Here is a 129,847-nt window from a genome sequence, read left to right on the forward strand (position 1 = left end):
TTTGGGAAAGGAAAGATTTTAAGACCAAGCAAGAGTTAGAAAAAATACAAAATGTAAAATAAATAATTTTTATTACATTAAATTAAAAAGTTTTTTGTACAAGCAAAACCAATGCAACTAAAATTAGAAGGGAAGCAACAAATTGGGGGAAAATCTTCATAACAAAAAACTCTGACAAAGGTCTAATTACTCTAATTTATAAAGAGCTAAATCAATTGTACAAAAAATCAAGCCATTCCCCAATTGATAAATGGTCAAGGGACATGAATGGGCAATTTTCAGATAAAGAAATCAAAACTATCAATAAACACATGAAAAAAAATGTTCTAAATCTCTTATAATCAGAAAAATGCAAATCCAAACAACTCGGAGGTACCACCTCACCCCTAGTAGGTTGGCTAACATGAGAGCAAAGTAATGTAATAAATGTTGGAGGAGATATGGCAAAATTGGGACATGAATGCATTGCTGGTGGAGTTGTACTATGCCCCCAAATGGCATTAAAAGTCTGTCTGCCCTTTGATCCAGCCATAGCACTGCTGGGTTTGTACTCCAAAGAGATAATAAGGAAAAAAGACTTGTACAGAAATATTTGTAGCCACACTCTTTGTGGTGGCAAAGAAATGGAAAATGAGGGGACACCCTCTGATTGGGGGGACGGATGAACAAATTGTGGTATATTGTTGGTGATGGAATACTATTTTTGCTCAAAGAAACAATGAACTGGAGGAATTCCATGGGAACTGGAACAACCTCCAGAAAGTGATGCAGAGAGAAAGGAGCAGAACCAGGAGAACATTGTACACAGAGACTGAAATACTGTAGCACAATCAACCATAATGGACTTTTCTACTAGCAGCAATGCAATGATCTAGGACAATTCTGAGGGACTTAAGAGAAAGAATGCCATCCACATCCAGAGAAAGAACCGTGGGAGTAGAAACACAGAAGAAAAACAACTGCTTGATCACATGGGTCAATGGGGATGTGATTGGGGATGTAGACTCTAAACGAACACCCTAGTGCAAACATCAATAATAGGGAAATAAGTTTTAATTAATGACACATGTAAAACCCAGTGGAATTGCATGTAGGCTATGGTGAGAGGGTTGGGGGGAAGGGAGGAAAAGAACATATTTTTGTAATCCTGGAAAAATATTCTAAATTAATCAATTAAATAAAATTAAAAAAAAAGAAAATAATTAGGACTGTCCAATATCATCACTACTTTGGAAGGAATAAATTTGTCTTTTAGCAGATATCTTCAAGGAAAGGCTAGATGATCATTTGTCTAGGATGAAAGAGCAGGCTTTTCTTGTCAGAGAGGCTGGATTACACAGCCTCCGAGACCCCTTTCAGAGTGGGCTTTATTATGGCAAGAATCTGTAACTGTGATTTTCTTGAAAGAAAGAGTCTCTTGTCCCCTCAAATGTCAACTTCTGCCATTTTTCCCTTTCAGTCTTACATAAATAAGATTCCTTCTGCTCCTGGACCATACTTCCCAGAGCCTGAAAGTGAGAATTCTCCTGTGAGAAGACATGATAGGTTGGAGGCTCAGCAGGAGTGGGAATCCAGGCTTTCTCATGAGAAATGAGGCAGACTGCAAATGGAACCCTGACATGGAATTATTCACTGCCAGAAGTCAGAGAAAGCAGGTCTGTTCTTGGACCCAAAGCCAAGGAGGCTTGGTTTCTAAACTCCCCAAAGATCTTTTTTACAAGGCTATTGTCTCCCCCATAAGGATAGATAGCTCTGGAAAAAACCTCTTTGCTGGTTTTTCCAGGATTGACTCAATTCCAAGAAAAGAAAATGGATTTTTGATGGAAGCTAAAGATGGCGTGTTGAATTTTTTATTTTTTTATTTTTAGTCACTAAAAAAAGATGAATAAAAATCACTGGCATATAATAGGATTTAGGGTCAAAAAGACTTGAGTTCCAGTGCCTCTTTTCTCTGTAACCAGGTCCTGTAGCCTAAGGACCTTCTTACCCTCAGGAGTCAATTTGTGGTTGTTGATTGAGTCTGTAGTTTCAAAGGACTTGCAGGATGGGGTGGGGTGGAGACAGTTCTTCATCTTTAATTCTTAGAGAATCCACCCAGGCCTGGAGAGGACTTTAAAGGCTATCCAATCCATTCCTATCACTAGGGAGATGAGGGAAATCAACACCTGGAGGGGGGTCAGTGATTTTACCCAGGATCACAATTGTCGGACAAAGGATTTGAACCCAGGTCTGTTGGGGGAAAATGATGCCTGCTCTACTTAGATCACTAAGCTATGAATTTCAAATGAGATGACTGTAAGAAAGTGTTTTGCAAACCTTAAATTCTTAGAGAAGTTAGCTACCAGTGTTCTAAAAAACTGTTACTGTTTTATACTGAGGCCCCATCATGTTTGGTTCCAGGCCTTCAGAAGTCCCTTCTTTCCCCCAGCCCCAGTCCCCCCCTTTTCTTATAAAATTGCATTGCTTTTTCCCTCTGTGATAATATCTTTCCCCAGCTTGCTTTCTGCTACCAAATTTCTGAACCAAACCAGCCATTCAACAGCTTCGACTCCCTGAGGCATCCATCATCAGGTTGTACAGGGGGAGGGTCTCTCTAGGCTGGTAGAAGCCACTCAGTCATCCTGGCCCCCCTGCAAGTAGCTCTCAGGCCATAGAAGGAACATTTAGAGAAGATAAACATCTCCTTAGTTTGACTCAAGCCAGTCTGGATTGTTCTGGCTGTAGCCATCCTGTCTCAGTGGGAGTCAATCCCTGAGGCCACCCTGTTTATGCTGCCCATCATCCTGGCACCTGGAGCATAAGGCAAGAAGGAGTAGGGTTCTGGGCAGGCAGGTCTGGCACCAGAGTCAGGGTTTTCAGGGTGGGCTGAGGAGGAGAAAATTCTTCATCTTTAATTCTTAGAAAGCCTACTCAGGACTAGAAGGCCATCTGATATCCCTGGCATAGCAAAGAGTCTCGAGCCTGAACTACTGTGGGCCCAACACTCAATGGACACCACTTCTGAAGACAAAAGGCTTTGGGTTTGATGTTCTTTCTTGCCATGTAGCCAGATGCTTACCTCTTTAATGAGAAGCAGGAGGTTGGACATATTGGTCAATAATGCCCTAACTAGAAGTTCTTATACCAAGGAGAAGTGGTTAAGGGTTAGGAGTAGAGATTCCTAGAGATGAGACCTCAGAATGCTGCCCTATTCACCCACATAGAAGAGTCCCTGGAATACCAGGGGTTCTTTATCACTGACAGAGATCAGCTATAAAATCTTCTGTTTGGCATTCAAGGCCTTTCAACACCTGCCCTCTCTTCCAAACTTTCCAGTCTATTAACAATTACAACACCACCATCCCCAATACCATCACCATTCACCATCATCAACACCACCGTCCCATCCCCCAGTACCAGCATCAACACCATCACTACCCACCACCATCACTATCCCAGACCCATCAACAACACCATCACCAATACCATCACCACCACCCTCCCCATTTCCATCCCCAACACCATCACCATCACCAGAACCATCAACAACACCATCACCAATACCATCACCACCTCACTCCCCATTTCCATCCCCAACACCATCACCATCACCATCATCAACAACACCATCACCAATACCATCACCACCACCCACCCCCATTTCCATCCCCCAACACCATCACCATCACCAGAACCATCAACCAACACCATCACCAATACCATCACCACCTCCCTCCCCATTTCCATTCCCCAACACCATCACCATCACCAGAACCATCACACACCAACACCATCACCAATACCATCACCACCACTCTCCCCATTTCCATCCCCAACACCAACACAACATCAACACCATCACCATCTCCCATCACCATCACCACTTCCTCCACTACTATAATTTGCCATTCAGAAGCATCTGATGACACAGTGAATATTGGAAAGGGAGTCAGGAGATTTAAATTGAATGTCAGCCTCACACACTTACTAGGTGACCCTAGGCAAGTCACTTAATCTCTGTTTACCTTAATTTCCTCAACTATAAAATAGGGTTGATAAAAATAACACCTTCCTCAAAAGGTTATCATGAGAACAAATGGGATATTTGTAAAAAGTGCCTAACTCAGTCCTTGGAACATAGTAGGAGTTATATACATGATTATTTCTCCCCCATTTCCTTCCCCCAGTGACAGAGCAAGCCTCCTTGTTGTTCCTTAAACAAATGGCTCCCCTTCCTGATTTCCTCCCAGCATTTTCACTGCCTGTCTTCCCATGCCTGAAATGTTCTCTTGCCTCAGTTCCATCTCCTGGTTTCTTTGTCTTTCTTCAAGTCCCAGCTAAAGTCTCACCCTCCATAGGAGGTCTTTCCCTTATCCTCCCCCCCCTTACTGCTAGCACTTTCCCTCTGAGATTATGTCCTCTTTCTCCTTTTATATCTTGTCTGTACATAGATATAGTTGTGTGTCTCCCTCATTAGACTCTGAGCACTTGGAGAGCAGGGGCTGCCTTTTGCCCAGGGCTTATCATAGTGCCTGACACATAGTAGGGACTTAATACGTGTTGACTGACATGACTGGCTGATACTGCCGAGAAAGGCTACTTCAGGGCAGATGGCCAGGGACCAACTCGACTCACCCCCGGAACGTGGGCACAGTGGAGGGCAGTGAGGAGGGGAAGGAATTCCTTTCCAAGAATTTATTGGGTGACTACTCTATGCCAAACACTGTAAAACTGAGGATGCAAGAATAATGCCAACACTTGTCCTTGAGGGCTTATGTTCAGTTGTGGGGAAAACCATGTATGTAGATGGGAGAGGGATGATCAAGTGAATACATCAATCAAATCAGCCCACCACGTCCAAAGTGAGTAGTCTTGGGTCCAGATACATTTGTCAAGTGTCAACGCATCTCTGTTGTTCACTAGGTAAGAACCAGAGTTAGGTGCCTCCCTAGGTGCACCCGGAAGTCCTTGTTGAGGGACTTGAACACACCCTCATGGGTGGGACCAAGTTGGAGATTCCAGTGAGAGGTGAGCTAGGAGAGAGTGTTCCAGGAGGAGGAGCTCCTTGGGGAGAGGTTAAATAGGAGCTTGCCTCACTCTCCTCCCCACCTTCCTTCCCTGGGGGAGGACCTTGGGAACTTCAAAGGGTCCAAAGCATTTTGGACTTTCTCCCTTCCCTTCAGCAGCACCCTCAGAAGAGCTGGCTGTGGATATGCATCTGGAGCCAAGGATAAACTGGATGAGAGTCAAGGCTCTACAAAGAGCAGGGGAAGGGGTGGGGAACTACACTCGATCTTGCAAATTCTAGCAAAAGGACTTCCAGGTGCTGTGGATGAATCCTTTGGCACCTATGCCTGCTCAGCTTGCGTTTGCTTTTCCCCTCAACTCTTCCTCCTTGGCTAACTTTATGGAGTTTGAGTACCTAGAGGGCAAATTTAAACTGTCTGTGAGCCCCCCTGGATTACTGGAGAGAGTTGAAGGAGAAAGTGCTTGCTTTGGGTGGCTGGAAAAAGGGGTGGAGCATGCAAAACATGTCCTTGGGTGCTGGGAAGAGGGGGAACAGAGCAGCTCCCCCAGTGCTGGCTTTGCACATGTGCCACACCTTCACCAATGCTGCAATGTGGACTTTTGGGAAAGTGTGTCACAAAATGTTGAAGTGAATATTTCATGCCAACTCTATTTACTTCACCATCTTATTAAATCCTTTTTTAAAAAAGAAGAAATTTGTCTAATTGTTATCAGCTGCTAATCAGAGGGGGGAATCCCCCAAGGGGGGTGTCTAAGCTCCAGAAATCCACCAACCACCATTTGTTAAGCACCTACTATGTACCAGGCACTAGGCTAAAAAAAGGCTGTCCTTGAGTTCACAGTCAACATGCAAATAACCAAGTACAAACAAGACAGGATAAATGAGAAAATCAAAAGAAGGAAGAAAGACATTACCCATAAAGTGGATTGGGAAAGATTCTTGTGGAAGATGGGATTGAAGGAAGCCATTAAACATGCCTTGGATAACCTCCTAGAACACCAAGGGGCCTGGTCTCTGTAGCCACCCTCTGAGAACTGAACTCATTCAATACTGGGAGTTGGGAAAGTAGTTCCGATCTACTCCTACCACAATTACAAAGTCGTTTCAGAGGAAGGATGATGGGGAGCATTAACAGCTAGTGAAATCAGAAATGATCTCCCTTCTAGCTTTGAAGGAAGCTCTAAGCTGGAGGTGAGAAGCATCCCAGTCATGACCAACAGAATCAGAAGATGAAAGAAATTGCCACCCATTAACTCCAATCTAGAAGCATAGGGAGGCGTTGCTTCTCAGACATAGGGAATATTCCTGATGCCTATTTTAATTAATTATTCATGCAAACTAGATGTTGGCCTAAAGAGGTGTGTGATGTGTCGTTGGGCCCTCCAAATTTCAGTGCCCTCACACAGTCCCTAGTGCCCCAAAGGAGTTATGGGTCTTTTGGTCAAGGAGGTTTCAAAGCTGCTTCCCAATATTATATCATCGGAGCAGAGTCGTTGGGATAACTGTTACCCCAGCGGTGCCCAGAGGCTTGGAATGGCACAGAAGGATAGCAAAGGGACCCTTCCTCACATGGGAAATCTTCCTGCGGATGGTGGTCTGGACTGGCTGGGCAGAATGGATCAGGAATGTTTGGGGGAGAGGTTGTCGCTGCTGCGGAAATTTCAGCTGTGCCTGTGACTGCCCCTTCACTTCTCCAGTGATTCAGGCACGTTGGGCGCCAACACTGTGAATGGACACACTCCCAGTCCTCGTTGGACCCTAGAATCTAGGAGGGACCTTAAAGATCGTCAGGTCCAAGACCTTCATTTTGCAGCTGAGGAAACCCTTCTTGAGAAAGGAGATCTGCAAAATGTCTTGTTTTCTCTGCCAACCTGGCTAAGATATCCCATCTGCCCAGCCTTCCTTAGCGGTGCTTCCTATCCTGGCTCTGCCTCACTCAACCAGAGAGGGTTGAAACACAGTGTACAGAGCCAGATGTACTGCCCCAGGGATCCCAGAGATAAGATCTCCTTAGCACAAAGGGAAAATCTTATTGAAAACAGGAGGACATAAATCCAGAGGTCTTGGCCCAGAATCTCCCCTGGATTGAGTGCAGAGGTAAGAGGACATTTAAAGAAAAATATGTTATAGAGACCTAAATATGGGGTAAGAGAGCCAGCCTACCAGATACCCCAGAGGATAAACATTTATTAAGGACTAAGAGCTGGGGCAGAAACAAGAAATTAAGAGAGCCCCTGCCCTTGAGGATTTACAGTCTACTGGGGGAAGACAATACTCAGAAAGGAAGCTGAAAAGAGAGGGAGAGCCAGAGGGTACTAGCCTGGGGACATTCTCTAGCAGAGCAGCTGGTGGCAAATGAAGAGACAACAGGGATTTTGAGCCCTATATGGGAAGAGGTTTTTACTCCAACTCTTCATGAGTTTGGGGGGATTGAAGGGGGCCAAAGATATTGGAGAGGTTTGCCATTTCCTTCTCCAGCTCATTTTACAGATGAGGAAACTGAGGAAAATAGGGTTAAGTGACTTTCCCAGGATTACACATGAGTAAGTATCTGAGGTCAGATTTGAACTCAGATCTTCCTGACTCCAGGCGCTGTGTTCTATCTACTGCACCAATTAGTTGTTCCTCAGCCATCCAGTAACCTAGAGGTGTGCCCTTTGATTAAGTGCTTCTCTTCAGTTTCCCCATCTTTCCATTGGAGATCATGTTATAAGAATTCAACACAATAGCATATGTGTAATGGGGGTTTGGTTTATGCTTGGGCCACCTAAGATGACTCATCGACATGGAAGATCCCAGACAGCTGTTGCTGCCTTTGGGAGAAAGGACAGGAACACCTGTGGGTACTCTGTGTCGTGTGGGCGCACCAACCACAGCCTTTTCCCATTGACTTTGTAGCCATTTAAAGTGGTCTGACTCAACAAGACTTGAATTTGTCCCTTTGGTATCTCAGAGTGAAAGTGGCTCCTTCTCTCGAAGCTCACAGCATATGGTAAGGGGGAAGGACCCGAGAGTCCCCTTCTGCCTCCCCTAAAGCCACTGGGCTCTCAGAAACAAGCCTGGGTCCTTGGTCCTTTTTTTAAATCATTCTTTTCTGTTTTAGGAGCAAGGAGTGAGGTCTCTAATGTAGCCTGGGAATTCAAGACACAGAGATCCAGGATCCAGGGTGAATCTAGATCAGGCATCTCAGCAGAAAGCCCTAATGGGTCTTTCACTAATTCTGTATGAATTGCCTGCTCTGTGCCAAGTACTGTGTTAAGGAAAGAGATTTTTAAAAGGTGAAAAACAGTCCCTGTCCTCAAGGAGCTCATAGTCTAATGAGGCAAAACAACGATCAACAAATCTGTAGCCTATAGACTAAAGAAACTGGCCATAATTATCAGAGGGAAGGCATGGGAATTAAGAGGGAGTAAGGTAGGTGAGATTTCAGGTGGGACTTAAAGGAAGTTGGGGAATACAGTCATCAGAGCAGAAGAGGGGAAGCATTCTAGGTTTGGGGGACAGTCAAGGAGAATGCCTAAAGCTTTGTTCATAGAGGCCAGTGCCAGTGGACTGAAAAGTATATGTAGGGAGCATCTAGGTGATTAGGTGGACTGAGAGCCAGACCTAGAAATGGAAGGTCCTGGATTCAAAGTTAGCCTCAGATATTTCCTAGCTGTGTGATCTTAGACAAGTCACTTAATCCTCATTACCTTAACCTTACTGCTCTTCTGCCTTGGAACAAATAATACAATAATAATAATGAGAGAGAGAGAGAGAGAGAGAGAGAGAGAGAGAGAGAGAGAGAGAGAGAGAGAGAGAGAGAGAGAGAGAGAGAGAGAGAGAGAGAGAGAGAGAGAGAGAATGAAAAGAAGGTTGGGAAGAAGAAGAAGAAGAAAGAAGGAGAAAGAAGGAACTAGGCTGTGAAGGACTTTGAATGCCAAACAGTATTTTGTTTTTTTATCCTGGCAGTGATAGGGAACCATTGGAATTTATTGAGTAGGGGAAGGGGGATGATACAATCAGACCTGCATTTTAGCATTTTAGCAGCTATTGCAAGAATCAAGGTATGAGGTGGTGAGGGGCTGGCACTAAAATGGTGGCAGTGTCAGACAGAGGAGGGAAGGGGATGAATTCAAAGAAATCTTGCAAAATGGAACCAGCAGGCTTTGGCAACGGGATGAGAGATAGTAGAGAGTCCAGTTGCCCTCTGCAGTAATTGGGAAGGTCGGAGGATTGGGAGGGTTTAGGGAGAAAAATTAATGCGTTCTGCATTGGACATAGTTTAAGATGTTGGAAAGGTAGCTGGAGATGCAAGACTGGAAGTGAGAAGAGGAAGTGGGGCAGGATAGGTAGATTTGAGAATCAGCAGCAGAAAGAAGCAATTAAAACCCAAATTAAGGTCCCAGAGACCAGCGGAAGTCCCTGTAGAATGGAGGAACCAATGCTTTGTAGAAATGGAGTTAAACTAGAAGCCCAATTCCCACCTGCTTGAGGCTGAAGTCTCAGGGTGCTGTAAAGAGATTAGACTCCCTGAGGACAAGGGGGATTTGTTTGTATGTTTTCTCTTGCTATAGCTCTGAAGCAAATATTTCTTTGCAAAAGCTAATCCTATGTTGTGATTAATGGAAGAAGAGTGTTAATCACTAGACCTCTGAGAATAGGGAAATATAGTCAGTGAGGGACTTCAGCCTATAACAGAGAAAAGAGATTCCTCAAGGGAGAGAAACACATTATATTTGTAAAATATAGCAAGGCTGGAGATGAGAGAGTACGACAACCACATGCAAAAAGTATTTTGAAATATTCAAAACTTTACATACCTAGGAGAGCTCCATTTTTTAAAAACTGTTACCTTCTGTCTTAGAATCAATACTGTGTGTTGGTTCTAAGGCAGAAAAAGCAGTAAGGTCTAGGCAATGGGGGTTAAGTGACTTACCCAGGTCACACAGCTGGGAAGTGTCTGAGGTCAAATTTGAACCCAGGACCTCCCATCTCTCTAGGCCTGGCACTCAATCCACTGAGCCACTTAGCCAACTCCAAGAGTTTAATTCTGAAGTCACCCAACAAATACTCTGGGTACTCTGAGCACACTGACAAGCTAGAATGATGGGTTGTATCCTGTGGTGTGCTTATAAAGGTTTAACTAGCTCTCACCTCTAAAAAAAAAATTATATACTTTTAAACTTAATCTGTATCATAAATATCTTCTCCATAACTACTTAAATTGAGACAATTAACAAAAAAAAAAAAGAATTAAGCCCTGATTTCATAGTAGCTGACAATTTCTGAGGTATAAAATGCTCACACTAAAAATTTAACAACCAGCTCTTATGAGATGGTAATAGCTAGTGCCAGCACAACCTTGGTTGAATCTAACAAACTGAAATGAATAGAAATAAATGTAAAATCTTGCACTTGGGTCCAAGAAACCCAGCTTCACTAATAGCAAATGTATGAGCATGACGAGCCAACAGTTCACCTGAGAAAGATTGAGGACAACAAAAAGTGGGAATGAGTAAATCATCAGAGTGATGTGGCAGCCAAAGAAAGCCAAGTAATCCCAGGCTGCTGGCATGCCTGGAACAAGTTGTTTTTAGTCCCAGGGCACTCTACCCTGAGCAGACCACAGCTGGAGAATTCTCTTCATTTTTGGGTGCCATCTTTTTTTATACTTACCTGCCAGTAAGAGGCTATTTCAAATTCTCCTCCCTCTACTCCCTCCATGCTCCCCCTCCCCCAAGCAGCCTCTATCTATTTGTTTAAATTGAGTGGAAAAAAAAGAAGATCCACTTGCACAGGATCTCTCCTGGGACCCTGTAAGAACAGCTTTGGAGAGGCAGGGGCAGAGGGATATTGTTATTTCCCAAGATCTCACCCATTGGGCTTAGGGGCTTAGGAGAGCATCAATGGTACCACATAGACTGTGTGGCCCCAGAAGTGGATGAAGCCTAATGTTCCTCAGATTGGAATAAACTGGATAGGGCTGGAATAATCCCTTGAATGGAGGAGAAAGACATTCTGGAACCAGCTTTGTAGATATGGAAGGGGGAATCCTTAGACAGTGTCACCCTCTTCAAGAGGAGTGTATGAGGGGCAGTTAAATGGCTTAGTGGATTGAGAGCCAGATCTGGGAGTCTTGGGTTCAAGTCTAATCTCATTCATTTCCTAGCTGTTCCCTGGGCAAGTCACTTCACCCCTAATGCCTAACCCTTATTACTCTTCTGCCTTGGAACCAATACACAGTATTAATTCTAAGACGGAAGGTAAGTGTTTTAGAAAACCAAAGAAGAAGCTAGTAGTAGAGGAGGAAGAAGGCATGTGGATGGGGAAGGGAAAAAAGGGGGAGGGAGAGAGGTGGAAAGAGGAGAGAGAGAGAGAGAGAGAGAGAGAGAGAGAGAGAGAGAGAGAGAGAGAGAGAGAGAGAGAGAGAGAGAGAGAGAGAGAGAGAGAGAGAGAGAGAGATGGAAAGAGGAGAGAGAGAGAGAGAGAGAGAGAGAGAGAGAGAAGAGAGAGAGAGAGAGAGAGAGAGAGAGAGATGGAAAGAGGAGAGAGAGAGAGAAAGAGAGAGAGAGATGGAAAGAGGAGAGAGAGAGAGAAGAGGAGAGAGAGAGAGAGAGAGAGAGAGAGAGAGAGAGAGAGAGAGAGAGAGAGAGAGAGAGAGAGAGAGAGAGAGAGAGAGAGAGAGAGAGAGAGAAGAGGAGAGTGTGAGGCTTTAGAAATTAAGCAAGAGACAGAACCACCATTCAATGAAGCATAAATCTGAACTGAGGCTCTGGAATGACTGTGCTGATCCAATGCCTCTCTAGCAGCTTCACAGACCCTGTCTAGGTCCCTGGGATGAAGTCCCCAGACTGTCAGGCATTTCATCTCTGGCAATCCCAAATTCATTGTCCTTCTGGATTCAAGGAGTTCTTCCTGGATCGTTGTCAAGACAGAGGCTTCTGTGGTCCCTGGAGTGAACGTGAGACTCATTGGAAACAGGATGAGAGTTCTACCAGCTAGGAGTATTTTCTGCTGTTTCATATTTTCAATGTGGCTCAGGGGGGTAACATAAAAGCTGTCAGTAGCTGTTTCCTGGATGCTTCCCTTCCTCACCTGATTTCTCTGGCTTCCTCCAAGATACACCTGAAAACCCAAACTGGTCTTCAGAAGAGCTTCCCAGCCCCCACCCCCACCCCCCAATAGTAGTACCCTCCCTCTTCCATCTACCTATCTCACACAGACCGGGTTGCTTTCCTGTTGTCTCCCCAATTAGAAGTGAGTTCCTTAAAGGCAGAGACTGTGTCTTTGGCTTCCTTTGGAACCTCAGCCCTTAGCACAGTGCTTGGTCCTAATAAGTGCTTGACAAGGATAATAAAGATGATGGTGATGTTCCCTTGGACACTTTCATGGCAGCTGGGGCCCTTTTACCCACATCTTTGGAGACCTAGTCAGGAACTTGAATCTGAGGTTCCCAAAGGAATCTCCAGGAAAGGGGAGAAAATCAATCAAGCAGACATCATTTTGGAGACTCCCCCAAGCTTACCCTACTGTGGGTAAATTCTAAGCTTTAGGGTAGTGGGCTATACATAAATATAGCCCTCATTAAAACTGAAAGGAGGATTTTTTTTATTTTAACCTTTTTTCCTAGTATCAATTCTGATAGTAGAAAAGCAATAAAGTCTAGGCAATCATGGTTAAATGACTTGCCCAGGGTCACATAGCTAAGGATGTGTCTGAGAACACATTTGAACTCAAGTCCTCCCATCTCCCTAGCCCCTGATCCACCTAGCAGCCCCCACTTTTTTTTTAAACCTGGAAAAACCCGAGTCTGTTTGTGACCAACTTTCTCAGAAAAGTAACCCTTTCTCCTTTGGGCCCAAGTCTTGGACCAAGTCCATGCAGTGCAATCCAGTTTGTAGGTAAGTGCTGAGAAGAAGAGCTGCCCCATGCTCTGCCTCCTCTGCTCCCAAAGCTGCCTCTTTCAGCACCGAGCCCAGAAGGCCCAGGAACCAAGCTAGTCAAAGACCCAGGCAAGAGGAGAGGCTTTAGGAAGGCTGACCCCCCTCTCCCTGGGCAGCTCTGCTCGGACTCTTCATCCCAGCCTCAGAGCTGCAGGCCAGCATCTTGAATAGAGGCTGGTCCTCCAGGGAGAAATTCAAGGATGTGAAACCCTCCATCTGAATCAGAGGAGCTGGACCAGAGGGCAGGAGTGGCAGCAGGAAGCCTCTCCCCAGCTGGGAGAGCCTGAGGATGCACACTCACTGGAGAAGCAAAGAAAGAGCTCTCAGCTCAAAGACCAGCAGGAGCACATGCTCAGCTTTGGGTTTGGGTTTTAGCCTTTTTTTTTTTTTTTAAGAGATTGATGCTTATGTGAAAGACCCAAGAAGTCTAGGGACAAGTCCCACATTCCTGCTCATGTGTGACAACACTGGATTAAAAGGAAAGAGCCCTGGATTTAGAGTTAGACCTCTGTCCAAATCCTGTCACTTACCACCCTCCTGATACTGGGGGAGTCTCTTAACTTATTTTGGCCTCAGTTTCCCAATCTGTAAAATGAAGAAGTTAGGCCAGATGACCTTTAAGATTTCTTCCAACTACAAATCTCTAATCTAATGATAATTCAACATGTCACATATATATGTATATATGCAGATGTATACACACAGATATTTAACACATTTATTATACACACTTATAAGAGTGGCCTTCTGGAGACGATATCCAGTCCTCTTCTTTATCCCCAAAGAAACAGACACATTTCAAACTAAAGAGAAGGCAGACCTTTTTTGGCAGCTCTAATATATCACCTATACTTGGTCTATCAGAATATTCTACCAGATTCATGATAAATCTTTTGCACAATCTCTCTCTTTAGCTAGACAGCTATCTACATCTTGTCCTTGAACTATTAAAAGCCATTTATATGGGGCAGTTAGGTAGTTTAGTGGATTAGAGGGTCAGGCCTGGAGCTGGGTTCAAATGGGACCTCAGACACTTCCTTAGCTGAGTGACCCTGGACAAGTCACTTAACTCTAATTGATTACACATTATTCCTCTTCTGCCTTGGAACTAATACTTAGAGTTCATTCTAAGACCAAAGGTAAGAGTTGTTTTGTTTTGTTTTTAAATGCCATTCATTGGGTCTCAGACATTTATTTTCTAGCTGTATGACCCTGGGCAAGTCACTTAAATCCAATCACCTAGCCCTTAGAGCTCTTCTGTCTTGGAATTGATATCTATTTTAAGATAGAAGGTAAAGATTTATTTTAAGTCACCCAAACACCCCTACTTATCCCTTAACCCCAACACACACCCAACCCTTCACACACATTGGCATGTTCCATCATAGAGCATGGATTTAGTATTGGAAGGGATCTTAGGAGCCACTGAGTCAAAGTCCATCTTTCAGAAAGAACCAGTCTTTAATCAGAACAAGGAAGACAATGCTCTAATTGGCACTACACATCATCATGCACAAGATACCACACAGAGACAAGCTCTGGGACTCTGAGAACAAAGTCTGCAGGAAAAAGCACCTCAAAGGGGGATTTTTCCAAGGAGCTGAATAACTTGAGGATCATTTTTCAGATGAGGAAACTGAGGTCCAAGAAGGCCACCTATCTTGAACCCTGGGGCTCTGACAATCCTGCCTCTGGAGCTTCCCATTGGTGTGTCCTTAGAATGTCATTTAAACTCCATCAGCTTAGTTTCTTCCTCAGTAAAATGAGGAGATTGACCAGGTGTACCCTTCACTCCTCCTTTCTAGAACTCTGATTCTCTGAGGCTGTGGTTCTCAGAGTTGTGATGTGGGTGAAAGAAGGTGGGAGCTGAGAAAAGCTTCCAAATGGCCAACTTTTTCCTTTGTTAGAACCCAGTGGCGTTTGATGGAGGGGCATCAACCAATGAGATTAGTGTTTGCCTGAGTGGAGCTCCTGGAAGCATCCTTTTAACTGACAGTTGCCTTGTAGACCTAGACAGTCTGATCTTAATCTGATCAAGGTAAATCCCCCCTCCCCCCAGGGCAGGGGCTGTCTTTGCTTTTTCTCCATTTCCCCAAAATAAGCACTGTTAGCCCTGATCCCGACCGAGTAATCAACAAGGATTTCAATCAATCAAGTTCACTAAATGCTTGTTGGGTTGGCTGACCGGAGAAGCACGATGGTGGAAGACCCTGAGCATTAAAGACTGGGGGACACCAGGTCAGGGGGAGAGAAAGGGCTCCCAGCACCGAGGACAAAGGAAGAAGAATGAAAATTAAGTGTGCCCGCTTCCCCATGTGCCAGGAATTGGTTTTATTTACTCTTGTTCCAGGTACTTCTTTGTTAGGGAGGCTGAACACCAACTAATCCTTTTGGCACAGGTCATGCATTGCCTTCATGTGTATTTAAAAAAAAAAGGTGACTTGCCACAAACAAAAGTGTGGAATTAAATATGCCCACAGAGTATGTGCCATTCAGACAAGAAAAACCTTTGTTGAGGGGTGCTATAACACAGGAATCCTCCAGGGAATAGAGGCAGAAAAGGCAGAATCATAATCTGGAGAGTTAGAAAGGCTCTTAGAAGTCACCTCATCAAACCCTCTGATTTTATATATGGGGAAACTGAGACCCAGGGAGGTTAAAAAAAAAAAAAAACTTGTCAAATGGATGAGATTCAAATTCAGGTCCTTTGATTTCAGAGCCAGGATTCTTTCCTGGATGACAGATTTCATTATAAAGTTTGCAAAATGTTTTCCTCACAAGCCCTCCAGGTGGAAAAAAAAAAGTACGATTATAACTCCCATTTTATCAATGGGAACATTGAGGATAATGGTCAGTGGTTCAGTGACTTGCCTGTGGCTCTACAGCTAGTAAGTGCCAGAGCCAGGTCAACTATTCCCACTGCAAATGTGGAAACTGCTAAGAACTTATCTGTGTGTGGACATGCTAGATCAGAATCCAGATCTTTTCTGAGTCCCAGGACCCGAATTTTCTTCCATTTACTTTTCAGCCCAGTATCCTGCCTCCCAAGCTTTTCCCGGGCTATCTTCCAAGCCAGGGATACTATTTCCTCCTGCTTTCTACCTCTCAGCTAAAGTCCCACTTTTTGCGAGACTTTTCCGGATCCCCCTTAATGTATTTCCCACTTGGCCTTACTGTATCCGGCTAGTACTACCGGTTTGCTTGTTAGCCTTCCCACCCCCGTTCTGAATGGGGCTTCCTCGAAGGCAGAGCCCATGGTTTTGGCTTTCTTTGGGGCCCTGGCATTCAGCACCCAAAAAGCACTTAACGCATGACCGTCGGACTTCCCTCTTTGGCCAGGAAGGTCGCCCAAGTGAACGTTAAGGAAGGGGTTAACCTGTCCAGGATCCCCCTCCCTCTCATCCCAGCCAGGAGTCCCGAGGGCTGCCGGTGTAATTGTCCAGGCGAGCGGGTCTCAGCTCAGCCCAGTTCACCAATGCTCATCCCATCCCGGCGGATCTTCAGGAGAGCCGATCCCGGGTCGGGTCACTGGCTCTCCTGGTGCCCCAGGCGGGCCAGCGGGCAGCGCAGATGAAAGCAGTGGGAGGGCCAGGGAACAATGGCCCCTTCTCCAGCCCAGCAGGGGTGGGGGTGGGGGTGGGGGTGGAGGCGGGCGGAGTCCAGCCAGGGACTCGGACTCCGGCTCTGGTTCCAGCTCCAGCTCCGGGCTTTTCCGAAGCTCCGCAGAGAACCCGAGCTTAGCAACTTCCGAAAAGTGATCCCGGGGCTTGGGGGAGGTGAGGAGGAGCTGTAGACCCTCCCCCACACCCCGTGACCCCCTCTATGCTAGTTACCGGGGATCCGAAGGAACCGAGCGCGCGGGAGCCGGAGAAAGGGGGGAGGAGAGTTAGCTATTGCTGGCAGCCCACAGGCTGGTGGTGGTGGAGAAAGGGCCAGGCTGGGAAGGGAAGGACCCCCCTTCCCCCCCCGCCCCCCGCACCAGCCTGGGACCCTGCAGACCTGCAAGCGCCCGTGCCCTCTCTGCCTTTTGGAGCCAAAGTGTGTGGGGAGAGAAGGGCCCGCTAAATCCTGGCTTGAGACCTTCTGCCCGGATTACTTGACTGCCGGAGGTCGCTCTTGGCTCTCTCCGAGCCTTTAGTATTCCTCTCCCCCCCGCCCCCCACCCCGAGTCTAACCTCCAGACCGTGCTCCTTGAGCAGACATTCTCCCCGCTCTCGCTGAGCCTCAAGTTCCTCATTCTATGACAAGCATTTATTAAGCCCCTGCAATGTGGCCGGAGAGACAAGGCAATACGCCATAAACGTTGATTAAGCTCCTACTGTGTGCCAGGCAATGTGTGGGGGATACAAAGGCAGAAGAACAGCCCTCTGCTCCCAAGGAATCCATACCCAACTACCAAACCACCACGTACAGACAAAATCTTCTTACTTGTGGGATGGGGACTCGGTCCGGTTCGGTTCTAAATCTATGACGAGCTGCCCGGGTCTCCATTCTTCATCTACAAAATGAGCAAGTTGGCCTAGAAAGTAGTTCCTAATCTTTTGGGACGTCCAAGATCCCCTGGGCAGTTGGTGAAGCCTGTGGACCCTTCCGGAGATGGACTGTTATTTTTACCTTCTAGGTTAGAATGGAAAGTGACTGACTTCTAAGAAAGAAGAGCCGTTAGGGCTTGGCAATTGGGGCTAAGTGACCCAGCTGAGAGGAGTCAGAGATCAAATTTGAACCCGGGATTTTCGGTCTCCACACCTCACAGCCACCCGCCCCGCCCTCCGTCCCCCTCCCCCCCCACACACAAAAGGTTTTAAATCATTGAAATAAGCTCTAATTTTCAATTCGAGGTTAGTGAAGATTTTTCCCCGATTAAGTTCAAGGACTTCTTGGATAACCAGTACTAAATAACAATAGCTAACATTTCTATTGCGCTTTAAGATTTGCCTACGGCTTCCAGTGGATTATCTCATTGATTTTCTCAACTGTTGAAGAAATGGAAGCAGTGGTTAAGTGACTTGTCCAGGGTCATTCACCTGAGGAAGGCTTCAAACTTGGGGCTTCCTGACTTTAACTATTAGGCTACCTAGAGGGTTGCTATGATCCCTTCTGGATCCTCTAAACTGGCTAGAGCACCACTCTTCCTGAGGAAGCCCCCAGACTCGGAAACTTTCTCCCTCCTCCTCCATCAGACATAGCAGTCTCATTGTATCATTCCCGCAGGGCTGGGTGTCTGCAGATTTACTGTCTCCAGAGGGATTCATAGGTTAATGTGTTACCCCTCTGGGGAGAGATATTTGCATTTTTATTGGGGCCTCCTGGGGAAACAAACCCTTTGCTAAAGCTGGAAATTTCAGGCTCTGGTGCCTGGCTGGTTGGGGAGACACTTAGGGGACTGGGGGAACCAATTCTCTTATGACATCCGGAAGCAACAAAAGGGCACATTTAGGAAGCCATTATTTTCTATAAGAATAATTCCTCCTTGTCTTCCTCTTCCCTCTCCATTTCTTCCCCCACCCCCACCCCCCAGCATCCTTTCTGGGCTAGCCGATGGCTCCGATCATAGTCTGCCTGGTTTCTCAGATAGAATTTAATGCCCCACTGAGTCACTGAAAAGTTAAACCCCAGCTAGAGTCAGGAAAAAGTCTTTCAGGTCAGCAGGGTACCATCTGCTACCTAAGTTCCTTGGCACGGGGCCAAATGAGATTAAAATAAGGATGTCAGAATCTGTCATCTCATCTCGCCTGGCGTATTATCCAGACTTTTATTCTACCCTCTTCTGTTGCCATCTCTCCCTCCCAAGAACCAACCAAGCACAAGGCTTTATTTTCCTCTGCAAAATTTTCCTCCTGGCAGAGGGCCAGCAAGAGCAGTCCTGAAACCTCTGAAGGCCAATAAAGTCATCCAAGTGGTGTAAACCAGGTTTAATTAAAACCCAATGGCCGCCTCGAGGTACGGGGGAGCTACAGAAATTATGATCCTGGCTGCCACAACTGCCTGGAGTCTGCCTTGCCCCACCTCTGCTCTGGTACAACCCAAGAAGGAATTTGCTAAACAAATTCATGGTGTGGCCAAGATTGCAAAAGGAATGTCCAGCGTCTAGAAAAAGCCTTTTCCCCTCTCCTTGTAGCTGAATTTGTTTGCAAACATTCATTCTTCAATTCCCTCAACAAGGATTTAGTAAATGCCTACTGTGTGCTGGGCACCTTTTTGGGCACTGGGGAGACAAGGACCAAAAAGGGAGACATCAACTATTCATTAAGGGGAGTTTTGTTAGTGCTTTTGCTTGGCAACACTGTAAGCATTAGAATGAATGTAACACATTTATTGGTAAAATAAAATACCTATTAAACAAAAAAAATAAAAATAAAAGTAAGGGAGAACGTCAACCTTTTATACCTCATGGGAATAAATGCAAAGAAAATATTCTCCCATCCCAACCCCCCCCCAAAAAAAGGATTAGTTAAATACTTTCCTTGTAAACATTGAATTTCTGAATTCTGTAGTCTCTCTGACTCCACCACTGAGGAGTGGCACAACCCAAGTGCCACCTCTTTCTACATTCTAACAGGGAGACAACATGCAAACCATTTGCAAAGCAAGCTATGTACAGGATGAATAGGAAATAATTAAGGAAGAGAAAGACCAGGAATTAAGAGGGGGATGGGAAAGGCTTCTGGTAGAAGGCAAGATTTAAGTTGGGACTTAAAAGAAGTCAGTGGAGGTGGGAGAGGAGATCAAGCTTGAGGGAAAGAGCCAGAGAAAATGCTTGGAGTCAAGAGATGGAATGTCTTATTTATGGAGCAGGAACCACTGTCACTGGATGGAAGAGTGAGTGTCTGGGAGTAAGGTGAGAGAAAATGGGAAAGGTAGGAGGGGGGCTAGGTTATGAAGGGCTCTGAAGACCTAACAGAATTTTTTGTTTGATCCTGGGGGTGAAAGGGAGCCATTTAGTGGATGATTAAAGGGTAGATCATGGGGGGAAACCTGAGATAGGAAGATCCACCCCAGCTATTGCAATAGTAGAGGTATGAGGTGATAAGACCCTGCACTAGAGGGATGGCAGTGTTGGAGAAGAGAAGGGGGTGTATTCAACAGATGTTGCAGAGGGAATATGGAAATACATATTGTATGAAAGCACTGGTATAACCTATATTGAACTACTTGCTGCCTCAGGGACAGGGAGGTAGGGAGAGAGAATCTAAATCAAAAAATGTCAGAAAATAATTGTCAGGGTAGCTAGGTAGCTCAGGAGACTGAGAGCCAGGCCTAGAGATGAGAAGTCCTGGGTTCAAATTTAGCCTCAGACCCATCCTATCTGTGTGATCCTGGGTAAATTACTTAATCCCCTTTGCCTAGCCCTTACCACTTTTCTACCTTAGAACCAATACATGGTATTGATTCTAAGATAGAAGAAACAGGTTTACAATATTTATTTTTTTTAAACATTTTTAAATATTTTTTTATTTTTATTTTTAAATATTTTTAATTTATATTTTTAAAACATTTATTTTTTTTTATTTTTTTAAAAAACATTAAATATTTTTAAAACACACTAAAGAGAACAGAAAGAAGTTAATTTGAATGTACTTTTTAAAAAAACTAATCTGTCATAGAATCAGTACTAAGTGCACGTATCCTTGTGTTTCTTTAAATGTGTTTCATGTAGACAGCATATTGTGGGATTCTGGTTTTTAATCTACTCTGCTCTCCTTTTCCTTTTCATGGGTAAGTTCATCCCATTCACATTCACAGTTATAATTACTAATTATGTTTCCCTCCATATTCTCCCCTCCCCTGTTTACTCTTCTCTCTCCTTTCAGCCTTTCCCTGTTTATGGATGTTTTGTTTCCAATGACTATTTTCCCCAGTTCACCCTCCTTTTTTTGTCTACCAACCCCCTTCCCTTATTTATCCTTTCCTCCTACTTATCTATAGAGTAAGGTAGCTTTCTATATCTGGCTGAGTGTGGGTATTATTCCCACTTTGAACTAGTTCTGATGAGAGTAAGGTTCAACCATCTTTTCCTCCATTGTATTTACTTCTTCTGTACCTCTTAATGAGAAGTTGTTGTTTTTCCATCCTTTTTGGGAGGGTGGAGTGGGAAGAGATATCAGTCCATTCTTCCTTCTCTCTATGCATACTCCTTTAATTGCTCTGATAGTGGGATCTTTCTTAAGTATCTTATGTACCTTAGATATCTCTCTCTTTTTTTTTTAGGTATCTTGCATACTTTAAGTACTTTACCTTTCTCAAGTGTCATAGATATCTAATTATTTCAATTATCACCTTCCCGTGTATGAATGTACACAATTCAACCTTATCAAAATGCTCAAGTTTTGACTTGGTCTTTTTATGCTTCTCTTAAGTATTGAATTTGCTCATCAAATTTTCTTTTCAGCTCTGGCTTATTAGAGGAAAATTTAAAATTATTCTATTCCATTGAACATCAATTTCTCCCCCTTCATCCCCCCAATATTATGCTCAGTTTTGCTAGGTATATAAATCTAGGTTGTAGTCCTAGATCCTTTGCCTTTCAGAATATCATATTCCATGCCTTCTGGTCCTCTACTACAGAAACTGCTAGGTCTTGTGTAATCCTGACTGTGGCTCCACAATATTTGAATTGTTTCCTCTTGGTTACTGGTAGTACTTTTTCATTTATCCTGGACATTCTGGAATTTGGCTGTAATAGTCCTGGGATGTTTTATTTTGGGGTCTCTTTCAAGAGGTGGTCAGTGGATTTTCTCCATTTCTATTTTCCCCTCTTGCTTGAGTTTCCCCTAATGATTTCTTATATTAGGGTGTCCAGGCTCTTTTTATGACCATGGATTTCAGGTATTCCAATGATTCTTAGATTATCTCTCATGGATCTGCTTTCCAGGTTGATCAATTACCAGTGAGGTATTTTGGATTTTCTCCTATTTTTTCACTTTTTGGATTATGTCTTATTGTTTTCCTGATGGCTTATGGTTTCATTAGTTTCTATTTGTCCAATTCTGATTTTTAGAAAGTTGTTTTCTTCCTTGAGTTTTTGTGTTTCCTTTTTCATTTGGATAATCCCATTCTTTAAAAGATTACTTGTTTGCTTTTTAATTAACTAATTAAATTTTTATAATTTTTTCCCATGGTTACATGATTCATGTTCTTTCCCCACTCTTTTTTTTCCCCTCCTCCCAGAGCTGACAAGTAATTCCACTGAGTTATACATGTATCATTGTTCAAAATCTATTTCTGCATAATTAATATTTGCAATAGAGTGATCATTTAAACCCAAAAGCCCCAATCATGTACCCATGTGATCAATCATGTTTTTCTTCTGCATTTCTGCTCCCACAGTTCTTTCTCTGGATGTGGATAGCATTCTTTCTCCTAAGTTCTTCTGGATTGTTGTGTGTCGTTGCATTGCTGCTAGTAGAGAAGTAAAAGGTTGTTTTCTTCAAAAAAATGTTTGCCTCCATTTCCATTTGGTCCATTCTATTCCTTAGAAAGTCATTTTCTTCAGTGTATTTTTGTGCCTTCCTTTCCTTTTGGCCTATTTTAATTTTTAGGAAATTGATTTCTTCAGTGAATTTTTTTTCCCCAGCTGTTGAGTTTTTCTGTCAAATCTCTTATTTGGTATTTGTTTTTTTTAACTTCTTTTTAAGTTTTTCAAAGGGACATCCTTCTATATTTTGATTTGAGACTGCACATTTTTCCTTTTTGTCATTGCTGTCTTCTTCTAAGTTTGCATTTTTCTTCCTTGTCACTAAAGTAACTTTCTAGAGTCAGGGTTTTGTTTTTGTACTTTTGCTCATTTTTTCTAGTTGTTTTCCCCCGTTATCTTATCTATCTATTAAGGTACATCTCTGTACCTGGTGTAGAGGTGCATTGCTCCAAGCTTGCAGAATATTCTTCTCTGTTACTTGGAGTAGACCCAGCTGCCTTTGTTTCTCACAGTTATGTCTGGCAAGGAGGTGGCCCTGCTGGCTTGCTCTGGGAAGGTTTGCAACTGTTTTTTTTAGCTAGTTTCAGCACCCCATGTTAGCCATTCCCTGTTGTCTTATGGGCTAGACTGGTCTATGCTCTGCTGCTTCCTTGCTCTTGCCAAATGGCTTGCACTGGGCAGGTCCCCTGCACTGGGCTCTGCTGCCTTAGGCTGGACCACTCCACATGGAAGTGTGGGGTTTCCTGTGATTCAGCTGGTCCCCTTCTGTGCTCCCTCATGGACTTGGCACTCTGCTGCTATATGGAAGTAAGGAGTTTCCTGCCTTCTATACTGGACTCGTACCTGTTCTGCAGCTTCATTGCCTCTGCTGGAATCACAATATGTTGGGCTGCTTCTCAAGACAAAGAAAACAGAAGGAACATGTCTCATTGGGGTAAGAAGTAAGGGTTTTCCTTTATTTTGAGGCAATTTACTGTACTTTTGGGGGGGGGTATGGAGGGATCAGGAGAGTAGAGCATCCTTTACTGCATCATCTTAGTTTCCAACATACAACTGCTATAGATACTTTTTTAAAAAACCTTCCCTTCCATCTTAGAATCAATACTGTGTGTAGACTCCAAGGCAGAAGAGAGGTAGGGGCTAGGCAATGGGGGTCAAGTGACTTGCCCAAGGTCACACAGCTGGGAAGAGGCTCAGGCCAAATTCAGACCCAGGACCTCCTGTCTCTAGTCCTGGCTCTCAATCCACTGAGCCACCTCACTGACCCTGTAACTATTTTTTATAAAGAAAAAACCTATTTATAATGAGAGTCACAGTTTCACATACCATCTTAATTTTCTGGGGAAAGCCACCAAGGGTGGAAAAAATTGTTGTTGATGTTTTTCAAGTTTATAATTCTTTAAAAAGAAAGTTTTTGGTGTGTGTGTGGCGGGGGGGGGGGGGGGGTGGATATTAATGGTAGAAGAAAAGAAAATGAAACTCCAAAAAATCCAGTTTCGGATCCTAGAGGATACAGAGGCAAGAGAGGAGAAGATAAAAGAGAGAAATGGATGCTAAGAAAGAAAACTGAGAGATGGTGTCAATAGCAGAAGAGATAGGATGGGTAACAATGAATTAAGATGTGGGTCATCAGAATCCTGAACCAGGTCAGGGTCCCAAGTTAGGAGTATTGGTTCCTGGAATTCAGATAACCAGGAAGTGTAAAACAATTTGATGTAGGAGGAAGAGGCTTTGCTAGGTCTGGAGTCAGAAGATATCGGTTCAGGTCCTAGTAGTGTGGCCTTGGGTAAGTTATTTCCCTTTTCTTGGTCTCAGTTTCCCCATTTGTAAAATGAAAGGCTTGGGTTTGGTGCCCTCCAAAGTCCCTTCTGGACTGAAATTTATGATCCTATCTATGATCATCTGAATGTTCCTTAAGATATACATAATGAAAGTCCCTAGGACTGGGGGTGAAGGCCATTCTCTTGGGCAGACTTCTCAAGAGACTGGGGAGATCTCTAAAGGAAAATTTGGTATTCTGGGGAGTGTCTTTGGTGCAGTGAGATTGAGGATTGGGGCTGGGGTCTAGCATTTTTGTACACTCTTCCCTTAAGATGCACCCAAACCCTAGAAAGCCTCCTAAGTATTCAGGATGAGATGGAGAGACATTTCCCAGCAATAGTGCTCCTCTTCCTTGAACATAATTTCCACCAAGAGAAGAAAAGGAGACAGGAAATGAGGACTAGCATGCAGTCCAAAAGAAATGACCTTCGAAAGAGGAAACGGCAAGGGCAGCCAGGTGCCTCAGTGGATAGGATCCAGACCTAGAAATGGAAGGTCCTGGGTTCAAATGTGACCTCAGACACTTTCTAGCTGTGTGACCCTGGGCAAGTCATTTAACCCCATTGCTTAGCCCTTACTGCTCTTCTGCCCCTGGAACCAATACTTAGCATTTATTTTAAGACAAAAGGTGAGGGTTTAAAAAAACAAAACAAAACAGGAAGAGTCTGTTTCTGGCGGTTGGAAGACAGTGATAAAACACAGTTGAGCTCCAGTGAGTGAGAGTACTCAGCGTTGAGGGTGACAGTTCAACATTTTTGGTTTCAGTTTCTTTTTTTTTTTTACTGATTGTTTTACTGATGTGTGTGTTGTGCTTCCCTTGTGATCATTTCCCACCCACCACCAGAATGAGCCACTGAGTCAAATGCAAAGATAATTGCATAAAAACTTTCAATACCGAAGCACTATCTGATGAAGTTTGCAATAGTTTCAGTTGTCTTTGCTGGCTTTTCTATTGAAGATCAACTTCCTTTGACTTGTCTTTTCACTTCTATTTTGGTCTCTATTTTGTTATTGGGTTATAGAGCTCTTTTAATAAGCATTTCTTCAATCCTGCTTTGGGTCCGGCACCCTTTTAGCCATGCGGGAAGAAAAGGCAAACATCTTTTTCTTAATCTTTGCCCTCAAAGGGTTTACATTCTTCTGGGAAGAAAGCACAAATAGAAATGGACAAATAAATAAGCTCTAGACCCATTCTTATCTTTCCTTGATATCAAATAACCAATTAATATTGATTAGCTTTTATTGGGAAGAAAAAAAAAGAAGATAATGTTTTTACTGGGCTGTTTGGTGTTGCAGTGGCCAAAGCTCATCTGGGCTTTTAATACTTAGCTGTGTCATCCTGGGCAAGTCAGTTAACCTCTGTCTACCTTGGTTCAATCATCTGTAAAATGGGGATAATAACAGCACCTGCCTCAACAGGTTGTTGAAAATTTTTTTAATGAGATAATATTTTTATGGTGCTTTGCAAATCTCAAGCACTATATAAATGAGGGTCATTTTTTATATGATAAAGAACCAAAGAGCCATCACCTCTGGAACCAGGATCCTATATTCCTCTAGCACCTTAGCCCCTGGGGAGAATGAGCTCATACTTAAAGGGATGACTCCCACTTTTCCCCACAGCAAATTCACTGCTGGGTGCGGCTTGGCCATTAGACAAGTTGCTTCCTTATTTATAGCCTAACATATGGCTATGAGCACATCTCTGTTGGATCAGCTCTTTCTAGCTCTTGGGTACCAGAACACTGGAGTAGGCTAATGGACTAGGCTAGGACTCTGGGAATTTCCAAGGTCAGAAGGGCCACCAGCAATGATGCTGTTCCCATCAGTGTTTGCTAGTGGCAGAATCCAGTTCATGGATGTAGCCCTAAGTAGCAATCTGCTCGGTCTAGCAGGGGCATTAGGGTGATGGAGAAGAGGGGAAGAATCTTATTTTCTATTTCTATTCTCAATAGATCTTCTCAGGAAATAACCCTTTGTAAGAGCTAATTGATGTTAACTAGCTAAATGATATTGGAGGGTTAGTTAGGTGGCTCAGTGGATAAAATGCCAGATTTGGAGTCAGAAGAATTTGGGCTCAAATCTGGCCTCAGACACTTCCAAGCAGTGTGATCCTGGTCGAGTCACTTAACCCCAACTGGATAGCCCTTACTGCTCTTCGGCCTTGGGACTGATATTCAATATCAATTCAAAGATAGAAGGTAAAAGTTGTGGTTTTTTAAATTATATTAGAATGCTAATCTAGGGCAGACAGAAGACACTCACTATAAATGAGGCTCAAGCAGAGAGCATTAGAAATCATCCCTGTTCCCTCAGGGTGACTTCTAGAACCTTAAGGGAAAGATGCAGCCACTTACTAGAGACTCAACTTGCCAGGCTGAGAGGGAGTTGGGATAATGGGTGGCAGCAGAGTTTAAAGGGGCTACATTAAGTATAGGAAGTACAACTTATTTCTCTGCTTTTCTTAGGTGTTGTCCAGAACCCCCAGGAATTCAGAAATCTTCACTCCTGAGTCTTGTAAGGACAAACAACAATATGGATTATGAATGTGTTTTTAAATAACCCCTGCTTGAAAAGTTCATGGTAGAGTCAACCAAGTAAGCTTCAGCTTTGTCGCCATCTTTTACCACCCATTGATGGTCCTGATCCCCCTGAGGATCAGTATTTTTTCTTTCCTGAATCCAGTTTTCTCATCTGTAAAATAATGAGGTTGAATTTTCTCTCTTCCAGCTCTCAGAGATCCTTTGAGCCTCTTGTCTTAAGATCCAATCAGGAGAGACTTTAAAATGGGGGAAGGAATCCTATAAGGTGTGTATGCCAAGGATTTGGCATTAATTGCCAAGTTCTAAGAAGAGATGAAGGGGGGACACACAGCTAGGAGATACCTCAGATGCCATCAGTCAGGGAACCAAGCCAACCAACACCCAGGCTCCAGGGGCAGGCAGAGGGGTAATTACCAAGGTACCTCAGTGAATCAGCCAATTAGGGTTTGCATGTGGGAAGAAGGAACTCACCCACACAGCCCTCCGGCCATTTGCTGATTTGGTGGTTTGCCACTCTGGAAACAAATAGAAAGGGGAAAAAAATACCCTGAAACAAATAGGACAAAAAATGCAATTCATAGACAAAATGGTGGGCAGTACCCAGGGTCTGTCACCAATTCAATTCAGTTTTGTTTTTTGTTTTTTTTTTTATCAGGCATCTTGTGTCATTGTACTAGACTGAGGATGATCCCCATTCTTACAACTTAAGAATTCTTTTCTGTTTTTTAAACTCTTACCTTCTGTCTTGGAATTGATACTAAGTATTGGTGAAGGGAAGAGCAGTAAGGGCTAGGCAATGGGCATTAAGTCACTTTTCCAGGGTCACACAGCTAGGAAGTGTCTGAGGTTAGATTTGAATCCAGGACCTCCCATTTCAGAGCCTGACTCTATCCACTGGGCCATCTAACTGCCCCACTACTCTTAAACAATTCTACTGGAGGAATATGAGTTCTTCCCAGATGAGTAAATTTAAAAAGGTCCTTCAAACATGCCTTGCAATAGCTCCCAAAAGAACTACCCACCATTTCCCCAGTGCTCTTTAGGATGCTTCCTCCATAGGTAACAAACTGGATTTCACCCTAAGCTTTTTCCTTTCAACCCATCCTTTTTCTTCTGGCACTCACTAAGACCTGGCTCCCTCCACATGACCTAGCTTCCCTTGGCTAATCTTTCCAGCACTGGTCACACTTGCTCTCACATTCTAGGACCTGTTAGTCATGGCGGAGGATTTGGAATTGTCCCTCATCCCTATTGTTGCTTCCACCTCCTCACCTTCTTTGGAGTTCATTCAAGCTGTGTTTGTCATCCAGTCAAGGTTCCGTAGATGTTATCTATTGAACTCCAGGACACTCTTCTTCCTTTCTCAATGAATTCAGTCTCAACTCATAGCCTTTCTCTCTTACCTAATTCCTGCCCTCATACTAAGAGATTTCAACATACATATTGATGTATCCTCAAACACCAACTTCAAGCCTAACTTCCCAGTTTCTTAATTTCCTCACCTCCCATCATCTAATCCTCCACCCCACCTTGGCTACACTGAAAGATGGTCCTACCCTGGACTGCCCATCACATTACTTCCATATTCAGGAATTGCCTTTATCTGATCATAATCTCTTGTTATTCTGCCTCTCCCTGGGTTTATGGCCTTAATCTTGTTCTTCATCCTAATCCTCACATCCAATCTCCATCATCCTTGCACATCTTGACTCCCCTCCCTTCCATATCTTGACTAACAGGACATCATCCTCTTCTCTCAAGTCCTTTGCTCCCTTATCGTATCACTCATCTTGTCCTGCCAAACTCCAAGCCTCTAAAATTTCCAACCAACCTTTCCCTCCTATTCACAAACTCTTGAAGCAGGGGAAATTACAAAATCATGATTGGTGGGTCCACTATGAATTTATTACATAATCTCACTGCAGCAAGGCAATTGTTTTACATCTCCATAAGTGATTTGCTATCCCACCCACCCAGTGGCTTTTCCAAACATTTTCATCCCTTTTGAGACATTCCATGTCTCCTTTTTCCTTTACTTTTCCCTGAATTTAGTGAGTCAGCTAAGAATTGTACTTCATATTTAATTGCTAAAATTATGGCGAAGGCAGCAGCTGGGTGACTCAGTGCTTGAGAGCCAGACCTGGAGATATGGGTGGGTGGGGAGTCTTGGGTTCAAATCTGACCTCAGATAACTTCCTTGCTGTGTGACTCTAGACAAGTACTCCACCACCCCATTGTTTAGCTTTTACTGCTCTTCTGCCTTGGAACTAATATACAGTTTTGATTCTAAAATGAAAGTAAGGTTTTAAAAAAATTTTGAGGCCATTCAATGAGAGTTCTCTCTTTCCTGATCCTCCTCATCTTATGTCAATGAGATGCCGTCTGCCACTTTTTTCCTCTCCATTTCATAAGAAAAGATGGTCTTCCTTGCCAAGGTAAAGTCCTCTACTTGACTAAGTGATCCCATTTCATCCTATCTGCTCTGGCAGATTGCCCCCTCTACTCTCTTATGAATCTTCCATCACTCTCTGTCTACTGACTACTTCCCTGCTGTCTATAAACAGCTCCATATTTTCCTCATCTCCAAAAAACCCTCACTTGATCCATGTTAGCTAATTATGTCTCCTTCCTTTTGTCTGTAAAATTCTTGAGTTCATAAAAAATTGATGCGTCCATTTTCCTCTCAATCTCTTGACTGCAGTCTAGCTTCCAACCTCACCATTCAACTACTCCCTCCAAAATTACTAATGATGTCTCATTTGCTTAATCTCATGGTTCTTTTCTCAGTCTTCATCCTTCTTGACCTCTATACAGCCAGCCCTTCACATTGTCAGTTACTCTCTTCTTTACTCCCTATTTAGTTTTCCATGACCTTGCTTTCTTCTGGTTCTCCTCAAGTCTTTCTGGTAGGATCTTCATTGTGACTGCTAACTGCCGATGTCTCCCAAGGCTCTGGCCTAGATCTTCTCTTCTCCCTCTGGACTAGTTCAACTTGGTGATCTCATTAGCTCTGAAGGATTCAGTTATCCTCTCCAGAAGGTCTATGTATAGACCTTCAATCTCTCTCTTGACTTCCAGTCTTGAATGTCCAATTGCCCATCGGACATTTGGACTGGATTTCCCATAGATGTCTTAAACTCAACCCAAAACTTTCCCCCCAAACTCTCATCACCAAACTCTCAAGGGCCTCGTTAGCCTCCTAGTCCTTCAGGTTCTCGACCTTCCTGGCATCTTCTACTCCTCACTCTCTCACATACTCCAGATCGAATCTTTTGCCAAGTCCTGTCCATTCTACCTTGGAACATCTCTCTTATATGCCCCCTTCTCTCCTTTAATAACTGTCTCCTGGTGTAGACTCTTATCACCTCAAACTTGGACCAAACACTCAGCATAGTGCCTGGTACATTATATATCTATGCCTATATGTTTTAAGTGAAGAACATCTTAATACATGTATGAAAATATAAATACAAGTTGACTAAGTAAGAGCATGGGAGAGGAAGGGAAGGCAGCAGCATCTGGGAATCAGGTGGAGTTAATTATGAAATAGGTGCTAGATGATGAGTTGATCGTCAGCAAAATGCCAGCAAGCATAGAGCAACAGAAGGAGCAAAGAGATAGGCACAGGAGACACAGCATAGGATTTGTCTTTGTTGAGCCAAATATCAGCCTGTGGGACTTCCTTCAAGCCCTGTTGTGTCCTTCCTGTCCAGATCCTCTGGCTGCCCATCCATCAGGGGTGGAGGGGGCTCTGGGATGGTAAGGGGATTTCCTGATTTTTTTCGTAGTGCTTCTTTGGAATCTAGTGATTCAGTTCTGACTCTGGGGGAGGGGGAGTAGCCAAGAAGCAGGAAACTGAGGACCACAAAGGGCATCTCCTCTTTTGAGCAGAACCACCATGAAGGGAAGGTGCTGGCTTGGGACCCTTTATGCTGAGTTGTGGCATGCCCCCCCCCCCACCCGGAATGAAGGGTTTATGCATCTTGTTGAAGGCAGTAGGGGCATTCTCCCAGCTAAGGAATTCAGTGACAGCATGCTTCGACAGGGACAATCAGTCAGGCCAAAGATGGCATTGAGATCTCAGGTGGGTAGGCTGAGAGGGGAAGAGCAATTCGATTATCCAAACTCTGGTATCAGGAAGTTGGTCTCTCTGAGAAGAGTATTGCCACTGGTCCAAGTGCAGCACCACTAGGGATAGCAACTTGGTGGTGTCTCTGTCCATCTCTGGTAATATGCAAACCTAACCTGAGCTCTAAGCCAGGATAAGGGGTTGTAGAGTCTCTTTTATGGCACTTTCATCCCTTTCCTTCATTGGTTTCTGGGCTTGAGAACTGAAAAAGGACTTTATCCTTTTTATCCTCCACTTTGGACTCTATATTTTCCTCTTGGGGAGTTCCAGACTTGAGTAGAGCTCTGGAGAGCAGGACTGGCTAGGATGATGGGACAGTGAGGGTGAGCCAGGAAGCCTGGAACAAGTTTCCTAAATGCCCGTTGACTGACTGTACTACTGCAATAACTTTCTTGTTGTTCTCTCTGCCTCCAGGCTCTCCCCACTCTAATCTGTCTTCCAATTCGGCTGTCAAACTGATCTTGCTAAAACCCAGATCTGACTAAGTCACCTCCCTATTGAATAAATCCCAGTGGCTCCCCATGATCTCCAAGATGAAATATAAAATCCTGTTTGACGCTGAAAGTCCTTCATAACCAAGCCCCTTCCTGCCTTCCAGTTTCCTTATATCTTACTCATTCCCATGTTGCTGTCCAGTGACACTCCGCTGTTCTTTCTTCAATCCTATATGATCCTCTATTTCCTGATTCTGGGCATTTTTTACAAGCCATTCCCCGTGCCTGAACTTGATCTCCCCTTATTTCTACCGCCTCCTCACTTCTTTGGTTCCTTCAAATGATGAAATCATCTGTCATTCTCCCTTCCACCCCATGAGGACCATAGTTGTTGATGGATTTGTTTCTTCTAATAATCCTTACTTTCTCTCTTAGTAACAAGTCTTCTGATACAAGGTCAAAGGCTAGGTAAATGGGGTTAAGTCCTTGTCCAAGAAGGGCAAGGAAATGTCTTAGACTAGATTCGAACCCAGGTTCTCCCACTGAGCCATCTAGCTACTCCTAGGACCACAGAATCTGAGTTTTTGACAGAGAAGCTGTTTCTAAATGACTTCAAATGTGATTTTTTACCTGCTACCATTCTCAAGTTTTGTTGACTAAGACAAACTGTGATGTTAACTGACCCAGTTGGCCACCTTTCCCAATTTTCCCATGATTAAAGCTACCTTCCAATACAAATGACTTTGTTTTTATTTAACAAATCAACAAGCATTTATTAGTTACCTACTAAGTACCAGCCACTGTCCTAGGTACTGAAAATACAAAAAACTTTCAAACTGTCCCTCCTCTCAGAGTATCTGTAAACAAACAAAAATTGTAAACAAATATATACAAGCAACATAATCTGAGTGGGAAGGCAATAACATTAAGGAAACAAAGAAGGTGGGATTTTAGCTGGGACTTGAAGGAAGCCAGGAGATGGAGATGAGGAGGGAGAGAATTCTAGGCATGGAAGACAGCTGGTGAAAATGCATGAAAGTGGGAAATGGAATTCCTGGGCAAGGAACAGCTAGGAGGTTGGAGTCACTGGATCACCCAGTATGTGGCGGGGAGTAAGGTGTAATATTTAAAGGAAGGGGCCAGGTTATAAGAGGCTTCAAGAACCAAAAAGGATTTATGATTTGGTCCTAGAGATGATAGACTGCAACTGAAGTTTATTGATCAGACCTGAGCTGAATGAAGGGTGGACTGGAATGCAGAGATGTTTAAGAAAAAAGAGACCAATTATAGTCATAAAGGGTATTGCTAATACAGGCATGAGATGAGGAGAGCCTGCACTAGAATGGTGGCAGTATCAGAGGAGAGGAGAGGGCATATAGGAGACATACTGCAAAGGGAGAATGGACAAGACTTAGCAATAGATTCGATCTGGGGGCTAGGAAAGAGTGAAGAGTTGAGGATGGCATCTAGGTTGGGAGTCCAAGTGATGGAGATGATGGTGATGCTCTCTGAAGAACGAGGCTTCAGTTCACAGTCAGTATATGCCAAAGGCGGGACATGACCCACCCAGGTCTTGGGCTTCCAAGGCCAGTGTTCTATCCATTAAACCACACTCCTCCTACTCTTCAGTAGTTACCAATAACAATGTCAACGTTTTATTTTCTTCTTACATGAGAGTTTTTGAGTTGGTTTAAATTTGCCTCCATCAGACAAACAAGCCACTGACCAGGAAATAGAGTGATGCCTAAAGGTATGGGGGCTTCTTATGTGTGTGAGGGAATTATAAAAAAAATTTCTCTTGGGAGTGAACTAAAGCTGCAAGAACTCTCTGAGAGCAATAGACATTCCATCCTGTATAGCTTGGAAACCTGAAAACACACTAGTTCCATTTTTCAGCAAAGCCCAGTGAGACTTGTTATAAAGGAATTCTCCACAGCTGCCACTGGGGGATTAGGTGGCAGAGTCTTTTTTTTTTCTTTTTTGCATAGCTATTGGCTGGTGGCTCCTGTCTGATCACTTAAAGTGCCAAGAGAGATGCCACTCCAGGGAGAGGAGAATCACCTTCTCCATCTATGCTCTAGGTCCTTCCTCCCCCTATTCCTTCACCTTCCTCATGCCCATCAACACTAGAAGTGGATTGGAACTTGGCTCTAGCAGCAATGAACAATTTCAGTTTTCCTTAAGGAGTGGGTTCATTTTGTTCAACTTTAAGACAGGCTTTTTCTTTTATTTATTTTTTTTTTTAATGTGCGCCAAGCAATCTGTTCTGAATCTTGGGGTGGAAGAATTGGTGCCAGATGGAGTATTTCAAGACCTGTTAAAATTTGTTACACGAAACTGCTGACTCGGATTGCAGAGGGCTTAAGGGACCAGTGCTGGTTCTTTCTAGCTCTCCCCCAAGCAACCCAGACTCTGGGGTAACTCATTCTGGAAGCATCAATTCTGAGGCTTACTCTGGTGATTATAAAGATGATAGACAGAAGGACAGAAAGACAGATGAACAGACAGATAGATAGATAGATAGATAGATAGATAGATAGATGGAGTGAGGGAGAGAGATAGACGGACAGATAGATAGATAGACAGACAGGCAGACAGACAGACAGACAGACAGATAGATAGATAGATAGATAGATAGATGGAGTGAGGGAGAGAGATAGACGGACAGATAGATAGATAGACAGACAGGCAGACAGACAGACAGATAGATAGATAGATAGATAGATAGATAGATAGATAGATAGATAGATAGATAGATGGATCAATAGATGGATGGATGGAGTGAGGGAGAAAGATAGATAGATAGATAGATAGATAGATAGATAGATAGATAGATAGACAGACAGACAGACAGACAGACAGACAGACAGATAGATAGATAGATAGATAGATAGATAGATAGATAGATAGATAGATGGATGGATCGATAGATGGATGGATGGAGTGAGGGAGAAAGATAGATAGATAGATAGATAGATAGATAGATAGATAGATAGATAGATAGAGTGAGGGAGAGAGATAGACAGATAGACAGACAGACAGACAGACAGATAGATAGATAGATAGATAGATGGATGGATGGAGTGAGGGAGAAAGATAGATAGATAGATAGATAGATAGATAGATAGATAGATAGATAGAGTGAGGGAGAGAGATAGACAGACAGATGGATAGACAGACAGGCAGACAGGCAGACAGATAGATAGATAGATAGATAGATAGATAGATAGATAGATAGATAGATAGATGGATGGATGGATGGAGTGAGGGAGAAAGATAGACAGACAGATAGATAGACAGACAGGCAGACAAACAGACAGACAGACAGATAGATAGATAGATAGATAGATAGATAGATAGATAGATAGAGTGAGGGAGAAAGATAGATAGATAGATAGATAGATAGATAGATAGATAGATAGATAGAGTGAGGGAGAGAGATAGACAGACAGATAGATAGATAGACAGACAGGCAGACAGACAGACAGACAGACAGATAGATAGATAGATAGATAGATAGATAGATAGATAGATAGATAGATAGATAGATAAAGGGACATTTCTGTACCACTTGGATGTTTCCAAAGCCTTTTCAAATGTAATTAACTCTTTTAAACTTCATGACAATCCAAGGGATATGGGCACCCAAATAGATCTGTTTTTTTTCCCCTCAGTTTTCTATAATGATACAAACCTCACCACTTCCATTCCTGCTCATTCAGTGTGACTATAGTTGGATATGCTGGAGGTCCTTTTCTTCTCCTTCCATCGGGAGGGATCCCATGAAGCACTCTGGCTGCACCCGTGTCACCCCCTCACTCTTGCCACATGGTTAGCCCATCTTCTCTTCCCATCATACAATCCATTCACAATGACCTTTACTCCAGTTCGTTGAAGTTTCTTCTTCTCTGTTACGGGATGCAGCCTGCTTGGCTCAAACACACTATGAACTTCTCCATTATTCTGCGTGATAAGTCATTTTTAGTGTTCTATGTCTCACTGCAGTACAGCAACAGTGTTAGGCTGGAAAAGACTGGTCTGTGCTTTTGTGGGAAGCTTGTGGTCACTAAAAGAGCTTTGTCATTTTTCTGGGAGAGATCCAATGAGTTCTCCTTCTCTTGTTCAACTGAGTCCTTCTTGTCTCTCCTTATCATCTGCCTCATGTATATATGTAAGTAGGTGTGTGTGGGGGTGTGAATATATAGAGTTATCCCTTCCACACCACAGGGGCTAGGAATATGGCTCTCTGGAAGATCCATATAATATTTGGGGGCCCTCCCTTCACACCAGAGAAGTCTGATTTTTTTCTTTTATGGGGTTTTTACAATACCTTATTGTAAATTCTGCATTAAGTATGCATTTCTGAGTCCCTAAGGTTTTTCTGGATCATCTGATGGCCATTGCATTCTGTCTACAGCTTCCACAAACTACCCCAAAATTCTCATTTAATTTCTTATGTCAGTCAATGATATATCAAAACTATGATGGGGAAAATTGTGATGTGGAAGGGATAACTATAAGTATGTATTTTTAATACATGTATTTTTTTTAAACCCTTACCTTCCGTCTTGGAGTCAATACTGTGTATTGGTTCCAAGGCAGAAGAATGGTAAGGGCTAGGCAATGGGGGTCAAGTGACTTGCCCAGGGTCACACAACTGGGAAGTGTCTGAAGTCAAATTTGAACCCAGGACTTCTAGTCTCAAGGCCTGACTCTATTCACTAAGTCACCCAGTTACCCCATTTTTGAACAAATTCTAGAGGTATGAAATCTCAGCAGCAGACATCGTCCATCCACTTGGGTCTTTTCTGCCTAGATGGACAGGCTGAACATATACATCTCTTCCATGAGGCTCTACAGTATTCTGGTACTTGATAAAATAAGCACAAGGTCCTTAAGAAACAGGAACATTTGGAGATTTTGATATTCTCGCCTTCCTCAGAGAAGTCCTCCTCCTCCTGGATTCTACACTAGATCTCCTCCCTCCTGGTGGTAAATAACGCTAAGGTGTATACTTCTCCTGCTCTTTGTCTCACCTAGGGTCTATTAACAGAGTCAACGTTGTTATTATCTATTAAGGTTCTAATGAACCTTAAATGATCTGGACATATTGATGAAAGACTCTTCATTAAAAAAGCCTTGAAGACCCCATTTCATGCAGTATTGAATGCTTTTTCATAATCAATGTATAAGTGTGATGAAATCTTATATTCCCTATTTCTGTTCGTTTTGATGTGATTGCTAAATGTTACTTTTGAAAGTTTATGTCCTACTAAACATGAGTACAGATAATGCTCATAAAGATTTTTCATATAAAGATAGGAGGTCCTGGGTTCAAATCTAACCTCAGACACTTCCTAGCTATGGCACCCTGGGCAAGTCACTTAACCCCTATTTGTCTCACTCACTTATCTGTAAAAACGTAGGCACACTGGAAAAGGAAATTGTAAAGCACTTCAGTATCTTTGCCAAGAAAACCCCATGGACTTGGCCATGGACTCACATAGAGTTGAATGAATGAATAGAGTGCATGCTGTGTGTTGGGCACTGACTGTGCTAAACCCTGTGTATTAAAAGCACTAAATGTATTGAAAAAAAGTGCTGGCTCTACAATCAATGGACCTGGGTTCAATAGATAGTTTTCCATTTCCATTCTCTTAGTCCTATATGAGCCACATCCCTGATATAAATGTATGAGGCCAAATTTATCTCCTTGCATTAAAATCTTTTTATCCATAAGAATCCATAAGACAGAAAGGTAAGAGTTTGGTAAATGGGGCTTACATTAAAATCTCAGTTTCATCCTGTTTATGATGTATTTTACAGATTTCTAAATAGACATGGGTAGTCTTAATGCCTCTTTTCAGGGATGTGATGGTTAATATTTAACAACTGGATCTGGAGTTGAGGGAATAAAATATTCACATAACACACTTTGAAGTTTAATTTGCATCAATAACATTTTCTCTATCACATTCTTAAAGTTAGAAAACAAACAGAATAATAAATCAATTTATTATATTTGTACATTTGTAGCATTTGCCAATTTCTGAAAATTTAACAATTGGCTCAAGGGTCAGGCTGGTTCCAACATTGCCCATACCCCTCTTCCACAATATTTTTGTCTGGTGAATTAATCAGTGAACCTTTTCACTGTTTGTTTTTTGTTCTTTTTTTATTTTTTTTCAGTTTTCCCACCACTCTGTTTCATTTGGCTTAGTGGATGTATGTGGACAGTTTTCTCCCTCCTCACAACTCCCTCAGTTCATTAACTCCCACGTAGGTTTCTGAATGTAAGGAATAGACTCACCTTTGAATGCTAAAGGTCTCAGGAAGTCATAACAATGCAACAGGTATACCTTTCCAAGGCATTTTAAGGTGAGTGCTCTCACATCTGAAATAATAGTCTTTTGGATGCCAAGATATGAGTTAATGTCATCATCATCACCATCACCATTACCCTCATCATCATCATCATCACCCTCATCATCATCGTCACAATTACCACCACCACCACCACCATCATCATCATCACCATAATCACCATCACCCTCATCATCACCCTCATCACCATCACCATCATCATCATCATCACCATCACCACCACCATCATCATCATCATCACCATAATCACCATCACCAACACCCTCATCACCGTCATCAACATCATCATCATCATCACCATCACCATCATCATCACCCTCATCACCATCATCATTATCATCACCCTCACCACCATCACCATCATCATCATCATCATCACCATAATCACCATCACCTTCATCATCATCATCACTCTCATCACCATCATCAACATCATCATCACCCTCATCACCATCACCATCACCATCATCATCATCATCACCACCACCACCACTACCATCATCATCATCACCATAATCATCACTATCATCATCATCATCATTTTGTATCCACTACAACAATAAGCAGAGTGTTGAGCATATAAAAGACGAAAGGATCACATAGAGTTTAAAGAAGGAAAGAAACTTGGCTCTGACTGAGTCCAACATCCTCATTTTGTAAATAAGAATACTATGGCTCACACACATTCAGAGACTTACCTTATATCATGGAGTTATTTAGTGGCAAAGCAGAGACTAGTACCCAGGTCTCATAGACTGCCAAACCATGGTTCTTGACATTTCTCCATACTGTCCCTCCATAATCAATGGATTGATTAGGCGGCTATTATCCTGAGAGGGCAAGACATGGGAATCTTGGACAATTCAGTGAACCTCATCCCATTATGTGAGCATCATGAATGCTTTCTATATGTAATAAGAGGGCTAGGAGAAGGGAATTTGTACCCTCTATCCTCAATTAACATAAGTACAAGACAAAAAAGTAGATAACAGATATAATGAAATATTAAGAACTAACAAAATATGAAGAATTAATATTAAGAAATAACACCTATGGTCTCATTATTAGTGGGAATATCTAATCTGATTGGCTGTGGGGAGAAGGGGCTATGCTCACACTGGAGAAGGTATGAGAGTTCAAGAATTTAAGGAATTTAGACCAGGGGCTAGAATTGGAAGAGGAACACAGGCTCTGAAAGGGAATCAATTTGGAAGGAGAAGTGAGGATTTCTCTTTCTTCCTTCCCCTTCCTACAAGCTATATCACTCTAAAACAAAGCCAGTTGAGAGGAGAGACCCATTAGCGGAGATCCCTCTAGGAAGTGTGACATCTGATCACAGAGAAAGAAGAGAGATGATTATATATTTAAGATTTCTTGCAATCAGAGGTTGAGCTGCAAAAGGTAGACCCAAAAAGTCCTGCCAGGTCACCTACCTAAGAGAAACACTGACTCCCAGGAGACTCTAGGAGAAGAGGAGCCATCCAGAAGTGCTGGATGAAGTTACCTTGAACACGTGTTTTCTCTATGTCATGACTTCCCTATTTGTGTACTCTAGATATATATATATATAACCACTCTTTCTACTGATGCCCTGTGTATTTGTGGGAGAATGTGCCCCAGGTTTGGGGGGGATGTTTTATAGCCACTTCTGAGTAAATGCCTTAGTAATTATGTCTACTGGCTGCCCATTTTTAAAAATTGACATGGTATCCCCTGAATCCTCCTCTATCCAGTGAGTCAACTCATATGATAAATAGTATTTTTTTAGAAAGGAAAAAAATGCATTGTTGGATTATTAAAGGCAGGTACATTGGTGGGAACCTGTAAAATATAGTTTTAGGAGTTTAGAACCTCAACATTCCTTGGAATCTGGAGTAAACTATAGCTGCCAGCTGAGGACTTAACCTGTAATTTATGAGTACCAAATTGGGGAAGTAACCCCAATGAAGTCGCTACACATACAATGCTGCTATGAAAATCTTTGCTCAGAGAGCATTTTGGGAGCTTTTTGGTATCAATTTTTTTTATCAAAGACACTCTTTAGGAGTGTCTTTTTGATAACCCTTTTAGGGAACATTCCCAATAATGAAATGATTGGACCCAAATAATTTTTTTCATTGCTTTTACAATAGACGACCGGTTTCTCATCCAAAAATTTCCACCCTTTTTCAGTTTCACCAGCAATCGATGAGTGTACTTCACAAGATCAGTTCCAATCTAATCCAATCCAATCTGTCTTTCCAATCAATCCATTCATATTTGAGGAGTGGAGCAGAAAGCAGGGTTGTTGTGATCTCTGTTCAGCAGCAGCAGATCAAACCATAAAATGTAGGAAGTTCTGAGTTAGTTGAAATCATTTGAGCTGAGAAAGACAAGAACCAATCTACTCAGAGGAATGAATAACATTTGGAGGTTTTATACCTATCTAGAGGTGGAAACTTCACTAAAATCCTCTAACACAGGATAATTCCTGTTTCTTGTTGCCTGGTTCCCTATAGATTCTCCATCATTCCTCTCCAGGTTGTACTCCTGAACCTCTTGGATTTTCTTTACAATGACATTTAAGAGTACTTTAATTTCTTCCTTCTCTTTCTCTCTTCTCCCAATTTCTCACCTCCCCCCCACTTTTCAACTTCCTGTGATATAAGTAAATAGGTGGTAAAGTGGATCTGGGAATTTGACCCAGAATCAGGAAGATGAGTTCAAATCCAGCTTCAGATACTATCTATTGCGACCCTAGGCAAATCATTGAACCTCTTTTTGTCTCAGTATTCTCAAAAACAGAGTTTTTAAAAACCTCTAAAATGGTGATAATATTCCCTGCCTCACAGGATTGAATAACAGTTTATTTGTAAAGAATTTAACATAGTCCTTGGTATATAATAGGATCTATAGTAAAGCTTATTCTCTTCCTCTTCCCTTTCACCACTAGAATGTAAGCTGTTCCTCGAAAACAAGGATTCTTTCTGCTCCTGTTTGTATCCTCAGCCTTAGCCCAGGTCCTGATACACAGGAAGTGCTTAATGTTTGTTGACTTGGAGATTTTCAAAAGCTTGTTTCCTTCCCTTTTCAAAAGATACCACCAAATTTTTGCCTCGATTCTTCACATCTTTGAGGAATCTCATGTGATAATTCAGGTTCCTTATAAACTCACCTTCTTTACTTGTGCATTTCTAGCTCTAAGTTTTTTTTACCTGAATTATTTTTTTTTAAGTCCATGATCTGGAAATCCAGCACGAAAATGGCTTGTCAATGCTGCCTAGTCTCATCCCTGTAGCCCCCAGGGTGAAGAAGTCTGCTGAGACGGCCCCATTGGACTTGTATGAAACAAAGATTACTTCTAATGTTTCAAAGACTGTCCTTTGTCAAGTTGAATTTTAGAACAAGGACAGGTCTCTTTTTTCATCATGTAGTGCCCGTTTCAAAAGATGGGTGTTTCAAAGTCCTGGAGATCCAAGGGAAAATATAAAAGATTCCAAGGGTCTGTCAATTATGTCTATGTGCTCTTTGCGTTTTGAAAATCAAATCATACAAGTAGGTTAAAACATGCCACATGTCAGAACTCTTCATTCTTTCGACCATCTGAAGTAAGCAATCCTCCTCCAATTTCTGCCTCAACCATCCTGAATTCTGGTCAAATACCATTATGTATTTCTTACTTAAGGATTTTCCTGACACCTCCCCAACCAGTTGCCAATAATAATAATAACAAAAATTATTATTGTTATTGCTAACATTTATATAATACTTAGTATACATCAGGCACCGTGCTATGTGCTTTACAAATACAATCTCATTTAATCATCACAACAGCCATGGGAAATAGGTGCTGTTATTACCCGCCATTTTGCAGATGAGGGAACCAAGACATAGTCGTGACTTGTCCATGGCCACACAGCTATTAATGCCCTCCTTGTGTTAATTTTGTATTCATTTGTGTTGTTCTCCACCCTCCATCATCTTCTCCACTGTCCTCAATGTGTTCTTAAAGACAGGGATCATTTCCTTTCAACGTTTTGATCCTTGGAGCTTACTTAGCAGTCACCTCAATATAGCAGATGATTAAATGATTGTTGAACAAATGAATGAATTAATCCATCAATAACGTTTTACTGGTTAAGCGATGGGTGATAAAGGCTCCAACCAAAGCTTGGCACTCCTTTGGCAGGTTATAACACCTGGTAGAAAGCTTGACCCCTCCTGAACCCCTTCTGAAAGGACTTATTAGATTCAGTTCCATTGGGTTGAGCCATGGCAGCCTTGCTTCTTAATACATAGAAAGACACCAACTCTATGAACTTTCCTTCCCAACGCTAGGCAGACAGATCACCTATTTGGACATTATCTTTCCCAACAGAGAAATTCTATCCCATTATAACAGGTCATCTCTTCTCATGCCACTATAGATTAAAAGTTTCAAATGTGTCAAAGATGGGGACAAAACAGGGAATTTCACAGGCACAAAAGTGGAGTCACCATTAATTGCTGCAAATTTCTCACCAGCTGGAGGAAAAACTTATATGATCCAAGAGCCCAGGGGGAAAGTCATTTTTAAATAAGAGTTTGAATAGAGGAGAGCAGTCAGGATAACAACTAAAAGTCAGATGTCTGATTTTAAGTCCCTTTCAAAAATGATAGATTAGCAGCCCAAGAGACAGAGATTATGCCTCTCTCTTCCAGACCAGTCCTCAAACAGTAGCAAAGGGTCTCAATGATTGTAATGGATATACCAGGACCTTTCTTCTTATTCAGATGTTGCATTTTATTACTCTTGCTTTTCCTGTTTGAACCATACATCAATATCCCATTGTGAAGGTGGAGCAACACTATTGTCATGTCTTACTTAGGTGGAAAATTGGAGGGGAGCCATTCCCAGTACCCAACTGCTTTGGTTCTTTAAAATAGCTACACCACTAGCTGCTAATGGCTCTGTTATGTATGGACTGAAAGGAAGAAAAAAAGATAAAGCATTTCATCAGACAGGTAATCAAAATGTGATCTCAATGAACTTGATGTCAGGAACTGTGTGACTGTGGTCTTTGAATCTCCAGGACTTAGCACAGACACTGGGAGGCAATAAGTGATTAATAAATGCTTGTTTGTTGGTTTGATTGATTTTCATTGCCCTCTACATTTGCATTTTCTATTTCTGTTCTATTTGTTTCTAATCCAATCCAGATATTAGAGGCATTTCGATATCTGTTTCTGGTGGTTATTTTTTTCTTAGAAGAACAAATATTTGTCTAATGGTCAGCTATTTGTAGAGTCAATTCTGTTTTTACTAGACCACAAGAAATATTTCTGTCTCTCATAGGCACACACACGAAGATTGGATCTGTCCATCCAGAGCAAAATGATTAACAGCAAATATAGCACTTACTGTTTCAAGAAGAATGGAAGACTCCCGATTCTTGCCTTTATTAGCCTATTTGTTTGCTCACTTAGTTTGCATTGTCAAGATTATCTCTACTAGCAAGAGAGGCAGGAACTTTATAGTATAATTTATAAGGAGGTCTCAGCATGTGAGAATTCCTCAAATTCACTTATTTTCCACCCCAGTAAATTTTTGAAATCTGAGCCAATGATCTATGTCCACTGTTGACTTCTGAATAACTCCACAAATTCCTTTTAAAAGAAAGATGCAATGAAGACAATTTCTATTTCTCCATCCCATAGTGGCTGTAACATATCATTCTCCTGACTTGGCATGTTGTTATTGAGAAAGTGAGGCTGAAAAGATATCTATTATTTGAGATTTTTTCTCCCTAAGCATTTCGATCATTGATCTGGGAGTTGAGAGCAGTATCTGCTGGTTGCAAAGCCTAGGATAACACAGATGGTGCTTCCCTTGGCCCTTTGGGACCCGTGGAAATGTTTGCTTTAACTATCACACTCAATTCGATCTCCACTTTAGTTTTGCTTTCTGCTTTGTCTTTCTGAGAATCAACATCTTTTAGATGGTTCATATATCATTTGATATACTCTCTGGCTAACGGAACTGGTTGGTCCTCTGAATGAGCCCCAATGGAATGTGTTTGTCATGGGAGGACACTGGATATATAATCCAAGAAACTCTGGAGTTTGAATCCTAGATCTGTTCTTGACTGGGCAACCTTGGGCAAGTCAGTCCATTTTTCTGGAGAGACTTGACAGAGACGTGCTTTGAGGTCCCTCCCATCCCTACAATTATGATTAGGAGGACAGTACCACTGCTTCAGAGGCTTAATTTAGTGTTAAACCTGGCAAGGGATCAAGCCCTGTAGATTTCAGGGCCAGTGTTTAATTGTGACCTCATATTACAAATTCCTATTGACAAACTTGATTATTTGGATGATGGTTCTGTTTAGTTTCTTATTTCTTGGACTGCACCAGAAATCAAGTCCTTTCTAGCTCTACAAACTCATCCTCTACCACAACTTGGGAGGGAAGAAACAAATATTTATTAAGCACCTACTACTATGTGGAAAGTACTGTGCTAATAGCTTTACAAATATTCTCATTTAATTCTAATTTGGCCCTTAAAACATATCCTACTTGAGACTCTGGATGTCTTCATTTTGAAGAGCCAATCAACATGTATAAGTGATACTTTGGGATGTTGGGCTGGTAATAATATTCCTCTGCTCAACCTACAGGTAAAGCTGCAGTCCTGCCACTGTGGCTTTGATGCTTCAGATTCTAAGATCATTGGATGCAGGGAAGATCTAGTTCACATCCCTCAGTTACACAGGTACGGTAGTGATGGAACCTTTCTCCCATTGTTCATCTGTTTTGAAGAGGAGTGATGATACCCAGAGGCTGATGCCTTGACTTGTGCATAAATTAGATTGCGGGAAGGCACAGCTGCAGTCATCAGCCTTACTTTCTCTTCCACAGATATCCACATCCAAGGGCAACAAGACAGGACGCCTGGTGATGGTGGAGGATACAGGGGATGACCGTAGCATCTTGGATGTCCAACCAAGCTCTTAAGCACTCCAGAGGCTTCTTGCTTCCTCCCCATGAGGAGTAAGAAAGATGGGATGGGAGTCCTTTGAGCATTGTCAGAGTACTAATACTAAATAGAACACACAGGCACACGCCAGCACTTTTTTACTGGCTTTTTTGGAGTGAAGGCTAAGGGCAACATTGATTTTTCCATTAGACCCGGGGCCTCTGAGTCTTTCCACATAGCTAGCTTCAAGGTCATCCTCAAAAAACCAAGAGGGGAAGAGGAATCTTTGGTGCTTCATCACCTTCTATGTTCCAACATTGTTCCCAATGAACTTAGAAGGATAAACAGAAGGAACCTATATAATGGAAGACCCAGGAAGGGCCCGACCTATTGATACTTTGATCTCACCCCTCTTCCAGGTTCCTTCACAACACTACTGTTGTTCTTCAAAAGCCCTCCTTAGAATTCCATTTGGACCTGCATACACTTGCTAAGACTAAATCACACCTAATTTCCTCTTCAAGTAACAAGAAATGTTTCCAAATAGTAACTTGAAGGGTAGAACTAGCCTTTTGGCATATGGAACAAAAGGCTAAGCTTTAGGAAATGTTCAGGAACAATTTCATGAGGACAGAGAAAAAGGGCTGAAAATGGACTTTCTCTGATATAGCAATTTTTTGGGGTTATCTGATGATATGGTTTGGCAAGATACCGAACTACACCTCTTAGAAATTGCTAATGCTTTATAGGAAATTCTTCTGAAAATGTGGAGTTCAACTATGCATTTTTACTTATTTACATGTCTAATAAATGTGAAAATTCTAGTCAATTACTTTTTTGGTGACTTACTTAATGGAAGATCTACCAACCTTTATGGGTGGAGGGAAAATTCTTAAAATAACTACTCCTTGCCCTTCCTCTGAAAACTTTATAAGGCTTCCTCTTTAACTAATGATATTCTTCCAGTATGACTGCCCCGATAACATTGATATCCCCTAATGACAGAACTCATATCTATCCATTGATAGATATTTGCCCTCTGGTGCTAAGATGTCTTTTTCACTGAGATACTTGATCACTTGGATGCTTTAGAAATACATGAATTGATTCTTTCATTATTAATTTTTCAAGTAAATAACTGCCTGATTAGGGGGAAATAATGTGGTCATCTTTGAACCCAGGTCCTGCCTCTCAATCCACTGAGGTCTTTCTTATGTACTGAACCCTGCTTAGTTTAGTGAAGTGAGGAAAGGTGGAATGATACACATTTTTAGAAGTGAAATCTGATGCTGGGAGAGAATTATTAATATATCTCAAAGATATGAAAAAAAAACCCATGCTTAATATAGGCAGATAAAAACTACAACAAAGTTAGGGAGTCACCTTTTTCTAAAGGTTAAAATCTACAAAAAAGGAAAGCCTCCAGATTTAAATTTTACTATTTTATTTGTGAAAAAACTACAAGCAGAATTCATAAATAGACATTTCTATTTAAAGCAGGAAAATGATAAAGTGGCTTCTAATAACATAGTCGTGCACATGCCAGTAACAGGAATATATTAACATCTTTTATTTGCTAGACAAAGAGCAGTGTCCGATATAAATTTTCCCAAAACATTTAAGACCTGTGAATTTCTGACCAGTTCACAAAACCACCAATTGACACTTTAGCATGAAGATAAAAACAAACCTAACAGACTGTCAGCTCTAAAGACTTTACAGAGCAGAAACTTCCAAAAGCGTTATACAAGCTGTCTTTCTGGGCAAATGAAAAATATAGCTCGTATAATACATTAACAAAAATTCACAAGATAAGATTATGTTTTGACATACTTAACAAGCATTCTCTATTTGTCTCCAACAAACAAAGCTAAGGAAATAATGTAACCATCTTTACACAGTAAATTAAGGTTACAAGTCATACACAAGAACAGAACTGCTTGCGCATTAAAAACTGTTCAGCTCCATTGTCATACATTTCTAAATGTTGGCTCTTAAACCATTTTCGGTTACATACAAGCAAAGGTTATTATATATTCAGCAATTAATAAATTTTCAATAATTTAAGATATGGTAGCTTAAAAAAGTAGACTGAGAATGGTCTTGATAAGGCAGGTGAAACATCTTAGTGGAACTAAACTCACAGAAGCGTCTGCCAATTTTTTTTTATAGTTAGCCAAATTTAAACTGAAAGTTATTGATTAAAATAAATATTTTTGTCTGTGTTAAATGTTTACTCTTTTCATTGCCTGACTCAAGTAAAGTCAGGCAAGCTCTGTGTGTCTGTGTGCATATGCACACGTGAGAGACTGTGTAGCATAAAAAAAATGGAAACTTGCAAGCATAACACTGTGCTTTTTAAAAAACCTGCGTTCTGTGCCACTGAATACCAAGTATTTCTGGTCCTTTATATTTATTTATATGTGTATGTATAGACACCCACACATATATACACACGTGTATATCTGTATAATATATATGTACACACACATATAATCTACACTAGTGTTTTTATGTGCTGCAAAAGCAGGAAATTATGGGAATTCCATTTCCAGAATACATGCCTGAGGGGTGTAATCAATTTCAGAAATTAAAAGTCTAAAAGTACCTACACTACCTTAACAGAATACCTAACAGCAGCTAAAGGCCTGGCCCAACAATGACATTTGACTGCTTAGCTAGCAACTTCCACTTTTAGCTGCAATTTCTAATCAATGCAGAGTTTTATTCCATTTGTTCCAAAGCACTCTCCACCCTTCCTTCTCCCCTCCCTAAAATAAGTTAATTTATCAAGGAGGCAAAACTGAAAAACCAAGACATTAGCAATGAATGAATTAGCAGCCTATGAGTAGCTGGTTAATCAGCTTTTCCACTAAACTAGGGGTCCATTCACTTTACATGAAACTAATTTTGAAAAAATACACACAGTGTTTCTGAACAAAGTGCAAACTAACACTTACTGATTCATAAAAGCAGTGCAACATACACATTAGTTTGGTGGTATTTTAAGATTTTTTTTTCTTGTAAAATAAAAACCTTAGCATTTCCATACACTTCTGGAAAATAAATATGGCTGACCAGTTTACCCTCCCTGAGACCCTTAATAAAAGGAATATTAAAACTTTAGAAGGAATGTCTTTGCAATATCCCACTAACATTAAAATGTGGATTTAAAATTCATAGTCAAACCACTATGTATTATATATTCTGATGCTATGGAAAGCATCGGATTTCCTTTGGTTCATTAATAAATACTTTAAAAACGTATTTAAAAAAGGTAATTACAACTTGCATCTTTGATACAAGCATAATTTAAAAAGAGGGGAACATTGTCCATGCATTTTAGACTAGGACCATAGCAACAAATGGCACTGCTTTGTAATCTATACTTTTGAGAATATAATTTAAATTATGATGCATTAGTGACGACAGAATAGTTTTAATGTAAATGTGAAAGGAACCTTGCCTGTTGGCTACTCAAAAATCAAGCTGATAATTTTATTTTACTCAGTTGCCTCCATATACATAAGTTATTTTTTTCCCAAACCAAGTTATCATAACATAATCTGGTGCGTCATTACAAATTGGCTGCTCTCTCATGTGAGTACCTAAAGCATGACTATATATATATATATATATATATATATATATATATATATATATATATATATATATATATTTGTATATTGAACTGGCTCTGTGCCTGAAATGATTCAGAAGCACTCTGGGCCACATGAGTTATGTGTATAAAAAGCGACAGATAAAAAGCTAAAAGAAAAAAAAATTAGGAAAAAGGTTACACTAGTGTTTTCAAGGGATGATAAATGGGAACCAAACTGTAAAGCAATTCTAAAAGGCTAGGAAGAATTTACATAAGTCAGATCATTTTTGAATCTAGGGGGGGAAAGATCACACCAGCCCCATCAGCATGAGCTGCACTTGTGTTTCAGATGCTAGCATGAACACCATTCACAACTGAAGCTTCCCACAACAGAATAGCAATGAATCTCTACAAACATTGAAAATCACCATGGTGGTATTAAACAGAGTTCATAATCCCCTTTCAGAAAACAAGCAGATCTAGAATTTGGTGGGGGAGGGGGGTGTTATAATAGAATGGAGGAAGGAAGAAGGAAAAGAAAGACAAATTTTAATTACAAAAATCACTATGCAATGTTACATGGAAACAAGTAACTGCTTAATGTATTGACTGAAAAATACTCCAGCCCTACAATTACAGTGTTGATTTTAATGTCTTAAATCCTAAAACTAACAGACACTTTATAGATTTTTAATAATTACCTCAGTCATGAACACAGGTCTGGAAAATGGATGGAATTCAGTTACAGAATACCATATTTTTATGTTATGCAAGAATTAGCCATGTTAACATGTAACCATAATTTACTTGGCATTCTGAAGCCAGTTTAATTACTTTTGAATGATCAAGCACTTCCAACTGGACAAGAAAACTTGTGACTTGTTATTGTATTGCAAATGCAGGATGGATATCTGGAGCAGTCTTGTAAATTTGAGATCACATTGTTTAAAAATATATATTTATAGCATCCAGTACTCTTTAGACAGATGAGAGACTTAAGTTCCCACATAGGTTGGAACATACTTCGTATAAGCCTGGTTTCAATTTAGTTTCAGTACTTTCATAGACGGGACTGTCCCAGATCTGTAACTGTTCAATGTTATTTTCACTTCACAGTGTATCAAAGCACCAGCGTTGCCATGTATTGGTTTCAAATAACCCTTTATATATATATTTTTATATTTATATATATAGTTATATCAAAACTGATAGTACATAGTATAACTGGAAGAAAGAACTAAACTTAAAGGATATGCTGAAAAGGATGGAGTCTGTGAATGCAATAAATAAAGCCCCCCCTCCCTGCTTTGCCCACCCCACCTCCCCCCCCCAAAAAAACTCCCAACAGTTGTAATGTACATGGAAAATTGTGCACAGCAGATTTTTATAAAAAGTAGATTCAGGAGCACATCCAATTATAAATGATTGTTAGGAAAATCATATAAAACAATGGAATACATAAAAGTGTCAAGAGTAATCATCAGGGTGCGAAATTCCTTGCTGGCCAGATGCCCATGGCAAGCAGAAAACGATCCTGGTAGCATCACTAGGTTGATGTCCACAGAAGAATCTCCAGGGATGCACGCAGCATGGGCAGGTGGGAGATTTTGAATTTCAGACCCTGATTCATAGTTCTCACAATTCCATGTGCAATTTCAGAAAGATTCATCATTCACTGCGGACATGTCGCCCTTGGGCGTCGAGGAGCGGGACGAGCCCTTGTCTGTGCTCTCCGATCCGGAGCTGCTCTGGTTCTGCTGTTCTGATCCTGCACTGGAGGTCACTGTCGATGATGATGTCGAAGAAGAGCGAGTCTTTTCTTTAAAGTCTGTGATAATAACTGTGACATTCCCCACCGTCACTGCCAATTGCTGTGCAGTACTTCTGTCCACGTTTTTCAGCCTGGGCCTAAAAGAATGATCACAAAAATAGATAATATCTGATATCTATCCCACACAGTTTCTGGATTAGGCTGAGAATTTACATAAATATATTCAAGCTTTCCCCTCATATTTCCATTGAATTCAGGGGGCTCTGGGGAAATTAAAATTCTTTACCATTAGCCAGGATATCTAAAAGTTTAATATTTTTACTTCTGGACTAATAATGTTTTTTTAACCCCCTGTGAAAACACCAACTTAGTTCAAGAAAGGAGTTAACAGTATATAGAGACCAAAGAAAATAGAAAATAAAATCTATTCTAGTCACAAGACTAGAAGAAATTGAAGGGATCTATAACTTTTCTGCCCTCGAGCAACTGGTTTGGGGTGAAATTTTTTTGGATGGGCCCAGGGGTGGGGTTGTTGCTGCCTTTCCTCCTTGAAATAAACATTTATATGTTAAGGGTCAGGCACTATATTAAGGGCATTACATTCATTATCATCTCATTTGATCCTGAAAACAACCCTGGGAGGTAGGTGTTATGATCTCCATTTTATAAGCTGAGGAAAGAAAGTGAAGCAAACATGGGTCACACAGCTTTTAAAAAACTTTTATCTAAATGCCATCGCTTGTGAAGACAGTTATACCTACTAATATTCATAAAAACATTTCAACAGGGTGCTTTTATTTCTCATTAAGGTACACTATTCTGTAATGAAAGAGAATTTATACAAGCAGTTTTTAGCATACTTTCATGGAGTTCAATTTTAACTAGATGGTAGGTAAAAAATTTTTCTATATTTGCAGAAAATACTAATGCTAATTTTTAGTAATTTAAGATGTGAAAAGATAACATAAACTATAGTTTACAACTTTTAAGGGCCACTAAAAAATTCTATTAATAATGTTCTCCTAGCTCTTTTTTCTAGTTTGGCCTATAATTCAAATGCTAATTCTAAGATCCTTAACTGTATCTCTTCAACCTACATACAATTTTTTGATGGCAAAATCACAGAATCTGTTAATTTGGTGCCAATTTCTTACCTTGAAGTGTGATTTGAGTCACTGGTCTTTGTTGTTGCATTTCCAGACTGTATACTGTTAGCTTCACTGGGAGGATCTTTCAGAATATCTGACTTTGGTCTAAAAGGAGGGGGAAAAAAGGGGGGGAGGCATTAATAGAATTTATGGCTTCACTTTACAATAAGCTCAATTATAAAGGACAAATTTCTGGATTTCTTTGAGTCCTTACTTTGTCTTCTTGTTAGTGTTTTTCTTTGTAACACTGGGGCTAATTTCTTTCTCTTTATCAGGTTTCTCTTTTTCTTGCTTTTCAACTTTTTCCTTTTTCTCCTTTTTAGGTGGCGGAGGAGTGGCGTACTGCTGTGCCACTTGTTGTGCAACCAGCTGAGAGTTTATTCTAGGCTTTCTATAAAAGAAAGAAAAAGCAATTGTCATATACTTCACACCAGGTTAATTTAAATAAATGCAAATTTAAAAAACTAATTTGCCAAACTGCAACACACTAAAAAACCCTAGAACTTCTCCTCTTGCACATTAGTTTTAATAGTAATGTATGCTCTCCTGCAGATTTCTAAAGCACTAGAAAGTACCTTTTTAGAACAAGATTATATTGATTGGTGGCTTTAAAATAAGCTTTAATAGCTTTCAATCTTCTTTTATCATACTGATCTCTTTTTTGTCTTATCTCTCAAAAAGAGAATGAAGTTGTTTATCCCCCAAACTAATTTATTTAGCTCAAATCTGCTCCTCTCTACTTTCCTGCAAAAGTAGCACATCTGACTAAGAAAACTGAGACTTATACTCATTCTCAGTAAGGAGTAAAGGCTGAAAATCATTTTAACAAATCTAAGACAAATGGTATATTCAGAAAGCCATCGACAGTCATGTCTGTGCCAATCTCCAACTGACACTCTCTTAGAACTATTGTCTACATATTCCAAATAGTGTCAACCAAGTTTCTCAATGCATGTTCCTTCAAACCCAAATGGAAAGGATTACATACCCACCCTACAGTCTATGTAAAATGTATTATCCAGATAGTCTTACATGAACAACATAACAAAAATAGATCAAGATGAGAGCTACGAATTAATTATTGGTGTGAAGCAATATATTTCTTCCATAATGCAAAAATCTCTACATTAATCCAACTAAGAAAACTGTAAAGGTACAACCAGAATACACAAAAATTCTAAGGAAGCTTAATAACCAACACCTTATTTTACATGAAAAAAACTGAGATCGAGGTGTTCTGGCTTGTCTAAGGCTAGTAGGTCTTCACAATTAAAAGCTATCTAAAGGCAAAAGCACCGATGAAAAGTTATTTCTTTCATCCATTTCCCACATCTAAGCTCATCAGAAATTTGAGTCCTTGCTCAAAGGGTAAGATCTACAGCCTCCTCCTAACCTCCTTAAAAAGGACACATCCAAGTAAATTCTTTATATTGGACTTGGAATTAACCACCTTTGGATAACATAGTGGCTCATGGTCTCTTTGCCTTTAGATTTCCTTATCTCTTTACCCAAGGGCCAAAAGTTTTACCACAACACTGACAAAGAATACAAGAGTGAAAGATATATATATATATATATATATATATATATATATATATATATATATAACCTAACTCTGGTTTCATAGTTTTCAACACTGGAAGTAAATAAGATATGATTTTTAAAAAACAGTTATATATATAACCTAACTCTGGTTTCATAGTTTTCAACACTGGAAGTAAATAAGATATGATTTTTAAAAAACAGTATAAAAGTTGCAGAGTAGTTCCAACATGATAATTAATAAGAATCTGCCTACCAAAGGAAAACATGGCACTAATACAATAGAGTAACCAAGACTAGGTAATTTACTGGGGTTACAAAGACAATAGTGAAACACCCTGCCCTCGAGGATGTAGATATGTAGAAAAAATTAGAGCATTCAGAGGACCATAGATTATGGCCAGGGTTGTGACGGATTTTAAAACCCAAACTGGAGTTTATACCTTTACTCTTAAAACAACAGAGAAGCACTGGAGTTTGAATGACATGGTCAAGACTTGTGAATTTAGTAAAATCATCACCTGTATAGAGAATTCATTCAACAAAGGTTTTAGGCATGCCTATTGGCATCAGTATTAAACAAGACAAGACAAATCTTCAAAGAGCTACAATTCAGGTAGGGTTTTTAAAGGACTAGCAGATTTTCATCCAGTACTTATTAAACAAATGGCCTACAAAGGAAATTTTGGGAAATAAATAGCATGTCAGGGATATGACATTCTGTACATGAAGTGTCCGTGTAAAATTTATAGTTGTCAATAAAGGTTACACAATGATAACTTCCAACTTTACATTAAACATATACAGAGAATTACTTACAATGAACAAATTGTCATGTGGTAAAATTTAAACACGGCTACAAAGATGATATCAACCTTCCCAGCATGTTCAAACATGTGTTTTGGTGGTTAATTTAATTCAACACTATATAAATTGGGTGCTAGGAATGCAAAGACAAAAAGAAACTACACTCTAGGGTCTCTTCCTTGGACAAACTGGTGCAGAGGTTTGTTTTTAGCCAGTTTATCTAGAATCATTTGGTAATCCCTGACAATAAAACAAACTAGCATTTTATTACAGTGATTAACACAAATGTTCCTATTGGTCTAGTCAGCAAAACCAAAGTACAAAATTGAAATCTCTATTGGGTTAACGAGACAAGATTTGGAAATCTCATCTGCTGACATGCCAATTTCACCAGTACCACTTACAACTAGCTTTTTGTTTTGGTCTGTAAAAAAAACAAAACAGGATAATGACAGCCACCCCAAGCAATTTCTTAAGCCATAACATGGATACTGAAGGAACTATGAAATTCTTGGATTCTAAAACTCAAAATTTTGCAAGAGAAAAATTTTAATGCTCCGGAAGAATTTAGTAATCTTGATGAGAAATTTGGACTAATTAAAAATGCTTACTACAAAGACCTTAAAAGCAAATGAATATCCAAAGTTATAATTTTAAAACACCACTTCATATTATTAGGCTTCTCAGGTTCATTTTTTTTTTTGAGGATGAGAATGAGGAGACCTAGGTATCAAAACTTCAGAAATTTCTCCTTTAGAGTTAAAAATAAAACATCTAAGTTGCATTTTATATTTTAATTCTGAAACATAAGTGATATTTAGTCCCGAATTCAATACAACAAATATGCACCTAACCAACTATCAGGCACTCTCTCAGGGAAGGGTTACTGAAGTAACAATGTTTACCATTTCTGTGTGGTCATTTTTGTTCTCCAGGTAACAAAACAAATGCAGGACAAACTGTTACTGATTTTTTTTTATACTGGGGAAATGTTAACGTTTCATAGGAATCACTGATTTTGCAGAAACTAGTCAAAGAATTAAGTTTCATAACTCTTCTAATGTCCTTTTCTAATCTCCTCTACCAGTTTTAGTTCCTCTAGTATCATTCTCCTTGCTTACTGGTTTATATTTCTTCTGTTAACTTTCCAATTTTTCACCTACTCACCCATCAGCCCCTACTCTACATATATATAAATAAAAATTTGGCAGTTTCAACACTTTGCCTTGCCACAACTTTTATGTGTGGACCCAACTATCCTCTGAGTCCCATGGTTTTGCTATCTTTTCTATTTGCCATAACATGTCTCTCTCCACTTTTCATTCCAATTCTTCACACTGAAATAAAACTATACCAATAAAGGAATGTAACAGAAAAACCTAAATACCACTTCTTCCAAGAGGCTCCCATTAGCCTCAACAAGAGAATGTAAACTTCTCCTGGGACATTGGAATCACAGGACCTGGTTCAAATCACAGCTCTATCTCTGTGACCTTTTGGGCAAGTCACTCTGGGCTTCACTTTCCATATCTATAAAGTTAGAGTAGATGAGCTCCACTGTTCCATCTCCCCTTAAAATCTACCTTATGATTTCTGAAAAAATTAAGTACAGTTGTCATTTAGTTTAATTGAAATGACATATAGTTTACCAGGAATAAAAACCACTAACACAACTAACACTAACACTAACCACACCCTGCAAGAAAACAGTTCTGAAAAGTTTACCCCTTTATTCTCCTTTGGTCAAAAAAAAAAAGGAAAAAAACACCTCTAAACACCCTGGCAGCTAGCCAGGGACTTAAATCTTTCTTATTCTTTATACAAGCACTTTTTATACAAGTCCAGAAACATTCCAAAATTAGTCTCTTAAAACAAACTGAAAATTACAAAGTACTTATTTTCCAGAAAATGAGAATTTTAAACTATAATATGCAAGATTCTTTGCTGAATGAGAATTTTTAGTATCAATTCCACAACTGATACATTGGTTTCTGAGTCCTTGTAAATTGACTAAAAGTCATAATCAGAGAATTATAGATTTTGAAATTATAAAGTAATTCAATCTCTAAAGTTATCAACTTTTTGGCAATCCTTAATCTTCTATTTTAGCTTTTCGGAAAGTATTTTTAAAAAGTACAGTAAGAACAGTTGGTACAAAACATTATCCCAAAAGTCTAGAGCACACTTCTGCAAATGCACAGGTCCACAAAAGAGTGGGCTCAACTTAAATGTAACTCACAACTCTTGTTGCTTTATGGCCTGGAAATCCATTCCAGTCTATAACAATCAGCTTTCTTCTCTGTTGGTCAATCTCTTTGCTGCCTCTTTCTCCAGGTATCTTATCTACCTTTCTATATCTGTTCTTCACTCTCTGTGCCACTCTGCTCCTAGTTGTATAGTGTAGTTTACCAGTCCCAGTTTCTCCAAAGATGGGTGGAAGAAAAACTCTCTCCTCCTCAAAACTATTCTTAGGGACCAGGCTGGCTCTAACTCTAGCTGCAATTCTTAGTATCTCAACTCCACCACTAGAATGGCTTTACCAATGGATTATTTTAAAATATTGTTCCAGAGGGATGTCTACTATTTCAGGTAGTCATGGCATGGTTTCATGTCACATTGTCTGCCTTCATCAAAGATATCTTCCACTCACATAGCAAACACGTAACAGTTCAGGCCTGAAATATAATAGCAATCATCTCCTAAACTGATGCCAGTTTCCACTCTGCAATCAATAAGCTGCCAAATATTCTTTTTTTTTAAACAATATTTTATTTGATCATTTCCAAACATTATTCATTGGAGACAGAGATAATTTTCTCTCCCCCCCCCACCTCTCTTTCTAGCTGACGCGCAATTCCACTGGGTATCACATGTGTTCTTGATTCGAACCCATTTCCATGTTGTTGGTATTTGCATTAGAGTGTTCATTTAGAGTCTCTCCTCAATCATATCCCCTCAATCCCTGTAGTCATGCAATTGATTTTCCTCAGTGTTTTTACTCCCACAGTTTGTCCTCTGCTTGTGGATAGTGTTTTTTAGATCCCTGCAGATTATTCAGGGACATTGCAATGACACCAATGGAGAAGTCCATCACCTTTGATTGTACCACAGTGTGTCAGTCTCTGTGTACAATGTTTTCCTGGTTCTGCTCCTTTCGCTCTGCATCACTTCCTGGAGGTTGTTCCAGTCTCCAAGGTATTCCTCCACTTTGTTATTCCTTTTAGCACAATAGTATTCCATCACCAACATATACAACAATTTGTTCAGCCATTCCCCAATTGAAGGGCATCCCCTCATTTTCCATTTTTTGGCCAGCACAAAGAGCGCAGCTATGAATATTCTTGTACAACAAGTCTTTTTCCTTATTATCTCTTTGGGGTACAAACCCAGCAGTGCTATGGCTGGATCAAAGGCTGCCAAATATTCTTGAAGCACAATCATAAGAAAGTCATTCCCCAATGCCTCTGAGATGAAATACAAACTCTGGATTGGGCACATGAAGCCCTTTTATGAGCCTGTTCTATTTTATTCTTTCAGATTTATTGTCTATTCCTTTGGTCATATCAAACTAACCTAAATCACTTTCTGACCCTCACACATGACAGACATTTCACTTACCTTAACCACCACCTTCATACAAGTTGTCACAATGCCTCCTCATTATAGGCTCCCTAGCCTTATTTCCAGGTTCAATGCAAGTAACACCTCCTATATGAGTCCTTTTCTGACCTGGCAACTCTAAATTCTTACGCTCCCACGCCAGTCTCAAGATATCTTATAAAAGAACATGTATGTTCAATTTCCTTTGAAATAATAATATAAAAGGTGGCCAGGTAGCTCAGTGGATAGAAAGAGACTGGAGGCAGAAGAGCTGGATTCAAATCTAGTCCCAGACATTTCCTAGCAATGTTACCCCGGTCAAGTCACTTAATCCCCACTGCCTACTCCTTACTGCTCTTTTTGCACTGGAAAAGATACTAAGAATTGATTCTAAAAAAATAAAATATAAGCTTCAAAGAAAGATTTTTTTGTATCCTTAGTACCTAGCACTTAATAAATGCTTGCTAGTTGAATTCAACCCAAGAGCAAAGAATTAGTTGCATATAATACATTTGAACTATTTAATAGTATAATTCAAGATATACGGTACTGTCCTTTTGAATATTATGATTCTGTCACAATTTTTTTGAATTAAAGCACATTTTTAATTGTCCAGAAGGAAAAAAAATCTGTGAAATGTTTTAATGTTTATGATAGACAGTAACAGAAAACCAGAATGATTCATTTGCGATACTATGAATTAGTCTATCTAAAGTAGAGAACATTTATACTTGGCTGCTGGCATTTTGGAGCTATAGCAGTTCTCTTTGAGGTAGCAAAGAATTAGAAATTGAGGAGATGTTAATCAATTGGGGAATGAACAAGTTGTAATACATGATTGTAATGGAATACTATCATGCCATAAGAAATAACTTAAGAAATGACATAAGAGAGGGCCTGGCCTGTACAATGTAGACAGTGAGGGAAACCATATTTCTGGAGTCACCTTTTCTGTGGGTTCTGGTTCTGTCTACGCTTATTGGGTTATGTATCGGGGCTACTCATTTGATCTAAGCATGGAAGATGCCTATGACCTGGCATGGAGAGCTACCTATCAGGATGCCTACTCAGGAGATGTGGTCAACCTTTACCACATCCCAGAAGATGGTTGACCGTGTCTCCAGTGACAATGTAGCTGATCTGAATGACAAGTATCAGGGAACCAGCCTCTGAAAGAGGTCAAGGAGTGGCTTTCTTGGTTTCTTGGGGTGACTAATATTTGATGCCAGGGATGCAGAGTTTACCATCCAGAACTGGTAAGTGGCCTGGATGTTTTTCCTGCCTAGGACTTTTTTTTTCTTTTTTTTTTTACTGATCACTGATTGACTGATTGCTGTATGTTACCAATTTGTTAATAAGCTGAACAAATGTTCATTTTAGTTTGTTGTTAACATTATACAACTCAACCCCCCCCCATTTTTTTTCCCAGAAAAATCTATAAAGATGTAAGGAACTGATGTAGAACCAGAACACTGTACACAATCAAAGCAATATTGCAAGGACAAACAACTTGACTTGACTATTATCAACAATGCAAGGATCCAAGCCAGCCAAGAGATTCATGACAAAAATGACGAGCTAAGGATAGAATGTGAATACAGATCAAGGGATACCATTTTTCACTTTATTTCCTTCCTAAGTTTTTCCTTGAATGTGTGATGTATCTTCTTTCACAACATGAGGGATATGGAAATATATATTATATGAATAGTACATGTGTAACAAATCATATAAACTTGCCAGCTTGAGGACAGGGGAGGGACAAAAAATCTGGATCATAGTATCAAAAAAGAAATTTGAAATCTTGCAGAAGACATCTTTAGCAGTGGTCTTCAGGAGGTGATTTAGGACTTGGACTCTGGCTTTAACTTGGATCTTGGCTCTTGGGCTGTTTCTTGAGTATCTGGCTTTCCTTTCCTAGCTTCTGGAGAGAAATTAGCTCTTTCCCCTCTTGGAGGAGGAGGAGGCCACGTGGGTGGTACACCAGGAGGCAATATTTACTGTGATAGGCAAGATATCTTCCCTACTCTCTTTTTCTATTTCTCTACTTTCATTCTTTCCACCTCTTTGAAAATAAAAACTATTAAAAGACATTTTGACATGAACTATAATACTTTAAATCAGCGACCACCATATTAGAATTCTCACACATTTAGTCAAACCCTTAATTTTAATTACTTACACTATTTACTCTTATAATTTGTGCCCCCCACCCTAATATTTTGTTACAAGTACTGATGCAATTCCATTTGTTATGTCACCTTCAGTCAAGAATTCTAAATGCTTCTAAAAACTCAGATTTGTCCAGTTATTCATAATTCATCTTCATGGAGTTCAGAAAGAGAAGGAATAACTCACAAATTAAGATAATAAAAACCTAATTGGTTACCAAAACTTATTTTCCTGAGATTGTTTTCTTAATTATTTTTATTTTTGCTAATAATATAACCAACTTATTATTCCCTCACATTATTCAACACTGTAAGAAAGCCTGGAAACATAGTAGGCAGTGTAAGATTCAAACTGATATTCAATAACTTATATAAGATCTAGTAATAATCACTTGAAGTAGAAGAAATAAAAAGGACAAAAGTAAAACTCACTTCCCCAGCCAAGATCGGGGAAAGAAGAGAGACGGGTTCACACAAAAATACATCCTCCCTATGATAGCACATAACATGAGAATGAACATGGAATGCTAGAATTTCTGAGGAGCAAATTCTAATTATACAGTAGCAGAGTAAGGACTGTATGATATTAACATCTCACTGTCAATAATATATATATATACACACATATATAATTAATGCAATAGTTGCTAAAAACAGATTCTTTAAAAAAATAATCAAAAAAGATTTCCTATTATTATACACTACTAATCTATCCATTCCTCTCAAAATGGTGAGTATGCCATCCAGGAAGGGGCAGTCAGTAGAGAACCTAGGTTTGAATTCTGACTCTCCAGTTAATTTAATTACCTTAAACAAGTCAATTTAGGGGTATTAGCTTACTTAGTTATAAGACGAGAAGGTTATAAAAAGTCTTTTTGGTCTGTTCTTGGAAAATTCTATTATGTGAGGAACAGAGGCATTCTAAATGTCATCTAACTCATGAAGGTGAAATGTCTTTTTATTTCCTATAGTAACAATGCTGCCATAGACCAATGATAACTAACCCCTGTAAAACTGTCTTTACTCCTCCACATGCCCCCAACAACAGTCCCGTTTTTTCTCTATTTTCAACCATTTACTACACTGGCAGTTTGTTTCAGATATCCTCTGAATTTTCCCATTGTCTTCCAAATCTCATCCCTCAGGGAGAAAAAATCTCTTCCCTTTTGGTTCCATGTGAGCACTCCAAGAGTTACTAATTATGCCTAAGAAGCAAAAGAATAGTAATGATATGTTTATGGAAAGAGAAATGTAATATAAGTCTTAAAATGAAATTGACTTTAATAATAAAATACAAGTTGAAAATTGTGGAGAAATGACATTATTATTTATTAGGAGCCCAGATCCCTTTTAAATACTCTAAAACCATACTAAAGACAAGTCAGGACAGTAGGAAAACAAAGTAGATAGGAACTAGACCTACAAGACAGAGTCAAACTAGCACTCTGATCATCACAATATAATAATCAGTGCCTTCTATGTGCTAAGAACTATACAAGTACCTGAAAGAAATGAAACAAGATTTAAGGTCTGGATGCCACCTATTTAATGAATTATAAGGGAAAATCACCCACATCTACTAGAATTAGAGAGCAATTAGAAAATAAGGATTATCAGTAGTCATTTCCTGAACTCCCGGGGGGGGGGGGGGGGGGGGTGTCACATCAAAAACATAAACATCATAGCCAAAATCCAAATTGTCTAAAAAAATCATCACCATCACCACAAGGGGAGTTCAAGTATCAGAGACAAGTCCTATCACCCAAGATTTCTCAGCTAAAAAGTAGATAGTAATGATAAAGTAGAAGAAAGTTTGGGCTATCCCAAGAAGCAAAAGGAAAGAAAGAATGGGGTATCTAACAAAACAGTCTAATAAGGGTGGAAAACGGACTTCTTCCAATAATCCTATTAAAGGGCCAGGTTTGAACAGAAAAAAAAAATTATATATATATATATATATATATATATATATATATATATATATATATATATATATATATATGTTAGGTCCGGTCCATCCACCCCCCCCATGGTTACATGATGCTTTATTGTCTCCCTCTCCTCTTCCCTAGCCCCTCCTGGAGTTGACAAGAAATTTCCCCCTTGCCCCCCCTTTTTTATTTAGAATATTCTTCCATGGTTACATGATTCATGATCCTTCCCCTTTCTCCCCACTACCGAATCTGGCATGCAGTTACACTGGGTTATACATGTATCATTGTTTGAAACCTATTGAAAAGCAATTCCACTGGGTTATACATATTATCGCTCAATGCCTATTTCCATGTTATTTTTCTAATAATCTTTTAAAACCAGATACCTCAAATCATATAACGATATAAACAAGTGATAAAATGTTTTCTTTTGTATTTCTACCCCCATATTTCATTTTCTAGGTGTGGATAGCTTTCTTTCTTCATTAAGTCCCTCTGAATAGACCTGGATCGTTACATTTCTTTTAGTAGCAAAGCCACATTTGACTGTCCCACAATCATAGTCACTATGTATAATGTTCTCCTGGTTCTACTTATTTCACTGCGGCATTAGTTCATACAAGTTGTTCCAGTTCTTGTAGAAATCCACCAGTTCATCATTCCTTATCACCAGCAGAAAATTTGAAAAGCAAATCCAAGTCAAGATAAATACATTTATGATCTAGGATGAACTGCTATGCTTTATTAAGAGAGAAAAGAAAAAGTATTCAGTCAGAACCCCTTCCTAGAGAAAGTTAATTATGTTAACTTTTTTAAAACTTAAAATCTTCCCTATTATATTATCAACTCATTTCTATTAAGCTTTTTTGGGCTTATACATAATGTTTATCACCCCCTCACATTAGAATATATACTCCTGAGGTCAGGGAGACCCAAAATAAGCGTCATCTCTCACCTAGGTTGTGTACCCATCTACATCTTGTTCAATGATTTAAGAGTTAACATTCTTAGCTCTCTAATTACCAGAGAACACTGATCAATCTAGCTGCATTAGGCAGATAACCATGATTTCCCCCTATTGTATTCTCTATGGTTTGTTTGTCCTGCTACCTGACCAAATATTGCCAGGTTATATGGACATTTAAGTAGTCAAGTTAATGAAAGCATAATATGGTACAGTAAGGATTTTATATGGGTAGGCAATTTAAAAATATGGATTAAGTGCCCTTTTGAGTCAATACTCAACAAATTATAGGTAGAAAAATACAAAATGGAAAGGTCTATCTCTGTATGTCTCTCTCCCTCAGAATGCCAGATATAGTTTATATATAGTGGAAGGAGTGGCAAAACATTAGAAAGGGTCTTTTTTTCTATTCTTGTGGGAAAAGGAAAACAAGTTAATACTAGAACAATTCGATGGATTTGGGATTAGAACTGATTGACTGGCTAGACTTGAAGAGTATTCAATTAATGATCTTATTTCAACTTTGAAGTTCTGTAGTGGAGAACCCCTGGTGATGTGCTTGCCCCTGTGTATTTAAGATGTTTAAGTATTTCTTGGTCAAAGGCTATAGATAGTATGCTTATAAATTATGCAGAAGACATGGAAGGATTTAAAAAGAACTTGATAGGCTAGAATAGTGAGGCAAATTTAATAAGATAGAATTTAACAGGTCAACTTTACAAGTAAAATATGAGGCATGGCTAGATAGTAGTTATTTTAAGAGGGGGAAATTCTAGGGATATTCTATTAGTAGACTCAAAGCTCAATGAGTAATACAAAGCACCGCCCACAATAAGAAGGGAAGAGAGGAAGGGTTCCCTTGAACAGTTTTGAATCTTGAAAAAAACTGAATACTTATATATGCTGATCTCAAAGCATGGTGACTAACCAAGTGAAGAAAATCTTAAAAAGATGGTTACTTCCTAACTGCAGAACTCTAATAAAGACATAACATCTTCATAAGAAAGTCTTTGTTAATGGCCATATTCTTTAAACATTCCCAGACTAGCAGGCTGTTAAACTACAAGGATACTATAAAATATAATACAATTTCTCCAGACAACAGAAGCTTAAATAATGTTCACCACAACAAAGAAAAACATGAGAACCAGCATCAGAAGTACCACCTTCCAGCTTTTGGAGTATCATTATTGTTTACTCATGTCTTATTCTTTGTGTCTGTATGGACCATAGCATGTCAAAACTGACCATGGAGTTTTCTTGGCAAAGATTCGAGTAGTTTGCCATAAGTGACTTACTATCAGGGTCACTATACGAGTATAGTAGTATGGATCTGAGACCAGATATAAACTCTGAGTCACCAACCTCCCTTTTTTTTTTTTTAAAGAAATTTTTAAAACTCTGAATGAGGGGGCAGCTGGGTAGCTCAGTGGATTGAAAGCCAGGCCTAGAGATGGGAGGTCCTAGGTTCAAATGTGGCCTCAGCTACTTCCTAGCTGTGTGACCCTGGGGCAAGTCACTTGACCCCCATTGCCTAGCTCTAACCACTCTTCTGCCTTGGAGTCAATACTGTGTATTGGCAAGATGGAAGGTAAGGAAGGTAAAAAAAAAACTCTGAATGACAAGAAAAACTGTGAAAAACCTATCCCAAAGAATACAAAATATTATTTCTTCCTACTTTGCATATATAATGAGGGCACACTTACTAAACTAGGTTTGGTTTCAGTCAGATGGCTTCTTAATATTTTCTTTAATATTTCGTGTTTTAAAAGATAATTGAGGGGGCAGTCGATTGAGAGCCAGGCCTAGAGATGGGAGGTCCTAGGTTCAAATCTGACCTTGGATACTTCCTAGCTGTATGACCATTGGAAAGTCACTTAACCCCCCATTCTTCTGCCTTAGAACCAATACATAGTATTGAAAGGTTTTTTTTTTTAAAGATAGATAGTTAAGGTTATAATAAGGTAAACATTTAATAGTATACTATCTTCTAAATTCATTAAAAAAATTTAAGATTTTTATTTGAAAAATGGCAACCTTTATAATTGCTTACTATTTTAATTTTGTTATTATGTAAGCCACATAGAGAATAAACATTAAGATAAATCGAGTTTGTCTCTAAGAACATACCAAAACAATCTAATCTGCCCCTGAGTTATTTTATAGCTGTCAAAAATACCAATTAAAATTTATTGAGCAGGCTCTAAATGGTAATTGTAGTTCATATGACAAAAGCATACATTTGCAAAAAGGAGAAAACAGAGGTAGATGATTAAATAGGTATGGGGGGGGGGGGGAAAGAAGACTAATCTATAGCAGAAGTGTCAAACTTAGTCCCTCAAATCTATAACATTAAAATGTAATTGAAAATGTGTAGCTCCATAAATTTTAGAGAAATATTTGATAAAAACCTCCCATTGTTCTTGTGAAAAGATGCTACATGAGAGCTAGATGATAGTACAATTAGGTGGATTTGAAACTATTTTGCTGGCAAGACTTGACATTTCCAAGGAGACAGTGGAAGACAGAAAGCCAACGGGGTCAGAATAGGAAGTAGAGCCATAGTGAGGATTAAATCCTAAGAGGGAAGGATAAGGTAAGTAGTATGTTATGGAAAAGAGTGTTTGAATTTGGAATCAGAGGACTAAATGAGACTTTGGAAAAATCATCATCTCACTCTTGATGGCTTAATTAATCATCACAAATGATTTAGGATCAATGAAGACCATTATAAATAGTTTTCAGATGAAATCAAACCTATCAATAATCATATGAAAAAATGTTCTAAATCCCTCTTGATTAGAGAAATGCAAATTAGAACACCTGAGGTACCACTTCACCCCAATTAGGTTGGCAAGGACACTAATGCATTCCTAGTGGAGTTGTCTAGAGGACTGTATTCTGTATTAACAAGTAGGTTCTCAATAGAATAAACTAGGAAACAGGAAGTATTTTTAAATTTTGTCTTTTTATCCTCAGGGCTCACCCTAATTATTTGCACAGAGTAGGTACACCTAGTCCATGCTTACTAAATTACCTAATAGATGAGGAATGAGAAACTGGCCTCATTAACATAAATTAGTTGTGGCCAAATTGAGTTTAAGTAAGGAAGTGAGGGTAAAGACAATAAGAGTCGAAAAACAAAGTTCTGTATTGGGAGCTCTTGAAAAGTTTTAATATCAAAAATGACTTCTCCTTAAAAGGCTGACACCTGACTTAGAAAAAGAACAGATTCATTCTTTCCCCCATAAAAAAATTTAGAGCATTAGTTTTTCTATTTGTTAATTCACCAGAGAGGTTAGTTAGGTTTCCTATTTTGCCAAGTGTAGGAACATGATTTTTAACCATCTGTTCCAAATTTCTCTCCCGCTAAACCATTAACTATACAGTTTTAAGTGGGTATCTATCTAAACCAGAAGATGTTGGAAGCTTATTAAATATTTTCATAAAAAAGATTCCAAAAAGAAAAAACCTATTTCAACAATTACATACAATAGGGAAATGAGGAACTTGATCATTATTACTAAACTGAGATACTTATATTCTTCAGAAAAATATTATTGACCTGCTTAATGTGTCAAAGGGTTCAAAGGAGAATAAAAAGGAGTTCAAGAAGTGTGGTAAGAAAGCTTAAACTTAGCAAAAACATGACAAAAGTATCATGGGAGTTCTAATTCTCCATAAAATCTTAACACAGATGTTAGTTTATAGCTTATAACAATGGACTTATAACTGGATCAAAAGGGATGATATATGCAGGTGTCTACATAAATTTTATCATTCTGGCAATATGATACATCAAATTGATAAGAACAGTGACTATACAACCCTTACTATATCCAAGGTCTTTCGGTTCCTTTTCTGATTCTGTATCACCCTGAAGCAGTCATTCCTTTCCTTTCCAAGACTTCAGTTACCTCATGTGTAAAATAACTAAAAAGGACACAACAACTAGGTGGCTGAGTGGATTGAGTCTGGCCTAGAGACAGGAGATCTTTGGTTCAAATGTGACCAGACACTACCCAGCTGTGTGATCCTGGGCAAGTCACTAAACCCCCATTGCCTAGTCCACGAAGCTCTCTGCCTTGGAAACAATACACAACATCGATAAAAATTAAACAACACAATAAAAACACTGAACTTTTTAGATGAAATAATGTAATTGTCCACAATAATAACTACCCTATGAAGTCCTAACCCAAGAGAAGTTGGATAAGCTATTTTTCTGGACCAATTTTTACTATATAAACACAGGTGAAATCAAGAACTAAGAATCTATCTTTTTCTCGTATATATGAAATCTTTTATTAGGATAAAATAAAAAAGTGTGAAGTTTTTTCATGGTAGGATTCTCAAAAGCATCATTATTATCTTCAGTCATACAACTGGATAAACCTAGAAGAGCTCAATTTTTGTTTACTTGCTCAATTACCATTTGAATCTGTTAAAGCATAATTATAGCCGTAAAGGCTCTCCAACAAACTATTTCCCTTGTATGCTAAAAATCATAAGTTTCCAGGACAGATGTTCCCAGAGACCCAATTCAAGCAAAAATGACTGTTTATTCTAACATAAGGTAAAATCTAAGAAGCTCACAGCTACTGTATGGAGATAATACTGGTAACTTCATCTATACGCCACATTAAGGCAGTGATGGTGAACTTTTTAGAGACTGTGCCACTACCCCCAAAGACCCAGTGCAATGTCACTCCACCCTCCCACACAGGGGAAGAAGAAAGTACTCCTATTGGGCTACTGGGCAGAGAAGCAGGAGATGTGAAAAAAATGTCATCTGGCCATGGAGAGGAGGGAAGCAGCTCCACCTGAGTCCCTCTGCCTTTCTAGCAACAAGCAGGTGGGTGGGTGGGATGCCTACAGAGAACGCTCTGTGTGCCACCTTTGGCATATGTGCCATAGGTTCACCACCACTATTCTACAATTACTTATATTATTTCATGTAATAATTCCCACAATCATCCTGTGATTTTATTTATTTTTATTTATTATCCACACTTTGTAGATGAGGAAACTGAGTCTCTGTGTTTTCCACGGTCACACAGCTAGTACTTTTCAAATGACAGATCCTGAACTTCCTGATTTCCAGACCATCCACTAAGTCAGGTTAATTTAAGTTGACTGTATCAAACTACCACAACAAAGGTGAAAAGATCCACAAAGAAAAACCAAGTGAATGTGCATGTATGTATATATATATATATATATATATATATATATATATATATATATATATATATATATGACCTACATTGTGGCATGCAAATAGATGCATTAGCTTATAGCAGGCACTGTAATGGACAAGAAGCTGTGTCTAGAAATCAATAAAGTATTAAGTGAATATCATGTGCTAGGAACTACACTAAGATCTTGGGACATTAAGTTCAAAGAATAAAAATGCTATTGAGCTTATAATCTAATGAGAAAGACCAAGTACATGAAAAAATTATTATAATTATAATAATAATATAATAATTATAATTTCTCATTAGATTATATATAGCAATGAGATGGTTAAATATAAAAGTAATCTGTGAGCCTGGGTGCTAGAAGTTTTGGGGAGGGGAGACTGGAAGAGGTAACTAACTACATGAGGTGAAAAGGAGGCATTATACAGTTAATCTAAAGGCACAGAGTCAAAGGCCCTGAGAGAGTAGGATTAACATCCAATGAGGCTGGAAAAATATATTATGTGAGACTTTAAAAGCTAAAAGAGTTTATAATTAATCTTTGAGGCAATTGGAAGTCACTGGAAATGACTAAGAGAAATCATCTCATCTGACCTGGGAAAATGTGCGGCATATATATTACCTAATCTGACTTGATTCTCACATCAACTGTGAAGTGTGCCAGTTTGCAGATTAGGAAATTGAGGCTGGGAGAGGTTAGGTGACTTGCCCAAGGTCACAATGCTGATAAATAGTGAGACAAGATTCAAACCTAAGTCTTCCTGACTTCAGTCAAGTTTTCTATCCCGACCTAAACACATATTGTAGCCATCTAGGTGGAGGAGTCTAAAATGAGATGTTATGAAGGTAAATTCGGAATGACTGGATACATGGGGTAAGCCTGGAAGAATGGTGCTAACCTTAACAGAAGTATGGAAGTTTCAAGAGGACTTTTTAGGAAAAGACAAAAGTTCTGTTTTGGATATGCTGAATTTGAAATGTCTCTGGGACATCCAGTTTGAAATGTCCAAAAGGCAACTAAGTGGTGAAACAGAGCTGAAGTCTAAGGGGTCATCCTCAGAACTAGATGATATTAAACTCACTGATGAGGCTGCTGCAAAAGCATAGAGGCAGGGAAAAAAACCACCTAATTTAACATAATCTAATCTTTATAGTGTTTTTAATTCATAGGTTCATGGCCTCTGTTACTCATCAAAATGCTACATCTGTCAATTAACACCTGTGTGATTCTGGGTTTTATTTGCTTCTTCTGTAAAATGTAAAGGTTGGCCTAACCTAGAATGCAGGAATAGGGGGTGGGGGTGGGGGAGAGCCCAATTCCAACAACTTTTCAATATAATTGCCTTTCTTTGTAGTCCTATGTATTTTAAAAAATGGTTCTCAGGGGTCTACTGGTTCTACCAGATTGTCAAAGGGATACTAGAAAAAGGTTTAAGAAACTCTGGATTTGAATTCCATAAAGCACCTTTTGCTTCTGAACACTATCATCTATACTTGTCTAGTTATAGTGGTCTATAAAATAAAGGGGTCAGCAGATTAGATGTTATGACTTAAATAAAAATAACTAAATAAACATGGGGGGGGGGGGGGAGAGGAGAGAAGACTTCTTAGATGTACTTTAAAGAAAATCACGTAGTTTATAAAAGCCATGGTAATGTAAGGACCTGCGCTCTTTTATACTAACATGTCACACAATCTCTCTAGTAGTTGGGTCTCAATTTCCTTATTTGTAAATTAAGGAAGTTGAACTAAATGATGTTCTGGGTTCTTAATCCTATTAAACCATATAGAGCAGATGGATTTTTTTTAAACTAAAAAGATTGGGAGGGAGGGGGGTTTGCACAAAAAAATTAAAGCCCCAAACTCCACAAAGGGAGGGTTGATTCCCTGGTCAACTTTTTTTTCCTTTAAAGCAGTCTTCACTAAGGCAACTTCACTAGGAAATCCAGTCATCTTTTCAATGAAATCTCTTTCCTTCCCCAAATATTTTTTGTTACTTTTTTTATGCTCTCCTAGCAAATCAGAGAAAATAATTCATAATCCCAAAACATTAAGAGACAACTGAAAAAAAATAAACCTACCTGCAAAAGGCCCATTAAAAATTCTTACTGCATAAAATATACTCCATATTCAAGAGGACAGAATTAAGGTTCATGAAACTACTGAATAAAGTGAGAACAATTTTTATAACTTTACTCAAAATGATATTATATGTGTAATGAGTCTCCCAATAACATTTAAGATAATTATACATATCACTCCCATTTTACAGATGGATATATTAGAGCTAAAGTAAAAGACATGGGTAAATGGAATAGAAGCAGCACAGGTATCTCAACTCACAAGCTAGCACTCTTTACTAAAGTTCTAAGTCTCATGGCATAAGGGACTAACTATAAAATGTAAACAAACATGGGAATATTAAAATACTCATCAAAACCACCTCATACCCATTACATTGGCAAATGAAGCTCAATACAATCAGGATTGTCAAAAACAGGCGTACTTATACAATGCTGATGACAAATGTAAATAGGTTCTTTCACAATGGACAGTGTGTGGAAGTATGATTTTTATTCAAATCCTGCCTCAGAAATTTACTAACTATATGACCAAAAGGAAAAAAGCAATCTCTGGGAGACTGACAGGATATTTGTTAAGAAAATGTTTTGCAAATCTTATGTTAAAAAAGTGCCATATAAATTTGAAACTACTATTATTCTGGAAAGCCACTACCAATGAGTCTCAAAAATGTTAATACTCTCTAGCCTAGTAATCTTGCTAAATAAAAATATATTCTAATTAAATAATTAAAAAAAACATGAAAATTTATATGAATGAACTAAAAGCAATCAGAATAGCAACAACTCAAATGCCCAATGGCTAAAACAGGCATCACTAGCATGGAGCTATAAAATATAACAAAAATTAAAGACATCTAGGAAAGTATGCACAAAAACAGGAAAAGAAAAAAACCCGAAGTAATACCAATAGATCATATACTGAAAAATAAGACCAGAAAGGGTGACACAGTACCTGTTGATAAACTGGACAATGATGTTTGCCTGTGAAATTTAATTTCTTTGATTTCAAGTTTAAAATACTACATATATATTTAAGCTGACAATCAAGTTTCATCATTCAATTGTTTTCAGTTGTGTCCAACACTTCATAGCCATGTTTAGGGTTTTCTTAGCAAAGATTCTGTTTGCCATTTCTATCACCTGCTAATTTTACCAATGAGGAAATGTAGATAAAGTCAAGTGACTTGCCCAGGGCCACACAGCTATTAGGTGACTGAGGCCAGTCTTCCTGACTCCAGGCCTGGCAATCCTAGTCTACCATCACATAGCTTCCCCTATCAAGTCTTATTCAATACTGAAGGAATGATGGTTGTCTTGTCAATCTGAAAATGCATCAAGTACAGGCCTATTCTTTGACTATTCTTTATAATCACTCCAAGAACCAAGCATATTCCCAGTTAATACAGATGGTAGGTATAAAATGTTGAGAAGTGGTATGAGTTCTCAAAGAGAGGAAATCATGAATTGTTTTAATTACAAAAATGTGATAGATTGTCCAAGAAAGTTTGAATCGATGCTTGATTCTCTTCAGAATATTTTCTGGTAGCAAGAAAAGGCATTTAGAACAATTCCTATGACTATTCACAAGCCAACAACCACTGCCCCCATCACATGAATGACTCCTACCTCTCAGAAGAGACAGTGAACTATAGTTTTGTTAGATGGTGTGCTATGATACCTTAAGTTAATCAAGATCTGAAGAATTTGAATTAATAATTACTCACAAAGTGACAGGTACAAGTGAGGGGAGGGGTGGTAAAGAGACCCAAATAATGTCATAGCTCAGTAGAAAACTGAGTTAAGAGTGCAGAGAATCCAAATTTAAGAAATGAGACTCAGAAGTAAAGGAGCACAATCATTTCAGAGGTATGGCAGTAGCAGTCATTTAATCAATCAATACTTATTTAATGCCTACTGTGTTAAACACTAGTGATACAAAAAGAAGGGGAAAAAAGCAACCTAATGAAGGAGACAAGATGCAAACAAGGAAAGAGAAGGCTAGGTTATGAAACCAAACAGCCATCTGAAAGCCAAACAAGAGTATTTTGTATTTAATTCTAGAGGCAATAGGAATTACACAGCTTGGGAGTAACAAGACATTAGGTCTTTTCTGTAACCATCACAATGGCATTGATTTGAAGGATTGGTAATCATAACTGTACGTGTTTTTTAAAAAGGACCAGAAAGCTGCAAACTTACTATGTTTGCAAGATTCATTAAAACATCACTAAAGGATTCTGGATTACTTATACCTTTCTGTTCACCTCTCCTATTTGATCTCCACTACAACTTGTGATAAACATTGGAAAAACATACCTACCCTGATATTTTCTAGAGTCAGGCTCAAGCCATCTCCTGATTCTCCCAAAAAGACATATTCGTTGAGCACAAGCTAAAGAAATCTGTGGCTAAAAATTTAGCCAGCAGGTTCTAGAAAACCCAGATCTAGAGTCTATGTCTCAGCTAATTATTATATTAGACTAAGGTTTTCACTTTTCAGCATACTTTAGTTTCTCTAAAGATCCTACAAACTTAGTAAGAGCCCCCCTACTCACTAATCTTGTACATGTCTTTTTCAATATAAATGAATCAAAATGCATTAGCATTTGATATACAAACATTTGCATTTCTATCTCCCAGGAGAATGGGAGCTCCTTCCCAAGCACTAACTAGCTACCATCCCCCACTTCTTTCCCACTTCTTAAATTTAGATTTGCTGCACTCTAACCACAATGATTTTTCCTCCTTTCACGGAGTTCCCCTGGCACTTCTGTATCAATAAAGCATATTCTGCCTGACTTTTTTTTTTGCTCTAGTTTTCTGTCACTTGGCTTTTCATTTATTTAGCTTGCTACATCCTTAATGTGTTGTCTCCCCAAATAGATTATAAACTTCTTGAAAGCAAAGGCCAAGTGGTTTTTCTTCTTTGTGCCCCCATACACCTACCTTAGAATACAATGGATAGTGGGCTGAAAGAATTTGAACAGCAGTGCATAATATACCCATTTCATGCAGTTCATTTTCTCACAGTTGGGGGGTTTCACTCAGAAGCATTCTGATAGGAAAGCATCATTTTGACCCTTCACACTCCCTAATTTTCTGCTTCCTACCTTTTATTAGGGGGCTGTGATCACTGGATCTTAGAGGTAAACTCAGAAAACATCTAGTCCACTTACAGAATTTTACATAAAAACAGTAACAAATTTCAAGAATACAAAGGAGAAACTTTCAACATTACAATTGTGTGTGCACTTTTGAAATGATCAAATTCATCAGAACTTAGATGCCAAACTGTTATTTAATAATTCTCCTTTTAAATTTAAATAGTTTGAAATAAGCATACTGGATGGGTCTTTGGGTTTTCTTTTTGATTTTACATATATAAATTAATCAGGCTAATTGACCCTCAAAATTCCAATGGCTTGAAGGAAAGGTAAAAGTAATGGTAATGTGAATTAAAAAATTTTTTTTGAGGTCCAGCTATGAAAAGTGTGTTGTTTTGGGCATTAATTAAAAACACCTGTATAAAAGATGCTGGATTATCTATATTTCGGTTTGCCTTTTACTAGTAAGAACAACTTTATATAAGCTTTACTAATTACAATTGATCTTAATTACCACCATGTGAGATAGAAAATATTATCCCTATTTTACACAGGAAGACAAACAGCTACAAACACTAAAAGGGGATTGAAATCCTGACTTCTAGACTCCGGGGCACCATATTCACTAGGCTGCTTGCTTCTCAGGATAGTTGCTACCTAATGATATTACATCTGAGTTTGTGATTCTATGTTTTTAAAAATCAGTTTTATTAATAATTCACAGGGAATAAGATTAATTCTATCATTTTTCCTAAGCTGAGATAGTTTCCAGCCTAACAATTACAATGTCAAAATGAGGAAAATTAGTTCTAAGAACTTTCAACTCCTATGTTAAACCTGTGCCAACTGGAAAACTCTCCAACCATCCTGGCACCATTATTTAAATAATTTTCCATTTAGAGAGTCTGACATCAATGCCAAACGAGTCTTTCATTACCCAGCCCACTTAATACCCACAATCTCTTCCACAGCTCACTTCTTCAGTCTTCACTGACCAGAATATACAGAGATTGATGTGTGGATTATTGAGATTCCTAATGCTTTTTCCCTGCTGGCTAAATGTTGAGCACTTGGCAGTATGCCCGATTTACAACACATGTGGAATTGTCAGCCTAACACAATGCGTCATCTGAAGTTTCAGATATAAGTTAAAGGAAGCTATTTAGCACCAGCCTTATGCTTCTAAAACTTTAGCTAATAAAGTTTTTAACATCAATATTATACCTGAATTTTTCTCCTTTTTATGTGTTCCATGAAAATATTGATAAGAATTTTTTGGAGGATGTCATTTATAACAAATTCTATTTGTTTTTTATTTTTTCCCAACACTAAAATTCAAATAAGTATATCACTTAAAAGATTTCTTTGCATAGCCATAATTCCCATTGGCCATGAAAACATTCATTAGAGGGAAAGTAAAAAATTTTGTCTTTAGTAGACTGCACTAAAAATATTCTAACATTCCTAGTAAAAAGGGTTTATAGCAACTAAAGTACAATTGTTAGGGTGGGAAATAGACAAAATTGTTTTAGTTACATAAATCTATGTTATCTCTTTAACCACACTATTCAGGGCACTTGAATTGCTACACCATTTCTTCTAGTTTTGATAGTCCAAATAATTTGGCAGCTTTCAGCTTTTTTTCCCTATTGTCTCAACTATTCAGCCTATTTTTACACCATGTTTATTTATCAAACAGATCAAGTTAAAAAAAAAAAACAGTCCCCATTCTCTAGCAGTTTGCCATCTAAGAAACATATAGCAGAAACACTTAGGCTCTGAGAAAGGGGAGTGGGGTTGTAATCTGTTCCCCTAAGACTGAGGAAACCACTTATTCCTCCCCAGTCACTGAATAAAATGAATTTTAAGGGATTTCAATGATTATAGGAGAAAGTATTGTCAAGCAGAAGCAATGCCATATCCCAATGTGAGGAAGAATTTACAGAAGAGAAAACCATTTCCCAACTTGGAAAAAGAACAGATGAAAACTGGCAGAAAAGGAAGGCAAAATAGAAAAAAAAAAGAGTCAAATATAAAGAAAAGGAGGCAAGAACAAAGGCCTTACTCATGTATATGTAAAATATGAAGATACATTACACCATAAAAGAATGAGTTTAAATGAATGGTCAGTAACAAACTAAAAATCGCCTACTATTCAATAATGGAAAGAATTCAAACCCCAAATAAGCATTTATTTCTTTTCTAAAAGATAAGAGTGACATTCCCTCTGAGAACACACAAAATCCTATATCATAAACTTCCAAGCATCTTCTAGATAACACTTAACCAAGCTACATGGAACAAAACAAAAAAAAACTAATACTTGCCTTGAAGAAACTTAAGGAAGGATGGGAGGAGAGGCCCAGGTCTTCAACTATTAGCTTTAAGCAAAGAGACTCCTAAATATACATTTCCAGCACCTCTTTCTCTCCTGGGCCCAATCTCCATGTTTCAATGTTCCACAAACTTCTCAAACTGTTGCTCCTCACTAAACCGGGAGCTCCCAACTTCTCCAATTCCATCTGGAGTCCCACCATCACCAAGTTCTCTATATAGAAGCCTCATCAAATAAATTCTAGTCACTTATTTCCGGAATCAAATACAAAATACTGGCATTTAAGGCTTTAAGGTGAGGTGAACCTCACCCCTGACCCTACGTTCCTTTCCAGACTTCTTTACTATCCCCTCAAACACTTTTAAAAACCAGCACCACTGGCCTACTTACAGTTCTGTTAGCATCAAATCTCAACCTACTGGCCGCTGCATTGGTTATCCCTCATATATGAAATGTTCCACCCTCTATCCTCATGGTTTCCCTGGCTCCATTCAAGACTCAGTTCAAATTTTTCCTTCTATAAAGAGTTATTTTCTAATCCCTCCAGCTGCTTCCTCTAGGAGATTACCTTCCACCTACACCATATATCTTGCATAGCATATTCTAGTTATCCAAATGCTGGCTTCTTGATCAGAATATAAAGTCTTTATGAGAAAGATCTGTTTCTTGCCTATCTTTGAATTGCAAACACTTAAGCACTGTAGCCTTGCACATAGTAATCAAATAAGCTTCTTCAATGAGTGGTTGGGTTTTGGCCCTGAAAGGTTCTGGGGAGCCAAGGACACCATCCTGAATGAAAAAGGCTGTTTCATCATGAGCAAAAATTACATTTTCCCAATCTTCAGTATTCTAGTCTTTGTCTTAATGACTTTGTTAATATTTCCACCTATCAAGATGTCTCTGAATTCCTTTGCTTACTTTGAGGATTAAGGTATTTCCAAGCATAAATTTATGATCCTTGGTAATATTTTTCATTTTTAAGCATGCTTTTCTTTATATTTCCCTGTTCCTGCACCTAACCTGGGCATTAGAATTGAGCTAAGTATTGATTCCAAGGCAGAAGAGCAATAATGATTACACATGGTGGTTAAGTGTCCTGGTTATGTCCAGGGACATACAACATAGCTAGGAAGTGTCAGATTGGAACCCAGGACCAACCATCATGAGGTCTGGCTCTCTGTCCAGTGAACTAATTATCCCTGGCTTCTTGTGTTCTTGAATGATTCCTAAAAATGTTTTTACGTGATTAAACACATTGAATCCATATCATATTCCTTGTCCAGGAAGGAAGCAGGGAAGGAGAGTCAGAAGAAGGTCCTTGTCCAGGAAGGAAGCAGGGAAGGAGAGTCAGAAGAAGGAAGCAATTTTTTAAACTGAATGTCTAAAAGAATTGTTTTAACATGTACTTACAGGAATGTGGGGGAGAATATATTTTTAAAAAAGATCATTGTACAATGCCTAAGAGCTTGTTAAAATGACATGGGAATGAAGGGTGGGAAATCAGTAATCTTCTAGAGTATCAGAAGGAAGACAGCAGTAATAATGAGACTAGAATAGGTAGCCCCTGAAAAGGATCTTGAAGATAAAGATCTAAAAAATGCTTTAAATGTGTCTTTGAATGCAGAAGCATATAAGATGTAAGAGCAAACTGGCTGCAATGAAAAATGCATTAATAGGAAGTAGTGAAAGAAAGCGTAGTTTGAAGCAAATGGTCAAATGCTAAATTTCTAAATATCTATTTAGAAATTAGAAATTATCCCTGACACTGGTTTTGAAAGGTTAATTCAAAAAATAAGAGTCCATTCATTTCCGAAGGAATCACTTAGAGCTCTACCACTAGAGCTGAGCAGATTTATATATACCAATTCACTACATCATACCCTAAATGCAAAAAATCTATGGCTATACCCCTCAACTCAATGAACTTCTCTAGTCTACCATATACCTTCCTAATAATCAATGCTATTTTTTATAATTTGCCTGAAAGAGCACTGTTGAGAAATCATAAGGAAATGTACAAGGTGTGTATTCTTTATAGGGGACTATCCCTCACCCTTAAAATTCGATGACTATCCAAATAAAGATGACACTAAAACCTACTAGTCTACCCTCAAGCTTACTTTTCAGTTTATTCCCATCTAATGTGTTATAAATTATAACATAGTTTGAACAGAATTACCCATTCATTCCTTTCAAGTTCCTTTACAAGCATGTTTTTTTTTTTTAAATATTTCAGTAGTTACAAATCAAGTATTTATCAAGCACCCACTGTGTGTTAGGTGCTGAAGCTATAATAGCACCTACAGCTCAGGCTTGTTGTGAAAATGAGGTAGTATTTGTAAAATACTTAGCAAAGCTTAACGTGCTTGTTATTAGTCTCATTTTTCATCTGTAAAATATGAGGGGTAAAGAAAGGTAACAAAGTTGGATCAACTAAATCCTAGGTTGCCTTCACCTTATGGTTAACTGTAATCAGAAGTTACTAAACTTGCCCAGTGAATATACTTTTTTTAATGTTAAAGTGAAATCAGACTATAACTTTCCTTACTACAGAGTATTCATTTCTGTTTTGATACTATATTTTTTTCTTTAATTCTCCATACAATGTATATGTCTTGATGTTTGCACAGACTTTCTCCTATCTACTTTTTCCAGCCCTAAAATCTCCAGTTTATCTAGTGCTTATCTTATCCTTCCTCTAAAATCCTGCTTTCCCCCTCTTCCTAACTTTCCTAAACCACAATAGCTTGTTAGTTGGTTTCTCTGTCCTAAGTCTCTCCCTAACTCAGTAGCCAAAGTGATCAATAGGTTCTGATCATGGTGTCTCTGTCAATCTAATATATACACACATACAAGGCCATTTATTAATCTCCAGTGGCATCCTGTCCCTCACATTCAACCTCATTCCCACCCTGTGCTTTTCCATTCTCCCATACCTTAAACCCTTCCATAGTGTGACAGAGGCTGGCACACAAGAAAAGTGCCAGGCTGAAGAATGTATGAATCTGATCGCTTCAATAGGTCTTGGGAGATCTGGAATGTTGAGGGAAACCAGAAGATTATGGCTGGAAACTCAGTTGCTCTCTCAGTTTGGAGAAGCTGAAGAGGTTTCCACTAGGTTATAGCCTAGAAATTTTGACTCATCTATTTCTGCCTCCAGGCTTCTTTGAAGTCCCACCTTCTGACACCTTTACTGTGTAAAGATTAAAATTTAGGGAACACGGGGAGACTGAGGTAGGTAGAAATTAGTTTCTCTCTGCAAGGAGTATTATTTTTTAGAGGTTTATTAAAGGTTAAAAATTAAAGAAGTAAAAGTAAGTAAAGTAAGTAAAGTAAGAAACATGTGCCTAGGCCAGAGGCCTAGACAAAATAACCTCACATCACGCAAGAGACCACCTGCTCCAAAATGGAAGTCCAAATAGAGCCAAGAGCGCCCTCAAAAGCCTTTGAATCAGCTTAAACACCTTCTCGATCTCGGCCCAGGTGAGATTACAAGGCATTCTGGGGAAGTGGAGCAAAGGCTCATGGGGATTGTAGTCCTGTATTCGAGTCTATTTTTTACAACTGATTCCCTTTGTGCTAATCCCTTTCCTTTGTTGATTATCTCAAATTTATCCTGTATCTGTCTGGTTTGTGCATAGTTTTTCATATTGTCTCCCACATTAAATCATGACCTTGAAAGCAGAAACTGTCTTTTTGTCATTTTTTGAGTCCAATGCTTAGCATAGAAACTGTCACATAGCACACATTTAATAAATGTCCATCTGAAATGTTACATCATAAAAAAACCTAAGATGTAATAGTTCCCATAGTAGAGAATCCCTAGTAATTACTAATGGCCAGGAATTTCTATTTTTATTGTTTTAATTGTTGCAAAAAGAGATGACATTTTGAGATTAGTTTAAGAAAGGGTTTTTTAATGTCTTACAAATAATGTAAAAAAATTTTCTTAAATGAAGTCAGCAAAATTTATAAAATGATTTCCTAGAAACAGTTCCCAAAATCTTATTTTCTTATTTCATTAAGAGTAGAGGGTAACAGTGGAATCATGCATTGTCTATGGGAGAGGTGGGGGGAGGGAGGGGGGAGGGAGGAAAAGAAAATGATCTGTTTCCAATGAATAATGTTTGGAAATGACCAAATAAAATAATGTTTTAAAAAAAAAGAGTAGAGGATAAAATAAGAGTACAGGCTAAAACCCTTCCACATTGTGACTTTCCGCAATGCAGTTTTGCTATATCCCAGGTTAGCATAAAAAATTAATTTTTGGTGAGTTATGAAGAATCCACAGATGACACATAAAAGCCAAATGATTCACAAACCTATATTATTTATGAACAAATATTTAAGCCAAATTTTATAAGGTACTATAAATACCTCATAAAGTTAAAAGAAAAAAATTACATATTTTTCCAGATCAGGTGTCATACCCCTAACCTCTACAAAGTAGAAGGAATCTGTATTTTTATATAAAAAGAAAATTATCCCAAATAAAACTACCAATTATCACAATAAAGGCTTTATTCAATAGACCGTTCTTCCTGAACCTGACTGAATTCAGCATATGACCAAATAATATTGTCTACAGGTATCTGTAATAGCAACTCCAAAAAATTTGGAATCCTTTTCCTTTAAAAATTTCCAACTGTTGTGCTATTGGCCATATATAACATCTATTTGATGCAAGAGCCTATTGTTATTATATACACCTAGCCAAGAAGTTATTTGTCATAATACCCTTTACAAGTGGAAATGCTTAATACTAATAATCAGAACCCAAATGGGCATATATTGGGACATAAAAAGAAGTGATGTGAATTGGAGTAGCTAGGTAGCACAGCAGATAGAGCTCCAGCCTGAAGCCAGGAAGACTCATCCTCCTGAATTCATATCTGGTTTCAGACACTAATTAGCAGTGTGACCCTGGACAAATCATTAAAGGAGTTGGAGGTGGCAAACTACTCTTTGTCAAGAAAACTCCAAATGGAGGTCACAAAGACACAAGCCAATATATTGAAAATCAACTAAGATCCCATATACATCAAAATATTTATTCACAGAAGCACTTCCTATAATTATAAAGAATTGAAAACAAAAGTAGCTGCCTAAACGATGGGGAAGGCTAATAAATTATAGTATTCAAGAATACTATTTATGTTACCTTAAAGAAGAATATAAAGAACTCAGAAAAGCATAAGACTTACATAAAATTGATCCAAGGCAAAGCCAGGAAAATAAGAGCTGAATTGTAACAATTTTAAACAATGTAAAGTGGAAAAACGGAAAAACCTTGATAATTATGACTTATCTTGGAGTTGAGAAAATTAATATCCCTCCCCCTTTACTAATAATAGCAGACTATGTGTCTAAAATATACTTATTACCGGGGACAGCTGGGTAGCTCAGTGGATTGAGAGCCAGGCCTAGAGATGGGAGGTCCTAGGTTCAAATCTGGCCTCAGACACTTCCCAGCTGTGTGACCCTGGGCAAGTCACTTAACCCCCATTAGTCTAGCCCTTACTACTCTTCTGCCTTGGAACCAATCCACAGTATTGATTCAAAGATGGAAGGTAAAGGTTTTAAAAAATAAAATAAAATAAAATAAAATAAAATAAAATAAAATAAAATATACTTATTACCAGATCACAGAAATCTTGCTTAGCTTTGAAGAACTTATTTTCCCTCCCTCCTTTCTTTTTAATAGCTCAGATAATATAAATTGCACATTTCTTTGTAAATAAATGTGCCAAATAAGTATCAGTCTCATTTTAACTAAACTGATTTGCAATTGAAGATTAGTCTAATCCTGCTATTGGTTCATTCAGTTGATTAAAATGTGATCATAAACTCTATTCTAAACCACACAGCACTTGGGGGGGGGGGGGGTTCATATGCTGCCTGGAGAACTATAAAAGTATATCAGATTGACAAGTCTTTTCATGGTTGTTTTTTTGTTATGTATGTCTGTTGCTTCTTCAATGAAGTAATATTCTATTATTCAAGTGCCATATAAAAGGAGTTTTAGTAGTTGAAAAGTACTCCGTGAGTGGTTACAGGTACTTTTCCATATTCTTATGATGCCTAATGCACCAATTTACAAAATGATGTAAAATTTTACAAAATGATATAGGAACAGCTTGGTGGCTTAACGGATAGACTTCCAGGCCTAGAGACAAGAAGTCCTAGGTTCAAATCTAGCCACAGACACTCTGAACCTGTGCAAGTCACAACTATGACTCTTCTGCCTTGGAACGGTTAGATTTAAATTTAGTTTTTGTTTGTTTTTTTTTTTAAACCCTTACCTTCAGTCTTGGAGTCAATACTGTGTATTGGCTCCAAGACAGAAGAGTGGTAAGGGCTAGGCAATGGGGGTCAAGTGACTTGCCCAGGGTCACACAGCTGGGAAGTGTCTGAGGCCAGATTTGAACCTAGGACCTCCAGTCTCTAGGCCTGGCTCTCAATCCACTGTGCCACCCAACTGCCCCCTAAATTTAGGTTTTTAAGACTAAATAAGAGTTATAAATACTGTGGTCATTGATTTTAAAATATTACAGCTTAAGTCAACATGACTTTTAAAAGCTTTTATTTACAAAGAGGTAGAAAGAGTGAAAGTGTAAGAAAAGAGACATTCCTAACAAGCCTAGCCCTTCTCTAGCTCAGCCCCAACAGGGTGAAAAAAATTTAAGAATGTTAAAAAAAAAAAGGTGGTGTCTGTCTATCTCAGGCTCAGAGACCAGCAATATGGAGGCTCTCAGTCCTGGATCTGTTATGGACACAAAAAATGAATGAGTAAGGAAAGAGGGCCAAGGGATTCTCTAAGCTAAGAAATCTACTCTCCACCTCCCAGCTAAGAGGGTTACAAAAAGCCTGTCTTCTAAGCTAAGTAACACCCTGACCTGACTGTGCTGTCACACCAAAATCCCTTTCTATCTTTTCTATCTACAGCCACTCCAAAACAGTCTTTGGTAATGGGGTAACAAGACCACAGGCTAATGCCTGCAGGACTGTTAGAATAACAGAAAGTTCAGTTTAGTTTGAGGCTGGCTTTCTTTTCCAGTCTCACAGGTAGTTTAAACCAATTCAGGAACAGGCAGAATCAAACAGGAACAAAATAGGAACCAAAAATTAGGAACCGGGAGAAAGCCATTCAGACCCTGGAAACTCCTCTCACAGGTTCCCACAGTTCCCCTCAGGCTGGCAGTTAACTCCCAAAAGTCCCCTCTCAAAGTTCTGAATGAACCAGGAACTCCCCAGCTTCTGCTTCAACTCCTCTCTTTATCCTATTTTCAATTTTTTGAAAACCTCCTCCTATGAATTCCAGCCAAGATATTTTGCTTTGCATCTTACCTCTCACTACATTCTCACAAGGGGCTTCCAAGTCCAGATCTCCACATGGATTTCCCAGTAATCCTCAACCAGTGGTGGATCCCACCAATACAGCCTCCTCCAAAGCCAAGGCAGGAACCTCAGTCACTCACTCTAAACACCAGGAAAGGAATGCTACCTAGACCATGCTGATCTCTTTTTTTGTTCTTTTTTCCATGTCACTTCCTGTCACTCCCCCTTCTTCACAGAAACCAATTGCAGTCTTTCAATTTGCCTAGAACTGGTGGGGGCCCTTCAGTGGCCTCAAGACATGTGAGTTTTACTCTTGTAAGTGACTTGTGAACTCTGTTTAATGGTAAGTAGAAGTACAAAACAGTCAAGGGAAGAGTTAATCCTATGTTCACAGAACCAATACTTTGCATTGCTTCTAAAACAAGGTAAGGTAAAATAGTAAGAATGTACAAAAATCAAATATGGATCAAAAGTAGCACGTATACCTCTAAAAATGGACCATTTCACTTTCCTTTTTTCTTTCAGGAGTAGAAGCACAAGAAGGTATCTTTCAAAACTGCATGACTGATTTAATAATTTTATTTCAAAGAAGTCAAAGTACCAACATTAAAATATTGACAGACTTATTTGAAAGAGATTAGTTTTATACAAATAGCAAAAAAAACTAGGTCAAGAGCTCATACTATACTTATTTAACGATGACATGAGGGAATCAGCACTAAGTCAATAGCTTCAAGCAAAGTTTCAAACTACACCCCACAAAAGGCCCAGCATTTCCATAACAAAATACAAGAAGCAAGAAAAGGAAATCTCATTCCAGATATACACAAAATTTCATTAAATATTTGCAAATCAAAGACACAGCATACTCATATAGAATTTGCCACCAGGCATACCTTGATAATATAATATAAATATATAAAATATTTTATTAATACTGAATATTCAGTGATTAAACATGAGCTGGGCTAGTTGTGACAATATTACCAAAATTAGTTAATTTACAGTTTTAATGCTATGCCAATTAAATTAACAAAGGAATACTTTAAAGAATTCTACAAAAAGAATACCAAAAGAGGTAAGAATAAAAGGGAAGACTACTACTTACTATTAACTTCTACAGTCCTTTGAACTTTAGGTATCTCACTTGTGGATTACTTTTAATTATTTTGGTTTTTTTAATATCCAAAATGAGGGGAGGGGAAGAGAGTTTAAAATGCCCACATTGAGTCATACCTACATGTACAGAGGGAAAATGTACATAATTTTCTGCATTGTTGCATGCCATCCATATTTGTCCTGAACCTGGTGGCTATCCACCCACACTGGAAGTTGTTATTAGCCAAATCATCAAGATGAACTCCACCTATCCAATTTTAAGATATTACTAAGTTATTAAATAAAGTAGTAATAAAAAAATTACTTTAGAAACTGGCTCAATTGTCCAGCTCCCTACTTGTACAAGATGGAACTCAGGAGAAATGAAGTGACCAAAGATCAGTGACTCAGTTTGTAGAGGAGGCAGGATATAAAAATCAAGTGCTTGGTTCTTCACTCAGTCACATACACAGAACCCTCTATCACACACCAACTCTACCAATAACCTAGCCTAAAGTTTCAAATTAATGGACCAACTCAATCATCAAGAACAACAATATCAGTGTTTTAAAGAACAATGAAAACTAAATATTTTGCAAAGAATCTAAGAAAATTTTCATTTTGCAAGTTTTATATTATAGCAAAAGTAAGTTAAAACCAACTACTTTTTACTACTTTCTATTTTATGACAAAATGTTTTCTTATATATATTGAGGTAATAAACATCCTTATTTTCATTTTAATTGGGCAGGGACTCCTTTCACCTCCCCCACAAGTGAGAAAAATAAGAATCATATCTTTATCTTTCTCATCTGGTAACTGGGAGGGGTGGGTGGGAAAGATGTTCAGTCTAGAACAGGTGTCCAATTATTTGTCATTTGGTTGAAGGCAGAATAAAACCAAATTAAAGCATAGTTGTGATGTTTTACAAAATAAAAAATACCAACACCAACATAGAATTAATTTCTGGAAGTTTCCATTTATTTGAGTTTGACACCACTAGACTAGATAAGAATTAAATCTACAATTAATGGAAGCACTGGTTTAACTAGTAACACAGCATTTGTGAGGTTTTCTAAATTACCAAAGAGAACAGGAGAGACCTGTTTACAAGGTACCAAATGATGTGTCTGTTTTCAGCTTTCACTACTGAATTAAGTGGAAGCAAAGGCTAAACACGGACAGCTAGGTGGCATGCAAAGTGGAGAGAACACTGGCCTTGGAATCACAGTCATATTCATGAGTTCAAATATTACCTCAGAAGTTTACTAGCTTATGACCCCAGGGGGTTAAGGTACTTAATTAACCCCATTTGCCTCAGTTTCTTCAACTGTAGAATGAGATGGAGAAGGAAATGGCCAATCATTCTAGTATCTTTGCCAAGAAACCCAGAAATGGGGGATCACGAAGAATTAGACATACATGACGAATGACTAAACAACAAGTGGAGTTTTCTTGGCAAAAATACTAGAGGGTAGATATAAAAGGAGAGATAAATACATTATAAGAATGGGGAACATGCTACCTGTTAGATTTATGGAGAGAAGGAATTTATGAGTCAATGAGATGAAGAGCATTGTGATATGAAAAATGGATAATCTGAGTATGTTAAAGCAAAAAGTTTTTGTACAAAGAAATGCTGCCAGGATTAAAAGGAAAGCAGATAATTGGGTTTTACAGAGAGCCTCTTAAGAGGTTCTCATGTCTAAAATATATAGATAACTTTGTCAAACTTATAGTAAGAGCCATCAACCAAATGAGAAATGGGCAAAAGATATGAACAATTTTCAGGTGAAGAAATCAAAGTCACATTTAGGTATATGAAAAAAATGCTATAAATCATTGATTAAAGAAATATAAACAAACAAATTTGCTATCACCTCACACTCACCAGATACTATTGCTAGGTCTGTTTCCCAATGACATCAGGGAAAGAGGAAAAGAACCTATGTCCCAAAAGATTTCTAGCAGCTCTCTTTGTGGTGGCAAAGAACTGGAAATCGAGAGGATGTCCACCAATTGGAGAATGGCCAGAACAAAGTGTTGTATGTGATTGTGATGGAATACTACTGTGTCATAACAAATGACAGACTGACTTTAAAAGAACTATACCAGATAATGAATAGTGAAATGAACAGAACCAGGAGAACAGAATTAATAAAAAATAAAAGAATAAACTGTACTACCCCCAGGAAAATGAACAGAATGGCCAAAAATGAAAGATAATTTCTATGTACATGCTGGTCTTCCTGGTAGTTATCTTCTGTGACACAGGGAGAGTGAGATGGGGCTGGGACACTAGTGGATAGGATTTATTATCTCGAAATGAAGAAAAGTAAGCTGGGGGCAGCTGGGTAGCCCAGTGGATTGAAAGGGGGTGGGATGGGGAGGGGAGGGTCCGGGGTTCAAATTTGAACTCAGACACTTCTCAGCTGTATGACCCTGAGCATGTCACTTTACCCCCATTGACTAGCCCTTACTGTTCTCCTGCCTTGGAACCAATACACAGTATTGATTCTAAGGTGAAAGGTATGGGTTTAAAAAAATAATAAGCTAAATATATAGGAAAGATTTGTAATTTCATTTGTGTACCATCTTTTTCTTTGTATATGGAAATGCTTTGGTTTTGTAAAATCTGGGGGAAAACAAAGGTTAAAAAAAAGATTCAAAGAAAAATACTGGAGTGGCTTTCCATTTCTTCTCTAACTAATTTAAAATAAGAGGAAACTGATGCAAAACACAGTTAAGTGACTTGCCCAGGGTCACTCAGGTAGTAATATTCTGGGATCAAATTTGAACTCGAAAGGTCTTCCTCCTGACTCTAGGCAAGGCACAGTATCTACTGTTCCCGGGGTGAAAGAGGGAAATGAGACAAGCTAATTTGACTTTGAAAATACATTTTTTATTGGAAGGATTTGGGAAAATTGGGATACTAACGCACGGTTGGTAAAGTCGTGAAATGATCTAACAATTCTGGAGAGCAATTTTGAACTATGGCCAAAGGGGAATCTATCCCTTTAAAAGGGAATGGAATCTATTTGTACAAAAAATGATTACAGCAGCTCTTATTAAGATGGCAAATAATTGGAAATTGAGGGATGTCCATAAATTGGAAAATGGTTGAACAAGTTGTGTTATGTGAATAAGGAAGATTTCAGAAAAACCTCTAAAGATTTACATGAACAAATGCAAAGTAAAGTGAGCAGAACCAGCAGAAAACTGTATACACAGCAACAGCAATATTGTAAGGATGATCAACTGTGAATGACTTCTATTTTCAGCAACACAATGATCCAAGACAATTTCAAAGGACATACAGTCAAAAATGCTAGAAATAAAGTAGTCTGGATATATATACCAAAACACTTTCACTTTATTTTCTTTGTGGATTTAACAAAATTATCTTCTTCCACAATATGACCAATATGGAAATGTTTTATAAGATATCACATGTAAAACCTAAATTAAATTGCATATCATATCTTAGGGAGAGAGGAAGGATAGAGAGAGAATCTAACTCAAAATTTTAGAAAACTAATGATAAAAATTGTTTTTACATATAATTGGGAGGAAAATAACATTGAAAGATAAAATTTCTCCTGTTAGTAATATATTCCCAGTAGTACATACTCTGACTACAGAAGGTACCAAATACTTAAATAGATTTTTAAATTGCTTGCTATCTGCTATCATAAATTAAGAAAAGAGAACAAGGAACTGGGAAATTCTATAGCTACATGGACCTGGGTTCCAAGGACAAAATGAAGGTAGAAAAAATTCTTGCAGTTCCTTTACTTCTATCGAAATAACAAGAGTAAATAACATTATTTAGGCTAAAGAATAAACAGAAGACCTAGTAGTGGTCGGTCAAAAATAATTACTACTCAAAAAGCTTAGCTTCAAACTTGATTCCAATTTATGGTTTCAATTTAAATATCAAAATATGAACTCTAGTTTTAAAAAATAAAGATACCTACAACATTACTAAGCAAGCAGTTTCTTACACATGTGACTGTGCATCTTGTTAAGATAAATTTCAGAAAAGATAATAACATGTAAAGCATTTCAACTCTGCCCAAGTGGTCCAGGTGCTATACAATTAACTACAAAGAAAGATATCAAGTAGAATAATCAATATGAAAGGACTCTAGTAAAACAAAAGAAATCTTACAAAGAGAAAGGAAATGTGATACAGATGGGCAATTTTTTAAAATCGCACACACTCTCAAATATAGTACACGCTAGAGGATATTTAAGTGGATCTATGAACTGGAAAACACATGTCAAAAGAGAACTAGTTCCTTATCCTAGAGAATGCCCAATCAAGTAAAAGTCTAAGCTAGAGTAACAAATTTAGAAACCATAAGAATGAAGCTACAAGTTGATAATAAATACACCAAGTTTCCAACAATTATTTACTCAAGGGACATATATTACACTGAAATGCCTATATGAAGAGATTAGTACAAGAGAATAGCATTCTCTCTAGTTCTCAGTATCCCCAAGTCCAAAACTGGATTAGAATACACCATACAACTTTCAGTGGTTGTTTCTTCACATGTAAAATGGAGATATCTCCTCTTCCTAATCTTAAAGAGACATTTGTAAAGAAATGTGCTTTGCAAACCTTAACTGAGAGCAATTGGTATAAGAATATTTTTGAGGGAGAAAAGTAGAAAATCAGGGAGAGTTAAATTCAAAAAGAGTTCATGGAATAAGGTATAATTCGTTCTGTAATATTTCCAGAATGCTAAATTAATCTGATTTCTTTCAGGTTTTAGTAAGTAAATTATTCAGGTACAATAAACCAGAAATATGTAATGACTGGCTATAAAAGCCCTAAAATAACTACTCCCCAAAAAGACAGCTGGGAAAAGAACCATACCTTCAACCTAACACACTTATTTGAAATTTCTTTTGTAACTTTAAGACAGCAGTAAAAATAGGAGCCTCCGTGCAAAATTTAATGTTCCTAGCTCCAATGGGAATAAAACAGGCTAGCTATGCAAAAACAAACAAAAAAAAACAAACAAACTGGAGAATCAACTACAATAATCCAAATGTAGCAATAAAATCATATTTTAATACATGTCTTAAAGGAAGCTGCACATAATATGAACAAAAGTGCTTTCCATAATCCTTACCCTCCACTCAAACTTTGGAATAGAAAAATCATCTCCAAAAAGTGGAAAGCAGCAGCAGCTTTAGTTGCTCCTTCTGTAAATACTAATTTCTTTAAAAAAACAAAAAACAAAAAACACCTTCTTTCTGTCTTGGACTCAATACTGTGTCCAAGGCAGAAGAGTGGTAAGGGCTAGGCAACTGGGGTTAAATGACTTGCCCAGGGTCACACTAGGAAGCCTCTGAGGGAAGTGAACACCTAGGACCTCCTGTCTCTAGGCCTGGCTCTCAATCCACTGAGCCACCCAGCTACCCCTTGTAAATTCTAATTTCTATAAATCTTAATATCCATGATATTAATTTAATATTTAATTTGATCTTGACAATCACCTACAAGGCAAGGATGATTATCCTTTTTTTTAAAGATGAAGAAACTGAGACTCAGAGATAAAATGCATTCCGCATAATCATACACCTAACAATTATCAGAGATTTGAACCTAGGTCTCAACAATGAGTTGTTGATAGAGCTTTTTTACATTCAAGGAAAGCTTTGGGTTCCTTACTTCCCTATATTGTTAAGTCTAAAATAAAATCATAAATAAATTTTATTTCATCATGTACATAAGGGATACCATAACTGACATCCTCAAAGCTGAACAGTTTTCCAAACACTACTGAATAAGTTTCATTGTCTATCAGTCTGTGAATTTATTTCAGGCAGTTTTATTCAATTTTCTGTAGTGTTACATAATATTGCTATTTCCCATCTGATATATTCAGTTACTTTAAATGAAATTTTATTCGTGTTTATGGATGTTTTTTATTTTTTAAATCAAAACTTTTCCCCATTGTTTATTATTTCTAAGAGATGCTTTATCTTCATTTGTGAATAATCTTGATTAACCTACAGGGCTTCAAACATTTTAGCTAGAAATTTTTATTTTCCCTTCTCTGTTTCATCTAAAAAAAAGCTACAGAAACCTGAGGAATTTGATTCCTCTTTAGGAAACAAACTAATCTAACCAGGGATTCATTTTGTCTGGACTTTGCCAAGAAATGAAGTGTTTTTCCCAAGACAGGAATCATAAAACTGTTCTTTATGTAGCCTTGAGTACTTACTACTTAACACAATTTAACATATTTCTAAGGAAAAGCCATAGTAACATAATAAGTACTCCTCTGATTCCTCTCCAGGGTTTTCTTGTCTACACCAACAATCTAGTCTTAGAAGGTCCCAAGGACAGTGCTAGAAGGCACTGCAATATGTAAATCAGCTTTCAATTCACTCAAGGCTGATAAATCTAGATAGTGAATTAGGATAACAGATTTAACTAGAAGATACCTTAGAGATCAACCAATCTCAACATTTTCTAGATGAAGAAACTGAGGTCCAGAGAGGAAATGTAATTTGCCCAAGATCACATAGCTGGCAGAGCTGAAGTTTTTGTAGAAATCAAATATTTAAAACTTACTCTGAAGAGGGCAGCTCAGTGGCTCAGTGGATTGAGAGCCAGGCCTCAAGTAAGTCCTAGTCGTGTGACCCTGGCCATGCTGTGAGACTTGGGACCCAAGGAGGATGAGGAATGCAGAGCTGGGGCACAGAGAGGCTGCCCAGAGCAGAAACAGTGGAGGCTGAAAAAATAGCCTCAGGGAAAAAACCAACAAACAAGAAACACAACCAAACTTTCAAAAAAAAAATGGAAATCAAAAAGGAATTTAAGAACTAATAAAGATAGAAGAAACTTGGCCAGAAAAGTGGGAAACAGAAATGCAAGTAATTCAAAAAGAAAATAACTGTTTAAAAGACAGAAGAATCTCCCACTTGGAAAAAGAAGCCCAGAAATCACGCAAAATGATAAGCAAACTGGAGACCAGAAATGACCTGCTGGAAGCCATGAAAAGCAGAATAGATTAAACCAAAAAGGAAAATCAAAAGATCATAGCTGAAAACCAGTCTTTAAAGACTAGAATTGAGCAAGTAGAAGCTAATGATCCCACAAGACAGCAAGAATGACAATAGAAGGAAACATGAAATATCTCACTGAGAAGACAATAGACCTGGAGAACAGATCTAGCAGAGACAATTTGAGAATCACTGGTCTACCTGGAAAACCTGGAAAAAAGAGGCCTTGACATCATACTACAAGAAATTATCCAAGAAAACTGCCCTGATATACATATTGAAAGAGTCCACAGATCACCCTCAACATTAAATCCTCAAAAGACAACCCTCTGGAATGTAATTGACAAATTCAAGAGCTTCTAAGCTAAGGAGAAAATATTGCAAGAAGCCAGAAAGAGACAAATCAGATATCAAGAAGCACTATTCAGGATACACAGGATCTGGTAGCCTCCACACTAAAGGACTGCAAAGATTGGAATATAATATTCAGAAGGGCAAGTTGGGTCTACAACCAAGGATGAACTACCCTTCAAAACTGACTACCTACTTCCAGGGGAAAGTATAGGCATTTAACAAAAGAGAGGATTTCCAAGTAGTCCTAAAGAAAAGAGCAGAACTAAATGGAAAAGTTGATGTCCAAATCCAAAATTCAAGAGAAACATCAAAAGGTAAACAAGAAAGAGGGGGAAAAAGTCTTTTTTAAGGGCTTCAGTTTATATTCTTATATAGGAATATATTTTTTGGTAACTCTTGAAAACTGTTTTCATTATCATAGTGGATAGAATTATTCAAAGGCAGAGGGTGGGGTACTAGATGATTTAAAATAATGTTTATAAAGGGGGAGAGGGGAATAGAAGGGGATACCAAGAGAAACTTGAAGAAAATGCAATGCTACGCACCTGCATTAAGTTTATCACCTCTACTGAGGGAAATGGATATTTCTCATCATTGGTTATAACCATTATTAACCCAAGTTTGCAATGGTTTTAGTTCTAAATGTCTATGAGTTCTGCTTCCCTGTGCATCAGTTCAACCAAGTCATCCAATTTATTTGTTGTTTCTAATGGTATGTAACAATATTGGGGGGGGGGGGGTAAGAGCTAGATTATATAGTGGCTAGAGTGCCAGGCCCAGAGTCAGGAAGACTCCTTCCTAAGGTTCAAATCTGGCCTCAGACACTTACTAGGTGAGTGATTCCAGGCAAGTCACTTATCTCTTTGCCTCAGGTTATCTGAAAATGGGCTGGATAAAGGATATGAACTCTTCAGTTGACTTTTCTCAAATAATTCCAATTACTTTCAACACAGAGAACTGAAATTATAGATTGCCCTTTTCTAATTTATGCCCCCCCCCCCACTACAAAAAGCATAGCTGTCCCCGGTCATATCCTTGTTTTTCAACACACACACACACACACACACACACACACACACACACACACACACACACACACCCCAGGAGTTCAAGGTAAGGGGATAAAGACCTAAAATGACTTTTTAAAAATTTTTGATGTGCATATTTGTTATTTTCTACTTTCATCAAGAGTTTTTAAAAGTATAATATAGCAGAACTCAATTATAACACAGGTTAATATATATGCAAGTTTATGGAGTCAAATAACACCTACTAAGGTTGTGTATTTTAAGGGCAGCTAGGTGACTCAGCCAAGTCTGACAACAGGAGAGTCCTGGTTTCAAATTTAGACTCATAGACACTTAGCTGTATGATCCCAAGCAAGTACTTAAATCCCAATGTTTAGTCCTTACTACTCTTCTGCCTTGGAACAAATACTTAGAATTAATTCTAAGACAGAAGGTAAGTATTTTTTAAAAACTATATATTTTAATAATTCCTGATTGTATGGTGTCCAAGCAGTTTATGACAACTGATCAGTTGTAAAATCATGGAAATTACTAAACTGGCATTCTAGAAAGCAATCTGGAATAATGCTAAGAAAAACAGACAATAAAACTGAGCTTCGATAGGTATATATCCCAAGGTCAAAGGACACACTCAAAAATACAGTCCCACCAAGTACATAGCTGTGCTTTTTGTAGTAGCAAAAAGGGGGAGGAGAGGGAACAGGATGTAAATTAGATGCTGACTGGAAAATGGCTAAAGAAATTCTAACTCATGAATTTAATGAAATATGAAATGATGAATATGAATAATGAGAAACACAAGACATGAACTGATTCAAAGTGAAACAAAACCAGAAAAGCAATTCCCAAAGAATACAATGCCTAAATCAATTATAATACCAAACTTGGTTTCAAAAAGATGGGAAAATTTACCATCCTGCTTCCTTTTTCCAGAAAATGGGGGAGGTTACATATATTGTCAGTCTCAGGTGATAAAAAGTGTCAGTTTGTCTTGCCAAACTGCTTTTTTTCCTTCTCTCTTTTATTGTTGCAGGGTAGGGATGGGACTGGAAGTCTTCTTTGTTATAAATGAGCAATTGTAAAGGGTTCTGGAGATAACATTCATTCTGTGGATGGTTTGGCCTATAGAACCTAGGCCAATGATGGTGAACCTTTTAGAGAGGGAGTAACTCTCCCCAACCAAGTGCCAGGTGTTGCCTCCTTTATCCCACACAGGGGAGAAAAAAAGCTCTCCCACTGGGCTGCTAGGTGAAGTGAGGAGTCTAGAGGAGGGAGTGGTCCACCTTACCCCCTTGTGCGCTCCCATTGGTTGCTGGGCAGAGGGGGCAGGAATGTGAAAAAATGTCATCAGGTGTGACAGAAAGGGAGAGCAGCTATGCTGGAGTCCTTCCACCTTTCTAGTAACAAGGGGGGGAAGGTGCCCACAGAGAGTGCTCAGTGTGCCATCTTTGGCACCCATGACATAAGTTCACCATCACTGACCTAGACAGATGAAACAGCAACAGTTATGGGATCCAGAGATTGGCAGTTCAAATACTTGGGAATAAGTAAATGAAGTTATCTGGGCTAGATGACTTCTAAAAGCACCTTTAAAAAAAACTATGATCATGGAAGCTTGTGCGTGTTGTGTCTGTGACTGCCTGTCGTGTGTGTGTGTGGGGGGGGGGGGGACGGGGGGTGTATGTCTGTCTCTGTCTCTCTGTCTCACATACACACATACACACACATATATACACACAGTGCTGCACAGGTGTTTTAGTGGAAAGAGTTTTGGAGTCAGGAAGAAAAATACTGTTTCAGACAATTACCAAGTATGTGACCCTGAGCAAATCATTTAAAATCACCTCAGCTTCCCAATCTCCAAAATGGGGATAAAAAAACAAAAATTAAAAGCATCTCCCTCCCAGGATTGTTGTGAGGGTCAAATAAGATATATATGTAAAATGCTTTGCAAACCTTTAGGGCAGGGGTCCCCTCAAACTACAGCCTGTGGGCCACATGCAGCCCCGAGGCCATTTATCTGGCCCCCACCACACTTCCAGAAGTCAGTGAGAGGAGCACTGTATGTGGCGCATCACTCACGTACAGCACTACTTCCCATGACATAATCCTTTGTATGGTGTCTTGTTCTGAGAGTAACTGAATGAGAAGGAGGCGCCTCGATAAGGATTATGTGGCTGCACAATGGAAGATGTCAGCATGGTGATCTGGGGGAGGGTATTCTGCCCCATAAAGTGGTGGGCAGTGATGGGCCTGTGCAAGGTGTGACAGGCCCATCACAGTCAATGCTGCAGCCTCCGCTATCCCAGACAACTGTATACAGTGTTACAGGCCCAGCATAACCTCCAGTATTGTATACAGGCATCAGATACTGGTGATCTGGCCTGTGACATCAGCAGTGGGCCTCTACTGTGAGAAGCCCACCACTGCCACTGGGTGTTTTATAAGACACCCCCTGTTTTGGGGGGGCTAAAAGCAGGCCCATAGTTCCCATTGAAATACTGGTCAGTTGATATAAATTTACTTGTTCTTTATTTTAAATATTGTATTTGTTCCCATTTTGTTTTGTTTTGTTTTCTTACTTTAAAATAAGATATTTTGCAGTGTGCATAGGGATTTGTTCATAGTTTATTTTTGTAGTCTGGCCCTCCAAAGGTCTGAGGAACAGTGAACTGACTGACCCCCTGTGTAAAAAGTTTGGGGACTCTTGCTTTAGGCTACACAAATGCTATTATTATTGATGACTTTTTAAAAACTCAAGTAATTTGTAAATAACTTCAATGCTGTTCTTCCCCACACTTCCAGACTATTTGAATTTTTTCAAGATTCATTTCTCTCACCCAACATATTAGCTCTCAGTTTTGTGCCATCTACAAATTAAAAGCATTCACTCCAAGCATCAAAAAAGCATCAAAAGCATTCACTCCAAATACTTGATAAAAAAAAAAAAGTACCAGATGGACTGTGCTTTGTTGCTTTTTTTCCTTCTCAGTTGACTTGATCCGTTCTAAACCCATCAGACTGTATTCTTGTCTGTGGTATCTTCTAACATCTTTCAATAAAGAAAACTAAAGGAACTTTCAAAAAAAAGCAATACTGTGCATTCCCTTGAATCCACTAGCTGCCCCCACCCAAAGGAAATGAAATTAAATTAATCTTGCACGACATGGTTCTTAATAAACCTATTTTGGTATTTTAATGGTCAAGCTTCCTTTTTTCCCCCAAGTACTTCCAGGTTCTTTAATAATCTGTTCAGGATTTTTAGTAGGAACATGCATCAATCTCACAAAGCAATTTTGAGAAATATTAACCTTCTTATGCTTTAAGAAAAAATTTCCTACCCCTAGCCCTATAATCTGTTTTTAATCCTTATTTCTCAAAGATCATCATCTCTTAACACTTATTAGCACTTACGAGCTTTAGTTTTCTCATCTATGAGATGGGGATCTTAAGGCTATCAGATAAACGTCATAGGGGCTGTTTTGTGGAGCGAATGAGATGAAGTATGTAAACACTTTTGCTAAACTTGAAGCAATATATAAATGTAAGTAGTATTTTCAAGTTATTTGTATAAATTTGGATGTGGTATTTTAATTTGTCAAGTACTATAATGCTTCTTAGTACAAAGATAAAAGCTTAGAAGTAGAGAAAAAGGAAGAAAAACGAACACAGCAATTTCTGACTTCTCCCATTTATTTATCTTCCTATATGTGCAAAACAGGAATCCTCATTCCTATGACTTCTTAGTTAACATGTAAGTCCTACTAAAAAAATAAAATTTTGTTGATTTGTTATTTTTATATTATCTATGACCTATATTATCTAGCTCTATACACACACACACACACACACACAGACACACAACCACCATCTATAACAAAAGGTTCTACAAGCTAACAAATACAGAAGTCCGACATTACTTAATGTTCCACGCCATGTTATTGTCTTCTTTCGGTTCAGGACTGGTCATTATAATTTCATATAATTTTCAGAACCAGGAAAATAGTGTACTTCCCCAGATTTTCCTATATTCCACATATGCATGTGCCATTTTCTCAAGCATTTTTGCCTTTTTTTTGGTATCAGCTCATATTGGTTACATTTGCTAATATGATCTTTGTATGACCATGCCACTTCTGAATTCCTTGGTTACCTTTACTATGACTTTATATATTATATTCCTTTAAATTCTGAGGTCATTAATGAGCTTTTTTTTGCAAATCCTTTTTTCTCTGTCAAAGATATTTCCTTCAAAGTCAAAGTTTTCCTGAAAACATTCCTGTATCCCTTTAGCCCTCTTAGGAATCCTACCTACAAATGAGAATGTGAAATCTATTCTTGTTTAGACTGGGGCAAACAGACTACATTCCAAGCTATCCCTTCAGTTAGTATGGTCACTACCCCACGTTTTGGTCATTTCCACTTAATCAAGATACAGAATGAATTAATCTTTAGACAAGGTTAATAAAAACACTAATTTTATATGACTGCATATTTGTTAAAAAGATTTCTCCCCCTTTCTTTTTAAAGAGGGTTGGGTGGGAGGGAGATTAAATACTTGTTGATAAAAAAAAATTGTAGAGTAACTCAGAAATTCTTCTAAGAGGGGGAGGGGGGTAAGGCCACACAGTTAGAAGACTCAGTGGATTGAGAGCCAGGCTTAGAAACCAGAGGTTCTAGGTTAAAATCTGGCCTCAGACACTTAGCCATGTGACCCTAGACAAGTCACTTAACTCTCATTGCCTAGTCCATATTACTTTTCTGCCTTGCAACCAAGGTAAGAGTTTGTTTAGATAAATAAATGAAGGAATAAACAGATAGATAGATACATAGGTATATGTATACCCATTTGTTAGTCCTGACCTCTATCCACAGATCTAAAATGTAAATTCTTCCTTGCTCTTCAAATTTGTTTATTATGTAACCTAGATCATGTGGTCTAGGTGGTTCAAATATCCATTTTGAGTTACCTTTAGTTGTATGGTCACATGCCTACTGAAAGGTACAGAGAATACAAAAGCATCCCTCCCTGTTTCTTATTCACTGTAAAACAAAAATGTTCTTTAAAAGCACTCCTCCAATATGGCACCTCTCATGAACACATTAAGCATTCTAGAATTCCAATATAATTTTAAACTTAACTAGCAACTATCATTTTCTGCCTTGCCTAGGGCATTGAGGTAGCCAAAGAACTGGAGAATTGTTGTATGGCTTAGTTGAGAAGTGAATTAGGCTTTCAGTCAGCAAGGAATTCCAATCTTTCCCTGTGGAGATTAAAGGACAAGTCCTCTTAATGCTCTAGCAAACCCTTAAGTTAAGGAATACTTGCAGGTTTTCAGTAGGATAAAGTTACCTCACCAGATGTAATATGCATTAATACCACAGGACTTGACAAATAGTGACTTTAAACAATTCTCTGGTTTAACATGCCTCAAAGTGTTCCATATAATCCAAAGTTTCCAGGAAGTAAAGAGGTTACATTTATTCAAATACTGTATAATTAATGGTAGAAAACAAGTGTGCCAGTCATGCAAAATGTATTCTTTCAGTTGAAGTAGAGGACCGCTAGAGTTGGTCAAAATCAAAATTCTGATGACAAAACTGATTACTTTTTAGTTTAGAACAGTGCTTCTTCAGGCTTATTTTTAAAAATACCTCAACTTTTAACTACTCTAAATATATTACTTTTTTTAAAACAAAAAACTCTTAACTTCCATCTTAGAATCAATACTGTGTATTGGTTTCAAGGCAGAAAGAGCAGCAAGGGCCAGGCAATGGGGGATAAATGACATCATGGTTCACACAGCTAGAATGTGTCTTGAGGTCACATTTGAACCCTGGTCTCTAGTCTTGGCTCTCAATCCACTGAGCCACTTACAACACCTACCTCCTCTAGTCTATAACTTACAAAACTATTTAAACTTTAAAAAAATGTTGTCTTCCTTTTCCTTTCCTCTGCATCCTATTCCTTTCCACCCTAAGCTCTCTGCTTCCTAAGAACTTACTCCTAAAGAAATTCTAATATAACTTGGGATGCAATATAATTTGGGACTGGTAAAAGCATCAAGTCAACAAAGATTCTTAAATAAAGAATGTCACTTAATCTAGTTGACTGTTGATCTATGCCCCTAGAGAGCATAACAAATGATCAATAGCTATTAATATTCATGATTGGTTCTTTTTACTATACCTATTTTTATGTCAACATGCATTATAGATAATACGATAAAAACTGGAACACTTCAAGATACAATAAAGTTTCCTAATTATGAAAAAGAAAGAAAAATTAATTGGACAAACAGAAGAAATCCAAATGACATTGTCTTCAATCTGGATATACTTCCATTAATTCTGATGTACAATGTGCTTTACATGAAATTGTTTTAAAATAATTGATTTTAGGAAGGAAAAGAAACTCAAATCTGACATCCAACTTCTATGACCTTGAAAGAGCTATTACCAAATAAACAGAAAAAATGGTTCTCAAAAGCTCAAATGCTAGCCATCTTCAAAAATGCTCAAAATCTAAAAATCAAAAACTGAATGAACAGAGATTGCCTCATACCTATGCAATCAGGAAGTAGAGAAATGTTGAAAATTGACCAAGATGAAGGATAACAATTGAAAGGACACACTAATTCAGGGCTAATGTAATTCTCAACTAGTAAAATCTCTGAGAAACAATTTGGTCATATGTACAAAAAAGATTTATTGTAGGCTTCTTGTGGTAGCAAAAAAGTGGATGCCAATCAAATGAGAAATAGATAAACAAGTACCAGCACAGGCAGGTTTTGCTTTACATTAAGCAGATCATTCCATAGATCTGTGTATGGAGAAGGAAAGGAAGGAGGGAAGAAGAGGGATAAGGCCTATGGAGGGATGGGGATGGCACACAGCTCAAGGACATGAGGGCCAGGTCAAAGAAAGTACGATGAAGTGAAGAAGGACCACTTGGATCCTGGCCAGAACCAAGAGGAAAAACTGAGAAGGGGGGATGGGAGAAGAACCAGACTCAGAAAAGTACAGACCAGGTGACACAGAGGCGTAACAAAGTGGAGTTTCCTCTCTGGAGATTTGTGTCTTTCTGCTTTCACTTGGAAGTTTGTTTTTTTAGGGCTTGAGGGGAAAGGATGCTTAATAAAAGGCGCACTTGGAGACAAGAGAGAAAGCACACTTGGAGACAAGAAAATTAGCATAGGTGTTTCTTTAGAATGAGTATTTCTTTCAGAATTCATTATGTAAAGTCAAATGTGTATAATGTAAATTTACTTAGTTATGAGGGTCTGTATATGTACTAGAATAAATGATATGGGGAAAATCTCAAAGAAACCTGTGAAGATTTGTATAAACTGATGCAGAGGAGAGCAGAACAGTTTATATAATAGCAGCAATACTGTAAAAGACAAGCAACTTTGTAGAACTGTTTTACATGACTTGACATACATAATTGATCATATTTCTTCTCTTCTCAATGAATGGGGTATATGTTTAGGAGAGAGAAAAAGTTTTTTTTAAATGAATATGTTATAGAGCAGTTAGCTCAAAGTATAGGAACCATGCCTGGAGATGGTAGGTTCTGGGTTGGAACTTGACCTCAGATACTTCCTGTGTGAACCTGGGCAAGTCATTTAACTCTACTCTTCTGCCTTGGATGCTTAGGATCAATTCCAAGACAGAAAGTAAAGGTTTTCTTAAATGTTTGTTTAAAAAAAAAAACAATAGGAACTATGAGCAACATAACGATCAGAGCAAATGACTCCAAAGAACTCAATCTAGAACATGCTATATCTAACTCTTCCATAGAGACAAATCTCTAGTACAGTTCATTTGGATACAGCTAATGTCTGAATTTGTTTTACTTTACTGATACATGTATTTATAACAGGATCTTGTATTTCTTGCTTTCCCCTGAGGGGGAAGATAGAAGAGACAAAACTTGAATCTAAAAATATTCAGTTTTTAAAAAAGGGAATAGAAAAAGGAAATAATTTGGAATCATTTAAGACAAGATCACTTTTGACCCCAACTCACTATTTGGTTCAAAATCCAAGTAAGCTGCTGACAAGGAAAAGACTTGTCAGAGCAAAGGTTGAAGCAAAATCCATAATGTGTAGGGTAATAAGTATTTTAGGCTTTGAGGGCCAAGAGGCAAAATCAAAGATTTATATAGTTACTACCTGTACAAAGAGTTCTAAACAATTCCACAAACTCAAACTATAACAACCACCACGGAGTGTATGTTTTGGAATAAAAGTCTTCTCAGAATTCTTTTGTGGAAAATAACATTTCAACCTATTTGAGATACAAAGTGCTCCCTATCATTAAATTTGATTTCAAATGTGCATCTGTTTGTTTTTTTAAACATTTACCTTCAATCTTGGAGTCAATGCTGGGTACTGGCTCCAAGGCAGAAGAATGGTAAGGGCTAGGCAATGGGGATCAAGTGACTTGCCCAGAGTGACACAGCTTGGAAGTGTCTGGGGGCAGATTTGAACCCAGGACTTCCAGTCTCTGTGCCTGGCTCTTAATACACTTAACTATCCAGGTGCCCCCCTGAAAATGTCTTCTCACACAAATAGGTACTTCTAAATATTGGTATAAATCCATAAGCATATGATTTTGATTGAGCGTATTCATCACTTGGAAGGCATTTGTAAAGTTCTATTAGATCCTTCTCTTGTTACTTGCCTTTTTGCTTGTCATTACATTGCAGATTAATCACTTCCAATGAAATATAAAGTAGAAGCTTATCAACTGCATAATCAAATTAATTATGAAATATGGTCTGGAAAATTGTTGGAACTGTAGTTTAGGGTGGAAAAACCACCCACTGTAAATGTGTGTAAGAAATGAGATTTTGCTCCTTGTTTTAACTTTTGACAGCACAGCAAGTAAAGTAGTTCAGTGATTCAAACACTTCAGGGATCACAGACTGACTTTACTTAAGTTCAGTAAGTGCTATTTTGCCTTGTAATTTTAGGTTGAATTCATTAAGATTATCAAGTCTTCAGCAAAAGCAAATTTCCAAAGCCATTCACTGGTTAAGGAAGGTTCCTCTTGTTTAGAAAATTTTCAGTATTGGCCCTGTGTTCAAAAAAATGAGTTTTTTCCCCTCTTTTCTTTAGGTATAATGGGCAAATAAAAAAATAAAATAGATGCATGTGGCACTAGAACTGCTTTCCAATGAAAAAAACTATATCCCCCTCTCACAGCTGAGAATCTCTGCAAATTCCATTATGCCAAGGTTAAATTTGCTTTTCCACCACGTTTACCCAGTTCTTCTACTACTGCTCTGAGTCAAGCTCATAGTTCTCACTCTACTGAAAAACAACCTTTAAACAACCTTTCAAGTACCTGAAGTTATCATGTCTCCCACGTCTCCCTCTCTAGGCTAACTTTTGATAATTTCTCTATCTATGTATATTGATATACATCTTCTATATCTAATTTCTAAACCCTTCATTATCCTCTTTTATCATTGTCCTTCCTAAAATATAGTGTCCAAATAAGAAGACAGTATCTTAGAAATGATCTGACAAGGCCAAATTATATGTATATAGCAGGACAATTGCCTTCCCACTAATGGACAGAGCTTCCCAACTAAATTAGTCAATATACTGTTGGTTCAGACTAGGGGGCAATGGACTTGGCCCTAGATCAGACCACTTTGGGAACAGGTCCTAAATCCAGATAGGTCTAGAAACATTCTGCAGGACCAGTCCGGATCACCCCTTTGGAAGTACACAATACCTGCCCTCAAGTTCAAAGTAAAGAATAAGGTTTTAAGAATGAATAAAAAAAAAAAAGAAGCCCACCATAAGAGAGCTATTATGGCTTAAGACATCAAAACCCAGGAAAGAATGATTCCTAAACATCAACAAGCAAAACCGCAAAGAAATCACAGTTGGGGGTACAAATCCAAATTTTTTCCTCTATATTTTAATTTTTCTTTATTTAATTTTTTTTTAAACCCTTACCTTCAATCTTAGAATCTGGTTCTAAAGCAGAAAAGCAGTAAGGGCTGGGCAGTGGGGAGTTAAAAGTGACTTGCCCAGGGTCACACAGCTAGGAAGCATCTTGAGATCAAATTTGAATCCAAGACCTCCAGTCTCTAGGTCTGGCTCTCAATCCACTAAGCTAGCTTCCCCCTCTTTATTTCATTCTTAAAGAATTGAAATCTTTTCAATAAATGAAATAAAAAGTACTAGAGAAAATTATTTGAAAAGAAACAAAAGCTAAAGAATTAGAAAGGGTAAATTAAACTGCTTAATTAAAGCCTTGCCTAAACAGAAAATTTCTTCAAAATTAGAATGGGCCAAAGGCAAATGAAACCATGAAACATGGAGAAATATTAAAAAACAAGGTCAAAAGACTGAATAAATTACTGACCTTTATATTAAGGCTGCCTAAATGAGAAATAGAGACTGACCACACATATGCATTTTTCAAGAAATTAGAACCAGATACCAAAAGTGGATATTGAAACCATTGGTCACCTCCTAAAAGAAATCTCAAAATGAAAACTCCCAGAAATATTATGGCCAAGATCCAGAGCTTCTAGGTCAAAGAAAATATACTTCAAGCAACCAGAAAGAATCCAAGAACCTAGTATCAGGATTACTTATTAGGAATCTCTACTCTTTCACTATTTAAATTTGTACTAATAAAAAAAGCAGTTTGGAATGACATAGGCACTACTACCAAAGAGAAAGAAAATGAATCTTCAATGAAAGAGAGCTTTAATTATTCCTGATGAAAAGACCAGGACTGCATAGACTCTCTGAAATTCAAACACAAGCACTAAGAAAAATTACTGAATGAATGAATAAAAGACAAACATGAGTAAACAATTATAAGGTACTAAACATTTAAATATGGGAAGATGATATATTTGTCTCCCCAAAACATTATCAACATTAGAGATCATTTATTATGTCTTGATAATCTTAAGAATGGAAAATAAGAATGAAATTTCTTAAAAAGGGAAGGGCTTGAAAAATTTACCACATAATCAGGCTGAGAAAGTAGATATCTATAAGAGGAAGAGATGGGGGAAGGGCACAGCTGGAATTGAATCTAACTCATCTGAAGTAGTCAAAAGAGAACTAACACAAAACACAAAATATATATTTCATTCAAAAGAAAGAGAATAGGAGGAATTAGAGGAACAACAGATTAAGGCAGGGGATTAGTTTTAAGCAAAAGTCCCTAGAATGTACAAAAATATTTAAAGCTCCTTGTAAAATGGCAACTGGGAATCTGGGGAATCTGAGGTACACATAAACTGGAAAATGCTAATCAAGTTACACCATATGATGGAACATTAAGAAAGATAAAGAAGATAGTTTCAGAGAAACCTGGACTGAAATAAAGCAATACAGAGTAAAATAAATAGAACCAGGAGCATATTTTTATGACATCAATATGGCAAAGATAAACAATTTTGAAAAAATTAGGACTGATCAGCATAATGATCAAACATCATTCCTTTAGACTCATTGAAATGTGCTACTACCCAACATCTAATTAACAGATTCAGGAATATAGAGTGAAATGGGGGGGGGGGGGGGAGGGTCCCCACTCCATGGCCAATGCAGAATTATTTTTTAATTTGACTCTACATGTTTACAACAGAGAATTTGATTTTCTTTCATTCTCAAATGAGGAGGGAGGGGTCTAGAGTGGGAGAGAGAAAATAAATTTTCAACATCCCCTAAACTGGATATTCAGATTGTGCTATTATATTAGACTTCAAATGAGAAAAAGAAAAACTCAATGAGATTATCTCCTGGGATAGCCCATTCTACTCTGGCATTGTTCTAGTTTGCTTTTCCTTGATTTTAACTGAAATATTTAATGTTTTTTAGAGAACTAATGCAAGCAGTTTCTTAAGTTAATTCAACATTTAGTTAAGGAAACACTGCAAATCCATTTGACCTGGAACAATTAGGTAGATACAAACTATACTGTTCAATTGAAGAAATGCAAAATTATGTGTCCTCCAATACATTTTATGTTGATGGTTAACAAAGAAGTTTTTTTTTTTTTTTAAATTATATAGGAATAAGGACATTACAAGCAAAATAAATCACCTAGTGCCTATGCTTTTTTTTTTTTAATCCTTACAGGTAGCATGCACAAATTTTTTCCTCTACATTTTAATTTTTCTTTATTCCGTTTTTAAAATCCTTACCTTCACTCTTGGAATTTATACTGTGTTCTAGACTGGTTCCAAGGCAGAACAGTGGTAAGGGCTAGGCAATGGGGGACTTGCCCTGGGTCACACAGCTAGGACTTGACCCCCCAGGACCTCCTGTCTCTGGGACTAGCACTAAATCCTCTGAGCCACCTTGCTGCCCCCCCCCCTGTTTTATCATCTTTAAGTTATAAGTGACCTGATTACAAGAATGATTCCTAAGTAAAATTGATTAAGTAGCATTTCACATCCTCCTCTAATTTAAAGACATGGTTAAACGCTGGGTTTTTCCCTTAGATTGTCTTTACAACATGGGTAGAAAATCAGAACTCGAAGACTATATCAGTAAATTCTGAACACAGAACTCAAAGACTATCTGGCAAAACATTTTGACACCATAAATGTTTTAACTCAAAATGCCTTTTTCCTTAATATAGCCTAAGAGAAGGGAGAATACACCAAATTCATTCTAAATATTGTCTTAAAACTTATAGTCTAAAATTTAAATTCAAGTCAGTAAGAAACAAAACACTAACATTTATACAGTAAAGCACTTTTACATTTCTCAACTTCCCAACAACCACAGGAGGCAGAATATTTATCAGTATATTCCCACTTTATAAATAAGCACTGAGACAGGTTAAGTGTTTTATCCAATGTCAAATTGGAAGTTAATAAGGAAGGATTTGAACCAAGATCTTCCTGAAATTATCAAAACAAAAGCCTGAAAACTTTAATCATTTCACCTTGTTCTTATCTCCTGGAGAAAATATGTAGCCTGGGTACCTTGCAGCACTAATTCAATGATCCTACAAAATCAGTAGAGCTCAATATAGGGTTTGGGGGGGTCTTGAAGGTCCCTGAAGTCTAAAAAACTATTTTCATCATATTTACTGTTCAGTTCTTATTTTCAATTGTGTTCAAATCTCTTGTGAACCCGTTATCATACTACTAATTTTTATTTCTAATATGGTAAACATCAATAACCCACATACAAAAAACTCTTTAGGGTATTATTTTGAAGATTGTAAAAGGGTCCAAAGACCAAAAACTTTGAGAACTGTTACTCTTAAGTCCTAAATTATGGTAGATTGTGTACTTCAACTGAAAGTATTCATCTTCTTTCTGCTTGGAGATAGATTGAATCTAGTATGAGTTCCAAAGCAGAAGAGCAGTAAGGGTTAGGTGATTCAGGTTAAATGAATTGCCATGGGTCACACAGCTAGAAGCATTTGCATCTTGATTTGAACCCAGGACCTACCATCTCCAGGTATGGATCTCAATCCACTGAGGGGCCTTGCTGTGGACTTTCAAGGATGAAAAAATAAATAAATAAACAACTTTACCTTGAGAAAACCAATTTTCCTTATTTTTGTACATGCTTAGGACCAAAATGTGGTCCTTTCCAACTTCAATCCATCCCAATAGAGCACTTGTTCAATAAAATGACATGTTCCAGATTCTCTAACCCATCAATAGTAACTTTCCATAAAATGGGGGTGGAGGGATGGGATTAGTTATATCTTTGGCAGGATCTAATACCTTCTACAAACTGAAAGTTTATCTTTTATCATATGCATAATTGTGTAGGTAATAGTAAATACAAAACAAGACAATATGTGGGAGAAATATTGTACTTTTAATATTTAATACTTATAATTTGGTACTAGAAGACAAAAATTACTATTATAATCCAGCCTTTCAGTTTATACCTTACATTATATAGTACATTAAGTTTTTAAAAATTATTCCTTTCATTGTCAAAATGCAAGCTACATGTATACTAATATTTAGTATACATGTATTTAGTATACATGTAAAAATATATTAGTATATTTTTTATTAAAAATTAAGTAACACTAAGAAATATGCTTGACATCATAACATGAATAGGCACAATCTTATTTGAATAATCCCTAAAGTGCCCCAAGTGTAGGTCTCAAAATTATTTGTTCAGATCATGTGAAAATAGAAGTACAGAATTTCTGTCAAGTCTATTTTAAGAATATATAAAAGTTCATATACTAATACAAAGAATTTCTGTAACTGTCTAGAAGTGGAGAATATGGCTTCCCTTTAGGAAAATAAATGCATCTTGTAATGGTCCAAACAACTTCAAAGTAAATAGGCAACAGTCTAGCTTTTCTTGGATGGTGTTGTTTATTTGTTTTAAATAGAATCAACTGGTTCTACTATATATGCTAAGAATTTAAGTATTTTAGTAGATCCTAAAATAAAAATATTCCAGCAAAAAAAGGAAAAAAGGCAAGAGTATCCAACAATGCCTTATTTAATTTTCTAACCATCAAAGCCCAGGAATTCCCACAAACCTTTTTTTTTAAATCCCACATAGACCAAGCCCCACGACCAAATAAAATGCTCAAAGAACCAGAGATTATATACAACCAAACATTCATGAATGAAAAACAAATTGTCCATATTAGAGACAAACCTGTGAAATGGTTCAATAATTCTGGAAAGCAATTTCAATTTATTCTAAGAAAGTGACTAGAAGCAGCTAAGTACAACAATGGAAGGGTGCCAGGCCTGGAGTGAGGAGGACCAGGGTTCAAATCTGGCTTTAGACACATCCTAGCTACATGACCTTGGAGGATATAGCACTTAGACCCAAATGCCTAACTTTTACTGCTCTTCTGTTTTAGAACTGATAGGACAGAAAGGGAATAAAGGGAGACAACTAGGACATGCAACAAACTATAGAAAACAGATATAATAGAATATTGTCATATCTACAGTGCTTGGCACACAGTAAGTTATTCGGGCATGCCCAATATTTTGTGACCTCATTTGAGTTATTCTTGGCAAAGATCCAGGAGTGGGTTTCCTTCTCTAGCTCATTTTTATGGATGAGAAACTGAGGCAAACAAGGTTAAGTGATTTGTCACATCTGAAATCAAGTCTTCATGACACCCAGGGCTGGCACTATATCCACTTCAATACTTACTTGCCCTATAGTAATTTACTACTGTATAAATCATGAAAATATTAATTCAGAAAAGCAGAGAAAAATACAAACTGCTAAAGAGCAAAATAAACAGCAACAGAAAAACAGCATAGACAAGGTCAACCTGCAGTACAAATGGAAGATCAAATCAAAAATAATGCAATGAAAATATGGCCAAGCTGGCTCCTCCACCTTCATCAGAAAGACAAGTAGAGAAAAGAATTCCTTATGGGCCAGGGCAATAGATACAACAGGATGTTGACACTGCTGAAAAAAATTCAGAAACTCTCCTTCATAGTCTTTGAATCCCTATCCTCATGGAGGTTGTGGTCTCCAGTCATTCTCCTTCCTCTCAAGTTCAGCACCAGATATTGTCTTCCTCCCTATGTGAACCTCTCTGCCTTCCTGAGACTTTCACATTCCTTTTGCTTTTTTAATTTTTATAAAAACCCTTACCTTCCTCTTAGAATCTATACAGTTCTAAAGGCAGTAGAGTGGTATGGGCTAGGCAATGAGGGTTAAGTAACTTGCCTAGGGTCACATAGCTAGGAAATGTCTGAGGCCAGATTTGAACTTTTGTCTCTAGCCCTGGCTCTCAATCCACTGAGCCATAGTTGCCCCTCTTTTGCTCTCTTCTTGAAGATCCTGGCCTTCTAGTTCAACATCTCCCCTCAATTCATGACCTACCTAACCCTTTCTTAACTATCAAATGAGTGAAAAGTGGATTTGTATCTTAGCAGAATCACAACCCAAACCTGGATCCCTTAATTTCTATATTCGTGTCCTTTCTCTGTCCTTAATCTCTCTATAACTCAATATTGCTCACTACCTGCCTTGTAATTACTCACACATTCTTGAATTACATGACATTACATTGTTCCTTTTGGTTCTCCTACCTGTTTGACTACTGTTTCACTGGAACATCACCAACTCTCCTTCCTGGGCCACCATGTCTTCTTCCATCCTTTGTGCTAAGTTTTATCAGCTCTCATGCTTTTAATTATCAGTTTTAAATAAATAAACTCCAAAATCTATAAGGCAGTGTGTGTCATAAGGGAAAGAATATTAGACGACTTGGGAGTCAGAAGTGAAGATCTGGATAAAAAACCAATAGCTTGAGTTTTCTCATCTTTAAAATAAGCATAATACCAACAAGTACTTAGTTTTTCCAAGAATCAAATAAGATGTATTAAAGTTCTTTGCAAACCTTAAAGCATCATATAAATATAAATATTGGTAATTATCCAGCTCTAATCTCTTTTAAATCTATTCAATTCCACATAGCCAGTTGGACAACTATTTGGATTAAACTCATGCCTAAAAATACTGGATTCATTTTTCTTCCTAAATCTTTCTCTCCTCCAAATTTACCTATTTCTGTCACATCTGACAGAAAACTACTTGAAACAAGGTACTTGAAACTTTAAATGTTTGCTATTCTAATTCAGGCTTATAAAAGCTTCTAAATTGGACACTCCTTGCCCCTAGTTCCTGATCTCTTGATACATACTTCACACTACTTACTGTCAAAATAAACTAACCAAATCCTAAATTCAAAAACCTTCAGCCACCCTTTATTGCTACTTCTTTAATCTAAAATTTAAAGTTATCTACAATCTGACTCCAACCTACCTTGCCAGGTTTTTTTTTTTTTACCATTAATTGGATTATTAACTTTTTCCAATCTGACATGTCTTCTGTCTCAATTCATTCAGAAAGTCTTCCCCTTCTTGCTCTTCTTTCAAAAGTTCAATGGAGATACTCCTTCAACAAGTCTCAGTCAAAACCCAGAACTGGCCTCAAAACCATGAAGGCTGGGATTCAAGTTACTTCTGATTCAAATGGACTGCATTTCCCCAGCAACCAAGAAGTCACAATTTAGTATGCTAAAGCAGAAAAGGCATCAACCTAATTCAGTACAAGGACCTTCAGGGCCCAGGAGGAGAGTTCTCTATATCAGTGAAATTGGGGATCCAATCTTTATTCCTGTCTCCCTTCTATTATTACACTGACCTAAGTATGTGGCATATACTTCTCTAACTCCAGCCCCACCACTCTCCTTTAAACCAGTACCCCTTGGGAAGCTAAACTTGAAGAAAGGCACAACTTTTATCTTTGTCTTTATATACCTACTAGTGTTTGCCTAAAGCAGATGTTTATTCAATGTTTACTAAATTGAAAATTGACAGACCCTGAAGACTAGGTATAGAGGCAAGCATATCCAGAGTGGAAAAGATAGCCTTGAATAAAAAAGTGGTCAAAAGATTGGAGATCTTGCCACCATTCTTGTTGCTTTTTTTTTTCAAATTTCAAATCTTTCCTGATATAACAGAGTACAATTAAGCTAAATGTATGAAAAAATTTACAGAACAGATTTGCAGAGGATAAAACACAGAGTAAGTCAAAATTTAACATACTGTTAGTCTAAAACAGCACTAAACTTAAAAAACAGCATGATAAAAATAAAACTCTATTGATAAAACAGCATGAAGAGAAAAAAGCAACCTGAAAGGGAAAAGAAAATCATGAAATTAGATTGCATACTCAAGTCTGAAACATGCTGCTCTGCATTTCACTTATGAAAAAGGCTGTCCTTTTTCATAATCTATGTTTTTTTGTCATATAAGTACCAGAGTTGTAGTTGACAGAGCTGGCTCAGTTTCAAGTCCTGCCTGTCACACTGCCTATGTGATCCTAAGCAAGTCACCTAATTTCTCAGTGCCCCCAGGTAACTCTAAAATTAGACCTAAATCAACCAAAGCACAACAGTAGCACATCTCCTATGCCATCCAAACAATAAAACAAATCCATGACTAAAGCTCTGTATTTCCCCAAAAATTCAGAATGCTGGAGATATTCTTGCTAAAAAAATAAAAAGCCTCTTTTTAAACTTGTTTTGTCAGCACCATGGGTTTTCCCAGGTCTGTGCAAGCCTCCAGAAAAGGAAAAGGGCCTACAGTGATTATGCAAGCACTCAGGCTGCTCCTGTCCACCTCATTCTTCACACCTCCCCAACCCTATCCAACAACACAAGATTTACAAAGACCTAGAACACTAGTCAAAACACTCTTCTCATTTCTTGACTTTCTTGAATGTCACAGAATTTTATGTGCATGATACTTAAAATTTATAAGCAACCATTTTTCAATTCAAAAATATTTCTCTAGCTGACATTATTAAGAATGTTGAATCAAAATAAATGACTATTGTGTATGAAGAAGTGAGCTACATTCAAGAAATACAAGTGACAAAGAAAATAGGCACTGTCTTCAAAGAGTTTCCATTCTACTGGGAAGATATTTAATAAGCATGTAAGTAAATATGAGATCATTTGAAGAGGGAAAATAAGCCTTATTAATGCTTCAGAATCAAACTGGAAAGCATCTAGTACAAAGAATAAAAAGCCTGACTGTGTATCCTGGGGTAAGAAATTCGAAATATCTTTTTAAAAATCACTGTTTGGCTATTTTCCTTTATGTGGGGGGGAAGAAGACATTCATTCCTATTTGGTAGCAATGACAGAGTCCTAAAGACCCCTAAATTTGTTTCTTGTTATTGAAAACCTAAAGTATTTCCTTTATGATATCACAACTTACATATGGAGACAAGCTGACCTATAAACTAAAATCTGAAAGTTTTCAAGCAGAAGCTGGAAGATCTCTTGTTGAAAGACATCCTAGTGGGTATTCCCTTCATGTGTAGACTGAACTAGATATGGGCAATCCCCTCCAATTCCTCAAATTCTGTGACTACAGAGTTGATAATAATAAAATATACTCAAGTCCCCATACCTCATTATGTTGTGAAAGTAAGGTAACACTGGAGAGTGAAGGTGAGGCCAGAAGGCAAAGCTTCAGACCAGTCCTACCAAACTAAAAAGGCTTCAAATATAAAGCAATTTGTCCTGAGGATCAGCCTAGGTTCAGTCCTCTCACCAGATTAATTGGCAGCATAATTAATTTTGGAAGCCCTTTTTATGGACATTCAAAAGACCATGTACAAAGATTTACCAGGATTTTGGGTCAGTATCTTCTTCAGACTTTAAAGTATATTAATAAAAATCATGGATCCTTTAAGTATTACTGGATTGAGTTCTTTTTCAATCTAGCCAAATTCTTACCATACATGTGGCTAAGAGAATTTATTTCCAAAAACAATGAAATAGTAGGTTTATCATGTCAACAAAGGAAAGGTTAATCTGATGTCATAAATTCTGAAAATTTTTAATCATATAAAAAGTTCAAGCTGACATTATTTACCTCATTAGTAAACTACATTAATTTCAATTCATCAAAATTACCAAAGTTTAAAATGACCAAAGTGAAATAAGTTTTTAATATTTCCAAGTGAAAAGAAATAAACTATAATAGCTTAAGAACTAGGTTTTAGACAACTAGTTGATCCTATGGTCTTTAAAATGTAGGGAAAATAAGATAGATCACATGCAGATCTGCGTTATGAGGAGAAAGCAGTCAAGTGGGTTTATAGACAAACTTTCAAAAGTTCTGAGTCCCATATCTTCTAATCTAAGTTCCATTCTCCCTAGAGAATTTTGTTTTCTATAAAAACTGCTTTGGTTTCCCCATGTATATACACATATCTCAATATGTGTAAATATACACATACACAGTAACATATATATGTTCGGATTTTCTAAGGTTGGTTACAATCTATTTTTAAACAATTAACAAGGGAGCAGCTGGGTGGCTCAGTGGATTGAGAGCCAGAGACTAGAGGTCTTGGGTTCAAATCTAAACTCTCAAGATGCTTCCTAGCTGTGTGACCCTGGACAAGTCACTTTGCCTAGCCCTTACTGCTCTTCTGCCTTGAAACCAATACACAGTATTGATTCCAAGATGGAAGACAAAGGTTTTTAATTTTTTAAAAATTTAACAAAGTCTAAAGTCACATTTATCTAGCTATTGATTGGGGAAAAGAGCACTCAAGAAAGTAAAAGGAGACATTTGTGATTTTTAAAAAGCCTACATACACATTCCCTCTGACCTTAAAATAAGGCACAGTGTCCAGAATAAAAGAATTTTTTAAAAATTGTTGATAGTTTTAGTTATCATACTTTATTATCTAAGGTCTGAAGAAATCTATGGTTTATAGTAACAATGCTTTTCTTTTCTTAGTTCAAACTGTAAATGAAGCTATAAGACCAGTTAACTGACCGGAATAGACTTTCAAAATAAAATAAAACCTCAAATAATATTATCATAAAACTTATGGTTAATTACCCAAAGAAGACTTCCAAATGAAGGTTTTTATGTGAATAGTATAAGTTCCAAGGGCCCAGTTCTTTAAAAAAAAAAGACTAGCACTGAATGATTGCTTTCATGGCATTTCTATTCACTTAGCTATTCTCAATGTAATTTAACATGGGCATCAATGAAAAATCAGTCTCAAGACTAGTTAGTAGTTCATAGTTATTCCAAGGAATTCATATATCAAAACTGGATAATGTCAACTCAGTAAACTAAGTATGTGAATTTGTGTTTTTTTTTTGGGGGGGGGGAGGAACAAGTGAGGTTCTTATATTTCTAAAATTGTATTGTCTTTGTATCTGTAAAAGTAAAACAGGAAAAGACTTAATAGAGTTTAATAGTGTGCAGAAAATCTTTTGGGATACCCTTAGGGTCTTTGGCTAACACTAAGGAAAGCAGTGTCCAATGCCCTTTTCTTTTACCTTATCATGTAGTAACATACTGCAGCACCAAGTTGGACAGAAATGAAACAAGAAAAGGTTCTAGGTGGCTGTCTGATTACCTAACTGTTCAATCTTTCCTTGCTCTCATATCCTTAGGTTATCAGAAAAGTTATGATCTTCCTACTCTGATCTTCATCCTGTTAAGTGTTTTTTGGTTTGGTTTTTTTTAAAGATAAAATTCAAACCTTAGGCCAAATCACCTATCTCATTCCAGTTGTAAAAATGGAGGGCAGGTAAATCATTTAAAAACTTGTAAAGATGCCTATTCCATTTGTGGACATCAATTCAGCATGGTCAGAGACAGATTCTATTCCTTCAGGAGTGTCTTTCCAACTTCCCAAGTTAAGGAAATGAAGGGACCCTCATTCTTTCCAAAAGTTATTATCTAAACATCATTTAAAATTTCCCTATTTTTAAAATAAACAACATACTGGGAGGGTCTTCAGAGCAGGGACAGCCTTTTCAGGCCTTTCTGTATATTCCCAGGGCTGACCAGAGCACCAGGTATATGGTGTGTGTTTAATAAATTCTAGTGACTTTTGGGAATACTAACTTGTTCTGTATCTAAAGGGAACAGAATAAAATCCAATTATTTTCTGTAATGGTCACTATGATAGAAAAACCTACTTAGCTAAAACCAAAAAACATTCTGAGGATTTTCAATGGCATATTCTACATATTTCTTGTTGACTGATTTAAGCAACATCAAGAAAAGTCAGGAAAGAGTATACCAATCAATTACGATGATGAATACATTAAAAAGTACACATTCATACATAGCTATATATGAAGTCCCCAAAAATGACAAAAAAGGGAACATACACACCCACCACAAAGAGAATAAGCTAGTATTAATACACTGCCCTGGATGGATGATGCCCCCTCCACATGGAGATTTACACATACTTAAGTCAAAATATTATTTACATTCCAATTAGCTGTAAAGAGTAGCTCTAACCTACAAAAACATAAAAGATATTAATTTGGACATGTAAATACCTCCATGGATAGACAATAAGCCTGACTAGAATGAGGGTAGTTATGACAGATCATATAATAATGCCATGAAAAGGACCTTAGATTAACAAGTGGTTTATTATTAATAGTATATAAAATTATGCTACCAAACTAATCTGTGTAGACACAACTGCTACTACAGATCATTCAGACATCATTCCAAAGTTTGAATTCTTGATTAGTTCCTTTAAAGGTTTACTGTCTGAATAGACTTGAGTATTAAATTACACAATTTTAAATTAAGGAGCATTTTAAATACACTCAACATTGGGCAAAACCACAATAACCAAAATTTATATTGTTACTATTTGAGACTTTGGTACAAAAAAAAAGCTGACCATTCAAATAAAAAATAAGCTTCATCAAATCTTTTTAATAATACCAACAATAAATCAGATGTAAATTAATTTGTTTCAATTAAATAATAATCTTTTTTAAAAAGTTCTCAAGAGTTTCCCACTCATTGACTTGTACTGACACATCATCTACCGTAACACTCAAAGCAAAACCACAATAAAGAGACTTGGACTCTTAAGAGATTTACATGTTTTAAAAAAAAAAAAAACCCTAACTATCCAAATACTGTTCACAATAAGACACAAAATTTTGTAGCATTTGAAAGAATTCTTCATGAAAATGTGAAAAAAACATACTTAAGCCTCAAAGCAAAGTGAACCTAGAGTAAATACATTACTTAAGTTGTGATTAACAACTTCAAAAATGGGGAGGGGGAAAAATTAGCTCTTAATTTCAATGGTCTCATTTTCTTTGTTTTAATTGTTGATTGATCCAACTATACTACTTATATCTGAACTAAATCTTTGCCCAACTATATGTTTAGCCCCAAGGATAAAAACATTACACATATATTTAGTCTTTAAACATGAAATAACATGCCAGTTACTAAATATTAGGCATTTGAAATACTATTGTCACACCAGACCATCACCGAAACAAGACACCTGATAAAACGACATACCTTGGCAATTCTCTCCATATACCAACACAGAAAATATACAAACATAGCCACCAAATGATAACCACAACAGTTTGAACTCAAACTCCAAATTACAATACCAGACCAAATTCAGTTCACAGAAAACAAAGAAAACCCCAAACTCCAAAGCAATCACTAATATGTCTCCAAATTTTATCTCAAACAAAAAAACTTAAGCCTACAATGGTCCAGTTTTTCAATACCACCACAGATGAATCACACTAAGATTCTGTATTCCATGTTTAAATTCGATTACAAAAACAAAACTTTGCATATAATTCTTACTCATTGAGTTACTAGTTTCACCATTTTGAATTAACAAACAGTTGTTACTCCAGTTCAGCCTTTAAAAACCCCAAATTCAATTCTCTACCAAGCTACAGCTTTTCCAAGTTCTTGTGGCCTTTGCAAGGCAAGACAAGAACTGCTTTGGGATCTTTCCTTAAAACATCCTTGCGGTTGGGATAAACAGGACAAACCCTTTTGCCCAAGACAAAAAGAGAACTCCGTTTAACTCCCCACACATGTGTAGCAGCGCTTGTTTCTGTTAAGTCAATGGCTCAAATCCACCGTGTTTGGTCTCTTTTTGTGAAATAAGATGGGGAAAACAATCGGGAAAGGCCCTCCCCCTCCGTTCCAAACAGAGCCAGCCAGAAGAGTCTGAACTCCGGTTCATTATGACAGCGTTGGACGAAAGAGTCCTAAAAAGATGCCCCCCGCGCTGTGGACGCCAGGACGCAGGAGGCAGAAGCAGGGAGAAGGCGTGATTGATCAACAAGTTGGGGAGCAGCGGCGTGGGCACCTACCTGGTGGAGGTGCCTTTCCTCACGTCACAGATGCTGCATTTAAAGGCTTCCGCGCTGTTCCTGAAGGTGCAGACACTACAATCCCAAAATCCCTCATCCGCCGCAGGTTTCGCTTGTCTTTTTGGCCTTCCGAGAGGGAGAAGGGAGGGAGGGGGAAGGGTGGAAAGAAGAAACATACATACACGAGTGAGAAATAGCGATTCCCACGGCGGGCGCCCTCCCTTCCCCCAAGTTACTCCAGCCCAGTGGGGGAGTGCGGGCCCGGCCCGAGTAGGTTGCCCCCTCCCCAGGTTCCCCATCGGCCTCGCTCCCTCCCCACCTGGTGAAGCCGTTCCCTTTGTCTGGGAGGGTCGGGGAGAGGAGCCGCCATGGCTGCGGCCGTGGAGGAGGAGGAGGTGGCGCTCTCACTCGCTAGCTCGCTCGCGCGGCGTTCGGCCCCGCCGGCAGGCAGGCCGGCAGTCACCGCCTCCCCGCCGCCCGCCCGGGCCGACGTCCATCTTAGCGGCGCCTCCGCCTCCTCCTCCTCCGCCCCCCCCCCCCCCCACCGCGCGCGCCGCCGCCGCCGCTGCTGCCGCCGCCGCGGCCCGGGCTCGGCGGCGGGGCCTAGTCGTGGGCGCCTCCTCCTCCTCCTCCACCTCCCGGCGCCCGCACCCGCGCCCCTCCCCCCAGACCCGGCCCCGAGCGGCGGGAGCAGGTACCTGGTCGGGCTCTTCTTGTCGCCCATGGTCATGGATGGGCTCTCCCCCCGCCCCCCCCTCGGCAAAACAGGGGCCGCGCTGAGGAGAAACGAAACGCCGCCCGCCGCCGCCGCGTCGCTGCCGCGGCCGCCGCCGTCCTCGCCGCCGCCGTCCTCCTCGCTTCTCCCCCCCAAGCCGCCTGGGCTCGAGCTCCGGCCGCCGCCGCCGCTACTGCTACCGCTGCTGCCGCCGCTACCACCGCCGCTGCCGCCGCCGCCGCCGCCGCTGCTGCTGCCGCTGCCGCTACCGCCGCCGCCGCTGCCAGTCTCCGGACGAGACTAGTCCCCGCCAGCGCCGCCTCCGCCGAGTGACTGACTGGGGGCGGGGCCGAACGCCGCGCGTCACGAGCTCGGCCGACCAATGGCGGTGCGCCGCTGTTCCGACGAGAGGAGGGGGAGACTCCGCGCGGAGGGGGAGGGGGGACAAGACTGAGGGGGAAAAGTGGGAGGGGGTAGAGAGCTGCGGACGTGTGCGCGGTGGTGGGGGGGGCTTGGGTGCGTGCGTGCATGCATGCATGAATGCATGCATGCATGAGTCTCTTTGCTTGTGTACATGTGTGTGCATGTGTGTTCTTCAGCGTTCAGCCTGCTTCGGTGTTCTATGTGTGTGTTTTGTGTGTGTTCTGGAGGTGCTTGTACCAGCGCCTGGCTCTATTTCTGTGCGTTTGTGTGTCTGTGTGTCTGTGCATGTGTTCGTGCACGTGTCTGTGCGTCTCTGGACGCAGATCTGTGTGTACATCTGTGTTAGGGGGACGTCTGTGTGTGTTCTCCGCCCTCCCCCTCCCCCCAACTCAGCTTCGGGGCTGCATTCCTGGCTCCCACTTGGAACCCGAGAAGCCGTTTTGTCGGTGGCCATTCTCCTACTCTCATCGAGCCCTGGATCTCCAAGCGGGACTTGGTGGGGAAGAGAATGCTTTGGGGAGGCGCCCCTCCTCTAGCCTCACTGAGACTCTGCAAGACTTAGGGCGAGGAGAGAAGCAAAGAGATTGGGGGTGGGGGGAGGCGTCTGCATGGCTTCTGAGGCATGTGCCTGCAATCCCCCGGTGGGCTGTCAGGAAGCCACCACCCAAAGGCAGGGAGAGGCCCCGCGCCAGGGGGTCCCCGTCCCCCTCCCTGCACTCGCACGGTCTGGAGGAACGGCAATCGGACGCCCCTCGGGTTGGGTGGTGGCTGCGCTCCACCTAGGTGTGGGCACCGCTCGGCCCCTAGCGCCCGCCGAAGCAGAGGGCATGCCTACTGGGCAGTGCGTGTGTGACCCCGGCTCCCGCGGAACAGGCGGTTCATTGCAGGGACCCAGCGGAGGGGGGAGACGTGAAGGGCGCGCGCGCGCCGAGGGGGGCCAGGGTGGGGCGGCTCCTCCCAGCCTGGAGCAGGAGAGGATGCCCTCCTTGGGCGTGAGAAGAAGGGAAGGGGCGCTAGCAAGCCGGCCTCGAGGGAGCCCTCACGCACAACTTGGGCAGTCCTCCCTCCCGCCCTGGGCTGCGCCCCTCCTAGAGCCCTTCGGCATTCTTCTCGCCAGCCTTTGGGGCAATGCGCAGTGACCACTTTGGTTCCCTTATTGCACCGTCTTCAATATTTTTCACGTTTTCTCTGAAAGTCTTTTTTCCCCAGACCTCCTTGAGGAAAGGAATTTACATAAGGGGCAAGAAGGCAGACTCCATGATCCAGGCCGGTTTGAATTCAAATCCCACTTCTGACATGGAGGAAAAGGGGTGGGGGGTGGGGCGCGACCGCTTTGTAGACCGAGGTCCCGAGTCTGAGCCCGGGGCTTCTGCCGGCTCCCTGCGTGACCTTGAGTAAGACCCAGGCCGAGGCTCAGTTGACTCAACAGTAGAATGTGCATAATAACACCTGCAAGTACACCCAGGGCAATGGTGGGATCCAGACAAGCTCGTGGACAGAAAGCTGGGACCAGATCATCAGTTGGCATCGGGCAGTCTGCGCTGACCCGGTAACTGCAACCCACTAACCTTGGGCCGAATCCCATTTAAGCAAGGATGCCACCCCCTTGTTCCTGGTTAAAGGCAGAGTCCATCCATAAAAACGGAGAAATTCCACCTAAAACTCCTCCTTGGGGAGCTCAAAGACTGCGGGCTCAGAGAGATGACCCTCAGCAATAGGACCAGAAAGAAGAGGAGGAAAAGTCCAAGAAAACTGGGGCAGGCAGGCTGGGTGCACCCCCAGCCCCTATTTTCGTCACTCATTAGTATTTAGTAGCTCAGGAGGGAGGACTTCCCACCATTCATCCAGGGGTAGCAGAAGCCTGTGTCCAGAGAACAGGGATAGGGGACACTGGGAAGAGAAGCGAGGAAGGAGGAGAGCCAGGGTCAGAGATAAGCTCGTTCAGCACAGAATGTACCCTGGCAGGGCACACCCTGCACCCAGCCTGAGAAAGAACCATCCCCGTGTGGAACAAGGGTCAGTGACCTCTGAAGTCCAGAGAGCTACTGGGGCTGTGACCCTTCCTGCCCAATTAAAAAATAAATCAATTGGGAGAGAGGGGCAAAGGAGGAGGAAAGAGGAATGAGGGAAGTTGGGAAGGGATGGTTTGCACATTTTGTGTCTGTCCTGCTCTTCCAAAAGACAGTCTTTTCTGGAAAGAAGTCTGAAAAAAAGAGATTGTGGTTCTAAAGTTTTCACAAAAAGAGCCACCACCACAAGCATTAACTATAGAACTATTATTCTATCTTAATATTGCATTAGACATCTTTAATATGTTATCTATTCCAATGCACAAATTCTGGAATCCTGGCAGATGGACTATAATATCAACGTAATCCTAGACATTTTTTGAAAGTGACTGTGTCCATAGTTAACTTATTTATTCATGTATACCTATCTCAATCATCTATACTAGTTAAAATTAGTCCCAAGAAACCTCTGGGCTTGGGAATATTTTTGTCCTATCCCTTTGACAGAATACTGTGCCTTTCACTTGGTAGGAGTTCAGCAAAAGTCCATTGGGATAGAATCCAAGCATATGGGGCAGACAGAATAAAAGAGGTTGGGAGGGTCCTCTTACTCAGAAGTCCCCCTCTCCCCCAAGTTTTGGGCTCACTGGGCTGAAGGAGGCGCTTTCCATCATGGCAGTGGGTACTATTGCTTTGGAGACTTATCTGAGCTTAGGAACCCTAAGATGAGCCAGGTAGTGTATGAGTGATCTATTGGGATCCCAGGGAGTTACCAAGTTTAGGGAAGGGGATAGATAGAGATCGCCTCATTCAATTCCTAAGGGAGGGCTTACAACCATTGTAATGGGGAACAAAGCTCACACTGAAGGCAAAACAAAGGGAAAACACCCTTGAGAAAAAGCTAAAATCGGAAAGGAGAGAGAGTGCAGACAGCCTGACCAGGGTACGGGGAGTCCAAGATCTCCCTCTAATTCTCCTGCCCTGGAACCTCCAAGTGGGGGCAAGAACTGGAGCCAGGAGGAAGCCCAGAGAGATAAGTACAAAAGGAGATCATTCTGACAGATTGTAAAATTGCAACAGCAGCTTCTCCACTTTAAATGTGAAAAGACTCCTCTCCAAAGGAATAGAGATTCTGAATATCCTCCACCTCGGGCTTTAAACTTTGGGGTAGGAAGGGGAGAGTCTTTACCCAGATACCAGAGGCTGGCCCCATAGCCCTCCTGTTAAAAAGTGGTCTCAGAAAATATCATTTAAAAAAAGTAAACAGGCCCCTGTGCAAGGATTTTACACTCATTGGAATCAAGATACAATTAGGGAGCTTTTCAAAGTTTAAGTCATTTTGGGGTGGGAGTGGAGGGAGGTCTGAGCCTGGGAAGTTGATTGTCCCTAAAAGAGACAAATACCCTGAAATGACCCAGTGTGCTTAGGGTCTCGGTGATTGAATGGAAGAATGAATGAATGAATGAATGAATGAATGAATGAATGAATGAATGAATGAATGAATGAATGTGAAAAGGTTAAGAATTCAGTTCTAGTTGCTGAGATTCAGTGTCTTAATTTGCACTGAATGTTTTTCTTAGTAGCTTAAAAAGGGGAAATATCTCCCTGAGCAACTAAGTACCAGAGAGACTTGCACAGGGGAGAACCTGGCTCATTTCACTTCAGGATTTCTTGAGATGATGTTAAAATTGACATCTGCTGGGTGATCCAGATGAACAAATTAACTGGAGAAGCAGCCTGACTGAATTCTTAGTGCTGCTTCAGCTATCTGGCTTGGATATTTAGCAGCTCTTTTTGAGATGGACTCCTGTATGTAAACAGTCAGGGGACCTCAAGGATCTGTGATTCCCTCTGGGGGGGCTATTCCCTGCATCATTCCTGCTAGAATCAATGGATGAGATGATCTTCAAGAGTTTGGAAAGTACACATTTCTTCACACTAGAAGGAACACTGGACAGTCAGGAGGGAACCCAGGGTTCCAGGCTTCTAAACTTGAGTCTCAGTTTCCTCATCTGTAAAGTGGAGCTCATAATACTACCGGCATCAACTTTCACAAGACTATGGTGAGGATCAGAGGAAATACCCTGCTTTTGGTCAGTGAGCCAGTTAACAAGCATTTAGAGCTTACCTGGCTTGTGCTAATACTAGGAAAGGCAAAAACAGCTCTCAAGAAGCTCACATTCTAATGAGGAAGATAACATGCAAATGTGTAACTATGTACAAACTAGATTGTAAATCAAAGATAATCTCAGAGGAAAAGAAGGGAGGAACTAGACCAGCTTCTTGCAGAAATTGAGGTTTGCCCTGACTGTTGAAGCAAGCAGGGAAGTGGGGAAGCAGGGGATGAGAAGGGAAAGATCTCTAGGCTTGGGGAAGCAGGAGATGAGAGGAAGGAGGGCAGTCAGAAGATGGAATGTCCTGTGAGATGAACCGTAGGAAGGTCAATGTCATCTGCCAGGATCCTAGAATTTGTGGATTGGAATAAAGTGTAAGAAGGCTGGAAAGGTATGAAGAAAACAGGTTGTGAAGGGCTCTAAATACCAAACAGCATTTTATATTGATCCTGGAGGTAATTGGGAGCTCCTGGAGTTTATCAAGGAGGGAGAAAAAGGGAAAGGTGACTTAGATCTAGGATTTAGGACCTTCACCTTGGCAACTGAGAAAAGGTGGATTGGCTTGAGGAGTCAGCTGGTGCCCTTTGGAGGAATATGTAGAATGAAGAAAAGAAAGCTTGGGGTAATCCCCTGGAAGATTTGTTGGTTTGGTCTCAGAAGGCAGAAAGATGAGGAATAATTGAAAGTTGCAGAGGAAGATTGAGGTTTGATGTAAGCAAAGGAAGGAAAGGTTGGCCAGGGCTGTTCCTGACTACTTTGATGAGCTAGCTCCTCAATCCACTGAATGAGTTTATGAGTAGGGGAGCCCTTGGGGCAGCTGATGGGCAGGTTCCCCAAAGAGAATGTGGATGTGTCCAATTGTTACTTTGTTGAGAGGGTGATGATCTTTGGGGGCATGATGGGCTGGACTCATGAAAGATGCCTTTAGAAATAAATTGAAGGACCTGCTCAATCTCTTCTCATTCATCTCCTACTCAGAGCAGAATTAACTTTTATGGAACTATAGTAGGGAAGAGGAAGGTTTATATCCTAGAAGGAACATGGTGAGAACATTCTGTCTTTTCTTTTAGAAGATACCAATCACTCAGCCAAGAAGTATTTATTGTCTTTGAGATGGCTGATTTAAGTCTTTTGCCTTTCTCTCCCCTATTTGCTGTGATGTACCACCAGCCCAGCTGGAAGGAAATAGATAGCTCAGTGGATACAGATCGTTGGGAAGACCTGAATTCTGATGTGGCTTCATACACTCTCTAGCAGTGTTACCCTGGGCAAGTCACTTAACCTCTCCCATTATCCCCTGAACCCCCAGATTAATTTTTATTTATAACACCCTGGAGAAGACAATGGCAAACTACTCTGGTATCTTTGGAGGGAAAAACAATTTGGGGTCACAAAGAATTGAACAACACAAATTAAAAAGGAAAATAGTACCATCCACAAGCCCAACTGGCCCACCATGCTACCGAGCAAAGGTTGTAATGACCTGAAAGATAGTGAACTATGTGTCTGGAAGGAAATATGGCAGAGGTTCAGAGCTGTCCTGATGTGCAAGCCCCTCCCCCCCACTGGATAAAGAACCAATCAAATTCCCTCCCAGGAGATGCCCTCCAGGATCTCTCTGTATGCCAAATCTTTCCCCCACCCAGGAGAGGCAAAAAAGGACCAAACACCACCTGCTAATGACTTTTTTACTGGCCATGGAAAAAGAATATCTCCTTCAACAAGGGTCCATCCTCCAAAGAGCCCTAGCTAATCATCAAGAGAGCAGCCCCTAAAAAGCCAGGAAGCAACAAGAGGTCAGTGGGCAGGCCTTGCCCCTCAAATACCTCAAAGTCTCATCACCTTAAAAGTTCTTACAGATGTTTGGAGAGCTCAGCAGATCAGTGAAAGGACTGATCAATTCTCCTCCATAAGGAAAAACTACCAATCAGAGAAGAGTTTCTTAATTAAGGTCTATAAAATTTTTTTAAAATGTTGATAAATTTGTGTTCCAATGTAACTAGTTTCCTTTGCAATGTTCTATATTGTATTTATTGCATTGAAAAACCTATTCAGGGACAGCTGGGTGTCTCAGTGAATGGAGAGCCAGGTCTAGAGATAGGAGATCCTGGATTCAAATTTGGCCTCAAATATTTCCTAGCTGGGTGACCCCAGGCAAGTCACTTGACCCCCCCCCCCACTGCCTAACCCTTACCATTCTTCTGCCTTAGAACCAGTGCATAGTGTTGATTCTAAGATGAAAGGGAAGGGTTTAAAACAAAAACTTTATTCAAGAAATTTATAGGGTTCCCCAGACTGTCAAAGGGAGCAAATTCAATTTAAAAATTAAAAAAAATTTTACAAAAAGTCTAAGAACCTCTAATTTCAAGTCTTCCTGCTTTCAGACACTGAACAGCCACATTGGGGGAGAAGGGGGCCATGTTATAGAGGACATTTTTCTCCCCAGGTATGGGTTGGACTAAACAATTTCTGAGAGTTAACTTAGAAATTTGATGCTTGTCCTAAGGAATATTCTTCCAGAGTACCAGCACAGATTAGAATAACTTTAAAATCTTGACTTTCATGATCATGGAAAAAAACTCTAGGAGATTCCCTCTGATGCACACTTTCATTTTTTTTTTTGAAACTGGCAACCACCTTTTCAGACCCAAATTAAGAGGATTGGAGGGTCCTCCAGCAGAGACTACCATACCTTTAGCCACTATTTCAGTGAGAGATTTAAGATATTACTGGGAGGGATGGGAGAGAACACCCAGGATATGGATCCAGAAGACCTGGGCTTGGGTTCAGGCTCTAACAAATATGAGCTAGGTGTACTTGCCCAAGTCAATGACATCTTACTCATCTATAAAGCAAATATAATATTCATTCATACCTTGCCTACCTCCTTGAGCTATTGTAAGAATACAATAAATGACATCGTTGGAAAGTGAGCACATGTGATTTTTATTAGGACAATTAAAAAAAAAGTCAGCCTTCAGCAATTGAAGAATATAAATTTTCTTCTCTCCTTACATGCTTCCTCATCTTTACCCATCTCTTTTCAATTTCCTGTTTTAAAGGGATTTATTTTTTCAAAATAAAAGGCAGGTTTGTTTTTTTAAAACCCTTACCTTCCATCTTGGAGTCAATACTGTGTATTGGCTCCAAGGCAGAAGAGTGGTTAGAGCTAGGCAATGGGGGTCAAGTGACTTGCCCAGGGTCACACAGCTAGGAAGTGTCTGGGGCCAGCTTTGAGCCTAGGACCTCCCATCTCTAGACCTGGCTCTCAATCCACTGAGCCACCCAGCTGCCTCCAGTTTTGTTTCTTTAATTAGGGATTTCTCAAAGATGGGTTGCCTATGTTTCAACATAAATCTGTTTCCTTTCCAACAGTTACTAACCAGTCTTCACCATAGATTCAAAACTGACCAGTCCCTCATGGTTTATAGAATTAAAGTTGTAATGAATCTTGGAGGCCATCTAGTCCAACCCCCTCATTTTATAGATGCATAAAGCCGAAGAAGCCCAGAGAAGTTGTGATTTGTCCAACATCTACCAGGTGGAGTCTAATATTGGAGCCATCTCAAAATCCTGGCACTAATGGGGTGGAGAATGTCGATGTTTGTTTTTTTGTCATTTAATTATAAATGCTAAACTGACCAAAGTTTAATTATAGAATTTTAGAGTTGAAATTTGCTCTGGAGATAACCCTATCCAACCTATGAAAGGCAGAACAGAGAGGAAGATTTTTGCTCAGACTTTAAAATGTCCTCAAAATGACAGTTTTTTCAGAATGCTCTGAGCTTCCCTGACGGGGTGGTCAATTTCCAGTTATTAAAAGTCTTCCAACACAGATTGCCTGACTGACTATTCGCCCAGCTGGCTGTTGTGGATGGAATTCCTGCTTTGGGCAGGGGTTGGACTACGTGATTTCTGATGTCCCTCCCAACTCTTCAGTTCTGTGATTCTACCACATTCTTCATTTTATAGAAGAAGACCTGAGATCCTGATCCTTTCAGTGATTTACCCAAGGTTATACAAGTTAGTGGGAAAACCAGGGCAAGACCTCAAGCTTTCAGGTTCTCTGTAGAGACATCTTTCCACCAAACTGGCAGTTCTGACTTTGGTCCTTATGACCCTTTAAAAAAAGTGTTCAACACATGTAAAACCCAGTGGAATTGCACATGAGCTAAGGGCATGGGGTGAGGGGAAGGAAAGATCATGAATCTTGTAACCATGGAAATATATTCTTAATTAATTAATTAAAATTCCCCCACAATAAATAAAGTGTCCAAGATCAAATGTATCTTCAAAACAATACTAAGTGGGGCAGCTAGATGGATCAGTGGATAGAGAGCCAAGCCCAGAGACAAGAGGGGAGATCCTAGGTTCTCAATGATCTCAAACACTTTCTAGCTGGGTGACCCTCGGCAAGTCACTTTAACCCTCATTATCTAGCCCTTCCATTCTTTTGCCTTAGAACCAATACACAGAATTGATTCTAAGACAGATGATAAAGGTTTTACAAATAAGTAATTAAAAATTTAAAAATAACAATACTAAGAAATTATTTATCTACTAACATATTCCTCTCTTTTCTAAACACCTATATGTGTGAGACTGAATTTTCTTTAAATATTTCAAGCAAAACAACATATCATAGCAGATTGATGCAGAAGCAGATAGGAGAATCTAGCTGTCTTCTATTACACTAAGCATCAAAGAGATTTGCAGAAATATGTAAAACAATGCCACCCTCCTCACTAAATTTCTCCGTATAGAAAATATGGTTATTCTTTTCCATAAAAATGTATTGTTTATGTTAACATATACTGAATTTATTATTGTTATTTAAACAAATAAATATTTTTAAACAGCTTTAATTTCTAATGTGGTAAATATATATATGTCAGCATCCATAAACAAAAGCTCTCTGGGATCCTCAATAATTTTTAAGGGATGGAAAGAGAATAAATATTTATTAAATGCCCTGCAATGTGTCAAACACTTATAAGTATTTTCTCTTTTGATCCTCACAACAACTGAGAACTGTCCCCAAGAAGTGGCAGATAGCTGCTATTATTATCTCTATTTTACAGTTAAGGAAAAAAGATGATTAAGTGACTTGACCAGTCACAGAGCTACTGTCCGAAGCTAGATTTGAACTCGAGTTTTCCTGACTTCCAGAGCCAGCGCTATCCACTGTGCCATCTAACTGCTTCATTTTAAGAAAACCTGAGATTAAAAAGTTTAAGAACTCCTTCATTAAAACATCATAAGACCTATCTTCTCCAATCTTTTCATTTCAATAGTCTCTTTTAACTCCCATGGAAAGAGCAGCCATCAGTAGGATCCCACAGTCTGTGAATAAAAGGCTTTCCCCTCATCATTGATGGGCGATGCTAAAGTGGGATTCTTTAAATTAGAAATGTGTAACAGTTTTGGAGTGTTTGCTCATATGCAAGCATCTTCTTTCTATTTGGACTTTTTCCCCCCTAACATATTTTGAACAAAATGAACATATGTCCTTTGCATCAAATACACAAACTACAACCTTCCTATATGTGCATTTTGAAGGAAGAGTAGGATTTGTGCAACCTGTTTGTACAATCCAATTCTGCAGAGCCTTCTTTAATAAAATAAAGCAGTCACTTTTGAGCCTGATTTGGTCACACACGCCACTTAATCAGGGCTTCCATTAATAATCTTTTTTTTTTTAAAGGTTGCAGAATCCCTTGATGTCATCCAAGCATGGGCTGCTAAACATATTCAAACCTTCCCCTCCTGTTTTTGTTTTGTTTTTTTTTCCCACTGCCTACCCCGGAACCCTTTAATTCCCAACTGAATGATCCCTCATCCCTAGTAGCAACTGCAGCTGCTACTGTTTCTGGACTCTGGCTATGAAAATGGGACCAGGTCCAAATCTACTGTCCATGTCTCCCTCTGGAACAGAGGGTAGGGAACAGCTAGGATGCCCCCCCCTCACACACACACACACACACACACACACACACTCACACACACACACACACACACACACACACACACACACACTCGACCCAAGTTCATCACCCCTGCAGAACATCTGGATTGCACCACCCTGGGGAGCAAAGGTCCTCAGAATGGATCTGCACCTGGGATGGCTGTTTAAACTGTACTGAGCTAAAACAAAGCAAAAGGAGTCGGAGGCATTATTTATGCACCGTATTGGATGCCAAATATAAATATTAACTTCGGCATCTTCTCCCCGCGGGACTTTAGGACTAAGGAATTCCTATTAACCGTCTAGTGAGCGTAGAAAAGCCATTCTACTTCTCTGGAGTGCAGAGAGCACCCAGGTTTGCCTTTAAATGTTTGTTTATTTTACGCTCTAGCCCTCTTCTGGTCCTTCAAGGCTTCAGGGGATGGGGAAAGTTGGGGGTGAGGGGGAAGCAGCTCTGGTCCTTGGGAGGAAAGTATCCTGGGCTAATAGATCTCCAAAGGCAGCAGAGCCAGAGGAAAGAGAGCCCAAACTGGAGTCCAGAAGTGGAAGCAGGGCATCAGAACCTCTGTCCTTAGGTCCTCCAGTGGTAGTGTTACCCTGGAATTCAGTTAGAGAATTGGGGGAGAGACAGGAAGAAGCAGAGGAACTCCGGGAAGGTGATACTTGAGAACAAATCAACTATTATTTATTAAACCTTTATTGTGTGCCTGGCCCAGGGCTAAGGGCTGGGAATAAACATACAAGCAGAAGGAAAAAAAAAAGGATTCCAGCTGTGTGACCCTGGGCAAGTCACTTAACCCCCATGGCTTAGCCCTTACCACTCTTCTGCCTTGGATCCAAGTCACAGTATAGATTCCAAGAGGGTTAAAAAAAAAAAAAAAGAGTGCCTGCCCTCAAGGAGCTTACATTCTAATGTAGAAAAACAATCTTTAAAAGGTTTGAATAAAAGGAATTGGAGGCTGTTAGAGGAGGGGATTGTCTCCAGGGGTGTAGAGAGAGCCTTAAGTGCAACCTGGAAAGGAAAGGAGAAACCACAAAGGTCTAAATTAACAATCTAGGTGGCTAAGTGGATAGAGCCAGACCTGGAGAGGGAATGATTCAAATCTGACCTCAGACACTTCTTGCTGTGTGACTCTGAGCAAGTCACCATTAGGTAGCTCTTATGCTCTTCTGTGTTGGAACCAGAACCAATATACAGTATTGCTTTTAAGCTGGAAGGTAAGAGTTTTGAAAAAAGAAAAGATGGAAGATAAGGATTATTAAAGGGGGTAAAAAATCCCCTCAAAACCACCCCAGAAAAAAAAGGCAAGAACAAAAAACCTTGCATTAAATGTCTGCCATATAGAAAACAACGTGTCTGTGGATGTTCTGAAAAAGACAAATGAGGATGATGTGGCCCCTGCCTAAAAGGAGATTCCCTTCTTGTTGGGGAGGAAATACCAAGGCACAGAACTACAAGAAGAAAACACTTCCCCGTATAATAAAATGTGAATTAAACTAAAGGAAGCTTGATTATATTGAGAGGTGTTGTACAGTGGTTTTCCCTGACTCTGGAGGCAAGAGACCTGGGTTTACCTTAGATACTACGTAGCCCTGTAGAGCATTTATGGGGGGATATGGATAAGGGTCCGCCATGATGGACTGTGGTCTTCGTATTGGGAAGGGGATCCCATATCCCAAGATGACCTGAATATTGGTGCTTACTCTTTACAGTAGCTGAATTTTTAAAATCATATGAGATAAAGGGTTGAAAGTGATTCATGAACTTTTTAAACACTGTCATCATTTTCATCATCATCATCATCATCATCATCATCATCATTTTGAGTTGGACTTGTCAATTCATCTGTATAAGGACACCTGCTAAAGGTGAAGAATTCCCTGGACCAGTGCAGATCAGTCCCTTTTTGGAAATTTATGATCCTAGAGAGTAAATGATATTTGTTGTTGTTGCTGTTCAGTCATTTCAGCCCGATCCCACTCTTCATGACTCCAGGTGGATTTTTTCCTCTTTTTTTTTCAGATTTCTTTTTTTTTAATTTTATCTAATTGATTAATTTAGAATATTTTCCCATGGTTACAAGATTCATATTCTTTCCCTCCCTTCAGCCCCCCTCCCATAGCTGATGTGCAATTGCACTGGGTTTTACATGTGTCATTGATCAAGACGTATTTCCATAGTATTGATATTTGCACTGGGGTGATCCTTTAGGATTTATATCTAGGTGGATTTTCTTATCTCGATCAAGTAGCCAGTTTGTGTCAGAGGCAAGATTTGAATACAAGTCTTCCTGGTTCCAAGGCTAGCTCTCTATGGGCTCTATCCAGCAGATGTTACTAGTATTATTATTATTATTACTACGACAAGCAAAAGGGGCTTCTTTTCCAGTGTGGAGGGAGAAATTAACCTCCCCATGCTTTGGCTGGGAAGGGGCATCTTCCCATTCTTAGAAGAGAAGCATTGTCCTGGCTTACTATATAAGTATTATAGGAGAAACTGTTCCAGCAATGCCCCAGGACACTACCTGACACATCAAAATGATTAATGAATGCTTTTTCATTCATTCATTCATTCATTCATTCATTCATTCATTCATTCATTCATTTGATCATTCATTCACTCAGTGCTGGTTCCACAGAGGCTGAGACCATATGTAGAGTCAGGAAAAGCACTGAGAGAAAAATCTGAACTTTCAGGCAGCTGAGAAAACCCATGGTAGGCACTGAGCCTGCAGAGGAAGTGGCCAAAAATGATGGGAGAGAAAGATGACTTTGACAGGGTCTGGGATCTAGGTCTGCGCCACCCCCAGCGGGTAATAAAAATCACGTGGAAGACAAACATTCCCTTTATGGAGGATTGCCCCTGTGTCAGTGGACAGTGGAGTACCTCATTCCTCCACTGATTCCCTGCAAGAGAAGAGAAGAAATCGCATGTTCAAGTGAGCCCCATAATCTTTGAATCCTCGTTAAAAAGTGCTCATATATGAAATGATGCCACACAGTGAGCTCCCATTGTATTGGCAGCTCTCCCTGGCTCCATGGCAGTTGAACTCCTAAGCCTCTCCATGCCTTTGCCCTTACTCCAGGAATTCAGCCAGTCTTGCAGAATGGGTCAGTCACCTTCACTTGGAGGAGCTTTGGGATGTTTGGGACCTCTTCTCTTACAAAGATTGAGGTCTCCTAGTTCCGAATCTTCATAATAATAGCTAGCATTTGCTAGGGTCTTTG

The 129,847-nt window shown here is 39.2% G+C and overlaps 1 protein-coding gene across 1 annotated transcript; it reads right to left on the reverse strand.

Moving 5' to 3' along the window:
• Nucleotides 1-46,020: 46,020 nt before the first annotated feature.
• Nucleotides 46,021-116,430, reverse strand: RYBP (RING1 and YY1 binding protein). The gene is made up of 5 exons (XM_056804429.1): nucleotides 116,092-116,430; nucleotides 115,394-115,519; nucleotides 51,328-51,504; nucleotides 51,120-51,218; nucleotides 46,021-50,102 (listed from the first exon to the last, which is right to left on the reverse strand). The coding sequence occupies exons 1-5, from the start codon at nucleotides 116,121-116,123 to the stop codon at nucleotides 49,850-49,852; spliced, it is 687 nt and encodes a 228-aa protein (XP_056660407.1). The 5' UTR covers nucleotides 116,124-116,430; the 3' UTR covers nucleotides 46,021-49,849.
• Nucleotides 116,431-129,847: the final 13,417 nt, after the last annotated feature.

Source organism: Monodelphis domestica, chromosome 7 (assembly GCF_027887165.1).
Source record: "Monodelphis domestica isolate mMonDom1 chromosome 7, mMonDom1.pri, whole genome shotgun sequence".
Lineage (NCBI taxonomy): Eukaryota > Metazoa > Chordata > Mammalia > Didelphimorphia > Didelphidae > Monodelphis > Monodelphis domestica.

What these genes read in the sequence shown, in the direction of transcription:
- RYBP (XM_056804429.1), bottom strand. Translation starts at nt 116,123, where the DNA reads ATGACCATGGGCGACAAGAAGAGCCCGACCAG. An exon ending in AACACTAACAAGAAGACAAA is followed by an intron (nt 51,219 to 51,327) that starts GTAAGGACTCAA and finishes CCCTCCTTTTAG; the next exon opens with ACCAAAGTCAGATATTCTGA. An exon ending in GACTCAAATCACACTTCAAG is followed by an intron (nt 50,103 to 51,119) that starts GTAAGAAATTGG and finishes TCATTCTTTTAG; the next exon opens with GCCCAGGCTGAAAAACGTGG.